The 134107-nt window shown below is 33.0% G+C and overlaps 3 protein-coding genes across 5 annotated transcripts in view; all 3 read left to right on the top strand.

Annotated features, from left to right (window-relative positions):
* Positions 1–37923: 37923 nt before the first annotated feature.
* On the top strand, positions 37924–103797 carry LOC130445743 (homeobox protein Hox-A4). Its single transcript, XM_056781585.1, has 4 exons — positions 37924–38089; positions 45967–46510; positions 91513–91676; positions 96242–103797. Exons 2-4 carry the CDS (start codon positions 45997–45999, stop codon positions 96500–96502), a joined length of 939 nt encoding a protein of 312 aa, XP_056637563.1. The 5' UTR covers positions 37924–38089; positions 45967–45996; the 3' UTR covers positions 96503–103797.
* An 11047-nt stretch (positions 103798–114844) lies between these two features.
* On the top strand, positions 114845–116281 carry LOC130445170 (dynein regulatory complex subunit 5). The gene has a single exon (XM_056780697.1). The coding sequence runs from the start codon at positions 114845–114847 to the stop codon at positions 116279–116281; it is 1437 nt and encodes a 478-aa protein (XP_056636675.1).
* A 12041-nt stretch (positions 116282–128322) lies between these two features.
* Positions 128323–134107, top strand: part of LOC130444854 (uncharacterized) — a 10887-nt gene continuing 5102 nt past the window's right edge. The window contains exons 1-5 of one of the 3 annotated variants that reach the window (XM_056780145.1): positions 128329–128409; positions 128466–128722; positions 129436–129563; positions 129682–129891; positions 132888–132965. In XM_056780145.1, the coding sequence (XP_056636123.1) occupies positions 128680–128722; positions 129436–129563; positions 129682–129891; positions 132888–132965 (459 nt within the window). In that variant the 5' untranslated portion in view covers positions 128329–128409; positions 128466–128679. Of the gene's footprint in view, positions 128723–128807; positions 128857–129435; positions 129564–129681; positions 129892–132887; positions 132966–134107 lie in introns of those variants that run through there. The other 2 variants (XM_056780144.1, XM_056780146.1) reach the window with 2 other exon arrangements.

Raw genomic sequence — 134107 nt, 5'->3', positions numbered from 1 at the left:
TAAGTTAGTATGCGGTCAGTGATATAAAATAGCTAATCAGGCACATTCCGTTGAACCTTTTAACGTCACTGGGCAAACTGTAAGTCTTGCTCGTGTGTTTGAGCTACCTTATACGTATGAGCGCTGAGCACTCACCGATGAAGATTGTTCTTTCTTCATAAACCAGCAACATTCCAGGTCATCCATGATGCCTAGTTAGAAAGCTAGTTACCAATGGAATTACGTGATTGTTTCAGCAGAGTAATTAGTTGGTTAAGCAGGCAGAAGGCATGGTGATTAATTACTTGCGTAACAAAAGTGGACCTCCACAAAAATCCACAAAAACAAAAAAAAAGTCCTGCAAGATTGATAAGAATAGATGATGTATAGATCCAAATGTAGAGTAAGGAGTAGAAACATCGAATTTCACTACCGCCGAACAAATTCGAGAGGTAACCTTTAATAGAGAAGGTCATGCTATGGGATAGGGGAGCGGGGGCTAGTTGTAACAATTTGTAGCTTCTTGGCTATGAAAGCTTACTTGTTTCGTATTTATGAAAACTAGCAGTACTATTCCAATTAATATCTATTCAACTATCGATCCCAAATAAACTTTTGATCAAACCTGTAACGATTTTTGGTAGAAACGGATTTGAAAAAAAAAACTGACGAGTGTTACAACTTACCCCGTGATTGGGGCTAGTTGTAATAGGCTTGGGGCAAAATGTAACATTAGGAATTGAAAACCAGTTTTATATTTTATAAAGATTTAGTTGGCATATTTAGCATAAGAAATTTTAGAAACGCTAAATCAGGATTAGACACTTTAAGTCAAATTTTTAATCTAAAAAAAATATTCAAAAATAAACAATGTAACATGTTCTTTATTAACTTACTTAACTTTTGATTTATTTAGCATTATAAACTATGAAGGTACGTTATAACAAATTTAGACTTTTAAGTTTTATTTTTAATCTAATAGGAAAATAATCAAACATTGTCAAAAACATGGTCTTTCTTAAAGTATAAAGAAACTTTAGTCTCACAGCCAGTAACAAAATATCAATTTCCTAAATAATCAGTCTTTTGATTGATGTAGATAAAATATGTAATCAGTCTTCATCAAAATCACAATTGAGACAAACAAATGAAATCTTATTTCCTGTTGCATATTTCACATGTGCCCACATCTTATATATAATAAATTCTACTCCTCGTTTGAAATTTCATAAGTTTCCCCACAAGCTAAACAAAACCATTCCTCGGGTTCAGATTCCGAATCAGAATTTAAAACTTTCTTTTTTACTTTTTCTATTCCTTGTCTTTTAGCTATTTTTATCTTATGTTTCGTCTCGATCTTTTGCCTTTTCCTTTACGCTTCTTAGTCTCTTGTGTTTTCTTTGTCTTATTTAACTTTTCTTCGTGCTCTTTTTGTAACTCGTTCTTCTCTGGCGTATCTGTGAGAACACAGCACTTTCTTTTACGTTGAGGGCGGTTAGTCAGTTTTCGTGGTGGAGCTTTCGGGTAAGAACTTATTTTAGAAATTATTTTGCTTTTGAATATCAGAAGGTCCAGGAGTCGACTCAAAGTTCGATTGACCCCCAGGTAAAGTTTAAGTTTCTGGATTACAATTTTTCATGGAACTTATGATTTCACTGACACTTATATCTAAGGAACAATTATCAAATGAATCTATATTAGGAAGATCTGTTGTCAAGCTGGAGGCAGTAATGTTCATATCTGTTTCAGATTCTTTGCTTGCAGGATTTGGCTGATCCGTAACAAAAGTTAGAGCAAAATCGTTTTCCCTGGGTTGTTATGCATCCACGCCGTCTGTGTTCGGCTTAAGTAATTCTTGACTGGACATAAGCTCCAACATCCAACAGTGGGGGGAAAACGATAGCATGATAACGTCACTTTTTTCACCACTGAGATGTTTACGTGTGAATGATGATTGTCGAGTAATAGGAGGACGGTTTAACAAACTTGATGAAATGATCCAGATATAAAATAAATTCTTATCATAGAACTTATGAGTAACAAGTTACAATTTGCCCCGTTAAAGTGTTACAATATACCCCACTGCGAGGTACTTTGAAATAAACTCTATTAAAAAAAAGTCGCCTACTTGGTGTGAAATAACATTAAATATTGTTAAACTAAAGAAATGCTTAGTGTATTTGTATAAACCAACAACTGCGAAACAACTTGCAATCTACGATAATCAATTTTGTATAAACATTGCCTGGCTTAATCAGAGCGCCTGCACAACACCACTTCCTGCGCCGTCCGGCGGGGTACTGATCACGCTTATACGATAGAAGGGGTATTACGTAGTAGGTTAAGTTGAAAATCAAGATTTAGTCCAAGGCATTACGCATTGTTTGCACAATTGATATTTGAGCTTATGTACAGCAAATTGACATCCAAGTTTTAGTAGATAGAGACTCTCAAATTTACTATAATTGCATCAAAGGAGAAAGTCAAGTACTAGGTTCGAAAAACAACACCAGTACTGGATGTTGAACATACTAATTATCAAAAAAAATGAAAAAAAATGTGGACTTTGGGTGGATCACATGAGAAATGAGAACGTCCTCCTAAGGTCCAGTCTAGCAGAAAAAGATCAAAATCATGAAGAGAAAAATATAGTTTGGAGAACATTCAGCACCTCGCTCTTTAAAGTAAAATCGGAAAGTGAAAGGTTTAAAAACATTCATCAACTGTCGGCAACAAAGGATTTACAAATATTTTGTTTGTTTTCAACATTGGAGGCGACATGTGATAAGGTAAAGATCAAGTTGTGAACAGTTTTGATCGAAACTGGAACTGATTATTTAAGTTTCAATTAATATGAACTTGTGAACATATTTAGTTGGTAATTCACGAAATAACTGTTCTCAACATTGAAGCAAACTTGTGAGATTATTTATATCAATTTGTGTTCGAGTTTTGATCAAAATTGGAACTGATTGAATGAATAATGCTGAATAAAATAAACTTATGAGCGGATTCAGCTGACAATATATAGATCATGTTTTGGATCGTTCGAAATTGGACTTGATTGAATGAACAGTGCTAATAAAAATAAAATTGTGAACATATTAAACTGGCAAATAATGAATCAAATAGATAGCGGTAGTTTTTAACATTGGAATTAACTGAAGAAAAGATTGAATTATCGTGTGAAAAATTATAACTAATTAAATGAACATTGTCAATTCAAATGAACTTGTGAACATAGTAAACTAGTAATTCATGAATCGAATAGACAGCGGCACTTTTCAACATTAAAATCAATTTGTCAAAAGTTTAGGTCAACGTGGGAAATATTTTAATGAGAAATTGGAACTGATTGAACGAACAGTGTTAATTAATATGAATTTGTGAACAGATTTAGCTAGTAATACATGAGCTAAATGAATAGTCGCTGTTTTTTAACATTGAAACCAACTTCTGAGAATATTTATGTATAATTGTAAACAGTTTTGGTCGAAACTGGAACTGGAGCTGATAGTGTCAATTAATATGAACTTGTGAATAGATTTAGCTCATAAATCACGAACTAAATGGATAGCATCAAAGTAAACTTGTGAAAAGATCTGGATTGATTTGTGAACAGTCTTGATCAAAACTGGAACTGATTAAATTAATAGTGTTAATTAATATGAAATTGTGAACAGATTTAGCTGATAATCATGGACAGAGGCTGTTTTCAACATTGAATTCAATTAGTAAAAATATCTAGAACAGGTTTTATCGCAATTCGAATAAGAATATGAATAGTGTCAATTAAAATGAACTTGTGAACAGATTTAGTTGATAATTCATAAATTGAATAGATAGCGGCTGATTTTAACATTGAAACCAACTTGTGAAAAGATATAGATGAACTTGTGAATAGTTCCCATCAATTGAAATGTGAACTATTCTAAAGCTTTTCATATTTATCAACTTTTTGGACAATCAGATGATCTTATAATTAAGACGTAAATTATCTTTGACGCGCAAAGTATTTCATTTAAAAATATGATGCTCATACAGGTTTAACAAAGAGGTAGGTTAGAAATTGAAGCAAAATTTCTTCAAAAGAAGCCGCATCTCGATAGAAATTGACATTTTCAAAAGTACCTAATTTTAAAATATAAGTTAATTAAATTGTAACGGATAAAAAATGTTTGATGGGTTTTAGGGGTTCAAAATATTTATGGGACTTTCAGATTTAGGAAATAGTAACTACAATAAGAAAACCTTTCACCTATTTCAGTGCAGAATGATAAACAGATGATGAGATATTCGAAAAGATCGATTTTTATTCTGTACTTTCTATCGAGTGTAACTTATTATGTGTACCTTTTTGTTACACCCAGTATATTGTAGTCTACTTAACAACTTTGAACAATATAGTTTTACATAACCAGGCTTTTCGGATGTTAGGCATGCACGTCTCACTAACTTGGTTGTTTATACCAATAACTAAATAATAATTGGGTGTGCAAATTTCATCAGAATCATATTCATCCTAATCATTTTGACATTTATTTGTATATTCATCATTTAGATTTTTAACAGAAGTTATGGAAATTACTCGACACACGAGTAGAATTAAATCCGAAGAAAGGCGTAAAGCGAAAGGCTCTATATGCGCGATTTAATTAGTAGTTTGAATTCAGATCGTGGCAGCAGCTTTATGGAAAGCAATTAACGTTGTGGCGGCTGGTAATCAGCTGCAACCGCCCTTGTTGTATTCGTAGAGCTCTCGAGAGACCACTGACTCGTCTATTGTTATTGCTGATAATGGAATACCCCAGACTGATTGATGGTGATTTGTTTTATACGTATAACTGCAATATACGCCGTTTTATAAGAGTAAATACCGGTACATGTAAAGTCAAGTGAGAACTTGTTATACAAAAGGTACATTCTAGTTAATATTACTTATTACATTATACAGAATTTTTCAATTTTTACTTACGCCGAAGCTAACAGTTATGCTTAACATCTTGAAAGGAAATTGGGAAGGACAACTAAATGAAAGGCAAGACACATTGGTATTGGAAACCATTATCCATCAAGAAACTGAAATTAAACTAACGATCGCAATAGAAATTGTATCTGAAATAGAAGAGAATATAATCTCAAAGAAAGCTCCAGGGTAGCATCTAAACACTATGGAGATTGTAAAAGAATAAAACTACTCACCTAACTGATTAATTGGCTACATATAATATCAAAAGTTTTTGAATAACTACTCCCTTAAGTATTGCAGTTTATTATATGAGAGAATAAACTAATTTTTATATCTGTTTGGTTTTAGAGAAAAACATGCATTGTTAGATAAAGTTCGCAGGTTAACAAACACGATTGAGATATTACTAGAAGAAATACAAGTTTTCTCTACCATCTTTATTGATGTGGAGCAAGTTTTTGATAGAATGTAGCCTATATAGAGCAAAGATATTTGGAAGATTAGAACCAAAAGAAATTAAGGTAGATAGTAAGTTTATTGGGATCTTTATTTTAACTCATATACATCAGTGACATTTCTGAACTAATGCATAATGCAGTAGACACATTTGCAGATGAGACGGCTAAATTGGTTATAGGAAAAATCGCGAAGACTAGACACAATACTAGCAAATTTCATTAAACTGATCGAAATTCATTTATATCAATTTTACATATAAACGTGATCAATATATCCCTATTAGTATAAATACTTAATACACAAGTATCATATGATAATACTGGATACTATCATCCTTGGGGTGCACGAGGCCCCATCAGGGCGACGCAACGCGAGCGCCATTAAGCAGTCATGATAACAAGGTGCCATGTTGTTGATGCGTTTCGAGGAGAGAGCTAACATAACCTAACCTTGTACCTATTTCCTTCTCATGTGAGAGTGCTGCCAGGGGAACGTGTGATAGTGCTTGGCAAGGTTTATATTCCTCTTGTTGTACATGCGCACCAAAGCCTTCTTATTTCCTCTTGTTCGTTTTGTCTTAGTGTCCGAATAACGTTTCTTCTCACTTTCATTGCCTTCAATTTTTCTAAATCATTTTATTTGTATCCCAAATTTTTCCATTCGATGAAACAATATACAACTGAACAGTGTTTCTTTGTTTCCACTTGATTTCAATTTTCCTGCTGAAATTTATGATTTGCGTCACTTGCGGAGTAATTGAGATTTTTTTTTCAGATATTTAAATACGAAACTAATAAATTGAGGTTCTAAGATCATCTTTGACATTTCGATATTTTTATTATTTTATGGAGTCTTTTTCAGTCTCATTCTTTCCTGTGCGAAAAACCCAAAATTTACTCTATTATATTCATGTTGAACGTTTTCATCGGGAATATGGATTGATGATCCGTGTAGAGTAGATGTTAAAAAAGCAATATGCAGGGCCGGATCAAGATTTATAAGGCCCGGGGTTAAAATAATGACGGAGCTCCCTTAAGGAATTCGGAAACCCGAAAAAATTCACAAAATAATATCAATACGTTAGATTTGTTGTATCAACACAGATTGATTTCCAAATGATGGGGCCCTCTTGGACCTGGGGCCCGGGGCTATAGCCCCCCAAGCCCCTAGCTTAATCCGGCCCTGGCAATATGGGTAATTAGTCATGGGTACTATCAGCGTAGTTCACCATCTTTCAGTAATTCGTTAAAATAATTGAAAGACTATAACATGGTGCTTTGACCACACTGATTCGTTTACGATAACCGCATCGACAATATGGCCAACGCCTAGTTGTCGTATCTGTCGCTAGATGGCGTCACCAAAGCAAAAAATGTAACTCGCATGATTCCTGAGCCCCAATAATATCAAGAAGAAAAAAGGAGGCTGGGTGCTAAGTACTTTGACAATAAAGTGATAATGAGCATTGTCAACTTTCCCTCATGGTCCAGAAATAGATTCTTGGAGCTTCTACTTTTGAACCTAGCATACAATGGGAAAGTATGAATGCAGGTTGGAGGTGAATGTCCAATCACTTCAATTGGCAGTGATCAAATGGCGCCTGCGACCGTTAATAATATGGGCTTGGAGACACACATAACTTTCAGAAAATAGTGGACGAGCGACTATGATCCCAGTAGTAAATAATGGAGCAACCTGTTACACACACAAGAATGAAAAGCTTGGCCGGAGCAGACTTTCGCGAAGAATTACTCATAATAAGCCAGTATTTCTAGCTTGGATAATATTCTACAGTTTTCCAGGCTGTGATGGAGATGGTGATATACCAGTTGATCTCTTTGTGTGGTTGAACTCCAACCTGGAAACTGTAGGGCTCTGGAAAAAAAAAATATAAAAAAGGAAGGGAATGGGAACATAGATGGAAGTTACTGAAGAATAAACGAGTAGGTAGAAAAGATTTGAATAAAAAGGAGCTTATGCTCTAGTATAAAAGAAAACTGAATTTATATTTTTTCAAAATATAACCAAACTGAAGTCTGTTCTATTTTTTCGTTCTGTTCTCCAAATAAATAGAAATTTACATGGAAATTACTGTACAAAATTTGCTCGTAACAAAATGGAATTATAATCTATTTTAGAAAGGCGTAGAGTAATAAAATGAGGAATTCCGTCCAGTTCGGTTCAATTTCAGTGTAGGTCTTGAAATATTGTGTAGGGATTACTTAGGTAGTAGAATATACAGTTACGTTTTGCGTTTAACAGGTACCGTTTAACTTTCTATTACTGCTTCTGCATAATTCAAACCCTATTTCAGATTCGATTTTCCTTTTTACGAGTATCCTACAGGCATACCTTTGGCACACTATTTTCTGTGTTTGTGAATAAATAACAATAGGCTAAACTCATATATTAACCCCAACCCGGGTGAGTACTATCTGCACTTGATAAAAAGAAAATATTTTGCAATGAAACCAATGCCATACTATGAAAGTGGCTTAAATATTCACTCTGTGTTCCCTTTGATGGAACTGAAATTTTATGGGCACTATATAAAAAACAACGTTAAAATATATAAGAAAAACTTACCAGCGAATATAAAGAGTATCAACACAAATTTTTATAGATTTACTTTGATTTTAAGACTCTTAGAGTGAAGATAGATAGAGGACGATTTAGTAAGGAAACTGGAGTTTTAGCGATTTCTTCGAATGGAGTGGGAGGTCGATAACAAATTAATTTCTTCTTTCGAATGCTAGGATAAATGAATTAGAAGTGACTACCGTGCCACAATACGTGAACAAAGGAATATTTAAAAAGTTTGAAAAAAAAAAAACGAAACAAACTGATTGGCATGTTATATGCGATTCTAATATTATATTTACTTGTGCCATGTCATTTATGTGTTTCCGCAAAGTAATTGTAATGCTAATGCGTTTCTTCATTTTTCTTTATTTAAAATGATAACCAATATTTCACTTGAAGCTTTTTTGATCGTTTATGGACCTTATTCGTAATCTGTAACGAATATAAAGTAAACATTTGGCGAAGGATCAATTTCATACACCAAAATTTTAAATATTTTCGAGTGTGGTCTTACAATACTACACATTTAAATTTTATTCCATGCACTCTGTAAAACTGTAATAATGAGAATTTGATGATTATCGAAAATTTTCCAGACATTTTGTTAGTCTATGAAAGATTATGATTAAGAAATCAAAATAGACAATCCACCAAAAGAATTCTCATATTCTCATTCATAGGGTTCTGTATATTTTAACATATTTTCTCTCATAAATTTCAGAAATCCTACCAGTAAGGTTTTTTTAGCGAGAGTATCCAAACAAATTACTGCGTTAATCCGGAATAAAAATTAGTTGAGCAATAAAAAACTGTACATCCGACTCATTAATCTGGAAGTAACTCGAGCAAGATGGCGTCGTTAAAACTGCTGATTGTTCATTTAAGCTTAATTAGTAGGCAGTGAAATCATCTTTATTGCCTTTTAGGAGGGGTTTATCCCTCGCTATTTTCATTATCTCGAAATTTATGAATGTGTGAGTGAGACAAAATTTCTAATATACGAGGGCAGTTGGATAATCTTTTGGAAATCACATTATAAAAACTAAATCTTCTAGTTTGGGTAATCGGAGGAGGTCACTTCAGTTGATTATGAAACACATCCGTTTGAATTCTTAATAGAAGCAATTGTGATACTTACCTTGTAGTAGCTTCTTTCTCTTCTTATAGTGCAGAGTCGTTATCGGACGTTGGCGATCCTGTTGGCTATGATAATTTTGTTCACTGCAGCTCGGAAGAGTGAACTAGTTGTCTGACCGAACCACTGATGTAAATTATTCAACCATGATGTTCTTCTTCTTCCAGGAATCCGTTTTCTCTCTATTTTTCCCTGAATGATAGGATGCAATACACTATACGTGTCAGGATTACGTATTACATGTGCGAGCTAAGATAATTAGCTTTACTGTACAATATTCGTTCGTTTGAAATATTTACTTCTTTAGCTATTTTACGTATGTTAGTTAAGTTCAAGGACATTGATTCTATCATCTACTTTCGGGATAGTTACTGTAAATGACAGTTTTAGAAAAAAGTGCGTATATAAGTGGTATACGAGGTGTGACTATTAAGTAACGAGATTAGCGCTGGTACAGAAACAGTATCTACACATTAGCCATAGGTTAACGACTGTGGGCTGTTTGGTCTAAAGTCCACTCTTTCGAATGCGGTGTCTACCATGTTTCTGAACAAACCGGTGTAGTTCTGGTTTTCCTTTTTTTTTGCCATAAAAATGATCGTCGTAGAAATAGGGCAATAAATTGTTGTGAAATATCACATGAAATTGGAAAAATTGCAACTGAAACTTTTAATTTATTGAAACATGTTTAATTCAATGAATGTTTGTTGCGTTCTGGTATTGTTAAGTGGTTTAAGTGCCTTCATGTTGGCCAAGAAGATGTTGAAGATGAATTGACGGTCAGGTTGCCCGTGCACATCAAAAACGGATGAAAATATACAAAAAGTCGGAAATCTTGTTCGATCTGGCTCTCGGTTAAGTATTCGTCGATTGCTGAATTTATAGGAATTGGCAAAGAATCTGCGCAGCAAATTTCGCATGGAAATTTCAACATGCAAACAGTGTGTGCGAAACTGGTGCCTAAAATCCTCACATCTGAACAACAATAGGCGCGCAAAAATATTTGTATGCGATTAAAAATAACTCAAACTCATTATAAAAGGTAATAACGTATGACAAATCAAATCTGCATTAAAATGAACAAGATTTGAGTCTGTTGAAGCTGTGAAAGAAAGAGCGTCGGTCTTGCTGAAGGAACTGGTAGAAAAAAAACTTCCTGAATTGTTTCGAATAATGCACGAGGCGCATGGAGGGTATATATCGAGGATTATAATCAATAAACATAATTAAAATCAAATGTTTTATTTCACCAGCCATGTTATTTAATGTGTTACAGCAGTCACAAGTGAGTTATACAAATGTACGGCATGAAAAGCTGTGTATAGCAAATAAGTGAGATAGATTTCTGCCTGAAGTTTCTGTTATTCACTGAATAGAAAAGTCTCAAAAGCTCATAACTTAAATTCAAAAATGTATTAAAAAAATATATTTTATTCCTCCATGACGACATGTTATATTTGAAAGCTGTGCGAAGAACATACAGTAAAGAAGTCTTGCTTATTTATTACATTTAAATATTCTTCCATAACTAGACGAAAATTTGTAGGGTCTCCGTAAATATTTAATATAATAAAATTCTAGTCCTCAAGCTACTTTTTTCACTACATATTATTTCCTTAAACACCTTTATATTCATAATCATTTATTTATTCTTGCCTGATTTATTTTACATTCAAAGTATGAAGCTTTCCTTCTCTTTACAATGGTTAATAGTTCTCGTTCTCAGTTCATTCGTGAAGAAACGAAAGATTGCATATCTTGGCCATATAATGCGAGGCCATAAATATCAATTCCTTCAGCTGATAGTCGAGGGCAAGATTAAAGGTAAGAGAGGATTGGGACGGAAGAGGATGTCATAGTTGCGGAACGTGAGGCAGTGGACGGGTATACAAGATATTCAGACATTGATCCATACCGCTAGATATAGAGAAGCCATGAAAAATGTGGTCGCGAACATCCATTAATGGATATGCATTAAAAGAAGAAAAAGAGAAGTTCATTCGTCTTAGCACCTCGTCGTTGGTCGCCCTATCCGTCCATGGTATTTTAAGGATCCGTCTAAAGAGCCACATGTCAAAAGCTTCCACCTTACGTATGCCGGAGACTTTCAAAGTCCAGCTCTCAACACCATAAAGTAGGGTATTCAAAACACAGCATTGTGTTATTCTCCAGCGTGTTCTCAGGTTAAGGTCATTACTTGTGAGGAGTGTCTTTAATTTAAAAAAAAAGTGCTCCTGGCTATCTCTATTCTTGTCTTCATTTCCTCATCTGGGTCCCACTCGTCATTCATCCAGCTTCCCATATACGGTGTACTCTCTCTATGGGTTGGTTATTAATTGACAGCGACAGATTATTAATACTAGTTTTCGATATTACCATGAATTTCGTTTTACTGTAGTTCATTTTAAGTCCACAATTTTCACTGGTAGTATTTACTCTGTTTAATAGCTGTTGAATATCTTGAATGGTGTGTCATTTGCATACCTAATATTGTTTAAGATTTCCGCATTAATTTTAATTCCAATTCCAATGTCTTCCAGAGCTTCCTGGAAAATTGTCTTTTTATTTTTTCCGAAGACGGTTATCGCCCTTTATCTGGCCACTTGATTCCAATACAGTTGTTTAATTATAGTGATGTCTCTATTATCGAGTCCGGACTCTGACGAACGAATTTGTAAAATATTAACATTCTTCGGATATGCCGAAATTGACCGAAGGTATAATGAGTGTCTTTTTATAAATATGTGTCCCGGTAACATTCAGTATCATTCTTATCAATATACTTTTGCAAGAAAGCCATTTAGAAATTATTCCATGGAACTGATCACTTCCAGAATAATACATACGTGATGTTTTTTTAAATTTAATAAAGATTCTATTAATGTTCGAAGAACAGAAGCAGACAAAGATAGAAAAAGGTTCAAAACGTCAATTTTACCTATTTAAAAACTAATTATCAAACATAAGAGGCATGAATTCAAGACAATTTGGCAACAAAAACAAAAACGAGGTCTAAGATATAAGAAACTAAAGAAATTTAAATTTTTCACTATTTCTCCTGCGGACATCAAACTTCTGTTGGTTTTAATTTTGATTCAAGGTTTACTATCAGTGGAAGAATTGTGATTTCGTCATTTCTCCAATGCACTTTCTTCGTTTTCATGTATCACTGTAAATAATGTATGGGTTGAGTCCAATAAACATACTCAATGACGGGGAACATTACTTGCTTTTATCTCTTTTGAACAATATTTTGCTGATATTGAACTCAATTTCTTCAAATTTAGCTTCAAGCAGTTATAGCAGGATAAAATTCGTATTATTTCTATGTAAAGTGTCCAATGTAAGCTTTTGCTCTAATAATAGGATCTATGCGTCCCTGTTCTCTTCACATATTTTTAGAGCTTCCGCCACTTAGATACAAAGACATCTAAGCAATCAGTTACAGCAGCGTTTACCAACCTTTTTCGACCACGGACCACTAGGAAAACAAGCACAGTTTTCACGGACCCCTTAATAAAATAAACAGCATAAAAAAAATTCAGATTAGGTATTTATTTTAGTTATTACAGATACAAAATGGGTACTTATAACTGTTTATTATGACAAATATATAGGAAATTAATGTGAAGGTTGGTATTGCTTTTTTGTAACTAAATCCAGTGATATTTGGGTTGATGTTGCTACTAAGTTGAAATCTTAAATCAGATTCTACTTGTAATCTGTTTCTGTATTTGATTTTTGCGTATACAAGAGTAAAGAGTGCTTTTTCAAATAGGTATGTGGTGAAAAAAAGCAGTAAATGTTTCAGTGGTTTGTCCGATACCTCCTTATAATCTGCATAATTGCATTTCAATACTGAATCACGGGATATTTCTATTAATTGGTTTTCCTGTGCCGCTGTGAAGCCAGTAATATCATTAACATCCTTGTTAAAAGGGTCCAATTTTTACTTTTGTCGGGTACTGAAAAATAATCCCGAAACGAAGAAGTCAAAGCGCGGAGATGTGGAACCATTTGATCTTGTACTTGTGCTGGCAAAATTGCTCCACCATAGGATTCCAAAAATGCTGACAGTGTTGGAAAGTGATTGCAGTTTTTTTTAATTGTACGATTTATCTAAAGGTCAAGCTTTTTTAGCATGGTTTCAATTTTATCATCGACGTGTTGTCGATCAGCTAAATATGCTGCCATTGTAAGCCATCCAAAGTCATTGTAGTGATTAACATGTTTGTTGACGCCGTGTACGCAATTCTTCCAAAAGAACATTCTGATTTCATCTCTCAGCTCGAAAACACGCGACATAACTTTGCCACGAGACAATCAACGCACTTAAGCGTGCAATAACAACTGCTTGTGAATGCTTTCCTTTTCTTCACACTGTCACTGTCATAGTCCGAGCACCGTCAGTGCTAACTTCCACACATTTGTCCCATGTGTGACATAAAATTGTTCAACACTTCACTAGTAATGTGCAAAAGCAGAGGTAAACAAATAAAAAATACTCATTTATGCTGTTGTCGTGTTCGTAACGAACATATGCAAGCAAGTTTCCATAATTTCTAATATCTGTGCTCTCATCTAATTGCAAAGCATAAAATCTGCTCGCTTTAACATTCAAAATCAGCTGCTCTTTAGTATTTCCCGATATTTCAACAATTCTCTTTTTCACTGTGTTGTTTGATAACGATACAACGTCCAATTCTTTTGAAGCTTTATCGTCTAACATAGCAGAAACCATAATTTTAGCGCACGGTAAAATTAATTCTTCAGCAATGGTGTGGGGCTTACCACTTTTTGCAACTAGCAAGGATACTTGGTAGGTCGCTAATACAGCACTTTCGTTATTGGTCCCAGTAGCGGTCTTTATCATTATTTTTTTGCTTTGTTCCAATAGCGAGGCTTCATCTTTGATTTCTCACGATATTCTTGGTGTTTTGTTTCTAAATAACGTCGGAGTTTGACCGGTTTTATCGACTCATTCTACAAAATTTCCCTGTGCTAAGTAAGCGTAACGATACGAGAAATTGTATGGTCCAGAATGACACCGCGGACCCCCAGGGGTCCACGAACCACAGGTTGGGAAGCACTGAGTAACAGTATTGAAAAAAAATATCTTGTGGTAGCCTTCCGCTTTGTGGAAGCTGGTAAATGTATGAATAAAAGCGTATTCAAAATCAGTCGCTGTCGTTGCTCGCAAGCATGGTCACCTACATAATAATTAACGCAATTTATCCCTGCAAACTAGTCGCAGCGTACGTTCACCGCGACCAGGACGCGAGCATGGTCGTAGACTTACGGTTATCTATGAATTTGCAGTTTCACTGTAGACAGTTTCTAACTCCTTCTGCATTTGCGTGGGTGTATTGCCTCTGAGAAATAAATATTCAATGTCAATTCGATACAAAATTTTTTCAAATTTCAGAAATATATTTAGAATGACAAACGTTATACGTTTTCTATCGCCAAAGCTCCTGGTGGACGCATGTTGTTCACGTTGTAGTCGTCGGTACGTCGATGTATTTTTATTTCGTTGGCAATGGTACGGTTACTCTGAAATTGTAAGAACGAAAACAATTTGTATACGAACTTCACAAAAAGATGTCTTAGTCCGAAAAGTACGTTCTTGCGACTCACAAGGTTAATTGGGACTAAACTATAATCAAAAACTCCAAAAATATTCACAGTTAACAAATGATAACTTGTCGCACTTGTTGGTTTTTGAAATTTAATGCATGAATCATGGGGTGGGCAAAAATTTTTAACTGGTAGAATAGATACTCAAATGAACAGTTCGAGGTGATTTTTTATTAGTTAACCGTTGGTTGGACTATAGAGTCAAAAATGTGATTCTTACTTGTAAATATAAAAAAGTGAGACTTGTTCATTAATTGATTCCTATCAATCATGAATTATCAGTTCTATGTTATGAGTTAGATATTAAGGAGAATTTTTGTAAAAATAATACTTACAAACTATTAGTTTTACCATTTTAACGTTATATAGCGACAGCCATTTCGAAATAAAAGAAAAAAATTGGATGGGTGGATAATTAATTACGTTTGTCGGGGTTAAAAGGAGGAGGGAACTCTTAATGGCTCTTAGGAAATATCACAGTTTTCATCTTGACGTAATTTACTTGGTATCGTGGATGTTCGGGTCAACGGATGTTATTTTAATGGTTCTAATTAACTTATAGAAAAAAAATTTAAGTGGATCACTATTGTCCTAAATATTTAATAGTATCATTTTGGTCGTGATTGTTCAATAAGATATGCTACAGGCAAGTCTATTGCTTTGTTATAAGCTACATTTATATATCAAAAAATTTATTTACTTTTGTGTACCAATGAAAGATTCTTGTCCACTATTAGCAAAACTTTGGTTAGGAGAAATCGTCTGATTAAAACATTTTTTTTTCAAACCTAACAGAGATCGAAATATTTGCAATACACTGTTTATGATTGATATAGTATGGATCTTTTCAGAATACAAAGACGAAATGATAAATATGGCTTGACACAAGCAATCGGCAAGCATTATCTTTGTACCTATCACCAGAACATTGACGCCAATACTTCAAGCTTCGGTTTGAGTGCGCTCTGCAAAGTGTTGGCGATTGTTGTAATGGTAAATCGTAGTCGACGAAGCAAACATATTCCTTCTGGAAGCAGTAAAATGTATAGAAGAATGCTATTAATCATATCTAAAGTGTGGGAAAGTCGCAAATGAGAATTAGGTTGAATTAAATTATAGTTGCATATCCTCAACAGTACCTACTAAGTAAATAGTACTCTATGGAAAAAGCACCGAAAGAAACTTTTGAAGCAAATGTGAAATCCTATGGACACCAATACAAAGAAAGTATAGTATATATCTTGAAACGTAAAAAAGTATGGAAGAGAAAAGCAACTTAAGTGATACGAAGACGAAAAAAAAACTCAATAAGACAAAAGATCTGAGGAAAATATTTTTGAACTTCAATAATTGATATTTTGATAAACAAAACAGATTTATAGGTAGAGTTATAGATGATAATACTGCTGATGACAAAATCTGTATATTCACAATAAATATAGCAACAACCGTGTCTGTAATATTTTTAAGTTAGGTTTACTCAGTATTCTGATATGATAAAGTAATTCTGGAACTACCATTGAATGAAAAATTATTCCATAAACGACGTCAGGCTTTTTAAGAATAGTTTCAATACCTTATTTTAGAGTTATATAAGGTACATTATATTACTGAATAAGTCGTGTGACTGATACACAGATGGCGCTGCCATTGTCAAATTCATATGATGTTTATAAAGTACCAACTTTCAAAAAAATAGCAATGGCTTCACAAGTGTTATCTGGACTCTGCTTTATCGAAAATAACCATTTTTTATTGGTTTGCTGAATTTAAACGTGGTCGTACAGTTACCGATGATGGTGAACGTTCTGGTCGTCCAATTGAGGTGGTTATTCCAGAAAACACAAAAAAAGTCCACAAATTGGTTATATCTAATCGTAAATTGGAAATTCGTGTGATAGCTGGACCATAAAGATATCAGATGGCAGTGTGTTTAAAATTATGCATGAACATTTGACCATGAGGTGGGTGCCGCGTTTACTCACAGTCGATCAAAAACAAACAACGTGTTGATGATTCAGACTATGTTTGCGCGTAATAAATCAGATTTTTTGCGTCGATATGTGACAATGATTGAAACATGGATCCATCACTTCATTCCGAAATCAAAACGATCATGATCTGAGTGGACTGCAGCTGGTGAATGTCCATCCAAGTTTGACAATGCACCGATTCAAAGTAGATGGCAACGATGGTTGAATTAAAAGAATTACACTTCAACTACTGCTGCCAAAATTCAGCTCAAAAGAAGAAGCAATTGCTGACACTGAAGTCTATTTTGAGGCAAAAGACACATCCTTTTACAAGCACGGCATCGAGAAGTTAGAGTCGCGTTGGAATGATTGTATTGCTTTTGAAGAAGATTATATTGATGGATAAAATCGATTTTTGGCAAAAAATGTGTTTTTCGTAGTAAGCTACTCTACTGAGTGATGGTTATTAAATATGATATAGCAAATTATAATAATAAACCCAATGAGTGATTGTATGTGTAAGTAGTTGAATATTTGACTTCAATTGCCAGTCAAAATTTTGGTAAACAAAAGAAATTGTCACAAATTTGTCTATTTCCAATTGAAATGTAATACTTTAGTAAATGCATTTACATTTATAAGTGAGATGTAAAACATTATTTTATTATCCTGCAAATAATCGTTAGATGAGAAAGAGGATACAGAAACCTTTTAATCTTCAGAAATGGTCCACGTCCAGATCCTCCAGAATGAAGTGATAAGAAGCTCAACTAGCAAAAGTCTCATTGATAAGCAAATTCTGAAAGCAATTGCATTTGTTGACAAAACGTGGAATCTGGAATCCGATGTGGTTAGATGAATCTATCCGGCTATATTTGTCCCACGTGTCTTTTACGCATCAATCATGTAGTGGACCACCTTGAAAACTTAAATCCGCCCCTGTTAGCAGCAACGACCATTCTAAATGTGAAGTCCTCGAATCTTTTTGTAGAAAAGTATGATTAGACTGCAATAGAAGACTTGTTGGAAGCAATGGTGTACGAGCAATCGGCTATGGAATCTCGAAGAGGTTCTATCCTTAGGTGTTGACCGTTGTCCTGAATTCTACAACTTTGGAACCAAATTTGAAGTCATCTTATCTGAAAAGTGGGAAAAAATAATTTTCCTAATTTCCTAAGCCAAAAAGGGTCAGTTTGGTATACAGGGTCAAAGTCATAACGGGTGGTTGGGGCATCTTCTCGTAGTGATATACCTAGAACGAAGGAGAGAAGGAGGAGCTTGGTCTCCCAGTCACAAATTTGGGTCTGTGCTGAACATACAGCCAGATCGACGGGAACAAATACATATATATCTGTTGGGACAACTGACAAGTCTTTGAGTTACTTAAGGCAGTAGTACCCAGACCTTCTGGTGTGCGGAGAAATGAGAGGGCAGATGGGATAGCAAAAATTTCAGTCTTCAGGTCTCCCTAATTATCGTATCTGATGGTTTCATCAAAAGTCTGATAAGCAGAAGAGCTGGAGACAGTTTTTTTAATAGGTTGTTGAAAATCCCTGGTAGGCAACAAACTAAAACCCTCTTCACACGGCTATCGTAGATACTGGGGTACAGTCTCTTCTTCGAAATAAGTGAAATAAAGTTGACCATCGGGTTGTTTACTGGCTACTCGTATTCGGCGAAGCACCTCAAGATGATGGGCATTCTGCAAGGTGATCAATGTACAAGTATTGTTCAGCTGAGCTCTCCTGTGGGGTTTTTGACAGTACAGATATTTTCACGTTTCTTATCCTAGCATATAGAGTTTGTCTACATAATCTGAACTCTAAATCATGAGAAAGCTCTTCAGGGGTAGGACATTGCTGAGTTGCTGAGGACCCGGCTTATATCAACCTAATTCTTCCAAAGTGATCGTTGTACATAATCAGAATATTTATATTTCAAACGTTTATCGTATCTAAATATGATTTGGACAATGTGATATTGTAGATAATTTTGATCGTTTAGAATTTAATCATAATTATCTTGTTATTCACAAATTCATATGATATTATAGAGAGAAAATTGATATTTATCGGTAAACGAAAAATATGTGAACTCATTTATTTTAGGTTTTAGGTTTAGGTTTTATGTACTATGTGAAAAAAACTTAAGCAGGTTCTTAAATTGATAATTTAGAGTATGAAAATATCATCCTCCTCCAGCACTCCCTCGAAAATTTTAAATAAGAAAGGGGATCCTATGCTACCTTGTTGGTAATATATTTCAGTCCTCTGTTTAGCAAAAGTTTTTTCAAATTTGGTGCAATCATAACTGAGAAAATTAATTTTTAAGATGTAAAATTTTGATGGCTCTATCACAAAACTTGGCCTATTGGCGCTTATTTATTTGAGGGCACAGTTAATATTGATGTTTATCTAGATTTTGTGATTAATTTTTTTCCGATTTTAATCATCCAAATGAGTTAGATCGATCTATTAACTACCAACAAGACGGAGCTCCACCACATATTGCAAGTACAGCTAGAAATAATTTAAACGAAGTTTTTCCCAATGGGTGGAACGGAGAACGATCGAATGGCCGGCTAGATCCCCCGATTTGACTCCTCTTGATCACTTCATGGGATTTAAAAGTTAGGATAACGGAATTTTGTACGAGAATTCCAAAATCGCCTTGGTTATTGTTAAGAAGTGATTGATGGTCATTTTGAAAATTTGATTTGATTGTAAAATTGAACAATATATTCTAAATATTATGCGACATTCTACGTAAAATTTTGTAATAAAGACATCAAAATGTTTCATCTTAAACATAAATTTACTCAGTCATGATTACACCAAATTTGAAAAAACTTGTTGGACAAAGGACTGAATTGTCATTCCAACAAGGTGCTTATAATTCAGAGGGGGTGTAAATTGTCAATTTAAGAATAAAAATCGACATAAATTGAATTTATTCTATACATATGAAACGCATTGTATACAAAACACCACATTCATTAAAATAGTTCTCAAAATGATAGCATATACAACAAATCGTGAATAGAAAAATTACGAGGGATCATCTCTTTGTTTCGCCACTTCATCACTGTCACGTAATATACGAGGGCAGTCCTATAAGTACTAATCCAAAATCTTGTGCTGACAGATCGCCGATTAAAGGTGTGTGAGACGATAAGCATTTAAGAGAATCGGGTGGCTCATATTTTGCTTGAAATTTTGAGGATTTGAGAGATTCCGAGACGAAAGTGAGAAATTAAAAATAACAGATACTCTGTAATGTTCAGAAACTGATCATAGCAAAGACTTTTCAAAGTCAAATTTCAAAATTGATGCTCTATACCAGGTGGCGTTATCATCATCGCCTAGCCAAGGAATGATGAAGGGGCTTCAACAATATATTTCTTTGCCACGATGAAGGCAACAAGTATAGCATAATCATGAAAGGTGCATGGCTCTCAGTTTCCGTTTTTGAGGGCGTTGGCGAGAGGTTTCATCAGCATCCAAGCTACATCTGCATCCTCAAAACGGCTGTTTTCCAGCGATTTGATAATCGAGTTAAAAATCAAATTATTGTTCAATAAGATGAATACGTTTCCCATGAATCTACCCAAGCACTGCAGTTATGTATATTAGGGAAAAATCGTTGTATCGTGTGCCATAATTTTCCCATTTCTCAGCATATAACAATTATTATTACCGAAATTTGAAAAAGAATTATCGTATGATTAAGAACTGCGATATTAGATAGATATAATCAGTTATATCAGAATAGATTTCATTTTCTGGTTTTTGCACGTTGAAATAAAAAATTTAACTGATTTATTATTTTCCACATTTCATTATCTAAAATTTTCGTTTTATTTTCTAGTTATTTATCATGTTCATTAAAAAAAATTTGAACTGGTTAAATTTGAGTTTTATAAAAGACAAAAAATACAGAGTGAAATTAATCATATTTGTGTATGTAAAAACTAATAGAACGATAGCAAAAAACAATTACATGTAGTTATTACATTAAGTTTATATTGTGCTAATTACAAATTTAAAAAAAGTATATTCTTTTTCACTGAAAATAAATACAAATTAATTTCACAAGAATAATGCTGTTCGTTTCAAATTATTTTGCTTTTTATTTCAATTGAAATGTGTTGATGGTTGAATTTCTATTTTATTTATACTGGGACTGCGCGCTTACGTAGTTCTCCCACTAGCTCTATCTTTCTTATTTTCGTGCAAAGGATACAAAAAGAAATTTATGAATCCTGGCGAATCCAATCAGGTTAATCAGATCAAAAAGTCAATTGAAAATATACAACGGATTGTAAGTGTGAAACGAATAGGAGCGTTTTAGAAACAGTTTCTCATTGAAATCTAATTTTTGACAAATCAGTATATTTTTTAACATTACTAATAAAGGTGTATATGCTCCTACGAATAAAGAGACATCTACTTTATGAAACAAGGAACAATTGGGAAAACAAGAACTAAGAGGTATTTGCAGGAGTCGTACAAGGGTCAGCTCCAGGACTGAATCAACAAACTTACAAAGTTTAGAAGTCTGGATATATTTTATACCGCCCAAGATCCATTCCAAATAGGTATTACGTCATCAGCGCCGATTGTGTAGGAGAACGGCTGACCTGTTTGACAAAATGCTACGGATTAGATTGATTGGTCATTATTTTGACGACAAAGAGTTGATTTATTAATAAAAATGGAGGGGGTCTCCATATAACTTGCCTCAAATAGATTCCCTAACAATGGCTAGTTATTTTGCCAAAACTAACGATTTTATGACTGTTAAATACGCGACATGAGCAAGATGAACTGACAGATCGATAGATTGACATATTCAAAGAGCAAAAAACAGTATGATTTTATGCGCACGTGACCTCTTAATTTTGAGATACTAAGTGTCAAAGTTTATCATGAAATGATCTTCACATTAAAACTCATTACTTGTACTTAATAAAACAGTATTCTTTGTACTGTACTGTCCTTTTCAATTGCACCACACCTTTTTCTCCCTTAAAGATACTTGAAAATACTTTATTTGGTGTCGTAAAAGAGGTGTTGATATATTTTGGAACAATACCTTTGTCAATCCAATTCGACACTCTAACAAAAATTACAACTATTACGAAGCGATAGGAGGCTAAAACAAAACAACGTGGTGTGGATGCTTCTGTAGCATGTCGGGCGAAGCTCAATCGGCGCTGGTGACATAAGAAAGCGATTGGCTGATTTCAAGAAGAAATAAGGGCGGATTATAGAAATCACTTTCAAAAATTTATATCAGCGCTATTATGAGAGCTAGAGACGTGCGGTAAATTGCAAAATTTACGTTACGGCGTGCCCCATCATTAAAAAGAGAGATTCGATTAATAATTCTTGGGTGAGATAACGGAAATTTATTATGGGAAGCTTTGTTGGAGTTGGTCCTGATATAGGAGTTACCCGTATTCAGGGCTGGGGTTGTGGTGATTGCGTTGTGATTGTTGTACTATCCTGGCTGAAAAGAAGGAAAAAAGGTCGACCAATGGCCAGAAGAAGATGAAACGAGAACTCTAGTCTAAGTAAACACGGTTTCCTTCAGTTTGGAAATAAATTTTTAAGTTCCTTTTTTTGTTTTTCTATTTGTTTTTTATTTTTTTAATTTAAATGAAGGGGCGGCTGCATTATTTCCTATCGTCGGCTTTAAAACTTAAACCTGACATCGTTGTCAGACTCACGAAATGTGAAGCTACAGATCATTTAATCATTGAAATTTATGAATAATAATCAATTTTCAAATTCCAGAACCACAGTTTTATTGTTTAAAATTCTTCTAGCAAGTTTGTAGGTATGGTTTAATTAATATTATGAACACGAAGTACAAATGCGTAGAAATGAAATTTATGGATCCTATGCCATAAGATTATTTATTAATAAAACAGATTAATGAAATATTACAATTCATTGGAATATTATCCGATGCTGTCATCATTTTTATTGCGATATAAAGTATAATGAACTAAATAATATACCTAACGATAGTAATCAAATCCAATTTTTATTGCTTCTATATCTTAAATATTATTTAATTTGTAGGATTGATGACAGCTCGAGAAATCAATCTATCAATTTGGGTAATCCTCGAAAAATTTGTTAATAACAAGTTAAATCCTGATAAGGCGCTATAAATATTATTTATCGCTATTTAAAATCTTGTAATTGTTCCTAATTACATGAAAAACACTTGGAGATACGAGGATAATTGAAGAATGAATCAATAACAAGTTTGTCAATATTTGATATTGAGAAGTAATAAAAAAATAAATTTTATATTAAAAATATAAACGATCCTTGTCCTAGTGATGTTGACCTAACTATGTTTTTGAAAGTAATTTATCTATTAACAAAAATATAATCTATTTCTGATAACATTTATTCAATTCTAAACTTGAACACTAAATTCTCGTAACAAGAAATCAAACATCTTATGAATCGAATGTTTGGTTATTCGGTAAATAATAGTGGATACTTTATTAGGAAGTGAAGAAACCCGGCCTAAGATACTAATTTAATTACAATACATAGACAAGTAGGGCGTTTAATGCCGTCTGTGTAAGATGATTAGATATATACAGGGTGCTCGGTTATTATAAAATGACTCATTAACATATTGTGTAAATAGTACACCGTGTATATTCATAATAAAGAGAAGTTAAAATTAGATAAGGTGTAAGATGATGAGAGGCTACAAAAGTGAGTTTTATAATATTTGTAACCAGGGCCGGATTAAGCTAGGGGCTTGGGGGGGCTATAGCCCCATCATTTGGAAATCATTCTGTATTTTTTGATGTGTTGATACCACAAATCTAACGTATTGATATTATTTTGTGAATTTTTCCGGGTTTTCGAATTCCTTAAGGGGCCCCGTCATTATTTTAGCCCTGGGCCTTATAAATCTTAATCCGGCCCTGTTTGTAACCCTCTAGTATATAATATATGATCAAAACTCATATGCCAATTGACATTTATAATATCCACAACTTTCCAAAAATTAATATGGATGAAATATAGTGTGATTCAAACTGTATTTAAAAATTTCATGAAGCCTCTCTCGTATGAGCATAACAATTATGTGAAAGAAATTTTCATTGTATGAATTATAAATATTTTTTGATTTAAAATTTTCAATTGAATTCGAAACTTTGAACGCAACAATATCGAGAGGACGGTAACAGAATCGCTGACTCGAGTCGATTGGGCATTGCGGGGATGAAAATGGTGTGTGAGGGTAGGAATAGATTCGTTGGAAGGGACGTTATAATTAGCACCAGATTAAAGTAATGTCTGGGGACACATTAAACCATTTAGCTCTGTTAATTAAAAGTGTGGAGGGAAGTGGGGTTTAGGTCCTATGATGAAATCAGTATAGTCAGTTTGTCTTTTCTACTAGGGGCAAATAGGAGGCAATTTATATTTTGTTTTTCTTGCATTAACTCCACGATCATCTTGTTATGATGATATTTGCAGCTATGGTAACTCATTTATTAAAGAACTTAAATAACTATAGGTAAATTAGACATTGTAATGTAAAGTCGCATTTTATGTTCTTATTAATGGTAGCGCTGAAAATAAAGTGGCTGCGGAAAATCATCAAATGTAGAAAGTGAAAACAGCTAGGATTAAGAAATTGCCAACAGAAATTCTAGTTGAAAATAAGATTGTTTTTACTAAAATCTAAAAGAGTTAACTGAAATTGGAAAAACTTCTTCTTCTGCTTTCCATTAATGGATGTTTGCGATCACATCTGACCATTTTATCCTGCGTCTGGTAGTAGGAATGAATTCTTCTGTGGTTATTATCCCTGTCCAATTTTTGATATTGTAGAGACGCAACATCTCTTTCTGCCCAATTCCCTTCTTCCTTCTATCATTTCCTCTATCAATAGCTAAAGCAAATGGTACCTCTCGCAACGTATCACATATCTATCCTGCTCGGAATGTGTTCGTTAGTTTTTCTTGCTGTCTATGGCAGGAGTCTCCAAACTACGGCCCGAGGGCCACATCCGGCCCGCGGATAGATTTTGTCCGGCCCGCGGGCCCCAACGTATTTTTTACAGCAAATTAAAATTAGTTTACTGAAGTATTTTAATTTTATGTTGAATAGTTATTAACGTGACATCCACATTGATATGGTCATGGGCTAACTACTCATAACATTGTTTTAGCCTTATTGTTATTGTTTTTGTGATAAGTTGGATAAAGAAACACAGAATTGTAATGAGTAAAGACATGTATAATATGCAGAAAATTTAACTACAGTATATAATAACTAACAAATTATTGAAATAAATCCAACTAACATTTTACACATTTTAATTAAAAACATAACTTATAACAAGCATAATGACGTATGAAATACTGATGAGATTTATGTAATTGAGATTTTCCACTGACAATAGTTCGTAGATGTGGACTAATTTTACTTGTACCAATTATTTCACTTTTTACCACCGGTAACAATGATAATATGGTTTTGGCCCTCGGAACTTACTGGAGTAATCAGTATGGCCCTAAGGCTGGAAAGTTTGGAGACCTCTGGTCTATGGAATTCCAAATTCTTCGGTTTAAATGTTCATGTTCTTCCATACCGTACAATAGCACGGACCATACGGCGCATTTTGTGAATCTTATTTTGAGATCAAAGTCAGAGTTCGTAAACACGTTTTTGAATGTCATGAAGGAGCTCCTTGCTCCTTGTTCTATCCAGAACTTGATCTATACGACTGATGGCCAGTCTTCACAAAACCAATGCCAATTGAAATCAAATTGATATCATATTTTCCCGCATTCTGCAATAATTTGTTGGCATATTTACTGGAAATCTGTAAGCGATTTTTATTCTAATAATAATTAATTTATTCCGGAGTGCTGCATACTGGTTTAATTTTTGCTATGGACTTATATACTAACTACCTATTACTATTACCTATAATTATGTTACTCGTTGTGGTTTTCTTCTGTACATTGAAATTTTATTTTATTTGTATCTTTATTTAGTTATTTTTATGTTTGTTTTTACAAACTTTTGTCTACAAATTGTAACAGTTTTTTGACAATAAAGCACTTCTCTCTCATTATCGGTTTGGTGCTATTTTTATTACGTGCAAGTTACAATTCTAGTAAAAATGAGTGTCTAACATTTTCACTAGGAGTTTTTCAAATGTTTCTTCATCCATTCTCGAATAATTTTTTCTCATCTAATCCCACTATCGTCTAGGTGCTATTTCTGTCCATGAGAGGCAGCACCAGATATAATTATTGCGAGTGATACACTTTTTATTATGCACTTTACTCATATTTGTTATTTTAATTTTAAAACCAATCACAAATTATTAAATGAAATTGATCTTTTGCATTATGTTAAGCGGCCTTAACTGGCATCGACATACCTGCTTATACCTGGCAGCATAGAATTTCGTCCAGGTAAATAATAAACAACCCTACGACTGTACTATCCATGTTTCATATTTTAGGTAAGTCCAGTATAAAATTTTTTATTATCTTGATGTTGCAACATTCAGCGAAAAATTATTTTTTAAGAAATAATTAAAAATATTCTGTCCAGGATTTTTTTAGACAACTTATTTTTGATATCTTTTCTAATATACTAAATTTATTATAAAATGAGTTCGGTGAAGGTCGATGTAGGTTCGGATCTTCTATTATAATGATGTTTGTCGTTTTTCTGCGACTTTTACATTTTTGAGTCATTGCATTTTGGATATCTATCAAGAGTGAGAAGCAGCAGTGTTTACATTGCTCAAACAACATCAAACAACAATGATTTCTTTATGAAAAAAAAGGCGTGCAGAAACTTGTCTCAAAATGGATCCATACTATGAGATTGGGGGTTATAAATTAATTAGAGGTTTTTACACTTTTTCTTGATAATTGAAAATTCATTATAAAGATATTTTTCGCAAAAAATATTCGAAGCGTAATGGTATATTTTACATTGACCCTTGTTGAAAATTCAAGGGAATTATTAGGAATTTGTTGAAACGTTATATTGAGGTGAGTTTAATTAAGTTTGCTATGTAAATAGTTATAATAGATATAATAATAGTTATAATAATCGATGAAGTACATTTAATTTGAAAAGTAAATCGAAAAATATATAATTTGGGAGTTATAGTGAACAAAATTCCATATTTTATATTTGCATTAGAGTCTGTTATATGTTTTCGGTTCATTCCCACGATTTCCTGCTATTCTCTTTATCAACGAAAACAGAAATGTGGCACTTGATAATCAGTAGGTATATTAAAACATAAGTATTATTTAACAGCATTTATCAACTACCTGTCCAAACAAATAAAGGGGAAAAAGCGAATATCGTCGTTCACAACCAACTTGATTCGTTTAGTAGCATATGATATATTGTTGACAGATACTTCCATCCATCTGTCACATTAAAATTATTTTAATTGAGTAATTTACGGGTACTTGAATCGGTGATTTCTAATAAAAATATTTGTTTGTTATTGCGGTTACAAAACTATGATTTTAACAACATTTACATTGATTAATAGGTGCACGGTAATTAATTTAATTAGTTGGTGAAGTTGTAGTTAAATACACTCTTTGCTACTCAATTTATATATAAGTATTACGAGGTTTGTTCAAAAAACAGGATGAAAATTTTTGATGAACAACTCAATCTCCTTCAAAGTACTGCCCTGAACTGGACTTACGAAATTCCAATTCTTCCAATATCAATTGCATATTATAAAAACTGGTTCGGAACCCTTACCGACATTTTTGTTTGATCTACCATAGGCGTAGATACCTCATTTTAGAAATTTATTATTTTTATAAATTACTTTTAAAAATATGTATATCTTTAGCGGGAAAGTATTCGTTGAAAGGCAATCGAATCATTTTAAATTGGACGGAATTATACGTCGTTATGTAGACAGAAGCACTTAATTGTAGTCCTACTTGGAACTTAGAAAACAATCATTATCATACCTCATTAACTTACTACAACTGAATATTAAATAAAAAAAAAACGTAAATAGACGAGTAAAATGTACGTGTCAGTAAGGGCGTTTGGTTTAAACAGGGCACCAGACGGGAACTGATCACTTTTTGTACCTCATTAGTTTTTTTTCTGGTAAACGAAATATCAAAGCAAAAACCATAAAGGAAAATAAATTCTTTGCTAATAAAACAAAAAAAAAGCATTTCAATTCCAAAGTATCTTTATAAATAAACATGGTAGTTAGAATAATCTGCACTAGAGTCATTATGTGATTGAATTATGATGGGTTGTAAAGAGGGTGATACCACATACTCATCTTCTTCTTTGATAATATGTTAACGAATTTGTCCCAAAGCTTGACGGTCAGCTGTAGAACTAGAGTTCTACAACCTCTTTCTATCTACTCAATTCTGGAAATGCTCATTAAACCTCTTCTCAAATAAGTCTGTTGTCATATATTCATGATATTCAGTTGCACAGCTTTGAATTTTCAAGCCAATATTAATTAGGCATTAGGCAGGAAATAATTTTCGGTTCTGTGAATGATCCACAGCAGCTCCTTCCCTAACTAGTCGATAAATGGAAAATTTATTTACTCCAGTTACTTCAACAATTCTTATTATGATTTCATTATCAGATTGCTAAATATTTCCCTTTTTTGAACATTCGAATATATTCAAAATAACTTGCTGTGTTTGTATATTTAAATCTTTATTATCAAATTCATACTTGTCTTCATTCTCACTACATTGTACATCGTCCATTTATTTAAGAAATTTATCATTTAAATTAATCTCACCAAACGACGCCACTGCTTATGGCAGTCTGTCTGGTAGGAATATTTCTGCCAATAGAAATGCATTTATGTTTACCATTCGATGTTTTCAATGGTAACAGTGGAGATGATGAATTTTGACATACATTCATCAAGTCTACGTGGACTGACGGTTTCTTAGATGTTTGCCGAATTTTATATGGGGAGTAAACATTATTTTTATTTTTTTTTTCAATTGATATTGGAAGAACTATAACTGAGCTACCAGCTTGATATCTATCATTTGAAAATAGCCTAATCAAAATCGATTTCTTCAGCGATACTGTTTTCAATGGATAAAATAGCTAAGCTGGATAGACAGCTTGGCTCATTGTTGATCTCAGACAGCTTTTTATCAGTTTGAGTTTCGAAAAACTCCTTCCACAAAAGGTACTGATAAACATAATGGTCAAAAAAATCTTATCGCTAAAGTGAGATTTGGGAGAGAGAGTATGAAAGTTTATGTATCACGGTAAGCTCCAACAATTTCAAAGAGCTCCAATCCAACGACTTTTCGTTAGGAACGTGGGCTGCCTGAAGAAACCTTCTCAAACGTAGGATTTCTTTTACCATGTCCTCTTGAGAAATCTCGTTGTACTTTTCAATTAGATGTTTTACGAGTATCGGGAGTTCAGATTCTGCCGTTTTGATTAGATTGTTTAGGTCTAATACCGAAAACCGGAGTGATATAGTTTCCAGTCGTTTGCAACGTGAGTCAATTTCTTGATGAAACCTGTCAATACACTCCAGCATTGACCTTTGAAGCTCTTGTTCCAAAGTCAGCATTAATTTCTTCATTCGGCAATGTTTACGTTTAAATGAAGGAATATCTATCTCTCTGCACAACTATTTTGAAAACGTCTCTCTCTTTTGTCCTTTAAATAGATCTTTAAGCCTCTCATCTTGATGATACAATTCTCAACGCTGATTCCGAAAATCTGCAAGTACTTTTGTGCGTGCATTCTAAGACACTAACACGAGAAATCACATATTTCAGATAACAGGTTTTGAGCTCCTCCTCTAGTTTTAACCGCTTCTGCAGGATCATTGATGAAGAAGAAAGTTGTTACTATTTTTCCGGTCTATTTCGTCTCATTGTGCTTCGCAAATGTTTCAGTGCCAATCAAAATTCACAATTGTTTGCGTTGAAAAAAACTTTGATCGGATTATGATCTACAATCGAAGAGAATAGATATAATCATGACCTAGATGAAGGACTTGATTGACGGACGCTTTTAAATAAGTCACTACTTCACGTTACTGAAAACTCTATATTTGTGCCAGTGTCATAGACCCAAGTTTCATTTTCCAGTAACAATTCAGTCGAAGAAATCTAATTTTAAGGATGATCTTTCAATTCAATGCTAATTGTAGCACAATTTCCTTTTTTTAGGTCAAAATTGCTTTACAAAGCTCTCGAAAAAACCATCGCTCTTTTGAACGAATAAGTTTATCCACTTTTTGATTAATTTAATGTATTTCTAAAGTGAAAATGCATCATTGTTTCGATATTATGTTTAATTACTCTGAACAAAAAAATGTTAGGTTAGGTTAGGTTAAGAGAGGCTAGGTTAGGTTAGGTTTATAGACAAAAACGTAAAAATGAAATGGGTTTCTAACTGCATACATTGGACATATTAAGATTCCATACTCGAATGGATTCATTTCAATATGTTTTCCTTTCAGATGGAATTTAAAACTATAGGTATTAAGGTATTAGGTAGATGATTATGCTCCTAGGGCGACTACTTTGGTCAGTAAAAATTAACCATTGTCCCAAAAATGACAATATACAAAGTCATATTGAAGCCCGTTTTAACGTATGGATGCAAGTGCTGGTAACTGACGGATATTCAGGAGAAAAAATTAGAAGCTATGTAAATTGACTATTTGAGAAGATCGTGCAGGATATCCAGAACATGAAATTGTCTATTCACCACTTCAGAGAGAATACAGACCAAACAATTGCTCTGGTACTGATATGTGATGAGGATGGAGCAGAACAGTTGGCCGAAGAAAGCACAGACAATGAAAAACAGAGCTATCCAGGAAAACGAGTGGCGATACAAATGCGAAATGCGACAAAGGAAGTTAGCTGTAGGATCCCTGCTATATATTAAGTGTATTGATTGGGAATCAATACACTCAATGTTTCTATCAAGCGTCAATTTGAATATTGATTTTTGAAGTTGATAAATCTAATGTTTTTTATAAGATGTAACAAAGTTTATCACATTTCAATTCTTAACTAATTGGTTCTCGGTTAGTACACTTGTGTGTTTAATTTTGCCACAATCCCACTATGAAAACGTATATGTATATAAATTTAGTCCTGCCATGGTTAAAATACAACTGTTAGATTGAAGAATTTTCTTTCAAAACTTTGGAGAAATGATTCATGTCGTAGATTGTGTTGAACGATTATAAAATTATAAAATACCACATAATAAAAAAAAGTTTGTAATAATATTATATTCGATCTTACGGTCATTGTTGTTACTTTACTTGTTTATTTTCGTTTTTATAACGAAGTGGCCACAAAAATAAGCAGGGATATCATGATTTCTTCCACTTAAGCACGATTTCCAACTAAAGAAAACACTGAATCAGCTATTAGCTTCTTCTTGTTCGTTAAAAGCAAATAAGTACACCGGGTTAATCGATGCGATTTTAAACGTATTTGAATAACAAAATTTACTTTCTTCCAGTCATCCAGCGGTATTGACTTATAATTAAATGAGTAAATTTTGTATTTTATTTCTGTTTTCATACAGTGGCGGTTCATTGGAAAAGTAGAGAACGGTGGAAAGATAGCAACTTATAAGAAATCTTGTGAGGACGTTTAAATTTTCTATAATAATACAAAATACAAAAACAGGGAATTTTACTTATTATTTAAGAGTGAGCCGATTATGAAAAAAGGGGAAAGAAAAAGAACATGGTATACTGATCGCACATCTACTATCGATAATTTAAAATCATTTCCTCGTTCTAATGTCATTAGAGTTTCGACCAAAGAGTTAACGGGAAAACAACTTCACCTCTCAAAACCTTATGCACAAAAATATATAAGTATGTCGAAAGATTAAACTACGTCGCTCGAGGCAAATCTCTGGAAACAGCGTAGATTCGCTGGGATCTCGGCGTTCGAGATCGGAACGCTTCGCTGTCCCGAGTTAGAATGAATTTCTCCTCGATTCCAAACTTCTCGCCTGGGTTAGTGTAAATATGGAACAATGAGAATGTAGAAGGATACAGAATTATTGGTTTTTCCTATAAAGGGTGTCATATATATCGGAGTTGTTCGAAGCAATGTGTTAATCAACTTTTCGTAGATTTTCATGTCAGAAATATCGGAGAGGGTTAATTTAATTGTATGCTATTAGGACATTAAGAGAGTTACTTGGAATTTCCTGATTCAGGTATCGGTCAGTCAGGATTATTGTTTTGTCGAGGAAGTTGTTCTTAAGAAATGTGTTATTCAGCTTTTCAAAGATTTTCATGAGGGTTTTTGTGAAAAAAAAAACGACTGCCGCGCGTCAAGTCAGCAGTTGGGATAATAAAAATTCGAGATTTGCTTTGTCTTTTGATATTTTTTCCATCATTTTTAGTTTCATTTCGATGACCCTGTATTTACTTATATGTTTTCTCGTGAGTAAACGTTTACTTTATTTCGCTTATTTCGCTTGTTTTTTCATTTAGCGTTCAAGAGAAATATACTTATTGTGACTGAGGTGAATACAGGAATTGAACAAACCTATACCGTACAATTTTCACATATCACTTATTTCTTTCTTAATGATTAAATGACAAATTCGTCTTCATTTTGAAGTATGTAAATATTGACTTGGCATATAATTGCAATTGAAATGGGCTATTAGTATTTGAATTGTTTGCTCATTAACTATAATATATAGATTTTGTAATGTATGAAATTCTAATGTTTACAATGTTAAAAGTACAAAGACAGTTCTAACAGTAACTCGCGTTTTTGTATTTCATATAATTTTTTTTTTAGTTAGATAACATATCATCAGGGACGGAGGAACAGCTAGTGTAGTGCTGCAGAGCTCTCACAAAAAATTTGAGCACTAAAAAAATGATAATTACGTAATTCAGATAAAGTATTCGCCTTGTAATACCTTGATTAACATCTGAGTAAAGTCGTCAAGTTGAGCAATCCACCTGCATCCATCTGCAAGGATATACGAAGATCTGCGCGCTCTTTCCATGAAATACGCTTTAGTTGCGGTGATCTAGAGCAATACTGTTAATTGAAGGTTTGTTGCATTCATCGCAGTATAACGCGCAATACGGTGGATGGCCTATTTTGACACTGACATCCATCAATGTATCCAAATATATTTTTTTTACTCAAGTCGGTCTTTTTGTTAACTACATTGTTAGTTTTTTACTTCTGACATCAAGACGCCCTTAATTTTACCAGTTCATTTATTCAAAGCTATTGACTAATAGTAATTAGGGGTCATCCATAAATCACCTTGGTCGATTAAGCGTGACATTGTTTGACAAGGGGACGGTAGTGGTTCTAAATTTCGTCACATTTCAAAATCTGTTATAATCTAAATGTTAAAACACGAACTTCAAACTATTACTTTACGAAATATGATATAAATAAATAAATATATACAACAATATTTAGGCGCCGACCGACGGCTTAGGCGCCCTTTGATAAATGCCGCCAAACGTATTACGCCTAGCAGTGATTTATTTCATCATACAAAGCCACTAATCAGCTAATAAACAATAAGCAATTACATAAAAGGCAAAAAGAATTTCTATCTATCGCGAAGTATCGTCCTCAAAGAATTGCTGCTAGACATGTCACAAAAATTCTTTGTGTGGATGATAACGATGACGTTGTATGATTGGAAGAAAAAGATGTTGACGCAAATAATGTTTCTGACACTAACGCTACCATTATACTAGGATGCTAGCATCCGGGATGCTGGCATCTGGGAGGTTAGCGGGGCATTAAAACTAATAGGAGCGATTAGACTAGGGATGCCAGCATCGGATGCTAAAACAGCCACCCGAAGGCTCGATTTTGTGCATCCCGGCCGGGATGCTGAAATGCGAGCAGCCGGTCGCTTTTTGCATCCCGGGATGCACAAAATCGGTTGTTGGGCATTGGTTCAAATGACTTGTTTCTCTTCAGGTGAAATTGGTCTGAGGAATCTTGCTTAGATATGTCACTTTGGATATAGCCTAGAAGCTCTTTGAAGGAAGGAAGTGACATTCTAAAGTAATTAAAAAATTTCAGTTTCACTATTGCACAGTTCATCAAACAATGTAAAATACAGGCTTTTAACTCGACGGACAGCTAAGAAGGGGTCCACACTAAACTTCCTTTTTGCACGATGCCTTCTTTCCTTAATTAGTAACATCAGCAACAACATCTCTTCAATCGTTGGGGCCATATTGACGACTGGTAAAAAATTAAAATAGAACAGCATTCCGGGATGCTAGCACAAAACAAGTTCGGCTCAAAGTGGGATGCTACCATCCCGGATACCAGCATCCCTAGTATAATGGTAGCTTAACAACACAAACAAGAACGAAGTTGCTGCCAATTAAAAATAATTTAAAGGAATTGACTTGATCTAATTAATATAGGTAATTCTATCAATATTTTTTGTTTTGTTAATTTCTTTAATTGATAAAATTAATCGTTTTTTGTTTTGTTAATTGCTTGGTTTAAATGGAATTAAAAGTGAATTCGAAAACTGTTTTCATCTAATAATTTCTAAATGTAATTTGCAAAATATGTGAGGGAGGGTGAGGGGGATTCTCCCAAAGGTAACAAGCTGTGGCAAGGACGGGGGAAGGGGGGGGAAAATAATGAAATTCGTGTGACGTAATTTATCGATGGCCTCTTATACACTTGTTGGTCATTGCATCGTTGGCAATGAACCACTTTAATCTTTTAATTCTTGTTGTATATTGCGCAATACCTGTGATAAAAAATATATTTACCTCAAAGCTAGAGGAACGTACCAAAGTCTAATTATAAAAATTAATATTAACAAACAACGTATTAATAGTAAATCTCGAAAATATCTAAGACTGAAAAATTTATCGAACAAAACAAACATCTCAAAACTTTGAAAGCAGATAAATCTAAGAAAACTGTTTTGAAATTAGAAGACGAAATTATTAAATATTTGGGATACTGCAGGTAATTTGGAATTTAAATTAGTTATATATTTGTTACTGTGAATGCCCGAAATGCGATATATGTTAACATCCACCAAGGTAGTTGGTGAATTTATTTATTTATCCTTTTCATAACGATTTCGGTCATTCACCGGTGACTGTTGTCATAGACCACGAAGACTTGGTCAATGTTCATAATGACCGAAATTATGATGTCTGCCTGATTGATATAGAGAAATAATGATGTGTGGAAACAGAAGTTCTGGGCCAGTATATGACTAATGAAGTTACAAGTTACAATAAATAAAATCAATAATAGATGCAAATTGTTTATTGATCGAAATCATTAAAACAACAACTTACCTCTACTAGGTATAGGTAGGTAAGTTGGGTTAGGTTAGGTTAGGATTAGGTTAAGTTAGGTTAGGTTAGTTTAGGTTAGGTTAGGTTAGGTTAAACAAACATAACCTCTTCGTTACATGTGTTAAAGCAAAATAGCGCAGCGACGCATTTTCGACTGTGGTCAGTGAGTGAAGCAGCGTATATTAAAGAGAGAACAGTATATATGAAGTTCTTGCTTTTCGAAAAACTCTGGCGTTTGTTAACATTCACACAAATTGTAAATCGCCGAATATAAGGTTCACAGTATCTCCTCCGGTGTATGTCCGATTCAAGTATAAATTAAGAACAGTTTTCGCGTTACACCATGGTGATTGTCGACATATACTGGTGTATCTTAACTTTCACTAATATTGGACATTCAAAGTAACATCAAGTTATCGTCTTCAGAGACTTAAGCTAAACTAGTTTATGAAGGTATATTGTTTATTTGGAACACCGAAAGTGAACTTAATTGGGAATACTCCAAATATGCCTTTCTATGAGTAGATATTAATTATTGTTTTATTTAGAAATGGCTACTACTCACAAATACAAGAAGAGAAAAAGGTAGGATGTCTACTGCTATTGCTCTGTTAGCGAAAAGCGAATAGGATACTTAAAGGCAAGTCCTTGTAAGAAAAGTTGTTCTACGTTTTAATTTTCAGTTGCTGTTCTGATTCTAATGAGTTTTAGTTTTCCGTTTATAGTTTAGTTTAATATGTTATTTATAATTTTTTAGGATAATACCTAATTTTCTTTCAATGCGTCTTTGGCTTTTTAAAGAGCTAAGCATCTAAATTTAAGAAGTTTATCAGCTAAATTTATTACCACTGATATTTTTTGTGAAATAAGATTATTAAAGATCAAATATCTTGTGGGGCAAATATAAAGTGACATCAAGAGAAGTAATTTCATTCTTTTCTTCTATTCCTTTTGTAAATTTTTTATAATAAGGATTGAATTCTCAATTTATGTTTTCGATTCCTTTTTTTCGTAGGCCCACCAGTAATGCATACAAAACGTAAAAGGGACGTAATGTTTTGCTTAAGACGAGATGTCTTCATAGCACAATCATCAATTTGTTTATAAACTTGCGTGCATAGAAATGGGCCCGAACTTACCTTTTGACTTTAACCATATTATTATTACTAAATTATTCATTAGATCAAAAAAAGAAATACGCTGTTTGGAAGACGATTTAATATGCTTAAAAATGAATATAAATTTATCAGCAAGGCTTATCGTTTATGTGCGTAGCTACCGGTAAACAAATGAAAAGTATTTATGTAACGAAAATAACAAATTAGTCAGATATTAAAATTATTGCGTTTGCAGCAGAAATTTTCAAATTATTTGCCTTTTATAATCTCAATAGGGTTCAAGTGTGTTAGTTTGATGCATATCTACTATACTTGGTCCGTAAGCTGATGCTAGACATTTGGAAATGCAGCGGTTACATTAAGAAACATTAAGAAATCGTCACCTTAATGCCTTTCAAGTGCAACGACAGCTTCGTGAGATGCGAGGAGTTACTGTTAGTCAGTGGACAGTATAACGAAGACTGCAAGAAAATAACCTGAATCATAAAACACCTGCTATTGGTCCAAAACTTACTACAGCTTATCGGCAAACAGGCCTGCGTTTTGCATGGGATCATATCAATTGGACGTTGGAACAATGGGGATTAGAGACCAGAATATGCCTCCATGGTAGCGACCGAAGGCCATGGAGGTGGCTCCCGCATGATTTGAGGTGCAGTTTTTATATTAGCATGATCCAACCCTGTGTTCATTCGCCGTGTTCATGAAAGAAGAAGAGGTTTAACGGCTAATAGATATATCGAGGATAATTTAGGAATTCATATGAATTAAATTACCCTTTATACATGACAATGCAAGGCCGCACACCGCCAGATTACATTGCAGAAGTCGGGTTATGGGGTTATGGAGTGGCCAGCATACAGTCCTGACCTAAATTCGATAGAACATTTATGGGATGAGAAAAAAAGAAGAATTCGAGTTCGAACTCGATCCCAAGGCTTATTTTTGCAGTAGAAGAAGACTTTAGCATCCCCTAAGAAACAAGACGTTATTAAGGCAAAAGGAGGTCAATTAAAAGTTTGAAATTGTCAATAACACCATCTATGTTAATAATAAAAAATATTTATTCGCTCAATGCATTAATTTCACGCTGTTAAACGTAAAGTCGGAATAAATCATAAATTTATACTTACATTAAAGCATATTGAATTGTCTTTCAAGCAGCATATTTTTTTTATTTGATAAATAATGAAAAGATATATAGTTGAAATCAAAAGTTTACTATTTCTATGCGCGGAAGTATATATATCATTCTCAAATTTGAACTAAGTTGTTCTAAGTTGTAGCTTCGAAAAATTGGAATAAATAAACGACAATAAATTTTCGTCAGAAGCTTATAAAGAAAAAAAAATAATGAGACCCTATCGATTTCAAAAATATTACTTTGAAAATTGAAGTTATTCGATTTTCTTTCTACCCCCCGTGTTCGCTTTAACTCCCCAAAAACACAATCCCAACAAATTACGTTGCACCTTAAAAAACCCTCTAGCAGCAATCAACGCCAGCACACAGCGATCAAAAAGTCGACAGTCCTATCAAACGGAGCACGCTGGTTACCTAGCAACGTTAGGGTTGTAGGAGGAGCGTCGACTAACGCACCAATCAAAAAGTGATACGGTCGCGCAACGCTTCCAATGTAATATGTACACTTCTAATGTTGCTGTAATGTTGGGTATTATTAGGATAATACTTTTCAAATCGGTTAGTTGGTTGACAGTTGAGCCGAATATCGCTAATAGACAGTTGACATTTTGTTGGTTGCTTAAAATCGGCATGACTCGTGAATAGTGAGTGACTTGTGCTTACTGTGACATTAAAATTGATTGGAAGTGATTGTTTTTTATTGGTAATTGAATAATTCCTATTAAATATTATTAATTACTACTAATTATATATCAATATTTATACAGAGTTACGATAAAGTAATACGCAAAACACGCACCACCACGATCATTTTTGAAAAAAAAAAAGCAAAAACAAGTCACGTGAGAAAACGAAAATAAATAATATAAAAAGTACCTAGACTTGGTTTTGAATTCGTGAAAAAAATACAAGATTTTCAAAAATAAAATTTGAAGTTACCTACTAAGAACATTTTTTGTTTTTTATCAATTTTTTCAATGTTTTAATAAAACAACTATTTATCAGTGTCACAATTAGTATGATATCAATTTCATTATGATGCCTACTTTGATCGAAAGAGAAAAGATAGGAATGCTAATGATGGTAGGTTAGACGTTAGCGTGGAGATGCTCCAAAATATGGAAAACCAGATGCAAGTTAGATATTTTGATGTCATTAGAAGACACAACCCTTACGATACCAGAACAAGATATTAGACAGTCGTTTGCAGTTTTCGATAAAATTTAAGAAAAAAAGAAGCATCTACACAAAGTTCAACTTGTTCCCGAACTCGTAAAAGATAATCCGAACAGACGTTTGGAATTTTATACAATCTTCATGGAGAATTATCATGTTATTCCAAATTTTCGTACCTAATGGTGCAGACGATGCAATGTTTTGTTTTAGTGGTACAGTAAACCGAAACAATTATCGCTACTTGGCTATGAAGAATCCTTAGTGGATTTAGATGACAAACGACTCGTTAAGTACCTATAGATTTATTGGTCCTCATTTCTATAGCTGGAATTTAACAGCTGAGCAATATTTGGACCATCTTCGTATGGCAGTGCTTTTGGACCTAGATTTGTGACATTTCCTGATTCAAATAATAAGAAAATTTGTATCCCAATATTTGACACCAATAAGATGGTGCACCACGACACTATGGTCTTAATATTCGTAAGCTTCTGGATAACCAGTTTGGAGGTAGATGGCTTAAAGACGTGGATCAATGGAGTGGCCAACTTGGTCCTCTGATCTCACCCTCTCGATTTTATTCTGTGATGACATTTAAAAAATCACCGACAAGACAATTTAGAAGACTTAATGGAACGAATTAGGTTTGAAATGAAAAGATAGTAAACAGGACACAGTTTGAACAATTCCAGCAAGAATTACTTTTGGTTTAATAGACTTCTTAGTTAAAGTTTCTTCTTACGTGACCCTTATGTTTGTCCAAAGTAAACAACGGTCACTTTCGGAATCTTTGTCACTATATCGTAGTATCAGTCGTAGAAACTGTTTTCAAATCATGACTGGGTCAAATAAAACCGACAGACAATTATTTACATTCCGGGCTTGCATTCTGTTAAATAGCAATTTTTGAGTTGCAAATAATTTGAATTGGATAGAATCTATATTATTATAATAACCAATCAAAAATCTGAAAGTATGTACCATAGTTTACTGTATGTTAAGAAACTTATATACAGTGCTTTTCAGATAAAAGTATCCACCTTTAATAACTTTTGTAATACTGGTATTTAGAAAAAATCCAAAAACACGTCAATTTATGTTGGAAGGGGCAAGCATTATGGCTTATTTAAACTTACTGGAAAAGCCACCCCCTCACCCCTAGCAGCATCCCCTTTATTTTTTTAAATTACTTGTCATATTTTTTATGTAAAATTTGGATACTCCTCTTTGAGCTGATTTCAAAAATGTATAATACTTGTAGGTTAAAGTGGTTAGTTTATGAGATTAACAATTTTTCTTTTAAGAGCACAAATTTTACTTATTATTTACTTTCACCTTATTTGCCTGTACTAAAATGGGTTGTACAACAGTTCAAACTCTTTAATCTTTTTAACTGTGCTATTTATTATGAAGTTACAATAAGTGTTCAAAATGAGTACCATTCACTTCCTTACAATGGTATAATCTATTTTGAAATGCCTCTCTGACATTGCTTAATAAGGCTGGATTTAATTGTCGACATTCATTTTCTATCCTCTCTCGTAAATCATCCAGAGATTCTGGTTGGGTAGCATAAACTTTTGTTTTTAAATACCCTCATAAAAAGAAGTCTAGGGGTGTTAAATCCGGTGACCTAGGTGGCCACTCCATGATCTGCCCCCTTCTACCTATCCAACGAGCGGGGAATGTTTCGTTTAAAAATTGTCGGACAGGCATAGCATAGTGTGGGGGAGCTCCGTCTTGTTGAAAAACCAGTAAATCTTCGGAAAGGTTTTCATCATTTTCTATTATTGTTGTAATACGTGGGTCAACCCCTTCCCTGAGTAACTCAAGATATGATACACCATTTAAATTTCCTTTGATGAAGAAAGGTCCGACAATGTGGTCACCTAGGATACCACACCAAACGTTTAACTTTTGGGGATGTTGTGTATGGAATTCACGCATAATATGTGGATCACTTTCAGCCCAATATCTACAATTATGCCTACTTACTAAGCCATTTAATGACCATGAGCATTCATCAGAAAAGCAAATATTGTTTAACAATTGTGGATTGTTATTGATAATTTGCGTCATTCATTCGCAAAACTCTAGACGACGATCAAAATCATCTTCATTCAACTCGTGCACCAACTTAACTTTGTATGGGTGGTATTTGAATTTATGTAGAACTCGGAAAACTGTAGAAGATGAAACACCGATCGCTCTACTTATTGTTGACAACGATTGGGGTTGTTGAGCCTCTAAGTTGACTTGCCCTAAAATTGCCACTTGGATTGCTTCGTTATTTACGAGTCCCTCTCGCTTATCCACTTTATTGCAAACAGACCCTGTTGTGGTAAATTTCTCCATCAGTTGAATTACATACTTATGAGTTGCATGTCTTCCGTCATGTAATTCGTTAAATATTCTAGCAGCAGCTCTTGCACAATTATTATATAGGTAGTATAAACCTACAATTTCAATTCTTTCTTGCAAAGAGTAAACCATTTCAGAGAAACAAAATAAATAATGTATCAAATTACACTATCAATAGTGACTACAAATTCTAGTTGACAATGTCAAACTTTAATAAAAAGTAGAGTTTTTTGTTGTTTGGATTTTTTAAGTAGAATAAATAGCACAGTTAAAAAGATTAAAGAGTTTGAACTGTTGTACAACCCATTTTAGTACAGGCAAATAAGGTGAAAGTAAATAATAAGTAAAATTTGTGCTCTTAAAAGAAAAATTGTTAATCTCATAAACTAACCACTTTAACCTACAAGTATTATACATTTTTGAAATCAGCTCAAAGAGGAGTATCCAAATTTTACATAAAAAATATGAAAAGTAATTTAAAAAAATAAAAGGGATGCTGCCAGGGGTGAGGGGGTGGCTTTTCCAGTAAGTTTAAATAAGCCATAATGCTTGCCCCTTCCAACATAAATTGACGTGTTTTTGGATTTTTTCTAAATACCAGTATTACAAAAGTTATTAAAGGTGGATACTTTTATCTGAAAAGCACTGTACATGTATTATTTACCGAGAACGTGAATGTTTTATATTCGAATCAGATGTAGTCATTGGTTAGTAAAAATTATTTCTTTTTGTTAATTGTACTTTCGATTTTTATAGTTTTTGATAAATAGATTTCCTACATCTTTGGTAGTTACATCTAAACAAGATTTTTGTTCATAATTTTCATCTGTCGTCTGTTGGCTTTCATTTCATTTCATTTTGAAATTTTTCTAAAACTACTTTCACTCAACGATTTCAGGAACAAGCTGGTCTACACAAATTGACGCTTTACAAGTTATTTTTTTTTTGCATCTACACGTGATGCCCTTTTTATTAACTATTTTCCACACACTCAACATAAATGTGCACATACCATCAATGTCTTCAACATAATGTGCAATGCGGAGGAAGTTTTTGATAAAGCGAATAAATACTCCCTAATTCGTGTTCTACGTTCATCTTCAAGAAGCGTCCAACTGTCCCGTACCATTTGTTAATTGCCTTGTTAAAAAATTGGCTGTAGCACCGAAATGAATTAAATCAAATATAAAGAAGATGGGTCTTAATATTGTCCCCAGAGAGTCGAAAAATCTAGTTTGATGTATAAGTATTGACCTACTATCAAAACGCATGTCTAGGGAATTGTCAGTACTTAAGTTTGTGATACAAATGATGTTCCATCTTGATTTTATTCTCAAGTAATTTTTTCGTCTTATTTTTAAAGAAAATTATGATCTCAGCTGGGTTTATTGGTCGTAATAATCTTTTATAAAATGATAATCTTGATAAGAATTTCTATCAGACTTTATTGAACGTTATTATTGCAAGATATATAAAATATTTATAAACATTATCTCTAGAAATTGAAAAGTACCCGATAGTACCTCCAGCATCAATTTTTTTCAACCGTTTATCCCGGAATTTTGTTATTGAAGAAATCTCTTTCTTCAACGTGACCTTTATCGTTCTCTTTTTACTCTCCTATTGAATATGGCTAAAATGTGGCTGGTTGAGTTTTTGGACCGCTCTGTTCTAGTAGTATATCTTCATAAATCTATAGAGTTGGTTTTATCCTTTTTTGTTCAGTGATATTCATACTAAATATATGGTTTACCACTTCTACCCCAATACAAGATAAAGTCTTTCTTAGCATTTGCAATTTATTCCAGCAAGCCCTAATCAATTGAAGTCAAACTTTTTTACATTCGTAACCAATATATCTTTCAAAACCTTTTTTACAAAAGGTCTTTCATTGATTCGTATTTCGACTGCACTAATGTATATCAAAAGCTGATTATTAAAGGTAGTTTTTTTTTTAAATAAAATGAATGCACTTTCCTTCGGATCAGTTGTTTTATTACCATTTATTCGAATGAGTTTTCCCCCAGTTCACGTTTACCTCAAAAGTCTATAAAACTCCTGATATATTCGAACACTTAGATCAGTACTATTGTAATATGTTCCCACATCTAATATTGAAGTTTCCTTTTCCACGAAAAAATCCATATACGACTCTACGGCGCGAAAACTACTCGCTTTGCCATTTAGAAATCGTTAAATGTATTTGACCAGCAACGAATGAAAGATGACCATGTAAAATTGAATTTACTGATACGGATATCAATATCAAGAGTTGCCTTAATCTTTTATTGAATGACTTAATCCCTGAATGTAGGTATCTGAGCAACAAAACCTATCAGCATGTGCCTCATCATCAAATGATATCCGTTCTCTTTTAAATTCGCTATAGCAAGAAAACGCGTGTCTCGGCCTTGTTGTTCACTTAAATCGACCTTGAATTCATGGATGATCCTAGCGTACTTATGTTCTCTTGTGAAGCTCATATTCCGCAAATTGCAAGTACCATTTATTCTGAAACCTTCTTAATTGAATATATAAAAACCGCATCTGCAGAAAAAATAGTGTGTACAACACGTGTGGAAATGACATATTTCATCCTCAATTGATTTCGTTCCACAGTAAGGAAAAAAAATAAGGAAATTTTGCACGCATAAAATAATGGTCTATAACAAAATTTCCTTAGGATACGTCCTTCGGTTACCTTACAAGGTGGCGATTTTATTAATTGTTTTAATTCCGTGCAATCGCAAATGCCTATCCACCGCTATTATGTAAGCATTCCTGTTATAATGAGTAGAATTAGCAGCTCAAAACCATGTTTAAAATATATCTCAATCCTTAAGTTTTTCCTTGAAACAAAAATAGAGTCGCTAAAAAATAAAATATCCTTATTTTAATCACAATCTAATAGAAATATGGTGATTATTCGAGGTTTATTCCGACCCCACAATTTTTCTTCAAACAAATAGGCGTTTGCGTATGCAATAACTTCCTTGTCCGAATGCGTGCATCGAGCGCATGTGAGTCGAGCGCATGGTGGTTCGAGCGCAGAGATTATATAGGAAGGTGTATCGAGCGCATATTTACAATTATAAGACGGTGTCTTCAATCCCCGAATTTATATTGAAATGTTTATTACAGTAAATAAAAGAAGAAGAATTATAGAAGAGTTAACAACAGAGGTTCAAACGAATTATAACGGAGATTTTATACCTAACCTAACCTAACATAACCTAATCTAACCTAACCAAAAATGCACTCATTCTTAGAAAAAATATTTTTTTCTATCTTTTTTTTATTTTGGAAAATCTTAAATGTTGCTGATGGTTTTTCGTTTCGTCTTAATGATAATAATTATCCAAAAATCCGTATGTTTACCCACCTCTATGACTAAACTTCAGCAGATCAAATTGCACGAAATGTTTTCTAAATGGACATGTACGCTCGATGCCCCTGCGCTCCTCGCACCCCACTCCTCGTCCGATGACAATCTCTCACCTGAAAGAGAAACTTTGAGGCTAGGAAACAGGAAAAAGTCGTTGGGGAGCATATCTGGTGGATAAGGTGGGTGATCAACCAATTAAAAGTAATTGGTTGATCACATCTACGTGTGAGAAGGTGTGTTATCCAGATGGAAAAGCACTCCATTTTTCCTCAAAAAGGGACGCTCTCTCGCCCTTTACCTCATCAAGCAATGAGGTGTAATATTATTCTGTTATTGTTCAACTTTTTTGGTGATAGCCGATGACTATCTCAAAAAGTGATGGCCTTCATTTTCCGTCCGTTGAAACCCCATCTTTTTCTCGTTCGTAGCAGATCAGTCCTTTGCAATCTATTGTTTTGGCTGTTTTTCATTTCAAGAGTGTAGTGCAGTTACGACTTAACGCAAAAAATTTGATTTATTTCGATAGAGCCACATCAATAAGGCATGGGAAATACGGTAAAAAGACATCGAATGCAGCATCCGTATCCGGGAGATATGGTGGTGGTCACAGCAGCCTCTATATTTCGTGCAATCTACCAGCTCGAATTCATTAGATATTCGCTGCAGTCATTGTGGTATGAGTTTTCTTCTTCGTCTCCTTTTTCCTTGGAATATTATCTCTTCGGAAGTACTGTACTAAGTAACCTACATGGTTTTTTTGGTTTCGTTTTGATTTGGCTCTATTTGTCGTGCTGATTTTATTAATGTTTGTTGCTAAGTTCTCATTTTTTCTTATTTTCTCACTATCTTTCAATATTTGTGTTCAATAGGTTGAAACGACTGCTAAATTTCAATTTTCTGACACAACAACAGCTGGCACAGATGAAATGTTGTTGAACCTTTTGTGAATTAAAATAACCATAATTTTGTTCATGACTGTCAATAGGAAATTATTAGTGTTAAATGTTAGTATTAATGTTTTTTTCTTCAAAGTTACTTCACAAACTTACAGAAGTAGATAACCAGGTTTATATTTCAGATTCCTTGTACTGTTCTAATCGCCCTCTTTATAGCATTTTCGGTCCAATTTTCCTATGTTAACCTCCTCTCTCACACATTATGGTCAGTTTTCTCTAAATCGAAAAAGACTCGGAAATCTTGTCGTGGTTAATGACTTTCGCACTTCATGAAGATATTTAGGAATAAGTTAGGAATAGTTCAATGTGTTGACTGTACCGAAAAATTACTATGGTATCAATTAACAATTCTCAATTTTCATACCTGTTCACCAAAAACTGGTAGTATTCAACTAGATCTAATTGAGCGACATCTGTTAATTTGGTCTCATTTTTGCCTTAGTCAACAAATTGAATTGTTTATTTACCACTCATTGTTAGACTTAACATGACAATACATTAGAGACTAATAACCTGAAATTATTGTTAAAGAAGGGAAGAAATACTAACCTTCTCGGTCTCCAGACTTACATACACGTAATTTTTTAAGTCATAAGTAGTTTGAAACACGTTGAAAATATGTAAGAGTGTTAAAAAATTTAAAAGAGGTTTACTGCTGGCGATTATTCATCATGAATAATAAGTATTATTGGAATTTTGCAGGTTTCGTTCTTCGCGTACTTTTTCCTGAAAATGGCACAATACATTGATCCAGATCATCGTTTATTATCAACCCAACAATACCAAACAAAGCCGCTAAATATGGATACCAAATTACAAGAAAACAAACCATCCTTCTGTATAGAGTCGCTGTTATCTAGATCTGATGCTTTGCTATCAAGATCTGATTCTCTGTTATCCAGAAACGGAGACAGAGAAAATGTTAATTCGCCGGAAACTTCTAGGAGTATATCCCCAACTTCTTCACGTAGCAGAAGTCCTCCGATCTCGCCGGGAAGTGAAGAAGTACCTCAAAGTACTTTCGTACCGAGACCGGGATTATTGAATCACATTTATCCGAACGGCGGAGGATTTTATGGGTACCAATCACAAAATCAAAGTTTTGCTTTTCATTCTATAGACGGAGGAATGGTACAGAAAGTGCATTTACCTGTCGGACATCATAATCAGAATCACATACATCAAATGCAACTGGAATGGTTTGCTAGAACGGGGATGTTTTATCCGAGGCTGCCGGATTTAACTGGTGAGTATTTGTTTACACGTTTATACATGTGCTTATAGGCGTATATATCATCATATTGCGTTTTCGCAATATGATGAAGATGATGCGCTAGATTACTTACATCATAACGTATTTAACTTTAAAACTGAAATATACATACGAGGATCAATTGAATAAAAACGCTGCCTTAGTGACAGAGTAAAAGTTAATTACGGGGATGGTCCCAGAAGTACCTGACCTGACCTAGAGATGGCCGTAGTTGATTAAAAAAATACAGTTTTATTAGGAAGTATAGCATATACAGCAGATGTTTTCCGTTGTTTAGTATTTGTTATGTGATACAATAATTTCATTTGAAAAGCATCAGCCCAACCAATATAAAAGCTGAACTAGATTCTACTCTGGGTAAGACTGGTCTTTCGTTATCAATAATATTGGGTAGCAGAGTTTAAACGAGGTCATACGACCTGCGAAGACCAGCATCGCAATGGTCGACTAAAGAGGTGATGAATCCAGAAAAGTTGAAGTAAATCCACAAAGCGGTACTGGATGATCGTCGACTAAAAGTGCACGAACTAGCAGACATAGTAGAAGAGTAGAAAATAGAGATTTTAACCGACATTTTAATTTTCTGAAAACGTAGTAGTTTTCCTAGAGTTAAAGCGGTTTTCATGTGCGCCTGGAACGTAAATTGGCTTGAATTCGCACTAGCGGTAATTCGCTTTCGGATGCTCCGGCTTTCGGCGTTGAGGGAGATTTACCCAGAAATAGTGGTTCCAAAGAAAAAATAACTACAGACCTTTTTTGTAGAAAATTTTGTGCTCTACATTTTTTGTTTGAGCAGCTTTTTTCGAAATCCTCTTAGTTCTCGAGTTATTCACGTTTCAAAATTTTTTTGATTCTCAACTTCCAAAATATCGAAAACTCGTACCCGTAATTTTGTCAAGAGCTGCTAAGCTTATTCAGTAACCGAAAACCTCCGAGAATGTAAAAAATCAGAAGCACCCAATTCAATTTCAGGTTGATTCCTATTTTACCTGTACTATTTCGTATATATTTAATATACACATTTTGCTACACATGAATTTCATTATAAAATGGATGGATGAAATAATTCAGCAATTTTTTGTCCTCTATAATGTTTATAAGTTATTGAATGATCTGAAGTTTAATGTTTATGTCAAAAATCAACCTCTTAATTAGAGAATTGAAAACCTTTTCAAACGCGGCATCGCTCGGTATCATTTTCCATTTATAACTTTTGAGGCTTTCTAATTTGCGTTTATAATTACGGATCAAATTAATTTCATAGGTAACTGTATTAAAAATATACTAATACCAATTGTGTAGAGCCCAAATAATTCAATCAATCCATATACTATTAATCAATTAGTTTACGAAACGTTATTTACATTCTTTTCTTTACTTTGTTTCGTTGTTTGTTTTTTGGTGAGTCCGCTATCTCCGACACAATTTTCAGGTACTTGAATACCACAAATATTTTTGAAACTTGAAACAATCACTTAAAGTGGATATATATTTTTTGTACGTGATATTCTATTATGATTAGAAAAGCTCTCTTAAGTCATAATAATTAATTAAATTGAACACTATAATTTCCACAAGAAAATGAATATATTTTGAACAAATACGAGGGTTTTACGTATAAATACGAGGGCTGCTGCTTATGTTTGAGATAGACAAATTAAAACAAATATTTATTATTGGATATGGCTTTTTTCACAATAATTTTAGTATTTTTGATTCATTATTGTTTTAAGCTCATTTTAAAAATTATTTTTAATTTTTTAGTAGTGCTATAGAAGCTTATTCTTTAGTTTTTATTATTTATAATTGAATTTCAAACTAAAATTGTAATACTCTGAGAAGTTATTAAAAATAATTAACAAACATTACGACGGAAACTGCTTAAAGTATTTTTAGTGAATAAAACTAAAAATCTAAGTAAATTATGACGAATTTCTGTAATCAGATAATTTTATTTCAGTATATCTTAACGGCTGCAATAAACTTGAAAAAGATAAAATTTGTGAATAGAGAATTGAGAAATCTTTCAAACGATATATTGCAAGTATATCCTTTCCACTTGATAAACTGGGGTTTGTACCTGTCTTTGGAAGGTAGAGAACATACTTCACATTGAAAATTGTCAATTTGTTATTTAAATTTAACGCGATTCAGGATTTTTCATACACAGTTTCTAGTTTAGGCCCGTAGCTTTAGCAGAGCTTCGCAGTACAATTAATGACATCAAAAATACATACTCATCTGATGAACTTACATCAAAAATTTTTTCGAGTTTGCCCGATTCCACTCTAAATTACCTTACCCCTTTAATTAAAGTTTCATTTCAAAATGCCTTAAGACGGCTATAATTATACCTCTACACAGAGGAGGAAATAAAAATAAAGCATGGAATTGGTCAAAAAGAGGCTGTTATTATTTCTGTTTGAATATAAAATATTTACTACCCATCAATTTGGGTTTTTAAATAACAAATGCCCAAATGATGCTATATTTTCCCTCCTAAATAATGTCCACTCCAGCCTAAACAGCCATCACTCCACTGCAACAACTTTTTGTGATTTTTCTAAAGCTTTCGATTGTGTTAATTATAATAATTGCATTAACTAATTGCAGTACTACGGCTTCAGGGGAACATTTCTCGCATTGTTTAAGTCATACCTTACCACCAGAAGTCAGCTTGTAAGGGTTGATACAACGATGTTATCTTGCAAGCCAATAGAATATGGAGTGCTCCAAGGCACAGTACTAGGCTTTATTTTGTTTCTTCTGTTTATAAACGACATCGCCTCTCTAGACATCAGTTTCTCTTGGAGCAACCCTGATCTCACGGCATTTCATAGGATCATATCTAGTGACCTAATCACCCTTAAATCATGGTGCGATTCTAATCTTCTCTAAAGTTCTAAAACCAGTTTTATCATATAAAAATACATTGCAGCCTTTTTCATTAAATAACGCCACCATTGACGTCGTTGAATCTGTAAAGTTCTTAGGCCTTGTTGTAGACAATTCCTTTATTATACCCTTATTGAGTCACATGTCCAATATGCCCTTCCCTTCAGTGTGGCGCGACTCAATTTGAGCGAATCTTCAAACGATAAAAGAGAGTTGCTAGATATTTACTTGGACTAAACAGCAGGGCTCATTGCAGGGACTTCTTTAAAAAATTAAAAATCCTGACTCTTCCTTCCTTATTTATCTTTGAATCCTAATTCGTAAGCACGTTTCTCCAATTTCAGAAAGGAACGAACCTTTACCTATCTACTCCACGTTCAGAATTAGTAAAGGGCTCAGTATTTTACAATAGCAAAGAAGTGCACAATCACTTGCCAATTGAAATCAAGTCGATATCATCTTTTTTCGCATTCCGCAATAATTTGAGGGCGTATTTATTGGAAAGTGTTTTCTACTTTGAAAACGACATCTATTCTAATAAAAATACGCTGCATACTGGTTTAATGTTTACTATGGATTTATATACTAATTATTACCTATTACTATTACCTATAATTTTGTTGTTTATTGTGGTTTTCTTCTATATATTGAAATTTTATTTTATTTGTATCTTCATTTTAGTTATTTTTATGTTTGTTTTTTAGTTTTAACAAGCTCTATCTGTCTCATATGTATAGTAACCGTAATAGTGTATTGATTCCGTTTGGCTTTTACACACACTGTATACGTTCAAAGATAAGTTGTATCAAGTACCAGCGACGTATCATCCAAAAGTAAAAAGGAATATGTATTTATTTAATTACGTCAATGGAAAAATATAATATAGTTGACGTTTAAATGTGATAAAATGAGTAAAATTGTTATAAATAAACTAATTTCAAATCAGTAGAGACCTAAAATAAGGACAATTTAACAACAAAAATATATAAAATGGTCTAAGGGCATAAGAAACAAGAAGGTAGAGAAATGTATAAAAAAATTTACACTCTATTGAATATGTAAATTTGACTAGTTATTTTTTACGTGAAAAACAATTTGGTACAAAAAAATGGTTGGAATTCTTGTTTTTCAATTATATTTATAAATAATATAGAAATTTTACTTAAGAACTTTGTACAAATATCTGAATGCCAAGTTTAAATTGTGATATTACATTAGGAGGAAAAAGTTTAAATTATATTTATGATTCAATTTAAAATTTTGCTCAAGCTGTACTTGTTATATAACATAAAATTCTAATAGTTTCAAAATACAAAATGAAATTGCTACAAGGAGTTAGACTGCTGTGCCAGAAAGTTCATTTCTTAGAATATACTTCAATAATTGTACAAAAATATCATTTTATCTGGAAATCGTAATGAAATGACAACAAAACTCCGAGAAAAAATTCCTCGATTGTTCGGACACAAATTTAATCTTGTGATTCGATAAAATGATGAAGAAGTAAAAAATGTTATCTAGTCAAGCCGAGTGTATGAGAAATATTAACATTCATAATCATATCGACACATAGGGTCCAATATCATGTTGGAACACATATTTTGAGGCGTTTACCGGTCATCAAATCTCCAATAAACCCTGAGAAAGTATGCATTTAGGTTGATAACACATATTTCTCTCAGATATTAGTAACTTTTGCTTCGATTATGTTTTAATTAAATGCGATAGTCCCACGCTATGTGAATACGCTTACAGGATACACTTAATTGAATGACTGATAAAAAACAATGTCTTAAGACATGTTTTCGAAAATATTTCAGATAAGACCAAAATTATACAAGTGAATCGCGTATTTTCTCATGGATTAACATAAGTTATCTCTGTTCCTCGGGATAGTTCAGTTGTTTTATCATCGAAAACGTTGAAAATTAATTAAGTAAAACCAAAAGGGATGCCACAAAAACCACTAAACTAAAATTGATATAATTCTAAAAATAGGTAGATTTTCATACAACGTAAGTACGCGAGTTTACACAGCCGTTTCGAACGTATCATTGGTAACAATAACAGGGCAAGATAATTCTACACGTGTAGATTGTTTGATTATTCCTATATATTTTTTTCGTAAATACATTAAGACTATATTGATATTTTTGTTTATTCAGCATACAAACAGTTACCAATAATTAGCTTCAACAATATCAATATGTTATATAAATTATCGAGTATAGCGACAGGTCTGATAAAGCGAATTTAGAGTATGATTTTATAAAAAAATTAAGGTATAAGAAAATAATTATTTATAATATGTCTCATTCTTAAAACCCCTACTGGGATCCGCCTATGCATTACATTCGAAGGTTTGAAAGAGGGTTTATATCTCTATCTCACTTTTAGATATGGTTTTTAAATATACATTTTATCACAGACACGCCATTAGAATCACTCTTACTTATCATCAGTTGAATTATTTAATAATTACTTAGTAAATTTTTGTAATTGTTATAATAAATAGAATACAAATTGTTGAACGCCATGAAGAAATTATAGGTGTGTCATGAATAATGTCGGCTTCCAATGTTCAATTTAAATAATACGAAAAGAAAGCCAACTCTTTGAGCCTTTGGTAAAAATTTCTTTGGCTTAAATGTCACAAATCATCGTATTGCATTATCAACATCTTTGTGTCATGGATATCTTTTTTAAACCCGCTTTATTTGCTATCTATAACAATTATTATAATAAGCAAATTATGTAACAATAAAATACAAATTGACATGCTGGAAAGAAATCCACTGATTACTTTCCTCTTACAGCTATAATTAATAACTAGATCAATTAGGTTTGGCTATTGGGAACACACTAACACTCGTTAAAACCAACTAATTAGATCGTAAGGAATATATTCTTTGAATCTACGCTGAACTGTTTGTTGCAACATCAGGTTAGATACCAGTCTGTTTGGGTGGAGGCTTAACCTATTTTCATAAATTATGGGCAAGTTTTTATTTCCGCTTCAGCTGTTGGCACATGGAGGTCACGATTTATGATAAAGTTCGTCTTAAACCATGGAGCATCAACGATAATTTGTAGGACCTTCAATTGGAATCGTCCACAATGGAACTCCGTAGGTCCATTGTTTGCGTTTGGTAAATATGTGTTTCCTCCAGGTTAATCGCTTATCCAGGTCCATGCCAAGATATTTGACATCAACATGTTGTGGTGGGACTTAATTATTTAGAGTGACTTCTGGGCATTTGCGTTTGCGATTGGTGAAGGTTACCTGATTATGATTCGTTTTGCTTGCGTGCGTCAATTCTTCAGCCATTTTTCTGTCTTGTTGATGCAATTTGATGCAATGATATGATATCTGTGTGATGCTAGTAAGGCGGTGTTATCTGCAAATGTAGCTGCATTGTTAGTCGGTAGATCTGCCGTGAAGATGAGGTAAAGCAGCGATCCCAGGACACTACCTTGAGGAACTCCGGCGTTCATTTTTAAATTGGTGTTCGTTCATCATGGTAGTTGATAAAGAAATAGCGATCATGGAGGTTGGAATGAAGGATTTGGTAGTAATTAATAGGCAAGGATTTACTGATTTTAATTAAAAGGTCACTATGCCAAACCTTGTCAAAGATATAAATGATGTCTAAAAACGCTGCACAAAAATATTTTCTGTTTTCAAAATCTTTAGTTACGTCTTCCAGAGGCTTACTCCGTTTGGGTAGTAGTATAATTAGTGCAACTTTCCACTGTGATAGGAAGTGAACCGTCCCCAAAGTAACATTAAAGATATAAGTTATTTATTTTATGGCTTTGGAACTCAATTCTTGCAGTATTCTACCTGTTATAAGATCGTATCCAGGGGCTTTACGTAGACTTTGTCCTGATTTGCTACTTCCCTATGGTAAATTTTTTCAATCGGAAGTTCTAGCTAAAAAAAGGAATGTAAAACTTCGATATTTCATCACCTTTGTTTTTATAGGGATCCGTTCGAAACGTCTGGAAGACTGTCTCCAAATGCTTGCTAAACAGTGCTGCTCGCTATTAATCTTAGCCCAATTACCTTCTTCTGTCCTAAGTGGGGGGTGATGTAGCTGTGGTTGCTTCACTTTTTTTGTTGCCTTCGTGAGTGAGTGGTCTGAGGTTTGCGTTGCCGTTAAGGGCCATGGATACGTATGAATAGTAATTTGACGATACATGGTCTGGAATGAATACTGGATATGGTAGGAATTGGTGTCATTTATTTAGGATATTCTGGGGTCGTCATTAAATTTAAATTTAGTTTCTCGTGGATTTGTATGAAAAAGTTTAAATACGTTTAAACATAAAAGTAAATCAGCTAATTTAGCCATTGGGTACATAAACATTTGGTTGAAAATTGAATCAACGAGGAAAAGTAGACATCACTCTAGATTAGTTTCATATCGTTTTTGACAACCTGTGTATATTTTAGTCAAGACTTAGATTTCAACCTTCCACCAGTAAAAATGTTGCTTTTGATTTTTAACAAACTTCTTTTATTGTTTTACCCGTGAAAAAAGTATATATCCGCATAATATATATAAAATTACAATTTGATCCATAGGTCGATGGTCGCTGGTTCAAATCCGCCTCGTACTATCAAATTTATGTTATGTGTTATATGTATATGGGCTGAAGATGCATCCTTGTTAGAAATCTACAGCAACATTTTCACTCGTCAAGGGTTGAAATCAAATATTGAACTAAAATATACAGAATTGCCTGGTCGCCAAAAATTTTAATTTGTGCAATTTTAATAATAAATGTATTGAAATATCATATTCCAAAATTCATTTTCATATTGTGTTATTTACAGAGTACAGCTAGATACTTTTTAAACGTTTCCTTCCATTCAGTCAGTATCAATTTCTGCAATATAAAACTGCAATTTTTCAAAAAAAAAAAAATAATGTTGAATAGTGATTGATAAATTTGATTCATTTGTTTGAAACGAAATGGAAACAAATATTTATGACGAGTTTATCTGTATAGGAAATATTGACAATGTTACTTTGGGCTATGAATGGACGATATATCAACATGTGAAAGTGTAATTTTTCCCAAAATTGATTCATGATTATTTCACGAACAGCTTACTTATAATGGAGTATTAAACTAACCACAGAATAATGGAAATGAAAAAGATTGCAGGATTTGCGGCACAAAGATTTGTTCAAGATATTGACAAAAGAATTAATTTCGAAAGTACAAAGTCCTATAACAGTTTTAGAAATGAAAAAGTACACAAGTATACATACTTAAAAAATAATAAAGGAAAGCTTTAGTCCTTTCGTATTCATCACCTACATTACTAATATTCTCAAAAAATGTACTAGAAGAAGCAGAAATTTACAAAATGGACTAAAGTTAACATTGGAGGCTCTTAATATCGTGTAGCTGATCTTCGATTGTACGAACTATGAATAACAAGCATTTGGACATGATTGAGTCGTTGGAGTTGTCAGTATTTTCCTTGATTCAAAGAAATTTTAGAAACGTTTGATAGAAAAGTCGATAATTTTATTAAAGGCTACGCCATTTGTTGCAAGCAGCTATTTTTTAAGCAAAAGATCATTCAAATTTTCTTAATTTGTGTATACAATGTAGTTGGTGAAGTGTTGATTTAACAACTTATATAAAAAGTATGCTGTTCTATGGAACTCCAAACATGAAAACCATTAAAATCGTATCGCTTACTTATTGAATTTAAACTTGAGCGACTTTTGAGGAATTGCAAAATGCTATTGGTAGCATATCGATTATTGTCAAAAAAATTGAGTATGGAATAACTAGATCTGCAGTCAAAGATGATTATGATGATATAAATCGAACGTCGTTATTCTCCATTTTGTTAATTTTTCTAAACACACTATACATCTGCAAGCGAGATTTTGAATCAAACTAAACAAACTTGAGTTTGCCACGCCATATATTAGATCAATTTCTTGCATCTAGAATCAAACGTTCGAACCAGCGGACGCAACCATTGTGCAACTGTTGTAAAATCCTAGCGAAATCATTCGGTGGCAAATACGTTTCAAATTCTACAAGATCTGGAGCGGGTGCTATGTTCCAGAGTGCCTTTTGTAGGTAGCGGCACAAGATATAACCAATAAGAAGGTTAGTTTCCATGTAAATTCCAGCAACACAAATTTAGTTCTGCCACTTACCCAATGTAGCGCTAGTGTAAAGAAAATGTGTCATTACTGTCAGTGTCAATAGTCAAGATAAATAAACATTTCTCTTAATTTCCCAAACGCTTTCCTGATGTGTGTACTAGATGAGAAAAATTTGTAAAATTTCATTAATGAAGATAATAGTTATGCCAAAGTTCATGACTGTATAGTAAACCAAGAACATTCATATGCTGTAGAAACAGGTATAGTAGACACTGATATAATCATCGAAGAACACCAAGTTCATGCCATAACATCTGGTATTTACCTACAGTAGAGCAATTGGAGTTTTCAAGTGAATTTCCAGATTCCATTGTTACAACGTAACAGAAATCGGGTTTTTTACTGTAGCTAGAGCTAGTGAAAACAATTTAACACTTAGGGAAATGGTAATGTATCAAGTTCATCGGAATACAACAGCCAAAATATCAAAATTGGTAAACAGTGTGAGGAGTAACAAAGATTAGCTGAAGACATTAAAGAAGATGTGTGAAGCTAGACCATTTGTATGTGTGGAAGAAAGTTTGATAAAATATCGAAAGAATTCATTAATTCAGAGTTAAGAAATATTCTTAGACAAGGAACAGTAAAACGATGGACTATACAAGATAAAACTTTTGCTCTTTCTATGTACATAAGAAGTTTCTACATCCTTTGATTTCAACTGTGATAAATTGAAGAGTGATGTGATATTTTTGTGTCTCCGGTATTCATATTGTTCACTTTCGACATATGTTGGATGTTGGTGGACAGACAAAATGAAAAATGTAGATACCATCTTAATACCGGCCGTATCAAAAGAACAAAAATTTATAAAAATCGTACAAGCCGTTCCATACATAAAACTCACTCTGTATATTCATTAATAAACTTTTATAATCTTTGGCTTACTTCACAGCAATATTTTTTTCATTAAATCCCAGAATGGTAATACTATATCATTATAATTATGTGTTCATCTGAATTAATGTTTTATTTTTTGTTTGTATTTATTCATATATTACATTTTTCCTCTGTTCGATAGAAAAATCTGTATTCTGTCAGTTTGTCAGAATATCATTTTGTAAATAAACGTGTTTGTTTTTCATCGCTAATTCCGTAAATTGAGAAGGGAGAACTGGGTGGAAATGAATACAGTAGATATTCTGTGTTGTACATTTAAATCAACCGCGAAAATAGATTAGTTCTGCCACGTACCATCGAGGGCACTAGCATCGAAAATCCGCCATGTTGTTTCTAATGAATAACAACTCAGTTTGCATTTCTTCTTAGGGTGTGGTCTCTGGGTAGCAGTATCCGTAAAAATTTTTGTTTTTAAGTGCTCATATTAAAATTATATTCATGTGCTCTAAATTTTATGAAAATTCCATGTATTATATTTGGAAAACTTATAGTATTAAAATTCATTTTTCGTTTACTACATGATTATTTTAATATACTTGCCATGTATTTATTTCTATAAGTTTATCATAAAAAAGAGTAAATGTAATAATTTATTTTGTTATTATATTTTTTGTATTTATATAATATAAACCGAGAAAGAAATTTCACATAAAGTTTATAAGTTTTGTGTTGAGTTGAGGAAAAAAGGTTCTAGAATAGAGTTTTACAATTTCTATGATCTGGATGCAGTTCAAGAATCATTGTGGTAATTGTGCAGATGCAGATTACAGGTCTACGAAGCTTGACCCAGTGAAAATCTCCCTCGGTCTATTGACTTTGCAAAAGTCATTTGAAAGTTAATACAAACAAAAACAAAGTGGGTTGCAAAAATAATACACGAAAGGGAAGACCAAAGAAGTTTATTCGGCTCATCGCTTTTTAGGATATTATTTGATTCATGTCTCAGGTAGAAAAAAATCTCCTCTTATTTCTGTTTCTATCTTGGAAATGGAAAATAAGTGTTTTTTGGAAAATTATCTTTAGCATCAAAATCGATATCTAGTATTTTCACTTTCACTGTAAACTAGTGTAGTATGAGTGACGAACAAGGTGAACTTTTTCGTTAATATTTGAAAGACTACGAATAACAACATTGGGAAGATATTTTTGGTTCATTATAATAGAAAATATTTCGAAATAATTCGATATTAAGGACACAAAAACTGGTAGTTTGACACTGTCCTTCATAAGTTCCGATAAAACATTTCTTTTCAAATGTCCGTTAGACGTCAGATAAATAAGAATGAGAAGTGGTGAATAATGAAGTTACCTCGGTTCAAAAGTTTCCAATAAGGTTTTGACATATTCTTGATTAATGTTAGTTCGCCAACAATATGGATAGCTGATTCGGACTTCAAGAGAATATTTATTTGCTTATTTTATCCTATACTTCCAGCTCACAATCTTGTTGCTCTCCCTTGCTTTGCCTCAATCGTTTTGTTTTTTAAATCTTATGTATCAAACGGGATCTTCTGTACAAAGTTCTTTAAAGTTAATTTATTCAATAAGTAATTCCTTTAAATACTTCAGGAAGTTCATATGAATTGTAAAAAAATAAAAATCCTCCAACTTATACGCTCGCGTAATTGTGTTTATTAGATTTTTTTAAGGTTATGTCATATCTTGTGTCAACAACCCCACCAGCTTCCTGTGCGATTCTATTACTCATAAGTTTTTCCTTATTTCTCTGCATTGTTTCTATTTGAACTTTCTAGTACTTGCAATATTTTTTCGATTTATTACTATAATGTGAACATACATTTGAGATATTTTATATATATATGCGTTTTCTTATTGGGAACGTGGAAATAAAACACCAAATTAGACTAACTTTAATATATTTTCTGAGCTTTCGAATACTTACGTATTCATTGTTTGGGAAATAATTAATTGATATTTGTGGTGGCTTTAATTTGTATAAATTTAATATTTCAATCAACTTCACTTTGAATATTGAATTTTTAATCCTAAAAATTCAAAAATTTTTACATAAATCATCCAGAGTAGAATCTAGTTCAGTTTTTACATAGGCTGGGCTATCGCCTTTCAAATAAAAGAATTGTATCACATAACTAACCTAACCTAACCTAACCAATTTTTTCCATGTTTACAAACTCATTGAAAACGTTTAGTATTGATGGCTGCCATACCAAAAATTTTACAACGTGGCGTCTTCAAATTTGAAACATATGCTATATAGATTGTGTACTTTCTAATACAGTGGTATTTTTCAAGCAGCTATCGCTGCTCTAGGCCAGGCCAGGTACTCCTGGGACCTGTTCTGAATATTCACTACGGCGAATTAGTGAAGCGTCAAGTTCTAATTTAATTAAAATATTGTTAAAGCGTTTTGAAGATAATATTTCAACATTTAAACCATAAAAATAGGATGTTAAAGAGCTGTAAAGACTGAAGACAATAATGAGGGTGTATTAGCAGAGGCACCATAACTTGGAAGTTGATGAATAGTGAGCTCCAGGACTTGGCTTCAAGAAGGCGAACTGATATTGAAAAAAGGTGATATTCCCTGGCAAATTATTCGCTTCTTGACTTTATTTGTGAGGATGCCTAAAACAGAAAGTCTACAACAATAATATCGATCAGGTCAAGAAAAATATCAACATTACTGGAGAAAGTTTTCAATATTTCCGTTAGCGGTTAGAGGATTGAGGTCGTAGAGATGGTCATCATTTAGATGCTGTTTTTCAAAAAAATAAACTACAGTTATCACTTAACAATTCATTAGTTTTATTCTAACTATACGTTTTCTATTTATTTTTTTATCAATTTTTTAATATGCACGTTTTAGTGCGTCAACCGTATATCAAATTCGATATTATAACAAACTGTTTTAAAACCTTCATCAAACGTTTCTAAATTCTGTTGTTTTTTTATTGGTTTCGTACATAAAAATTAATATCGATTTCGTTAACGACCGTGGAGTTCTAGTAATTCAAATGGCGTGAGTAGCGTTTAAAACAAAAGTACAAAATTCCGTGGCGCACAATTGAATTATAGCCGGCAGCCGGAGGCAACTGAACAAAACATTCGACAACACGTTGCGAGATCTGATCCGCTCTTGGATAGGGATCTCCCAAATCAAGTTAGCTAATTGCAGGGAGAGAAAAGCAGAACCGGGGTAAAAAGGATAGAAGCGGGGGAGGTATGAAACACGAGGGGGGACCAAATGGCCCTATGGATATGCCTTTAATTCGGGTACAAGGGAGAATAATGTTTTCAGAATTGTGATGGTGGTTTTTTTTTATTACGGTAGGGTTCGTTTGATGCTTGGACATATAACAGTAAAACATCAAGTTATTAAAAAGAACTATTACTTTTTTGTGATAACTCACTCTCAGTCCTATTGATGAATGAAAAATATTACTTAATATATTAATATTAGTATTAATTTATATATTAACTAGCAGCGAAGCTCGGCCTTGCTCGGGTTGAAATACATCACATCTTTAATGGTACAGAAAATATATAAGGATACATTTTCATTTTTTAACATAGATACTGTAGATTTCTTTTTCTGATATTGAGAGAGTTCACTAATCGGCCATTGAATGTGCAGTGTATATAGACTATATTTAATAGAATAAACAAATTAGCGTATTAAAACGATTTGAAGAAAAAGTTTAGTAAATGAAAAATTCATAATTCATTTACGTATTACATTATTCATATAGGGGGCCACTTAATGACCCCTAGCTTCTGTTATAGTTCATTAACCAAATTTTCAATTATGGGTCATGAAAGCCCCCTCATAGTGAAATCTTTTCCACCTGATAAACTATCAAAAAATAAAACCGATTCTGTATAATCAACATTTTAATCATCATAGATTTTTGGCTAAACTCTCCTGCCTCGGCTGGTAGGGAGATTTGGACCGGCCTTAGACCGTAGAATATTAGTTGAACAAAGCCAAGGCTAACACAGAATATGATCAGTCTTCAAAATAAACATTTTTTCTATGAAAAACGATCAGAAAAGAACTTAAAACTAATAACAACGAGACATCTGAATCTTTGAAGTAAACAACTAAACCTTAAAACTATGAGATCCGCTCTTTTAAATAAACATCTCTTAAAACGAACATAAAAATATTCAAAGCTTTAAAGTTTGAGACGAAAGGACCTGTGAATAAAAATCTTTGGGCACAGCATTCATCTATTACTGGATCTTCTTCCAGTTGGTCATCTGAGTTGTCCTTACAAATAATTTCTTCAGAAGGAGTATCACTGTCACCGCTTGATTTTTCTTTGTCTTTCAGTCTTCTAGTCAACCGTTTCTTTTCGACACATTTTAGTATCTTCTTACTTGTCTCAGTTAGCTTAGCTGGACTTTTTACTCTCTGGACTACATATTACAATATATATTGACATATATTGTACATTCCCCTTTTTGTATTTTATTAAATTATTTTTTGTTTTGAATTTGAACACTTTTTTACAAGTACATTTATAGTTTTGTTGTTTGGACTGAGAATAAAAAAATTTCGAGGTTAACCTGCTGATTTCCATAACTTACAACAAAACTATCGATATATATTATTTGTATTTATAGACCACATAAATTTAATAATCATTTTTTTTTTCGAGAACCTTTTAAATTTACTCTACGCTCTGCATATTAAGAGCAGAAGAGTTCTATGCGGTGACATTGACTTTACTAATGATTGTGCCATTCGGAAGTCTCTGGTAAATATTTTGAATCATTCCAGCTAAATATGCATGTGGATTTACCAACTCGAATTACTAAAACAATTTTCTCAATTCTAGATTACACAGATCCCTAACGTCATGATGTGAATTAATTGAGGTCTCTCTGACCTTGGAACTGCTGTCTCCGAAATTGTAATACCTTGTAAGTCTCTTAAGAAACACACACTCATTTGAGGATTTTATTTAAACAAAACTTCACCACATTTTATAATATATGTTGTTATAATCTAAGGATTGGAGTGATTTTTCTGACGATATTGACTCTAAATTTTCAGACTTTCTTGATAAAATTATCAGGTGCTACAATACGACATTTCCTATTCGCCCTCGAAAAACTAATCATGGACTACGAAAGGAACACGCACTTCATCCAAGAATTATTGTATGGGAAAACTATGAAAACTATTACAACAGTCGCATCTCGAGAGCTAAAATTCCTCGAAAGATACTTGGTCTCTTATCAATGATTTGAGAAAAAAAACTCGTTCATCAAACACTATTGACCTAGATCCAGACGAACTTAACAATTAATTCGTGAACGTTAGTAAGAATATTAGTTTTAAAATATTTCCAAGTCGTGACGCTCTTTCTTTTCTCGTTTCTTCTAAAAGAATCGGTGACAGTCTCTTCCTCAGAGCAAACCATACTCAGCATTCAAAACAAGACTCCTTGCGGCAACGATGGGTTATCAGATAAGTTATTTTAGAATTTTCCAGAAGTGATGATTAAAGTTTTATGTTCTCTAATCAACGAATCCTTTGAAATAAGGCTTGTCCCTAGCTGTCTAAAAATAGCTATAATTTTTTACCTGCACAAGAGGTAGTGAGAAAAATAATACTAGTAACTATCGTCCTATTGCAGTATAACCAATCCTATCGGAGATAATTAAACGACTAATTAAAAACCTTCTATTACCCTTTCTTTCCAAACACAAAATTTTGATAGCTCAACAATTTTGGTTTTCTACGTAATAAATGCATTAATGACGCCATGTTTTCTATTCTCAATGAAATATATACCTGACTTGACAAATTTTATACGACTTCAGTTTTTTGTGATTTCGTTAACGCCTTCGATTGTGTTGATCATAAAATTTTAATTAACAAACGAATATCGAAAACAATTGGTAAGAGCTAAAGGCAAAGTATCAAGTAAGCAAGCAGTGGTGTACATCAAGGTTCAGTTTTGGGTCCAGTTATTTTTTTGCTATTCATTAATAATGTTACAAGACTTACGAATTAATGGTAAATTCACTTTATTCGCAGAAGACACCAGTGTAACCTGGAATGGACAAATTTTACATTCTACCAAATCATTTTAATTAAATCCTGGTCTGACGTGAATGGTCTCTGTTTAAACACTGAGGAAATTTCAGTTTTATTCTATAAAGGAGCTTTACCAGCTCTAAAACTAAACAGTGACTTAATATGATTCAATGGTCTGTACGTCTGCTTGTTTTGTGATTACATCTGTGTCTGAACAGCTCGATTTTCGAACTGCTTTAATAACTTACTACTCGTTCGAATCACTTCATCGGTATGGTTTGCCTTTTTGGGGGTCTTATAGTTTGCACCTCTTCGAATCTATCTTCAAAATACAAAAAAGAGCTATTCTCTTTTCATTTTAGAATCTGTTTATTTGGTTTGCAAACACTTTCACATCTCAACTGAAAGACCCATTCATACCTTTACTTAACTTTACCTTTACTACTTTACTTACCTTATCTTTACCTTTACTTAACTTTATTCACTTCCCTTTGGCATCAGCGCCAAAAAATCAGCTACCTTCGGAATTGAAAATGGCGAATACATTTAATAAGTTCCGTACATTTTGTCAGTACCCTTCTGGAAAAATTTTGATGAAAACCAATTTTAATAACAACGTTGCCACTTCTTTGGTGGGTTTCTAAGAACTTCTAGGACTCACAGTAGTAATACTAACCTGCAAGATATTTGCAGCTCTCTGAAATATATGAAACTAACAAAAGCAACAAACTTTATGAACTTGATTCAACATTACATTAAACATTTTCGAATATTATGAATTTTTATTGATAATATTATAAAATTAGGTGATCAAAATGATGAATTCAGATAGTGCAGATGATTTATTATGTTTTTTGATTGCTTGATCACCGGAAACGTAAATCGCTTGGTTCTTTAAATAATCCAAGTGCTCGAGGTGCCTCCTCGTTTTATTCTATATTCACATCCTCGAGTCTTTTGACTCGCGCCTGAAAACTCCACACGTAGTCGAGAGACGGGGAAGCGAGTCGAGTAAAGGCAAGGGCTTAGTTCACATTTCCCCACTCGCATTTTCTAGTGTAACCTTGTGGGCAGTATGAGCTAAAAAGCAAAAATAAGTGGCTTTCTCCATATGAACCAACGCTGAGTACTATTGAACCGATTTTACATTCCTAAAAGACGTTTTTCTGTGATTAGTGGAATTATTCATTTTGGTGTATTGAAATCTAGATCTAGATCTTGTCATTGCCAGGAAATCCGCTATTTTGCAGCTGGATAACGTAAAACTAGTTTGCGAAGCGGAAAAGTCACTTACCTATGCTCCCTTTCCAGCTTCTTCGTGGTCTTCCTCTTCTCCTTTTCCCTTATGATGTCGGCTTTAGGATCTGTTTAAGTATTCTATTCTCCGACATTATTTGTACACAACCAGATTAGTTGTTTAGTTTTGATCTCATCTGACTCCCATCGTTTCCCATATTCTGTCATTTCTCATCTTGTCCCTCCTGGATTTACCCACTTCTCTTCTTCTGAAGAGAACCATGAATTATACTTACCGTTAGTTAAAATCAAATCCAACAATATGTCCAATCTATCAGATAAATAGAACTAGAATGAGAAGACGTAAAATGAAACATTTACTGACTTGAATCATCGTACCAATAGCATCGGCAAAAAATTTTTACTAACAGTTGACCGAATAAAGAAAATATCAACATTATCAGCTTAAAAGCTCAAAAATTTATCGGAAAACTTTTCTCAATATAATACTTCAAGTACTACGAAAAATATATTGAATTTTCCATAGATAAAACGAAATAAATTCTACTACCCGCGAGAGCGAGCTCCTTATGAAAAAATTGATCTAGGCTACGAGTATAACACAATCAGGTGACATCAGAAAGTAAGTTTGTTTTCAACAGTTATGATCTGAAATGTAGTTGAAATTGAGCTAGATATCTTCGCATTATTATTTCACGAAATTCATCATTAAGTCAGTATAATAATTTCAGATAATTCGGTTATCGCGAAAATCAAAATTAATATTCTACACTAATTTGTCGCTTATCTATAATTTCAAATAAGCTATATTTATTAATCGAGTCCTATTATCCAATTTGGTTATATTTAATCCGTTGGTAAAGATAATGACAGACTATTTCGAAATTATTATCTGAATCCGCGACATATGCTGTCACATAATCCAAAAATTTTAATAGGAAATTACACATCGTATCTTATTTACAATTCGTTAGATATTCGATTTTGTTATATTTTTTGTATTGATTGAAACGACGCTTCTAGATATTTTTATTATACTGGAAGAAATATGTCAAGCTGAAAGTATCAAGTTCATAGTTTACTAAGCTGTGCCTACAACCAGTGTAGGCTTTAGTACTACCTCGGCCCTGGCAAAGAATTCAATGAAATAACCATTTCTAAAAATATATCTATTAATTGTATTTGATGTTTCTAGACTTTCTATCAGCGAACTCTTCTATAAAATCAATGTTTTCAGTAATTTCTTTTCCTATTGATAAAGTTGCCTGGTTTGTCAATCTCAATTAAGATATTGCCAATTACAGGATTCTTTTATCTTTTGCTTAGAAAAATTACTTTCCCACTTATAAACCGTTACGGGTATAAACATTAATATTGATAAAACTATTATTTCAAGATTTTTAGCATTGATTCTGCAATTTGTACCTAATATTAACGTTTTCGTTTAAAGATTGCCTAGGAAGCACAAAACTAGGTTATAAGCAAGGCGGTATAAAAACTATTATGAGTAGACGTTGTCTCTCAGCGATTCGAAGAAAGCAAATTTCATATAGAGATGCAGAAAACTATAAAATTCCAAAACAATGTATTTTGATGAAACTGAAAGTATCATCAACACCAACTTAGGCAACAGCAATTATTCCATCCAGATGAAGAAAATCATTTGCTTGAAAAATACCACTGTATTAGAAAGTAAACAATCTATACAGCATATGTTTCAAGTTTGAAGATCCCACGTTGTTTAGTATTTGTTTGGCAGTCATCAATAGTAACCGTTTTCAGTGAATTTGTAAGCATGGATTAAATAGGTCATCATAGATTCTACTCTATGTGAGCCAGCTCCTTCGTTATCAACAGTAAAATATTGGGTAGCAGAGTTTCAACGAGGCCGTGAGACCTACGAACACTAGCAGCGCAGTGGTCGACCAAATGTGGTGACGACTCAAGAAATGTTGAAGACAATACACAAAGCGGTATTGGATTATCGTAGACTGGAAGTGTGAGAGCTAGCAGCAGTAGGCATTTCAAAAAGTGCGGTACATATTAACTGAAAATCTGGACATGAGAAAGCTGTGCGCAAATGGATGCCACGTTTGCTCGTATTAGAACAAAAACAACGTCGTGAAGATGTTTCCATCGAGTTTTTGGCAATGTTTCATAGAAATAAAGCCGAATATTTGCGCCGTTTTATAACCATGAATAAAACATGGGTCCATTACTTCACACCGGAAACAAAAGAGCAATCAAAACAATGGATTGATAAGGGAGAACCGGCTCCAAATAAGGCAAAGATAGTTCTATCTACTGGCAAGGTCGTGTCGTCGGTTTTTTGGAATGCGTGTGGGATAAGTTCAATTGACTAACTTGATAAAGGAAAAACTATCAACTATCAAGTATTATGCGAACTTATTGCAGCGTTTGAGCGAAAAGTCAAGCAAAAATGGGCGCATTTGGCTAAGAAGAAAGTGTTGTTTCTTCAATACAATGCACCAGCTTACATATTAGAATATTATTAGAATGACCAAAATTAATGAAGTTTCAATTGCTACCTCATGTACCCTATTCGCCAGATTCAGTCCCGTCGGACTATTTTCTATTCCCAGACTTGACAAAATGACTCGGTTGTCAAAGATTTTCAAACAATGAAGAGGTGGTGTCGGCAGTTAATGATTATTTTGAGGAGCTTGACGATTTTTATTATAAAAAGGGTATCGAACTTATTGAACATCCCTGGGAAAAGTGTATGGAGCTAAAAGGAGATTACGTTTAAAAATGAATATATTTTTCTTATCAAAATATTTGTGTTTTCTTTATTGGGTCAGGTACTTCTGGGACCATACTCGTAGAACTATATAATGAAAATCATTTGAGTCATTTTGGAAAAGACATAAGAGCGAAAATTTTTCAGAAACAGAATGGGTAAATTGTTTTATACTGAATGACTCTGAATTCTCACAGCGATTAGACTGAAATGTAACCGACAGCATTTGATAAATCTAGGCTTAAAAAAACTTCTTTAAGGGCTATCCTCAGAGCTAACATTTTCAATTTTGATAAAACCAACTCGATTTTATGTCAAAATGCCTCAGGGGAACACTTACCCTCTTATATAGTGCTCCGTTTTTGAAAATTGTGAACTATTGAACCAAAAATTACCCCTGAAGTTGTCGATATGAGCGCATCAGGTTTTTGACGCTAATATTTTGTCAGATCCTCTAGAAACCCAAATGAACCCAATGTCAAGAAACTGGAAGAGAAAAAATACTAATTTGTGGCAATTTATCATCGTACATGCAATTCAACACTGTCCCAAAAATCTGATACCTCACACAACCACTTCATAAGATTTATTTCCACCCATTGAAAATTGTGTGATTTGCGAAGAAGTAGAGGAAGGCAGGATAGATATCTCTGACCAAAGTCACATTTTTACATTCTTTTATATGCAAAAGCTTTGAAACCTATGGCAGAAAAATTTGAAACTTTAATAGAGATGGAGCAGACGACATCGACTTCGAGGAACTTACCAAAAAGGGCGGAAAAGAATTTGTTGAAGGAAATGTGTCCATCAACACAAATCAACTCCGATTGTCAATTTAGTGATGGAAATAGGGCGAATTGTTGTGGTTCGGTACGAAGGGCAGTTATACCGTGCAGAAGGATGAGGTGCCAATTGACACCATGCAGAAAATCGTGTAGATGGCTATCTAAACGCGACTTGCTCATATATTTGTTGAGCGATATACACGTATTTTTGAGTAATTCCAAAGTGTCTAAAAGGGTTATGTTATCCTATCCCAGAATGTCAGAATTTTTGTATTAAACTTAAATTTCAGTTTGATGTTTATGTATTAACAGAAAATGTAGTTCCTGTCCCTTTTTTCTCTTGTTATTAATCTTTTACTATCATCAACTAAACAGAAATTTTTAAGTACGTCACTTATTTCTGTGGCAAAACTCTATGGTCTAAAGTAGTCTCCACGCATTTATTATCTATGATCTTCAATTGTACGAATATTTAAAAGCATCAAAAAACAGCATCGATTGAAAAATGTGTTTCCAGTAAAACTAGGGCTACCATTGAGTAAACTAGTTTAATTTGAATATTCTTTAATAATTTATGTGCTAATACAAATCTGGTAACAAGGTCTAGTGTAGAAAAATTACGATTTTTAGAAAGCATACAGTAAAGGTGATTACAGCAGATGCTCAAAATGTCACTTCAATAATTCAATACACACGCATAGTGAGGTGGGGCATTTGAAATAACAAAATTCATTAAAAAATGAATATAAATTAAATCATGCTATAAGAGAAATTAGTAATAAAACATATTTGAATCTATTTCTAGATATACTAGTGGTTCAAATTTAACTTGGTTACAAGAAGTACCACATGATCAACATTCACACTACAAGATGCCAGGCTATCGTCTTCAGAAATCAAAGGTAAATAGATTACCTCTCAGACGATAACCTGGTTATCGAATCTTGACTCAGGTAGTGTAATTATGAGTGAAGTGGTGATAAACAATTTAATCAAGTTTATATCCAGATTACCATGCGTTATTTGTGAATAAAACATTTACCGTGTTATTCAAATAAATGTTTCATATCTTCCTTTTTTGGTTTTCTTCGAATCTCACATCAAATTTTAATATGTCAACATGAAAAAAAAAACATTGTTCTATAAAAAAATGTCGTTTATCATCCGAAAAGAAATAATTTATCTATTTTCATTAAGGTGAAACGTCAATATAACAATTGTAAAACCTTAATCGATGAAAATAGAAAGAATAAATAAATTTTTGCTTTCCATTAAAGTTAATCATAAATCCTCCCCTCTTCCACTCCCACCCCGGAATTTTCTGGTTAGTTTAGCAGCGTAACAGAGCTGCCCGGACGTAATGTAGTGCTGATCATGTTAGAATGTGTTTACAAGCCTAATTTACAATCGTCTTCCTCGCCTTTCCTACCGACGACAGCAACGGTAGTCGTCAAGACGCTAGATACAAGTCAGTTCGTGTGCGTCTGTCTGTTTGTCTTTTAGATATAGATGCCGATAAGATGACGCACACTCTCTCTCAATTTATACTTTGGATAAATCTCCTGAAAACGCGGACGAAGCATCAATAAAATTGACAATGTTTGGATATTTCGACATAATCTTTTTTATCAAACATTTCGATTGGATTGCTGAATTTTGCTATTTTATTTGAATTCTACTCAGTTCTTTTGAAAATCAATAATAATATCGTTAATATTATTTGTTTCAAAATAAAATATTTAGCTTTCTTTGACAAAATATTCTTTTTGAAACAATTGTCGGTAAATGTGGACTATAATATTTTTTTCTTGAATCTTATTAAGAATTGTTTCTATTGCAACGAAGCATGTATATCCATATAAAGCACGCCAACCTCAGTCTGGTCCTGAGTTGTAAAAGGTTACTCTCATGTCTTATGGTCAATAGTTGCGAATAGGAAGCACAAAATTAAAATTCGATAACTACTCAAACTTACTTTATATACATAAATACCAATAAAACAATATATACAAATCGAAAAACTAAACTAAGTCACGCTTGCCGAATCCCTAGGAGTAGTGTGGCTTCGCTAACATATAGGCATTCGAGATTTACTCGCTGCTGCTAAGAATGAGCTTCTCTTCGATTCAAATGTTGGTTTTTCATAAAACGTATACCAGGTATTGCCTAAAGGATTCAGTTAATTGCTTGCTATAAGGACATTAAGAAGGTTACAAAAGGAAGATGTTAACTTGAGGATCAAGTATCGGTCAGTCAGGTGTCGTAGGACTATTATTTTGAGAGGAAATGTGTACATGTATTATATATTTTTAAAAGCGAGGGCACATGTTGTTGTCGCCACACTTTGTTCTTCAGTAATACATAACATGCTCAAAAGGAAAAACCAAAAATGATCTCAATAAAAAAGGAGATCGTACACCTTAACTGAGTTTTAGTTCATTGTACGATTATTTGGTAATAAATATAAGAGCTGTTACTCTTCTATTAATGAGGACCATAGGTTTGTTGTGTCACTACCCTGGACCCAGCGAGAGAAGATCGGGACTCGGCCATCACAATTTGTAATCAAGCAATGCAATGTACTGAAATCTCGAGAGGCACAATCGATCGAGTTCATTTTATAAGAAACGTATTTTCAAGAAGACATAGTACGAGGATGTATCGATATCTAGTTAGCCTAGACCAGTTCCATGCATAAACAAAATATTGCGATACCATAGCAACGAACAATAACTTATTAGAAGTGTCAGTGTAAAGTTTTACGTCAAAAAAGTAAACCAGAGTTACACAATAAATTGAAAGAAGAGAGATGTCCACCGAAATTGTGAAAATCGAAAAATTGGAGTATCGAGCCATCATCAAGTACCTGTATTTAAAAGGGTTAAGAGGTAAGCAGATTTACGAAGATATGTTTAATACCCTTGGTGATCAATGTCCTTAGTATGTGACCGTGAAAAATTTGACTGCAAGCTTCAAAAGAGCTAAATTTTCCATTGAAGGTTATGATCGATCGGGAAGGCCAGTTTCTGTGTCAGTCCCCGAAAATATCGATGGAGTTCTTGACATGATTTCATCAGACCGTTGAATTGGGTTAAAACGGATATCTGAAGCACTGAATATTTCATACGAACGCGTTCACCATATAGTTCACGTCAGTTTGGACATGAGATTGCCGCAAAATGGATCCCTAAATGTTTGAATGTTGACCAAAAGCATGCAAGGGTAGAAGCATCGCCTTCGATCTGTACTCGATTTGAAGACGGTGTAGACTTCTTAAACCGAATTGTTACTATGGATGAGACTTGGGTACATTTTTACGATCCAGAAACAAAGCAACAATCTATGGAATGGCGACACTCTGGTTCTCCAAGACCTAAGAAGTTTCGTGTCCAAAAATCTGCTGGAAAAGTTCTTGCTTCAGTTTTTTGGGATTGCCATGGAGAAATCGTGATTGATTTTTTGGATAACGTTAGAACAATAACTGGAGATTACTATTCGACATTAATGACCACTCTACGGGAAAAAAATTAAAGACGCGGAAAGCTATCCAAAGGTATTTTGTTTTTGCAGGACAACGCCCCTGCACACAAATCGTATGTTGGATTCGAATTACTAGAACACCCCCCTTATTCACCAGATTTAGCTCCGTCCGACTATTATCTCTTCCCTCGACTGAAAAAATTCTAAAAGGTCTTAAATTTTCTTTCAACGAGGAGGAAATAAAAGCTGTGGAGGTCTGGTTTGCACAGCAAGAAGAAAAATTTTTTTGAAAGGTCTAGAGACGTTGCAGGTTCGATGTAATGAATAAATCCAATTAAGAGGAGAATATGTTGAGTAATAAAATATTTTAACATTGAAATTTTGTTTGGTTCTATAGTAGGCTATAAATTTTTCAATATATCCTCCTATATTTCTTTTTAGATTAAGACAATTCTGATAGCTACAAATGTTTTTCATTGATTTGGTAAACTAGGAAGCCAGGTGATAGTAACTGGTGAATCTGTCCAAGGGTACTCAGAATTTTTACGCATTTTAAATAAGTAAGTAGATATGCCACAGAAATTTCTGAGCAGGGTAGTGAAATTTTTCTAAGAGAGTTAGAAATTTGGGATGTTGCTGACTACTTTGATATGCAATTTTCAAAAATATAATGTTTTTACTGGGAAAAACTTCACCTATTAAAAAATTTTATTTTTTTAGTTCTAAAAAGCTTCGTATCATCGGCTTTAATATTTTCCATATTGAGATAAGGAAATTTTGCTCGTATTTAATATATTGTCAAATTATTGAATAATCTGTGGTCAAAAGTAAAAAATAATCAATTCTTAAACAATTAAATTAAGTTAAAATTTTGAATCAAACTTATTTTGAAACTTACTTCCTCGCCCAATAAATTGTCGGTCGTCCCTGGTATTTTCGTTCCTTGTGCTATTTTCGCATTCCTCCATTTGTCGTACACAATCGTCTTGTGAACGAGCCTTATCACGAAACGATGCGCACCAGAGATGAAACTAAAACGAGAGAAATCTCTCTAATTCAAGTAATGAATCGCTAGAGTTCATTGTTAGTGTAATTCAATTACAGTTCATCAAGAGTGCGCTGTTTTCAGTCGCTCAGATGAGATGCAATTTTCATTTAATCATCACCTATATAATGCACTTTAAATGAAACTGTCACATTCCATTCAGAGATACTATACTTACTTCTTTAATGTTAGATTATAAATAAGCGCAGTCAATAATGCCGTTTCTCTCGTCGTTAGTATTTCAGTTTCCCCGTCAAGCTGTTAATTGGCCATATTCAATGCGTATTTCTAGCCCGTAAACAAACAACGTTCGAGGGATAATACCGTCATCTCATCTCCCCCATCACATTTAACAAGCCTGTCCTATTTATAATTCGATGGTTTGTTGATGTTAAGCCTGTTTAGAATCACCCTGTATTTATATAAGTTATATTTTAGCAGGTGGCCATCTGTCGCGGCGACAAACGATACAATTGTAGCGCTCAGTGGGTGTCTGCAATTTCAATTAATTTATATATTTATTATTTTGATTCTGTATCTATTGGGGTTAAATGGCTCTTTGCTTTTGATGGGTAGTTAATTGAAGGGTGAAAACGGGTACTAAGGTGACATACTGTAGTGGACTACTAATATTAAACACAAAGATTTTGAATAATGTTTCAAAGTCTAATGACTGTTTGAAATACAGCCCCCAATAAATTTTCAAGTAGCTTCTGGCTCGTCAAATTATTTTATTGAGTTGAACAACTAATTACACTGGTCTGCATGAAAATCTGCCCTGACACCACTTTTGACAATTACCGTATAATATGATCTCCTGAATCCAAATGTGGCCTCAGATTAACCTCCTAACTCTCCGTTTGTGGAGGACATTCCATATATACACAACATGTATGGAATAAATTCAATTTCAGCATTATTATGTACTATGTGAAAAAAACCTGAAACAAGTCAATTTTTATTCTTAAATTGACAATTTACAGTATGAAAATATTATCCCCCTGCAGCATCCCCTCTAAATTATAAGCACTGCATCGATAATTTCAAATAAGAAAGGGGATGGCACCTTGTTGAATAGGGATTTTAGTTCTCTGTTCAGCAATATGAAGTTTTTAAATTTGATGCAATCATAACTAAGAAAATTAATTCTTAAGATATAAAATTTTTATAATGTCTCTATAATAATGTCGCATGATATTTAGGATGAATTTTTCAATGTACTTTACAACATTTTGTATGACCTCAGGGGTTATTTTGTTTATTTCGTCCGTTATCTTAACTTTTAAATCTGTAATATTGTCTGGTCTAGTAAAATATACTTTAGATTTTAAATAACCCCATAAGAAATAATCGAGAGGAGTAAAATCGGGGAATGTGGTCGGCCATATGATCGTTCCAATCCACCCATTGGGAAAAACTTCGTTTAAATAATTTCTAGCTGTACGTGCAAAATGCTTAGGAGCTCCATCTTGTTGATACTGAATAGATCGATGTCTCATTTGAATGATTAACATCAGAAAAAAGTCTTTGTAATGTAGGTACTAAAAAGTGAATCAAAAAATCTAGATAAACCTCATGATTAACTGTGCCCTCAAAAAATAATTTGATTGTTAATGATACCGGCTCAAACGTTCACTTTTTTAGGATATTGAGTGACGATTTTCTCTGTCCCAATATCCACAGTTCTGTTTGTTAACAGTTCCATTGAAATGAAACGTTCCTTCATGAGAAAAAACTATTTTGTTTATGAACTGCAAATCTGCGTTCTTTCTGTCCATGATCAATTCATAGAATTCTTGCCTTCTATCAGGATCATCTTCATTTAACACCTGGACCAACTGAACTTTGTAAGGGTGGTATTTTTCTTTATGCAAAACTCTCAAAATAGATGATTTTTCAATATTTTCTACATGTCCAGTTTCAAGAAAGTTTTTTTTTTAAATTTTGTTAATTTTAGACTGCGAAACGTGTTGACCAGGGTATTTATTATTAAAAATTTCACAAACCTCCTTTTGAGCTCTTGTTTTATTAACACAATCAATATTATACTGACGTCTTCCCAGAATTCCAGAATCGCATCGGTTATTAACAAGAAGTTAATAGTAGTTATTTTGAACATTTAATTTAATTGTAAAGTACTTTGAAAAATGCATTCTAAATATAATGCGACATTATTATAGAGACATTATAAAAATTTTATATCTTAAAAATTAATTTTCTTAGTTATTATTGCACCAAATTTAAAAAACTTTATATTGCTCAACAGAAGACTAAAATTCCTTTCCAACAAGGTGCCACACGACTCCCTTTCTTATTTAACATTTTCGAAAGGGTGCTTATAGTTCAGAGGGGGTGCTGGAGGAAAATAATAGTTTCATACTGTAAATTTTCAATTTACGAATAAAAATCAACCTGTTTCAGTTTTATCTCCGTATAAACCGCATTGTATAAGAACATTAATATAAGTATAAAGAAACAGTTCTCTGTAGGTACGACGCTCAGTGCCGAGGGTATCTGCCGCCCGGGTGCAAGAACAAAATATGCCGCCCTATTAGCATATCTAGTCGAAATTTGATTAGTAAAGCGAGATATGAGGTAAATTTCTAGTCTAGTCGGATAGAAAAGTACCTACCTACGCCGGGAAAATATTCATTAGTAAAATTCGTCTCTATCTAGCAAATGTGTCTAGATCTTTTTGGAGATGGGAGTAATTGAATAATTCATTGCCGATTTTGAGATGTATAGATGACGCACCTACTGTTTACATTTTAGAATGGGAAAATGAATAAAAACATTTTTTTGCATGAAGGGGCTCTGTTATTTTTTTTAGAGAAATTTTGCCTTTTGCCGCCCCGTGTTAGTGCCGCCCGGGTACTATGCACCCCTTCCACTCCCGGCACGGCTCGGCCCTGACAACGCTGGAGCTATCAATACTACACGCCCACAGGTTCACAGAGGAATATACGACAAGTTTAAACTTGCATTGCTCTTCTCGTTATAGTAGGTACTGCGTTGTTTTGATCAGTACATCTCTAGCAGTTGTAGAGTTAACTTGTCGACATTTTAAGCGTTTATTTGTGTGAAACGGTAAAAATACTTTCACTCTGGGTTTGTTCTAGTGCATAAGTGTGTTTTGTGGTTAATATCCAGTATTAATTTACCGTTTAATTACGCCACGCGATTCTACAAATCATCTCGTTAGCTTCTACCATATCTGGTAGGAATGTTCTTAAAAAGCACAAAGAAAATTCTTTTTCCCGCTTTTTTAAAACTGCTTATAAATTTTACTTTGATTATCAAGTTTTGATTGTCTTGTAACAGTAGTTTGACCAAATGACTCAAAGGTACACGTAAATCAATGCCGTTTACTGTTCCCATTGTTTGACTTGAAAACCTCGATTTCATTTGTATAACTTCCATCGTCATGATCTCGAGCAAAAGTAAGCATACAACTCAATATCCTTCCTTAAGCTCTAAGACCTGTTCCTCATAAGGAGTCTTTTCTAATCCCAGTGCCCCCACAAACTTATACTATAGAGACAGAAATGGATTCGAAAGACTCTGCGTTATAACCTGGGACATCGAATGATACGATGATGAAGAGTATTCGGCTGATTCAGTTTCTCGACAACCTTACCTGCTAACTCAATCGGAGAATTAGATGATCTCGTCAGGGAACTAGAGTTACCTAAGACTTAATCTCGACTGCTTGGATCGCGATTTCAACAGTGGAATCTCTTAGAAAATGGCACTAAAATATTTTCTCAGAGAATCAGACAGTTGAACCTAAAATTCCAAAACGTGTGTTTTTTGGGTAACAACAAAAGTGATGATTATGTCGCTCTCGTAGACGAATTACTGTTAGTTTACAAGACCATGGGATGGAACATGTCTCTTCCTTCACACGCGCCAAGACTTCTTGCCTGAAAATTTAGGAGCAGCCTCCGATGAAATAGGGGAACGGTTCCATCAAGATGGTGAAGACATTTTCAGGCAAGCCTATGGGCGGAATACTGCTGATACACTTAATTATTTATGATTGTTTCTGGCTAAATTACCTTCTTTTCGCCCTTTCAAATTAAATCAATGTCCATCAGTTTATTATTATTATCGATATGTGGTAAAAAGGATATTAAAATCCTGTTATTCAGACCTTTCAGACTTTTCGTTATTTCTAATTTTGTTTGTTTAATCATGTTTTCCAGGCAGGTAGCCAGTGATGATAGTTTAAGTATCGTAAAACTTTGCTTCGGCCCTATTCCTAAAAATTTTCCGCTTACCAACAGACATTATTTTGCACAAAATTATTTCCAATGCTTAGAACTGTCATCCATTATATTTCCAACATTTTGTATGCCACAGATATTCCAAGGAATTTTCGGAATCTGTGATCGAATTAATCGGGTAGTAGTCATATGAACATTAAAAAAAATTATTCACCTCAATTGACTGTCTACTTTCAATTCTTATGAGCAGCGTAATTAATAGGTTACTGAGGATTGAGGTTTTCATATTTTTCGGCATTTCAACATAAAAATAGTTTATTAGTATTGTAATTCAGTGCAAAATCCGTCTGATTATAAATGTCATAGAGGAATAGGATCCACAATCAGCTGATCTACCTGACCTAGACTTAGCCTTTTTGCATTCCTGTACAACAAAAGTTGCTATTGTTTTCTGCATCTTAGGATTTGTTTTTTCAAGAGAAGACATACTAGCATGTGACAATTTGTCATTGAGCATAACTTTGACTCGGAATTTGGATAAGTATAAGCTATTCAACTCCAAACAGAACACATCTACATGATGCGGCTTTTTCCGCCCATTAAAAATTGTATACTTTCTGACTCAATAAGCCAAATGTTTTCTCTGTTGTTGGTGAACCTCTGGAAAATAATAAGGGTTCAAATGATCCCAAAAACTCAAACATAGACTTTTCGAAAGTGCGTCACAATTTTCCATACCTCAAACCTAAAACACTAAATCAGCTTTTTTCGAAACTTCTAAGGAAGAACGAGTTACGAGTTATCAAAAACCCACTGAGAATAAGGAACATTAAGAGCTTTGTAAAAAATGGAAGATTATGTCAAAAAGTTAAAAAAGAAAAAGATTATACTGATTCATTTGAAAGCAATTTGTCCAAGAAAAGAAAAGAATCCTAATTTGATAGTGAAGTTAGAGAATCAGGGAATTTATACTCTGCACAAATAGGGGATGTTAATCAACGCGACGCAGGAATCGCTAAAAGCATGAAAATGACCCGGAATAATGTTGACCATACATATGGGGTAATAATAAGGTCAACAGTAGCTTCAGATATATTTATATTTACTAGAATCGAAAAAAACATTGATCAAGTGTTGAACTGATTCACAAATACGTTAAACTGGAGTAAATTAACCAAATTTGTGGTATGAACGCAAAGGAGGAATACTCCAAAAACAAAGACAGGTTAAGTCCTTTCTCTCCTAGCCGACGATTCGAACCAAAAATGCTCTATCACGTTGTAAACTAGAACTTAATGACATTGAATTGTTGATTACCATTTGTGAAGCATTGACAATAGTCGCTTCTGCTAAAAAGCCAGTGAAAGAACTGTTTTGTAATTTCAAGGCTTTCCATACGAAACACATTAGCTGGTGTTTATTATGATCGATATAAGTAATGGAAGACATTATACAGCTTCACTTCAAGTTGTTTTCGAGAATAATCCCATGTCCATTTTCATTTCATTAGATTTTTTAAACACGTTGTTAATTTGAAAAATAGTTGTAGTTACCTTATTGCTAATGAAAATAAATTTTCACAAAAAGCGGGAATGAAAAATATTTGGTATGGTCTCAGGATTTAAGTAGCTGAACAATATGTGTTTTAAAAATCGATTTAGCATGCGAGACATTTTCCAAATCGAATTTAACACTGACGTATCCTTAATATCAATAGCTGATTCATCTGCTGTCTAAACACATGTAAAACCCCGCGAACACAAAGAACGTTTAACAAGTCGTAACCCAATTGAAAAGAGTTATCAGAAGACCAAATAAAACGACGTAGTCTCACAAGGGGATGCAGAAAATTTGTAATACAAACATCGACGTTTATGGTCTATACACACAAGCCATCATCACAGTGACACACTCGTTATTGTGTCGTCGGGGTTGGAATATTTATGCAAGAATTATTTCAAAAAATTCATAGAAAATCTTTTACATACCCATTATACATTACTTCATTCATTAACAGCTGAAAAAAAAATTAATAAAGAAAATCCTTAAATAAACCACACTTTTCTAAAATATGCGGAAAATAAAGTTTTCTACTCCGTGCAGTAGATTTAATTTAAATAATAACATTTGCAAAATTGTATTATGAACATATTGGTAAAGAAAACTTGCCCATGATAATGCGAAAATGTCCAATTCACTTAAACTACGCTTTAGATCGATAATTGTTATGAATAGTGGGAATATTCAATGCAAAATCCTTTTTTCATTTAAGATTTTATACTTTTATAGTATTAATTTCAATATACGAGTAATTCTAGAAGTGAAGTTTTCTATTTTAAAACATCTCTCAAACAAATTTCTAGCCCTATCAACCCTTAAACTGGTGTGATATTAACCAATGCCTTTTTTTAACAATAAGTTTCAATAAAGTAACATAAATCATACATTCCCGGTTTAGGGGGCTTTTGGTTTTATATTATCATACAAAGATGCCGAATGCTCCTTGGTGGAGGCTAAATTCAGATCATAATTAGTGTTGATTGCTTTATATCTATAGAAGTTTTTGTTTAAATTGACACATCTTAGCTCAAAATAATTTTACTGAAGATTCTAAGATACTAAATAATATTAAGGATGGGCATCAAAGAAACAATTTCTTTCACAATTTCAGAAGATTATAGAAAATTAGTTATCACGATTTTTCTTCTCCATAATTCCATCATATTATAACAAAAAACAAATTACCTTTCCAGAATGAGACGCCATTTCACTGATTAAATGTAAACCATTGAAAGTTTTTGTCGATAAAGTTCGTTATAATTTTCTTTGGACGTAAAACAGTGTGACCAACACATTCACAATAAAATTTTGTTGTCCTGAAAAAAGGAACCAAGTCTAAATGTTGGTATAATATATAATACCACGCCTGTTTAATTGTTAGAGAATATATTTTGCTTTTTGATATTTCCTAAAAGGAAGAAAAAAAGTTTTAAAATGACAGGTCATAAAACCAGGTATAAGTTTAAATAATAAAATCCATAATACAAACCCAAAATATAGTTTAGGTAGTAGGTAGTTAGTTCTCTCCGATCCTTAACATTGGGAGGACATATCTCCGAAACTTTAATAGAATATCTTCCAATTTGATAACATATTTATTTTTTTTTTAAATACACCATTAAACATAAATAAATTTAGTTTTTTAGAAATTGGGAATCATAAGCAGTTAATGAAGATAAAAGTTCAAGTTAACTACTTAACAATACTCCAAAAGCTGTCGATCCAAGAAGCCCCTCAATATCAGACATACAATTTTTCTAATGTAATAAATTGATAAATCAAATGTATATTAATGGAAAATAAATAAAAAAGTCATCGCACTAGCAAGAAACTATAGCACATTTTTTACCTTTAGCAATCAGTAAATATTAACAAAAATCTTAATTTAAAAAAGAAAATGAAACAAGAAAAGTATCAAAAATTTCATTTATTTAATAATTTTGTGCTCATAATTTTCTGGCAATTTTCATAATAATTGGTTTAAGAAATATGACCTCAAATGACATAAATTGACGTCCATTGAAGCCAATCGCAATAGAAAGCTTTTGACAATTATTAACCTACTGCTACAGAACATTATGCAGGGCAGAAGAAATCTTGTAACATAAGAGAATGGACAAATCTCAGCGTCGCGTAGGAGAATTGTTTCATGTTGCGAGGGACAGAGACGCATTTAAAAACGTGGTCGCTAATCTTTAATAAAAAGACGGAATGAGAAGAAGAAGAAGCCAATTGACGTCTATTGTCATTTGAAGTTGATCGCTATTTCATGATGTATATTGACGTCGATCGATGTCAATCCACGTCATCTCATGTCATTTGGCCAATGGGATCATATTTTGGTTGATTTAATTAATTTTTTCCTAATAATGCCCAAAATCTCTTTCCTTTCGGCACATCTACACATTTTTTTTGTAAAAATGCCCTAAAAACGATAGATGCACGTTGATTTAAGAAGACGAAACATTGTTTGAAAAAATTAATAATTAAAATTGCGAAAATAATTTTTTAATATTTGTTTCCCACACTATAATTGATGCCGTTACGATTTGCTTAAACCAACTTTTTTAGCTATAGAGATTGTACTTCTTAGACTTGCGCTGATTCTTGATGAAGCCCTATCTTTAAAAATTTCGTTTAATGAAGATGTGGAATAGGTTAATTGAAATTGCTATGAGTTTTTTATAAAAACCGTATTACTAAATCAAACTTCAATTAATAATTTAAAAATTAATTATTAAGAATAGTCGTGATAATGATAAAAGAATAAATGCAGGGTTTTAAGGTTTAGCAACGGAGACGTATGTATTCTTCGAAGGTTGAATTGAGAAAATTATGTGACGAAAGTTATGATAGCTTCGAAGGGTTCGAGCATGCACAAATGAATCGTATGAAAATAATTTCATCCCATAGGGCGCAATGTGTGAGCGAAAGCTGTATAAAGAGTTACCTACTCAATACTGTCAATCAATTAATTTTAAACTGTTTTAATAATAAAATAAACTTTTTTCAATATTCCATCTATTGTTTTCTTTTGATTCACCAATTTCTTCATATTTTTCGTTCGATTTTTAATTTCCCCAGTCGGAATGTGAATTATCTTTTGGATGTGCCGCTGGGCCTTTATACCACAACGGTTTCAATTTATTTCCATCCATCCACATGCGATTGATTACAGATTAGTTCAGCAGCGTCCAAATACATTATATTTATGAGTATAGTTCGAAAAATTTTATTCGTAACTCTCCTTTGAACTAAGAGCAAGTAGCTTATTTAATAAAAACTTCGTTCGTCAGAGGATTCAAACCTCCGATCTCCGTGTTAATCACTTCGGCAACCTTACCAACTTTACTGTTACGGCTCAATACAAGTTTCGACAAGATGTAGGTATGTGAGAAGCGAAGCCATTATAAGAGAGTGGTATCAATTATTTAAGTCAAGAAAACACACTTTCATAGCATATGGGACTAAGAAGTAAATAATTATAGTTTAAAAAAACTAAACAACACGCTTTTAAAGCACATCAAACATATTTTTTTAAAACACCTTAGCTTAAAACAATAATAAATGAAAAATACTAGTATTATTGTGAAAAAAGCGTGGGCGCCGAATATAAGAGAAGTATGTAACAAAAATTATTGTTTTAAGCTTATTTTGAAAATTATTATCAACTTTTTAGTTTAATGAACTTCAAAGCATGTGTTTTAGTTTTTTTAAACTATATATTACTACATACATTTAAATTGTGAACCGCTGTGTAAGTTTTATTTTTTCATTATTGTCAATGTCTTCTGGATCAGTCAGTATCTGTATTTTACTAAGGTGAATATTTTTTTATTTGAAAAAAAATCCATATTTACACCTGGTCGTTGTTTATTATTCAAGTGCCATCTAGCGACCCTAGATAAACATAAAAATCCTAATCTGATCGTAGGGTATTATTAAATGAAGTTAAACTAATTAAAAAATATAAAAATGAGTATTAATATTACCATAATAACAATAAGCTATTATCATTTAGTTTTTGTGCATAATTATGCGAGGAAATCCAATATACACAATGCGAGAAAAGTATTCATCAATTTCTAATGTCTTTCAAATGCGTTTTTTAGTGTAGACTAAAAAAAATCTAATGGGACGATATCGGGTGATATAAAGGTCTATTCCACTATTCTCATTCTTCTGCTCAATATATTTGGGATTGATCTACCTAGAAATTAGCAAATGATGTAGCGCATTATCGCATTGTGTATATACGAGGTCTGGCTATTAAATAACGAGACTGGTTACGAAAAAAGGTTTTATTATAAAAATTATTCTACATTAAAATGCTATCCTTCAAAAATATTCCCTTCCCCTCGCTACACACCTTTCCATACGTTTTTTTCTATTGATCGAAGCAGTGCTGGAAGTCTTCTTGGGTGAGCGCTTTTAGGAACTCTGCCGTTTTTTGCTTTACTGCTTTCATCGCCTAAAATCGGGTCCTTTTCAAAGCAGGTCTTTTTCTAACCTTTCTAACCGTTTAAGGAAATCTGAGCAGACCCGTTGATGCAAGAGCTTTTGGTCATGAGTCAGATATTTTGTCACAAATTTCGCACAGACTTTTGTCATGTGTAATTTCTTGTGTAATTTTTTCTAACCGTTTCTGTATCAGCATTTACAGCCTCGGCAATTATCCGGATGCTCATTCGACGATCTGTACGAACAATTTGGTTGATTTTGGTCATTGTTTCTGAAGTTGAAACAGTCACAGACCTCGTATTCTGCTACCCAAATTGTTGGCATATAGGATATCAGGAATAATTGAGGTCAAATCATAATTTATTTAGTAAAAACATACCAAACTTATTTGGTAGGATCACAGATGATGAATATGTATCACTACTAAAAATCTGTTTAAGAATAACTATAATTTGATGATAGGACAATGCGGTATACGTGGTATAAGAAAACCAAAGATAACTTTGGAGGTTTAGGAAGGTGAACCACTACCAAAACGAATATGAAGCTTAAATCAATGTTTTTATAACGAAATTTGGAGAATATTGTTAATGTAAAAAATATATGAATTCAATTATTTCATATAATAATATCCTTCACAAATATTTTTTGGGTAACACCTCTGAATATAAGCTATCGTCGCCAAAGTGTGACATATCTCGACACATATGGCATTTAGGGCATAAATTAAGCGCAGAAAATCCGAGTAAACCGCATGAAGGTGGTGTACAACCCCAGCAATTTGCTATCATCTCTCTCTGTACTCTTTATCTTCGTCGATAGATTGATGATACCACTACTCTATCCGGATCACGATAAATTACTTTAATTGAAACCATTTACTAGCTAATGTGTTTCCCTCATACATATACCCTTCCATCATTCGATGTTTGCTGCTGGTTTTGCGAATATTTGAATTTTAATGTAAACGTTAATCGAGCAAATCATAATTTCCGGTTTGTATTGCATCCAAAAACAAATTAGAAAAACATTCCGAACGCGTATTTTTATTATATGTTCATGTATAATTTGTGTGAAAATGTATACAAATTTATGATATTCATTAAACATTTCACTATCCTTAACATATATTTAGTTATTGTGAAAAATGTGGAATTTACTCTTCTTTTCTCGCTTTTCCATAATGAAAATGAGTACTAATTGCATCACAAAGTAATTTATATTAAAGATTTGGAGGATTCATAAAATTTTGAATCATACGTATCTCGTTGTTGTTTTGAAATCATTTACTTGAAGGACTATTACCAGATTTCTTTTCGGAATTTGTTCCTGTAGGAAAAAACTTTCATTATCAAAATAGACAAGAGTTTGTAGATGAAAAACTGTATCAAAGATTAAGTTCAGAATTGATTTGAGTTCAAAAACAACAGTCGGAAGCCCAGTATAACTTTTGTCGGACGAGCTTGCACAGATATTCACTCGAAGAATAAACACACTCAACTCGCAAGAATACTTTTATGTATATCTTACAAGAATGGAATCCAAAGTAAGGAACAATTTTCTTATCAAGTAGTTCTGAATAATTTGATGAAAATTGAGAAATTTGAGCTTAGAGCTGGCATTGAATGTTTGCTTTGTACTTATCTAAAGAAAGACACATATCGGCCAAGATTACCTCAAGTATTGTTCAGACAAAATTAGGATCACAAGAAAATTCAACAGCTCTTCTTTTGTATGTTATTGTCCCATGAGTGTTTTTCTGGTAACAGCGTAATCAGGATAATATAGATTTCTCACAAAAACTTCAATATGTCTAACGGCGACAAATTTTAAATTCGCCTCTTTCTTTTGGATTATGTTCTTCTTGCTAGAATATTTTGGTTGGTGATCTAGAATTTGGTTTTTGTTTAGAAATTCCCGACGTTTTGTTACCATAACTTCATCTTTAGAATCATCAGAGATATCGTGTTTGATAACTTGGATGTGGTATCTGAAAAATTCGGTCACCATAAAATTTTTTCTCGGTGAGTTGGTCTACTTCTGAAGATAGATTGTATAAATGAGTGTTTAGTTCAAGAAATTCTTACCTATGTAAAAAGCTTGTCTACAATCTCCTTTGAGGCCAATTATAAGTCCTTTTGGGATTAGATAAAGATCAAGTATTTAAACTCCAAATTGTACATTTATTCGATATTTTATTTTGGGCAAACGTCATTAATCTTGGATTCTGATTCAAATTTAATTGTTTGATTGTAGTTGGTATTGAAGATATATGAAAAGAAAGAATCGGGCTATGCTATAAACTACTTCATATAATTTTGGAATTACCTAAATATTAGTTTTTTTAAAAAAAGGACCTTCGTTTCTTTGTCGCATGCGATTTAATATTATGGTACTGAGTTTTGGCAACTAATTTTGTGCTGTAATTTTGTGTTTCTGAGGCTATAGTCCAAAATCAAATTGAAAACAGTGAACCCGTAGCAGATGTTGTTGTCTAATCATCTTCTTTTGGTTATGAATGTGGCGAATACCTAGAAGGAAACTGAAGATCTAGTTCTAATTTAAGTGATCAATATAAATCCTTAGAGCTACATTACGTATGTAGAAGCTGCGTTAAGCAATTACCGATTGTGTAAAGAAACTATCTTAAAATTTTGTATATCGATGGTTTGGAAGGACCCCCAAGTCATCAAGAAGATTTATATTTTTGTTATGTAATACTGAAGAATAGATGAAAACGATATACCAGAAAAAATATTGACTGAATTAGACGAAATTAGTGGAAAATAAGTTCTCGTATATTAAGATTCTGGATTGTAACATAAGAATAAAAATCATTACTTCTGTAATCACCTAGGAATAAAAGTTTGTGACCTAACAGAAGGAAAAAAATTACACCTAGTCCAGCTAAGTTGTGTCTTTTTCCAGCCATTACAAATAATAATTATCGATTTTCTCCTCAAAATAGGCGTATACGTATTCGGCAAGGTCCTCGTCTGATGACAAACTCTTTCCTAAAAGTGAAATTCCAAGGTTAGAAGGCAGGATGATTACCGAAGTTTGAGAGGATGCGTTGTCCCAATGGAAGAATACCACTTTCTTCTTCTTCAAATGCTGTCTATTTTTTATAATTTTTTCCTTTACCTTATTGAGCATTGACTCGTTTTAATCTCAATTTTTGGTTTCATCTTTTTGAAATTAGTCGATGAACACAATTCCATCACTTTTTCGGCTGATGAAACCGTCTTTGCCTTTTCCGGGACAGGTTTTCCCGCTGCAATCCATTGTCTTAACTATTTCAGGAGTAAAGTGGCGGATCCCGATATTTTTATGCTGAGGTCATAAGTGACCCTCATAGATTACTATTTAAGCAATTGTAGTGAAGAATGAGGAAAACATTAAACTATTAAAATGAATCTGAAAGATGGATTTTTGTGATTAGTAAATCATGCATCGTAATAATTATTTGAATTTTTCTCTGTTTCTCTGATAATAAATTGTTACCAAGTCGTCCACTGTTATACACCGTGAAGCCGGTCCTGTTCTATTATATTGTCGAAGTTCAAAGTGGCGGCTATTTTTTATATGGCGGCTAATTTTTTTGTGATCTGTTTACATTATGTTGTGACTGTCTTTATAGAGACAATTTCTAAGAAAAACTAGAGATTTTCAGTAATCGAATATTCTGTAATGTGATAATACGAATTAAATTAGGATTAGAAGTTAGTAAATAATTTGATATAATCGGGATACTGAAAAGTGAACCAAACAACGTATTTAATTAAATAAGTTTGTGGAGGCTTAGATAATGAGTATTAGTGAAAAGTTTAGTGTATTTAATGTTAATTTATAAATGAGTTATATAAGTAAGATACAGCGAGAAAATAAATCCAAAACTCAAAATATAGATATAATAAATAAAATAACAGGCTATTTCGAAATATACCCCCCAAAAACTTTAACTCAAGCCTACAAAAAATTCTCTTTATTCTATTAGTTTGTTTACATCCGTTAACATCAGTTTACCAAGATTAGTAATTTCGATTCCTTTATAGGAATTAATACTTGCATCTCCAATAAAAGTATCTGGAAAATCGTAAAAAAACTCTTTAAATCATTGTTGGCAAACAGGACATTAAGCATCAGCGACTATAATACCTCAGATAATGGTTCAGAAACGCTGAACACCGGCTGTAAATCAGGTCTGAACGATCATCGAAATGTTTTAAAGCTCTCTTGCGACTTCGCCGATTGCTTTCTGATATATGGCGATATGGGGGGCGCCTTTTTGACTATAAATTGCCCGCATTACGGACTTAGAGGAAAACCGTAGAATTTTATCTACTAGAATCTTGATCGCCAATTATAAAATTCGTTTTAGTAAGCTCCTGGTAAAAATGAAACGATAGAAATTTTTAACAGGTTTCAGAATTTATTATCAGTTCGGACTCATATGCAAAGAAAATATGCAAATAATTTTGACAAAATCGTAACTAAAATCTCGAAATATGCAACAAAATATGCAACGTGAAGAAACCAAAAATAATTAATAATACATAAGATTCATTATTAGGTATTATTGAATATAATTTTGTTGCAACATGTTTATCTAAATTCTGGGCTTTGAAAGATTGTCTTATGTCCCTCATTAAGTGTAAATTTCTACATAGAAAAAATATGTTTTATGTCGATGATCTAAGTAATCAGCATCACATGAATTCTTCACTTAATACTAGTAAATTTTTTTGACATTGAATGGGCTTACTAGGCTTAATAAATCGTTGATTTAAATTTTCTATAAGTTGCACTAATTTTTCACAAGTGTTGAAATTGTTTCAATGATTATTCTGTATTCTTATAATAAAACTACAATTTTGGCAAAATTTTGGATTGAAGAAAACGAGGAATGTAAATTCTGGATTTATTACTTAAAGGACGGTTTCACGGAGGTCCTTTTAAATTCACTGGTAAATTCCGCCAAAAAGTGTCACAGGTTAGGTTAAGTTAAATCTCAGTTATTAAAATCTGTTACGTGGTTTTATGCTGGGTAAATAATTTATTATGTATTTTACAATGCTTAGTTTATAGTTAGGGCGTGCGTCAACTAGTTATTTCAATACCCGCCATAAAACTTTATGTGCCAACTCGTGATCGTGGTTGACATGAAGATTAAACAACTCGTGATGGAAAATTATGCAGCTCGGGATTTCAATTATGAAATGAAAAACAAAAATAATGTACATTTACAGGGTATTTCAGTAAAAAATATTTTACATTCATAACAAAAAGTACAGTATTTAAAAGTGCCATTTATGTTAAATGTTGCAGAGGTTTTTAATCAGTTTAAATTTATTCCAGATCCAAATTTCATTATGTTAAATCATTGTCTAATAAAAAGATTCTCCTCGATCAGTTTATAAAATATATAAATTTAGGTTAAGTAACATAACCTAACCTAATCAAACCTAAATTCAGAAATTCTAGGTTTTTTAACTTTTAATATGATTAGAGGATTATTTGAAGGGGTCGCATGAAAATGATTGATCATAAACGTGCTTGAGAATATCTAAAGATTCATGAATAACTTCATTTCACTCGAAAGATCCATAAAATCTTCTGTGATTTCAATTTTTTTGCAATAAGGGGTAGTTTACCCCTTCCAAAATATAAAAAGCCCAGTTCGGCACACGGAAGATTTCGTAGAAGAGGGTAAGTTTAGTATGAATTTTCATGAAAATCGAGATTATAAATGTCTTTAAAAAAAACTTTCAATATTATTACCCTCAGGAAATAATGGTCTTCGGAGGGATGTTAAAATCTAAGATTTTTAAATTTCTTACGATTAAAGGTAGTTTTCACCTCTAAAAAGTAAAAAGCGCCCTTCTACATAGGGTAGATTTTGAATAAGGGGGTAAGTGAAGCTTAAATCGAAATTTTCGCACATCGATTAATAAAATTACATAATTTTAACGTTTTTTATCGCTGGTTCCTGATCTATGTTTACAAATTAAGAAGACGCTGTCAATTAATTTGCACCAATGTTTGTCTTTGGTTTGTTACTGCTTAATATGTTTGTCGATGGAATAATTAATGAAAGTGTTGATTTGGTTATTGAAGACTGTGCAGTTATAGCAACTTTGGAACTCCTACCTAAAAAATCATCTCAGCAGTACGATATTACATATACCAATTTCCTGATGTAAATTGGAAAATATCGGAGGAAATTTGACATGAATCTTTCAAGTAAGACGACTTTAGTTATGAAAAAAAGTTATTATAATAATTAATATTTATTCTATTCCTTACAAATGATTTGGAAAGTAATAAACATCTAATTTTTATAAGAGTAACGAACCGACCGTGAAATCTTTTCTATCTACATTCTTTCTGGTGCCCCCTTCTAAGCTTTTAGTGCGAGGGTGAAATTAGGGTGTCGTTAAATGTATTAGGATATTAAATTATCATGACAATGGCACAATCAGGGGTCCCAGTGATAAATACACTGCAAACATACGGCCCTTTTTGGCCACAGGTTTTATAAGCGCAATATGCTAACAAATTTTAGAAACTATGAATAATTAAATAAACATCGAGAGAGAAAAATAAGATGTACAATTTATTGGATAAATTATGTTCTTCGAATATATAGATAAATACGGATATACTTACAATTTATCATCTCCATGCAATATTGACAAGAACAAAATTAAAATTTTTGTCGTTCGCCATGAAATTGATCCCTATAAAGTACTTACAAACAGATGATAACAGACTATTTCTACAAGGCGCAAACCAATTTGTTAAATGGCAGAAACTAGTCGTTAAATATGTGGAATAAAGAATTTAGGAACAGTTCCAAATTGCAAATCCTTTTTGCCTGCTCAACCAAATGTAGGATGTTGAGCTGTATAGTCGAAGTTTGCGGAATATTTTACTGTAATGAAACTGGCTAAAAAAATTGGTCTCTTACTGCTCATGGGTAGTTGGTGCACAGTAGCACTAGGAAGTGAGGTATCAATACATTTTTGCTCGTTACACTCTGTAAAGACTAACGTCAAAATGGTAGTAAGTAGGAGCTCAAACCAGCTTGTTCTTGTCTTGTTATAGTCTGCCAGAATTACAGATTAAAGCCCAATAAAAGGAATACTAAATATGCGGCTATAACTGAGCAAAAAAATATTACATACAACGTACAAATAGATGAAATAGAAACATTAACGTACATTGGAATGGTAATAAACAATAAATCCTAGCGTTGAAATATGAGCAAGATTGATTAAAGCGAGAGCAAAATTCAAAAACAAACCTTTACAACTATTATCTTAACCTTGATTTGCGTATGAGGACGGCACGATGTTATGTCTTTTCTGTGCTCTTGTATGGCGCAAGGACACGGACTTCTCTACAAGCAACTTCCTCACTAATACATAATGCAGCTAGTGAGAAATTTCTTCAAATAATTACTTAGGTCGGAAACTATTCGGAAGAAGAATTATGAAAATTGTGTGAGAGCTAAAGCGACATCGGTAATAACCTTAGGTTACGTTAATTAAGGTTTTTGAGCAACAACAATAGAAGGATAGGTAGGCGCAGAACGTTGTGGTTAAAAAATCTTCGTCATCGATTCGAGAGGTCTAGAACTTAGCTAATCCGCGGCAGAAAATAAAGCGATGATAGTTGATAGCCAGCATGGGAGCTATTGGTCACGGCACGGCGTTGAAGAAAGAGTTCAAATTTTAATAGAAATATGTCCCTTTCCTTCCACCAATATCTAATTGCAAAAAGAGATATTTAGGGAATATACTTGGGATCTGTATGCTCTTTCGTCAGTGATTGAGTGCAGTAATTTTAGCGAACAGTGACAACGTAATTTGAGAACTTTGAATTTTTAAAATTAGTTGTTCAAAATAAAGTGAAGAACAAAGCTTTAAGTAGCCAAAGTCGCGAAATTGCGAGCTCAATGCTACAATTTTTGACAGGTTGAGCTCGAAGGTCCAATAATTACATTAATCGATGACAAGATTCTTACTTTATATTGAATCCCTAGTTGATAAAGGAGAACTAGGGTGATTTGGTACACCAAATAAAAAAAGAAGTGAAGTAAATAAAATACATTGTTATATACAAAGTTGACGAACGCATACCGAAAAGGACAATTTACAATATGGACAAAAATCCAAAATAATAGAACAATTCCAGAAACAAATGCTTTATTGTCAAAAAATTGTTACAATTAGTAGACAAAACCTTGTAAAAACTCAAAAACAAACATTAAAATAACTAGATTAAGATACAAAACAAATAAAATTTCAATATACAGAAGAAAATCATAATGAGTAATAAAATTATAGGTAATGGTCATAGATAAGTCGTATATAAGTCCATAGCAAGAATTGAACAGAAAGCAGCATGCCCGAAATAAATTAATTATTAGGATAGAAGTCGTTTACAGAGTAGAAGGCACTTTATAGTAAATATGCCTTCAAATTATTGCGGAACGTGGGAAAAGATGATAATGACTTGATTTCAATTGGCAAATGAAAATACCGTTTCCTATGTGTCAACAGATGACGAAGATAGTGCAGATGAAGAGTGCTACTTATACGGAATTTAAATGAATGCTGATAAGGTAGTGAAAAATGGAGCTGGTGCATCAAATGATTCGTTGGCGGAAGACGTATGTGTGTGAATTTTGTTTAGAAAAATAAGATTTTTATTACTTAAATAATAAATAAATAAAAGGGTTGTTCCAAGGTACATAATAACATGTACCTCCGAAAGCGATGTAATCAATAGAAAGCTTGTGTTTTCATTTCAAAAAAATGTTTCAAGGTTCAACAGTCTGTCCTACATTTTATGACTTTTATCAAATTATTAGGATATAAAAAATGTACAGAAAAATATTTCATTTCTAAATAAAGAAAAATTTTCAATTGAAATATCGTTTTGAAACGTCTCATTGATATTTATCCGACCATATTTATAATAATAAATTCCTCCCAATCATTTTAATTATTAAGTGCCTCGATTCTTTCCACACAATTGATACCGTGCATTTTTTGAAAACAGGGGACGATTTAATGCAATTATCGAAATTAGGTAGATGTTTATGGGTGTACAGGGGTCGTGACTTAGCATGCACTAACTAGATTATAAGGGGTGGTTTCCGTTTTGTTAGACTAAGTATGGCAATTACACGCTTTTGTTACTAAATGTAATATTGGACAAATGTTGATAATTTATTGTTGGGGTATTATAACGATAATTATTGTCGTCTATACGAGATAACTTGTTCAAATTCAAAATCACTATTGGTAAAAATAATTTATTTACAACTAACTTATAGTCATATACGTTTTATTTTGTTACAGGTTGTGGTCCAGGTCACGCTTTATTAGGTAAAACTAGAAGACCTAGGACAGCCTTCACATCTCAACAACTTCTAGAACTTGAAAAACAATTTAGGCAGAACAAATATCTTTCGAGACCTAAGAGATTTGAAGTGGCAACTAATTTAATGTTGACGGAAACACAGGTATTTGTCTATTACGTATTGAGGTACTTTTGAACAATCAATTGAATTCTTTTTCTTAATACACTATCGGTTAAAAGTTTAGTCTACCTTATAGTTTACGTGACCCAACAAATATTTAATATTTATATTAAAAGAACATATTTACGAGGTGTTTCAAAAAAAGATGAACCCGTCTCTAGGATAGATGAAAAACTGAAAAACATTTGAGTTTTGCTCAGTAAAAAATTTTTACATATTTTGTACGATTTTTCCTCAACTACTGGCAACATTGTGATTAAATTTTATACGAATATGTTCTAGAATCTGATACATCTAATGAATTTGTTTTTATGTCTGACTCTCATAGAGGGCGCTAGTTACACGGTAAGTACCAAGTAGTATTAAACATAACATTTATTGAGCAAAATTTTGTGTGAACTTAAATGTCATTCAATTTTACAGCAAACTACTAATGTCTCCAATAGCTAAGTGCTCACACTTATTTAATTTATTATTCGTTACAAGAAACGAAGCCCCCAGTACCATTTTTTTAAATGTATCCGATTTACCGATGGAGTCTAATTTAAGCGACAAAAAATTTCCAATTTACATAATGCTTACTAATTAATAATAATTAATAACTTTATTAATACTTTATATACAAGTACCGGTTACTACTAATTTTGAAATCAAAATATTCCGAAAACGGAAAACACCGTATCAATTTTTATCAAGAGTACTTTTTTGGTGGAAAATTGTATGATGTTCAAGTTTACTTAAAATTTTGCGTAATAAATCTAATATTGAAAAAGTTATGTTCAATACTACTTGGTTCGAATCGTGTAACTAGCGTCCTCTACTAGAGTCAGAAAGAGACATAAAAACAAATTCATTAGATGTATCAGCTTCTAGATCATATTCGTACAAAATTTAATTACAATGTTGCCAGTAGTTGCGGCAAAATCGTAAAAAATATGAATAAGTTTTGTTTTTCCTCAACTTCCTTTATCTTGAATACGGATGGCGTTACGAAAATTTTTTACTGAGCAAAACTCAAATGTTTTTCAGTTTTCTATCACCTTTTTTTGAAACACCCTGTGGATAAGAATATAGTAATAATAAAACCAGTGTGTTTTTTTACATACTTGAAATTCTGATTAATCGATGTAATCCCCTTTATTATTTGGTGCACAATTTTGACATTTTATTTAAAAATTTCGACAAATAATCGTCGTTTATATGAATAGTCCAGAAATGTGAGTGGAAGTGGCACTTTCCCGTTCAATTTGTTCCACAGCAACTCAATCGGATTGAGGTCCGGCGAGAGTGACGGCCAAATCATTACTTTCCGTACACTTTTCCTTACCAATTTTTTCAAATACTCTTTATACGGTTTCGAGGAATTCTTGACATGGTTGTCATGCTGGAAGATAAATTTTCCGCCGATCAGGCGCTTGCCAGAACGTATTACATATTCCTTCAATATTATTCTTAGTCTTCCTTCTTCCAAATCCCTATAATTTTCACCAGTTCTCCAGTCGCCCTTTTTCCAAAACATTTCCAAATTATCACTAAGCTTTCGCCGTGTTTTACAATCGGGATTACACTTGTATCTAGCATACATTTTCTCTTTTGACCTGAGCGCAAGCACTCTTTTAGATCCATACTGCCACCTCTTGATTTTATTTTGACGTTTTAAAAGGGTTTTTTTACTGCCACAATTCCAAAAAGACCAGTCATCACACCTATGATTTTATCACAGCTTCTAATATCTCTAAGAATCCTATCTCTACATGAGCTCTATGGATTATGTTAAATTTGTCCCGGATTATTAAAGTGACGTCTTGCAAAACTTTTCCCAAAGGACTATTTTTACATAGAGCACACGCTATATTTCTGTAAATAAACATTTTGAAGCGGTTTAAAAGTGGAATAAGCTGTGCGTCCACCAGTGATTCCTGCTGACGCTACTGCCAAAGCTAGTTTTCCCTGAGTCCTTACTTTTGCTAACATCAGACTAGGCATGAAAGTCTTGCCGATTCCACCTGGAGCATCCAAAAAATATTTTTTTTTCATTAAAACGAACACTGTACATACCACGATTGTAATATGTCAGCCGATCAACTTATTCCGGTTTCATTTCAGTAATTTACTATTTAATTCATTTACATCATACGGCTTTCACAACGCTACTTCTAACGGATCCAATTTATTATGTGAATTATTCCTTTTTGATGCAGGAAAAGCAAAATCAGTTAATTATTTATCGCAAATTTCGTGGATCTTATCATCAATTATGTTAAGTTCATCGTTGTATATATCATCACTATATGCTAATCCTAATTCTCATTACGCTTTCTGTTTATTATATCTTAACATAAATCATTACGAAATTTATTCTATAACTCTAAGGGATCAGATAGAAAATATAAGGATAATAGTAAATAATTCTCTTGATTTTGCCCGGATATAACAGCATCTGACATGGTATTTGTCCAATGTTCATCTCTCTCCAGTAAATCTAAAACCTTGTAAGTGCCTTGATAAGTTTGTAAAATAACACCATTAACGCTCTTAGACCACGCAAACCTATTGCAGTAACATTCAATATCCTGCCGACGTCTTCTTCTATAAAATGAATATCTTTCCTTTTCATAATTCTGGGGTACATCTTGATATAAAAGGTTTGTTGCCAAGATCAAAGAACGCTGTAAGTGTCGTTGATGGTCGCAGGATGATGTTACATACCCTAAATCCTTCCTTGATAAATGGACTATCCAACACAAAAAGAATTTTTCAATTCGAACAGTAGTTTCTGAGATTAGTGCGTTCAAACAAATAAAAAAACCAACACTTCAGCTTTATAATATTAGCATAAGTTTTGTTTTCACTTTGCCCAGAGCTTTGTCAGATGAAGCTGCTCATTGGTCATTGTTGACCAGATTATAATAGACTAAATTCCTTGGTGGGTATTTGAATTCAATTAATTTAAAAAAAAAATCTGCTCAGAACATGTTTTTTTTTCATTACAATTTACATTTTTTTATTTCGCAATTTATTTGATTTGTTGTAGTCTATGAATTTTTTAATAATCTATGTCAACCGTTAAAAGGTCATTTCTACGGTCTCAATAAATTAAATTCTTTGTTTTATTATGTAGAAGCTTCGGTTCGTTGAACAGACTATAACTATTATCGGATATTCGAATAAAAAAACTTGCTTTCCAATTACGCAAAGTAAGAAAAGTTCAAACATTAAAATGTTATCAAGTATGCAATAACCGAGGGAAAATGCGGCAGAAATTTGATAAACGACCGTCATATTTGGAGCTGTTAGTCAAGCTAATCGTGAATTATAACTTCTGTCTGTTTGTTTGATGTTGTTCTTAACTCCAGCCATAACTCTTAGGAGAAAGAAAACAGTTTTGATACAAAACGGAATCTCTAAGTATATAAAATATTTTATATACTTGTATCAAGGGACGCCACAACGAATTATATTTAATAGATAATATTATTAATAACATTTGACAAATATCTTATGCATTATTGAAAGTATAACAGTACGAAGGTTGTCTGAAAAGTTTCCGACTTAACAAAGAAGCAAAAAAATTTGTCTAATTTTGAGTTTATACATTCAATTTAGTGTTTCCCAACTTCCCAAATTTCAGTTCAATCGGAAACCGGGAAGTTGATCAAATTTAACTTGCAAGATTTGATTACAAACAAAGGGATAGGTGAAACTATATAAAAGCTTGTGAAAATCTTTTAGTACAGAGGTGGTGCACAAAAACATTAATATCCCTGTAAACAGAGTAATATTCCCATTTTTGAAACAAGATTAAATAAACCTTTTGAAAAACTACAACAAACAAAAAAAAAGGATTAACATTGAAATTATCACATTCGCATTTTCTATTACCAAATTCGGTTTCCATTTGGACACGATTGAAAAGACGGTGGGGTGTGAGGAGTGCACGTGCACGAGCACACAAGAAAATTCGATCTGCCGTTTGAGTCCTAGAGATGAACAAACATACGAATTATTATCATTAAGACAAAACGAAAAACCATCAGCAACATCTAAGATCGAACAAAATTAGCAAATGTTCAATATTATATAAAATAGTGAACAAAAATTGATGATGGAACAGATTATTTTTTCTAAAAATGAGTGAATTTTTATTAATAATTCAAGATAATTTAAAAAATGCGTATTTTGAATTTTCCACAAAAAAGCCTTTTAATTTAAGAATGGTTAGGTTAGGTTAGGTTAGATTAGGTTAGATTGGATAAGGTTATGTTAGGTTAGGTTAGGAGACTATGGGATTGAAGATACCGTCTTTATACTTGCAAATGTGCGCTCGATATGATCGAATCACCGTGCGCTCGATGCACGCATTCGAAAAGACTATGGTAGTAACTCAAAACAACACTATTAAATGTTTTTATACACATTGGGTTTGACTTGATAGAGCATTTAACTGTCATAACATTAATCGGGAGACAACTTCTATAGTAGATTGCTAAAAATGTAATTATTTTATGTTAGAACTAATCATTAGTCGTACAACTATTTTGTTCTAGGTGAAAATATGGTTTCAAAATCGACGTATGAAATGGAAACGCAGTAAGAAGGCACACCAAGAAGCGAAGTCATCCAAAGATTCGGCCGACAGTAAATCCCAAACGAATCTAACTTCCGTAAATCCTCATAATAGTTACAAATCATGTTCCTCCATATCCAGTCCCGAAACCTCAGCAGAATGTCCCATTTCTCTAGAAACCATACCGGAATCGAGAAAAAATCCAGACAGCGAATCTCTTTATCGACCATACGTCGTTTAAGGGTGTTGTGAGAACAACTATTTTTGTAAATATATCATAATTTCGCTCAATGTCGATAGATGAGATACCATAAAGCGACTCGTATATAATTGATTTATAACACTAAAAAGGTAACTACACACCTTAACGAAGAACTTATAATGTGAATAATCATTGAAGTAACTCTTAGTAAAATCAAAAGTTTATTCAAAAAATTTTGTACGCTGATAGAAATCTAACTATTTTTTCAAACAGAAAAGCAGTTGATAAGCACTAATACAATCTTATTTAAGATGACTTCTCGTCCACAGATGGAACTGTTGCAGTCATTTTTGAATGGATATTTGATAATAATATTAATTATTGCTCATCTAAAAAGCCATTATGCAAGGGATGCAAATTTGCTCAACCGACGGAATAGAAATTTTTATACAATTTAGTTGATCCAAAAAACCAATGGATATATACATTCATTGAGGATTCACAAACCACATATCACTCATTCTTTCTTCACTAGGATCACTTTAATATCCAGGAAAAAAGAGTTGAAGTGACGCAGTTAACGTTTAAATAACCAGAAGTTGATAAAGAAATCGTATCTTTTTCACATCATGCACCAAACTCTCCGATTGTGTTTGAGTTTCAACAGTTTGATATCATAGTAACAACAACAAATTCTACAGAGGGTTTTAATACTAATTCTTTAATAGTGTCAACCAAAAAGAGCTAGCAAAACGTCCAGCAAAAAAGATCACAAGAAGATCGCTAGAGGAGAAAGAAGCAAGAGAAAAAAGCCATTTGCGAGTGGATCAGAAGATCAGAAAAATAACCCAGAAGATTAAGAATGAAAATTATTTTGCGCATAAACAATTTGAGTTAATAGATCCGCTTCATAGCAGATCCCTAGAAGATTAACAATAAAGAAAGAGAAGAATCTGCTGATTTTCATTAAGATAAACAGTGTCTTGAATAAATACAACTTTAGCTAGTAGATCTCTTTCTTAAATCTATCAGATAAATCTCCCAGAAGATTGAGAAAATAATACGAAGAAGAGTACTGGATCTAATTAAAAGAGGATCTGCTGATCCTCAGAAGAATAAGAATTGTTTTGCGTATGAACAGCTTAAGCTAATGGATCTGATTCATAGCAGACTAAATTCCTAGAAGATTAACAATAAAGAAAGAGAAGAATCTGCTGATTTTTATTAAGATGAACAGTGTTTTGAATAAATACAACTTTAGCTAGTAGATCTAGCTAGTAGATTGAGAAAATAATACGAAGAAGAGTACTGGATCTAATTAAAGAGGATCTGCTGATCCTCAGAAGAATAAGAATTGTTTTGCGTAAGCTAATGGATCCGCTTCATACCAGAGTATATTCCTAGAAGATTAACAATAAAGAAAGAGAAAAATCTACTAATTTTTATGAAAGTGAACAGTGTTTTGAATAAATACAAGTGGATCTCTTTTTTGAATATATCAGATAAAAATTTCCAGAAGATTAAGAAAATAATACGAAGAAGAGTAGAGGAGCCAATTAAGAAATGATCTGCTGAGGTAGATGATGAAGAAAATAGAAAGAAGTTGGTCTACTTACGAGAAAGCCTACTGAATCCCAGAGGGGGAGTATTCATCCGTAAATATGAATTATTATAATAAATTTGAAGGGTGTGGTTTGCTTAGATTCATTGATGTTGATGATAGGTTGTAGTAGACATTGTCCATGTAGAGAGGGATCTTCAGAAATCATACTCAAAATTTGAATATATTGATACGGAAATTTTTTCAAAAATATCAGTGGTTTCTTATGAAGTTTTTAATAGAAACATGACATAAAAAAGAAAAATTGCATGGAGTAATTATATTAGAAGTCTAAAGAGAAAAGCCGGGAGAAACTACAAACGTGACAAAGAAAGTAATTAAGAGATTAAATAGAAAAAAATTGGACTGTTGCAAGGTTGAAAAGTTGATATTAAAGAGTAATAAAGTGAAACGAGCAATAAATTATTTCTACGTTCCAAAATTTTTATTGTCATGCCAAAGAAGTTTGAGTAAATTTTGAAGTAATAGCGAAACAATCTATTTTGTTTTCATTATCACGTTAAGGTATGTAGTAACAATAATTTTCAGATATCAAAATTTCGAGAAATACATATCCTCTAACATCATTATTTCAAACAATCATTATTTCACAAGAAGTTATTAACAACAAAGTAGATAAGAAATTTGTTGAAAACTAACATCCTCTTGTTGTTTTGAAAGTAAAGGATAATTCCCATTCAAGCAGTAGCGATCATAAAGTCATACGTCTACCAAAGCAGCAACATTTTGACTTTGTGTGCAGTAGACATCTATTACATTGGATCCACCGGTACTCGTTTGTAGTCTAGCTATTGCTAAAAGGTGCAATTGGCATTAAAATGGACGGTGAAAAAATTGAAATATTTTGTGAATACGCCAATCACATGATACGAATAATACAATTTGTTTGAATTGCATTGAAGCTTCATTACTGCACTAACATTTGAATTTGTTCACTAACAACTAGAAAATATGAACAAAGAACGGCGTTTCTATAGAGATTAAAAAACTTTTGTAAATAACGTTAACTGACCTTAGAAAGAACTAATGTAAATTCGTTGTCGAGTATCTACCGGCATCTGTAGAAACAATAGGTTAATGATTACTGGAAATATGTATGTATGGATTTTGGGGTATTGTATACACAAAGGATCTATTGTGTCCCCCTTTCTTGCTGCGATACTGAAGAACCCATTGTTTAGAGCTGATCCGTAAGCCCCACTCCTTTTAAAAAGTCTAGAATGTGGGATGGCTGTAATTGCCACAGATCTTCGTCGTCTATTTCAAGCGTTCCTAAGTGTAGTGCTCTGGAGTTCCTTAGTGTTTCACACTTCAAAAGAATGTGGATAGAGGTTTCGTTCTATGAGCAATAAAATCTACACGTTTTAGAGTCTTCAGGAGTTTGTTGAGGCAACAGGACTCCTGTTAGTATTCGAAGATTGCTCTTACTTAGGTTGATACATTCAGCAGATTTTCCCTAGTTATAGTTTCCCAGAAGAGTCTCTGCCTGTTTCAGCCACTATTGTCCCAATAATTGTTTTTTTCCTATCGGCCACCTTCTTTTCAAGTGTTTTTCCATTGTTCTGTAACTGAAACCACAGAAGGACTCGAGTCTGCCTCCGCTTTTTCGAGCTTATCAGCTATTTAGTTTCCCTTTGCTCCCGGAATCTATTGTAGGATAACTTTCTTTTTTTATCTAGCTCGTTTAGTTTTTTTAGGCAATCCCAAATAAGTTTGGATTTTATGATGATCATCTCCTGTTTGCGATAGTTCCTCTGTAGGTTAAACTAAACACATTTTTCAATTGCATAAATTTCTACTTGAAAAATGCTTGGTGTGCTACCCAAGCTTTCGGAGTGTTTGGTTCTAGGCCCCTATTCCAGTTCCGTCTGCTGTTTTAGATAAGTCCATTTACCATTTAATGGCATTTCTGTTCATTTTTTGTATGGTGTTTTCATCCCACTTGCTTTCACATTTTATTATTGAGGTAAAGTTTTTCTCAAAGCTAAACTTTTTCAATGCAACGTCCTTAGGCATGTTCCAGGGTATTAGACATATACATATACCTCAAATCTGAAATAAACAATTTTCTCTCAATCATTACTATTTTCATCTTAGAGTGAATCACAGTGAAAAATGTTAGTGTCAGTTATTGAAGGAGAGCGTTCTTGTGAAAATTTTACTTTTTCCAGAGACAAGGTTTTGAAAATAGAGAAACATAATTGTTGTCTCATTAAAGAAATTTACCTTGTGAATCAGGGCTTTACACCTTTGGAATCGAGAACCTGAGGTAAAGAAAAGATATCAGTGAAAGGTATTCAATAAAATTATTTGTAAAGCTTTGACAATAATATTTGCCACCAGTACTAATGCTGGCTGCATTAGAAGAAATATCTAATAACAGTCGCTGCAAAATCCGATTTCTAAGAACATAGAAGAAGTGCGTAGGGCAAACCCAATAAACCAAAACGTGTTTTCCTTTTTGGTGTCGATTTAAAAAAACGGTCTATAAGGATTAAATTAACTTTAACCTCACATGTTGGATTAGCAGAACCGTAGTCAAAAAATTATAAAATGCAGGCTAAAACTTGACATTCCTAATTATTTGGTTATTGTAGGTAATAAGTTAACCAAGTTTTATAATAATTTATTTTTAAAATCATAAATGGCAGGGCATAAAAAACCGTATAAAAGAGTGTGATATTTTTTATTAAAAACAAGTTTTTGAAAATTAAATATAACTATATTGTAGATTACGATAACCAGGAACTATTTTTTCTCTATTTACAAAAACGCTTCATTTATCTTTACCAACTTTGATGTATCTTAGTTATCTTTTGTATAGATATGTATTTCTGGATATTCATATAAATGAAAAAATGAATGAAATTTGTAGCATACTGTACAATATATGTAAATAATATTTATTTAAAATCCATCAATTGAGGTTGTTATTGGATCTCTTAAGTTGTAAGTACTACCTCATTATTTTTTACGTGTTTCAATGTAAATATTTGAGGTTCCTAGACAGAGATGGACTCAGAAAATAATAATGCCGCTCCGTCGATAAACAGACAAACCAAAAATAGACAACGAAATTTTTTCATTACTCCAATAGATGGAAAAACTTTGGGGTAAAGTAAAAGTTTTTATGTCGACATTTAATTTTAAAAAATCCGATTGAAACATCAAGCAATCGCAAACAATAAGAATTGAGGTGATCACGTTTTCGTATGCTTGTTAGCTCAATATTATGAGGTTGTAATAAGGTATCAATAAGAACGTGAAAAAATAAGCTTTTGAGCTATTTTCTCTAGATAAATAATTTATAACTTTCAATACAATTTTAAGAAATAACTTTATTCTGATTCTAACTCACGTGTACATCAAGTGACAGCAATAGCTGACTAACAACAAGTCGATTGTCTTAATAAATGAAGGCTCGTCTCTTTTTTGTGACTTATGGCACCACAACGACAAAAATATTGGTCATTTTATATTAATAAGTTGTGAAAACTTACAACAAAGATCTTAATAAACTAGTAGTTATTTAGAAATCAAACCATTTGACTGAAATACTGATCTGCCAGGGATAGTATCCATATAACATGTTGCACGGAACGGAATAGACAAGGGTGAATTTGTATCGAATTTCAATGAAAAACTCTACCACTAACATCAACTAAATAAAACAGATAGGGTAGGGCTGTGGTGATTACGGAAGCAACATCATAAATGTACGCTCATCACTTTCGTGAGAGTGAACACTAGCTGACCTATCATAAAGCTTAGGACCTGCAACAATATGTTCTAAGCAGGACGAGCTCACTATTATTTTTGACTGGAGGAAACGATTCTGGAACAACTCGGTAGGAGAATCTGGAAAATTGGTAAACGGGTTTTCCTATAGTTGAATAGGACTCCCACCGAATTGATTACGTCGTTATCTAATGAAAACCTTTTGATAGTAGGGAAATACTATCAGTGGATAATTTTGCAAAAGGCTTATTTGGAAGCTCATGGACTGCAATGGATTCTTAATCTTAATACTTTGAAAAAATTACAAACAGAACAAGTTTGGAAAGACTTTTGAAAATCAGATAATAATCATGGGCAAAAGTTATTGAATGTAACTTGAGATTAAGGCTAATGTAATCTCATGTGGGTTCTGTGCAGCAATTATAACGCAAACTTATTTAATGTAACAGTAACAACAGCCCTATGATAACAAAACTATAGATAAACGTAAGTCATAACAGTCTTTCGAGACTGTAGATGGTGTGAAAGTAATTTAATCTTTCTTCTCCTATTGTAATACCGTATAAACTAATAATTTGAAGCAGATTCCATGCACAACAACACAAAACGTTTAGTTTCGTTTCGGCAAAGCTCATCCGTACGGTCAATAGGAATAACTGTGTCCACTGGAACGTCCAGAATCCTTACGTCTTCACTGAAGAAGAATTAAACTTGCTTGGGGTATGTGTATGTGTATGCGGGCAGGTATTCATGCGAGTGGTCTCGTATGTCCGTATTTTTTTGAGAGTTACGTGACAGGCCAAAGCTATTTGGAAATTTTCGAAGATTCACGTAGGCAAATTGACAAGGTCCAGCATTCGCGAGCATTCGTCATTTCATGCACTACACTACGCGTTATGTAATGCGAGAGTACCTTAATGTTTCTTTTGGAGAATGGATTCGTTGAGTAACTCGTACGGTCATGTGACCAGACACCCTGTGATTTATTCCTGTAGGACCTTCTTAAGGACAGCGCTTTTGCAAGGGGACCAGGCACTCTTCCCGACATTCGAACTGCAATTGAATAAGAATTTGACACTCTTCGTGGATAGCTTTATATGCTTCTCTGTTGAGAAACGTTACCATAAATGCATAAATTTGAATACTTACAATAACCCTTTTTCGAATCCCTTGTGTAGTTTCTTGTAATAAATTCAATTTGACGCTGTTTTTTTGGTCTCTTATTAAACAAATACGAAGGAATCGTAATCTAGAGCAAAATTCCACATTGAGTTTGTCCGACTCTGTTATACAACACTGGAACGGGTTTCCGATTGTTCAGGATAAGTGTAAACTATCATCTTTCATCGATGTGTAATATTAACAATCACTCTAGTACATTTCAAAGCCTTCTCTTGTCTTTACCGACAGTGTCGTCGGACGGGAATCTGTATTTGAAAAAATAATAAAAGGTAGTTGTTGTTTAAACAAAAAAATTCACTATGAAAAATTATTATCCATCTAGATCTTCATTTTGACATTTTAAAAGATATCAATCATTTCATCACAAATATCTCGCTTCCTATTTAGTACATTTAGATCCCTAGCTAATTTTTTAAAGATAGACAATAGTGAGTAATTTAAGCAAGAAGATATCTAATACTTTTACTTGGTTATATCTTCTAGATTAGACTTTTACTAAGAAAACAAATTCGTCATACAAATGTTTTGCAGAGAGCTATGAGACCGTATTATTGGCGACAAAAGCTCGGTTTATTGGGATGTTAATTTTTTTAACAGAATAAATAAGACTCAAAATTGATGTTCAACAAATCCCTAGTTATGCCATTCTCAAATATAGAAAAAAGTAAACAAATTAACAGCGTGATTTGCATAAATAATCAAAAAATATAAGTTGAGATTTAATTTAAGAATAGTGGCAGTTTATTGAACAAGTCCGTCTCTGTTTTTCTTTTTAAGATTAAAGGTAATTAATAAAAAATTTAGGAAAACGTACGTTTTTTATTAATTTTCAACCAATGAACGTTCCAGATTGATGTTTCCAAAATTGCCTCGGTTAGTAACAAGAAATGAATGGTGGTCATTTAGAACATTCAATTCAATTGTAAAATACATTGCAAAATACATTATAAATATTATGCAACATTATTATCTTTGTTCTACATAAAGTTTTGTGGTAGAGACATTATCAAAATTTTACATCTTAAAAATCAATTTTCTCTGTTACGATTGCACCAAATTTGTAAAACTATATATTAATAAACAGAGTATTAAAATCTCTTTCCAACAAGGTGCCACACGACCCTTTTTCTTATTGAAAATTTTCGAGGGGATGCTTATAATTCAGAGGTGGTGCTGGAGGGGGATAATATTTTCTCACTGTAAATTGTCAATTTATGAATAAAAATCGACGTGTTTCAGGTTTTTCCCCAACGCTAAAATTGAATTCATTACATACATATGGACCGCATTGTATATTTCCACCAGATTTATGAAATTGATAACGTATTTGATTTGATCGGATTTGGAAGATTAAACATAATCCCAATTCCAACTATGTTGATATAATATGACGCGATATATTATAGATTATAATTATATTTACAGATAACAAACGATTTAGTCAAAATTAAATTATCACTTGATTAAAAGGGGATTTACTTATTTATTAAATTATCCCCATATTTTTGTTTACTACCATCATTATCTATAACCTTTGTTTTGCATTAAACCGATATTGTCAACTGCTGAACTTTTCTAAAAATAATTTAACACTACTCACATTAAAGTCAGTTTAAAATACCCTGTATATAGTTGCTTAATGCTACTACTACGAATAATACCTCTAATACTACTACCAATACTACTGCTAATGTTACAGAGTGAGTCACTTGAATTTTTGATCGTAAAAAATGAAAGTTTTGATATAATTGATCATTTACAATGGTTTAAACAATAAATACTGATGATGACAATGTTGAAAAAGTAGGTAATGCCGTCATTAGCTATTGGCCTCATATAGTAAATTGAGTTGGTTAGCAAAAATCCTCATGTACGCGTCAATGATAAGTATTAACAAGCTTTACACAAAGTTTCAGCATCATGCTTTGATCCAATTTATTATAATAGCGCTCGGACAACCGCTTGGTCAAATTGTTTTGAAAAATTTCTCAAATTAAGTTTCGCGCTGTGACTAGAAAAAGATTAACAACAACACAAATTGAGAATAGAATGGACGCTGTTTACGGTAAATTGTGTTCATCATTGGTGATAATTAAAAAATGATATTAGTTGATCCGTTAGAGGAGAGGATTATTATAAGAAGACCCATTTGCTGGAGGTCTTGTGTCGGCGACTACTACAGAAAAAGTTAATTTAGTGGAAGTGACCGGAACCTGAAAATAAAAGAAATTACCACACAGACCTGCACTTCCAAAAAAAGTATTCTAAAGATCCTACATGAGCATTAAAATATGACAAAAATTGTAACGAGTGATGAAACTATGGTCTTTTACTATGATCCGACATCCAAAAGAGATCCCATGGGGTGATATCGTAAAGGAGATACCTTGTCCAAAAAAAACAAAGTATGCGAAAAACAAAAAATTGATGGCTTTTATATTTTGGGATATAATTTTGATTAACCGTAAATATAGCATATTACGCCGACTCATTAAGGCAGTTGCGACAAAAAATATTGGAAAAAGGCACGGTAAAATCAGCCCAACTGCTCGATTGCTATATGATAGTGCACTCCACATTGCTTTACTTTCTAAGACTATTATACGCGAATGTGGCTTCACAAATTCGAACTACCCACTATGTAGCCCTGCTCTGACCCTGTTTGACTATTTTTTCTTCGAAAAGCGGAAGTTCGAGTCAAGGGAAAAAAGATAGCGACGATGAAATCAAGCAAGCAGTGTACGAACAATTTGAGATGCATCGTATTTTTATAGTGGCATAGAAATTTTAATCAGACATTCTGAGAAATGTGTGAGAGTAAAAAGAAAATATATTGAAAAATAATCATTTTTTTTTATTTATGTTAAGTATGGACCGCATTACGTATTGTATTACTTTCTAATAAGTAGATTAATAGAATAACCCACTATTGAGTAAAGTTAAAATTGTAATGGATACTACCGTACAATGTGAGAAACAATCATTAAAAAATGGTTGTAAAGTTGAATAATATGAGGCATATTTTTTAAGTAAGTAACGTTTTGGAATTAAAAAAAGATGTGCAAATATATCGCAATAATTTTATTTTTATATGAAAACCTGTACTTTAATCTACTTTTCTACATAATTTTCGTGAATATTGAGGCACTTGTCATAACGTGACACCAGTTTTTAACTCGTAAAATCATAGATATGAAATATATACAGAGTTAGGTAATTATACACTTTCGCGGTCACCTGGTTTTTTGGCTCTAGAAAATCGAAAAATGGATGGATTTTAATGATCTTGGTCTCAAAATGTTCCATTTTAAGGCAGATTTATAAAAAAAAATACGAAAATTAAAAAAATTAAATATTTTTTACAGTTTCATGACTTTAAATGCAAAAAAAATGACTTTCTACATATAATCCTTCGTAACTGTTTCTGACGTCGTGGAATCAAGTTCGTATATTTTTTTTCGCAATTTACATAAAAAAATGAATATTTAAAAAGAAAATTCAAAAAAGTTAATTTTTTTGAATAATTGTGAGTTTGTTGTGGGATTTTGTTAATAATAAATTGAAATATATTGACAATGAGTTGCAACAATTGTGAATTGAATACATTTGAAGCACTTACAATATTAAGTGATACAAAACAACCTAACCTAACCTAACCTAACCTAACCTAACATAACCTAACCTAACCTAACCTAACATAACCTAACCTAACCTAACCTAACATAACCTAACCTAACCTAACCTAACCAAAATTATAAAATTTATCTATTTTTCGATTTTTAATGGTCCAAAAACTATTAACATTGAAGAATATAGTACGAAACTATTCACGAAAATTGATTGTATTTCATCGATTTCATTCTAAGCTATAAAAACTGAAAGACTCATTCTTTTTGGATTTTTTTTTAAATTGTTTATTAATTTATGTAGAATACAAAAAAAAATATATAAAATAACTTTATCTGAAAATGAGATAATTTTTTGTAAAGGATTATTTTGCAAAACCGTTTTTTTTACGATTTAAAACAGTAAAACTATGAGAAATTTTCATTCCAGCTATTTCTACTAATTTTTTTTATAAATCCGCCGTAAAATGGAACATTTTGAGACCAAAATCCATCCATTTTTCAATTTTCTAGAGCCAAAAAACCAGGTGACCGTGAAAGTGTATAATTACCCAGAGTTATTATTAATGAACGAATTTCATGAAACGTTTAACGTTCATTTTTGGAAAAAATTCAAAAACACGTCACGTAACAAAAAACTGAGAGAATTGTTAAACAACGAAATAGGTCTTATTGTTAATTTGCTACATAATTGAATTAATTATAAGTAAGTTAAAGTTAAAGTCACCTAGTATCAATTTTTTAAATTGTTTTGATTAGACAACCGTTTGCCAGTGTTGGTCTTACAATTAGCGTGATATGAATTTTATTTTCATGGCTCCATTAATCAATAGAGAGATTTTGTGACACGTAAGTATAGACTGAAAGCATAGATTCATGTACTGCAAAGGTTAAACGCGTTTTTCTCGAAAACAGTTTTTTTCAATTTTCCTATTTTGCGCCATGAATCATTTTAAAGGAAATTTAATTATCTAATACATGAACTAAAAGGATTTTGCGAAAAAAATTGCTTAACTATTTTTTTGCAATAATAATAAAAAAACTTTTATCAAAATTTTTTCAAAAGTCTGCCATTTTTTGCAAAACATTTATATAATGTTAAATTTAGTTTATGGACAAGATTTTGATGTGACAATAACAAAACAATTTGATTTTTATGTTGCACAGCAGCCGTGCACATGGCGCAAATCAAGACGAAAAAAAAATGATTGTCTTAAGGTAGCTTTAACTTTTTAATTACTTATATTATTTGTAAGAAATTTTTTTTTCATTTGTTTGAACAATAAATGAGCATGTGTCCAAATTTCAAATAAAAATATTCCCAAAGCTTCCGTCAATTTTTCGCCATCTATACCAGGATACCCCCTCAAGTTCTGTCTCTTAATTTATCATCGTATCCTATTTCCCCCTTTCTCTCACCAATTGACCATCACCTTCTGAAAAATGTGGCAAAATTTTTAATGAAAAATTTGATATAATTTTTGATAGATATATTTTAGAAATTTCTAGTCCTTATATCTGGATTTTAGTCTGATTAAAAAATAGCTCCTAGTTAAACCTTATACTATCTCAAGTCGTTCTATGTCGTGGGATAAAGTTGAAATTATATGATTGTCATATTATGTGAAAAAAATAGATAAAAAGGGAATAAACCTGCAGTCGCAGTTCCAAGCTTGTGACTCGGACTCAAGCAGAAGAAATGTACGCCATTTTCGGATCGCTGTTGACAGTTCAATGAAGGACGTGATCGAGTCCTTGGTTACTGATGAACTGATATAAAAACTTGTGACACTATGACAAGTGCCTATAAAATTTCGGAAGCTATATAGAAAATTTTTTTTGTATACGGTTTTCTTTTATAACCAAACGGAATTTAATTTGTGGATGTACTTCGTACATTAAACGACCACTTTCTATGGCATAAATACGTTCAATTACCCTCTAAATACGAGGCACATTTCTTAAGTAAGTACAGTTTTGCGATTCCTCCGCCTCAACCCCAAGGTTAGCGTTCCGCACATGCGCGCTGGTTACCTAGATCTCTTGTCTACGCACTGACGCCATTACTGTCTGATTCTTCATTGTGTACGTTGTTTACTGAGTGTTTAAGATACCTCCGACAATCGTGAGTCCCGCCGATTTTGAAGTACGGGCTGTTATACGATTTCTTAGTGCTAAAGGCGTAAAACCGATCGATATTCATCGTGAGATCTGTAAGGAAGAAAAAACAACAATCCATGGAATGGCGACATTCATCATCACACAAAAAAGTGAAGTTTAAGCAAACAATTTCTGCCCGGAAAATCATGTGCACAGTTTTATGGGACAGAAAAGGAGTATTGCTAGTGGAATTTAGGCCTCGTAATGAGACAATCAATGCAGCGTCTTATTCTGAGACATTGAACAATCTGCGTCGTGCAATCCAGAACTAAAGACGTGGCAAGTTGAGTAAGGGAATCGTTTTGCTGCATGAAAATGCCCGTCTACATGTGGCTAATCGGACCAAAGATCTCATCAAATATTTTCAATGGAAAACTCTAGATCATCCTCCCTTCAGCCCTGATCTGGCGCCCAGCGACTACCATTTGTTCCTGCACTTGAAGAAACACCTGGACGGTCAGCGTCTTCAAGACGATAACGAAGTCAAAACAGTTGTGATACAGTGGTTAACAAGTCAGGCGGTAGAATTTTATGAGGAGGGTATTCAAAAACTGGTGCCACGTTATGACAAGTGCCTCAATATTCACGGAAATTATGTAGAAAAGCAGATTAAGGTACAGGATTTCATGTAAATGGTACTTACTTAAAAAATATGCCTCGTAGAAATATTCCATGTTTCAATATCGTTCAGATATTTCATTTTACAATAAGTTATTCTAAATGGAAATGACAGAATTTCCCATTTTATCCATTTTATCCAAAAACTTGTTTCATTTCAACGAAAACTCATCGTTAATTCTCGTATCGTCCAACATTAATATCATCATCTGAATCCAAGCAAAAGGATCGTCGAGCACATTTCCCTAATTTGATGAAACAAATTGCGAAAAAGGATCCCAAGGAAACTTTCCCAAACTTGGAAACATTACTTTTACGTACAATTCGTACAAGCGAATCTGATCCTAGTCTTCCTTTCTCATACAACCTCATATCGGTTACGTATCAACGTAGAGTCGGTGCTCTTTAATGATACGAATCGACTATCCCGCGGCATAGGTTGATTGGTAATTGTTTCCCCGCGACTCTATACGGCCAATCAACGAGCGAGAGTAGTGGTGCAGAAAACGGCACTCTAGATCCACTCCTTTGGAATAACAATGACAAGATAGCTATGATCGTGGTGTCGATGGCAACATTCGACTTAGAGAGGATATCGCCATTTACAGAGTTGGCATTAAAGGCTGATATATATTTTCGTAAATAATGGAATTGTATAGTAATGATTAATTAAATTGAATATTTATGTAATATTTTCTTTGAAAAAGTAAAATTATGAAAATTTTAATGTTTAGGTGTTTTCATTTTAAACAAAAGTTTAGGCGATAAAACAAATATTATATGGGGTGTTTCTAAAAAAGCTGATCCCGTCTCTAGGATAAATGGAAAACTGAAAAATATTTGGGGTTTGCTCAGTAAAAAGGTCCTCTTGATAAAACTCGATACTGTGTATCGTTTTCGGGATATTTTGATTTGAAAATTATGAACCGTATTGATAAATGTATTAATTAAACAAAAAATCACAAGATGAAACTTTAAAAAAAGGCTAATAACATCAAATAGAATTCAACAAGTCTATCCATTTTTCTAAGGAATCCATTGATCTTCTAAGCGGTCGAGAGTCAGCTATGAGGTCATTAAAGTGACGTTGAATTCTGTCTTTCAATTCTTGAGGTGAATTCATCATAAACTTTTTCTTCCAGACAAGACCAAACTGTTTGATCCAAGGGATTAAAATGCATGCCCGAGTAGGCCAATGAATCGGAGCTTCTGTACCTCTACCAATCCATGGATTCGGTAAATAATTACTCAACACCAATTACGACACCTATTTGTAATCTAAAGTTGCTGCCCAAACTTTAACTTTAAATGAGTGTTGGTAATGTGATCTGTAAAAAGAATACATTTTAAAAAATTTGGATTCAGGGCTGTCCTTTCTTGTAATGTTTGACAAAAATCCACTCTAGCCGGTAGATCATATGGCAAGAGCTCTTGGACTTGAGTTCTTGTTGTTCTTGGCCTACCAGAATTTATTTTCCAAATGTATTTTTACTTGGTAAGCTCCTTCGACGAAACTTTTCTGCATAACGCCTAACAGCTACGCTAGAATTTTCTAAACACTCACCTAAAGTTGTCAGTGTATTCAAAATTTGAGTATTTTTTTATTAACAATATCTAATTTAACAAATAACAAGGTTTCATTAATGTAATTATTATTGACTCAACGTCATAACTATCAATGAAAGACAGACGTGGCAAACTCAGAGAAAATGCTATCGCCGTATAAAATACAAAGTTAATTAATTATGAGTATTCAGCTTTTGGGGATCTTGGTATGAAACAGTTTGAGTCCCAATGCAATGCATGATCATCAAATTGTTGTTTGTTTGATACTAAGGCTTCCAATAGCTTAGTGCCCATACATAAATGAGTTTCGGCTTTTTATAACCTTAAGCTTTATAGAAAAATAGATAAAGGTTTGGATAGACCAGAAGCCTTGTGTATTAAAGATTGCATAACCGTATCAGGAGATTTTTTCATCGAGTACTTATTTGCCAACAATTTGGTCAACGAATTTTACCAAAAATACAATTGTAGGTTTTTCCATTTAGTAAGGAGGTCTAAGATCTGTATTCTTAACAGTTAAGTTTAGATCCAAATTTTTAAAAGGCCGCATATACGCGAAAAATCGTTCTATTAACTGTTAATGGAAAAACAGTGTTATTTAATTATTTTATATCATTCGCAGACACTAATAAGTTAAATTATTTTGATGGCACAATGGGAATACAAGTTGTCCAAAAAGAGTATCGGATATTTGTTTTCACGCCACATTCTAAACGGAGCGACGAAAGGGAGCGGGGAGGGGTTCGTGACATCCGCCATTTTGTGGAGTTTTAGTCACGATGGAACAGTACTCGGGGACGCATCGCGCATTTTGCGTACGAGCGTATTACCGTATACAGACTATGCTAATCGACTGAATTTTGCGAACGAAATGATACAGCGATTTAACAACTTTGAAAACATACTGTTCAGCGACGAAGCAAATTTTCACCTGAATGGTCATGTTTATAAGCAGAATTGTCGGTACTGGGCAGTTGAAAATCCGAGACAAAAGCATGAACGAACCCTGCTCAGCCCAAAGGTTGTTGTTTTGGCCGGTATGTCTGCTAAAGTAATTATTGGTCCTTATTTTCATGAAGATCAACGAGGCCGAGCAATCAATGTGAATAGTGACCGTTACTGTGATATGTTGCGAAATTTTTTGGTCCCAGAATTGCAGGACTTTGCAGGTTTCAACTCAAGAGCGTGGTTCCAGCAAGATGGGGCCACTTACCGTACCTCGAATGACTCGATGGAAGTTGTGAATGAATTATTCCCTAATAAAGTCATTTCGCGAAGGGGTAAACTGGCCTTCCAGAAGCCCCGACCTTAGCCCGCTATACTATTTTGTATGGTGATACCTTAAAAGTAAGGTTTAGGAAAATAATCCAACGAACCTAACCCAATTGAAGGAAAACATCAGGTCAGAAATGGCATTAATACCAAGAGCTTTGTATCGACGTGTTATCGCCAATCTTCGTTCCCGTTTAGAAGAGTGCCAGCAAACGTAATGGTCATCATTTGGATAACATCAACTTTTCCAAATAATTTTCCAATTCATATCAAAAAATAATAAAAGTTTTTATTGCCTGTAGTAGTACCCTTGACGATAAGAAATCTATGATTTATAGAGTTATCAATAAATATATTTGTGGCGAATGTCAAACATAAAGCTGCAGGAAAACCAAAGTTTCAAAGAAAAAAACAAACATTTGAAAGAAAGACTTCGAAGGAAATATATGCGTTCTTCTTTAGAAAATAATTTCCTACTGTAGAAAAAGCTCTTTTCGGGGTTCGAAATGATAAAGATTGCCATGAAATGGGTCGAAGCATAGTATAGAAACTTTTAAAAGTTTTCAGCATTTCAGAAAGTCTATTTCAATAGAAAAAGCAAAATTTTAGTGTAATATACGCTTGTCACGTTTTTCTTGAAAACCCTTTGAATATTCCTTTGTTTACGTATTGTGGAGCAGTAAATATAATTCATTCATTCTAGCTTTCGAGTTTTTGAAGAAATTAATTTATTATCGACCTCCCACTCCTGTCGAAGAATTCGATAAAACTCCAGCTTCGTTTCTAAATCGTCCCCTATCTACCTACACTAAAAGTATTTAACCCAAAGTAAGTATATTAAAATTTGTGATGTTATAATTCTTTATATTCGCTGGTAAGTTTTTCGTATATTTTTTTAACGTTGCTTTTTATATATATCTTCTTCTTCCTATAGTGCCGTTATCGTACGTTGGCGATCATGTTGGCTATGAGAATTTTGTTCACTGCAGCTCGAAAGAGTGAACTAGTCTGGCCGAACCACTGACGTAAATTTTTCAACCATGATGTTCCTCTTCTTACAGAACTCCGTCTATTTTCCCTTACATGTACGAAGTAAGATAATTTTCAGGTCTTAACAGATCTTACAATCTCTCTTTCTCCTTTCTCATTTGCACCATAACGTCGTCATTATGCACTGCCAGCTAATTCGGAGCATACGCCTATATGTCCACATTTCAAAATTTCGAGCTTTTAATACCCCGACGCGAAATTGTAAGCTTAGATCTTGACTACACAAGATGTTTTTTAGTCTAATGAATGCTGCTCTAGCTTTCTCAATGCGACATTCTATTTCTGTTGAGTGATCCAATTTGTCATTAATATATATAATGCCCAAAAAATATCTTTATTAATTTACTTTTGTGTTCCGTGTAAATTTGTATTTTCTATTCATTTGAGGAACAGAACAAATAGAATAGAACATATTCCTGTTTCATTATATTTCAGAAAAAATAAGAATTCGTTTTTTATATGTTAGAGTATAAGCTCTTTTTTATTTAAAGCTGTTCTACCTACTCGTTGCTTCTTCATCAATTTCCATCTATGTTCCCGTTTCGTTCCCCATTTTTTTTTCGCAATTCTACAGCTCCAGGTTGCGAGTTCAACCATACTGTAATTCCGACTAGTTAGCATCGATTAATACCGAGTCATCCCCATTCCATCATAATTACTCCCATCTCCAAGTACCCCAGAGCCTCCTAAAAAATTGCCTGCGAATATAAATTAAATAATAATCAATTCTATAGTTTTGTTAGATCTGGTTGGAGATTCACTATAGAACAAATTGTCAAAATACACGCCGTGAGGTAAACAAATGCTTTTGAGTGGATGGTGTATTTATTTGTTCGATTTTAGACTTTATTATTTCCACCTTTATTGCGAAATTGCTGCTTAAAGAGTGGCTGCCAAATAAATGTAATATTTCCTCCCTGGCTTTCTCGTTTTTTCTTTCACTGCGCATTTTTTTGCTCATTGTAGGCAAGAGGTGAATGAATTATATTTGAAATTTGAGGGAAATGGGCAGAATTTTGACTAAAGCTTTCTTTTCATCTAATTAATTTCACCCAAAGCTTCAAGTTTGTCCTTGTACTTATCAACTGCCGCTTTGCAACTTTAAAAAGTATTCACTCATGTTTGATAAACTTGACAGAACAGTTAAAACTAATGTTCATAAAACTCCAGTAATTTAAGCACAAAACAAACACAAATATCCTAAAATTTGTGAATTGCTTGAAAGCTTACTCACAAACTGAGTAAAAAACAGCAAAAATACTCAGCTGTAGCTGTATTAGTCTTACAGAAACTGATCTAAAAAGTATTTAGAAAGTCTTTTTGAAAGCATGAAACATAAAAAAACAATTGAAAAAAACTGAGAAACGGAATTGTCTACCCGAAGGCCGGCAGTTTGACGTATATCAGCTGTTTTCTTAGATTCCCCATTTGACGGGGCCATTTTTGCTCTATAAAAAATGACAGCTTGTCCTTCTTGACACTGTGAAATAGAAACGACAATGTGAGGATTTGCTTCAAATATTAAGTTTATTATTCAAAATATTAAATATGAGGGTTCCCCATACGGTGAGCAAATTATTAGTTGAATTACACACACCATCGCCAGAATGTCTAGACTTAATCGGCGAGGATCAAAGACAAATCTTAGCGGAAGATCTAAATTGGAACAATGGAGAAGTACCAACTTTGGTAGATTTATGTGTAAAAAAAATTGCAGAAAAATTCGAAGAACGGCCCTACTTCGATGAACTACCATGTGAAGATAGAGATCATCTTCTAGAGTTGATTTCCACTAACTTGCCGCTTGAAATGGCAATTCCTCTTATTAACGATGAATATTATTGGAAACGACGCTACGACGACCATTTCGGTGTTATAACATATAGAAAACCTTTCCCCTGGCAATGGAAATCTCTTTATATCGAAAGAGAGGTTCGTAGAATTATAGAACATGCAGAACCACAATATGCAGACGAAGAAAGTATGGATATATTGGATTTATGTGCTCCATACGTTAAAAGATTATTCGTGACCCAGTTACAACTTTGGAAACCACCATTGACTATAGAAAAAGAAGATATTCCAGACGAATGGCCGATTGATCACATTAATTTCACTTTTATCACTCCAAAATTACCTTTGATTGAAGAATTTGATATTATCTTTGGTATGAATGATGTCAAAGAAGATTTCAATTGGAATATGTTCAAAATAACTGTTTCAGATTGTCAGAGATTAGGTAAGGCGATATTGGATCTGAAGCTATTGAAAGTACTCCGGATTCACAAAAGCAATATTGAAGATAAACATTGTCAAGCACTGATGCAAAATTTGATAAAGAATAAGACCATAGTTGTGTTAGACTTATCTAATTGTAAAATAGGTGATCAAGGTACTTTATGTATCGCTAAAGTTTTGATGAATCATCCTACTTTAAGGAAACTGATACTGACAAATAATTTAATAGGGCAAATTGGAGCAGAAGGATTAGGATATGGTTTGATACAAGATACGTGCCCCCCTTTGGAGTCTTTAATTTTAAGACTCAATCCATTAGGACATGCTGGAGTCATGGGTATTTTAAGAGCTTTAGTTCGATGTTCCTTTCCCACAGAACTTTCCTTAAGTTCTTGTTTATTTGAAGATGAAACCCCGGAAAAAATTTCTAAGGTGTTGAATTGGAACGACACTTTACAAGTTTTAGATGTTAGCAACAATTGGTTTGGAGAATATGGAGGGGACTTAATGGTAGAATCTTTGAAAGATAACACTAGTCTATTATGGTTAGATATGAGAGAAACAGATATAACACCACAACAAAACATGTTGATTCGAAAATATTTATTAAGAAATCGTAATGACTCTGTGGAAGAAGACGAAGCATCTATAGTAGAATCAGAGGAACAAACGGGAGAAGATCAAGACGAAGAAGTAATGGAAGAAAGTATTGAAGACGTGCATGAGAATGTTGAGGAAATGGAATAAATATATAACTGATGAATATTTTTTTAAATTTTCTCTCCATTGATTTTAACATTTCATCATCATCATGGAGTTTACTCTCTTGGATTATGGCAAGCGTTTGGGGCGCTTACATATCCCTTTATTGGAATGAATTAATCCCTTTGCTCTTTTGTTATAGTTTTTTCTGTGCCCTAGCTTCGTTTGTTAGCTTTCTCCATTCTTTTTTGTTTTTGTATTTGGCTTTCCAGTCTACTATCTCTAAGATTCTGGTATCTTCTTCAATTTGGTTTTTCCAGGTATTTTTTGATCTGCCTCTGCCATAGAGGTATCCAATGTATTATCCTCCTCACCATTTCTGTCGGTTTCCTTCTCATGATGTGTCCTACCCAATTTAGTGTTTGTGCTTTTACATATTTTATTTTCTCCTCTCAGTTTTTCTTCTATTTTTTGTATTTCTAGATATAGTGAGCGATTGAGGAATGTATATTCCTCTAATTTTTATTTCGAGTCCGTTAAATGCTCTAATAGGAAGTCTGATACGGACCAAACAGTCTAATGAAGGATATTGACGTTTCGTGACAAAGTGATGACAGATCTGATTCATTTCTTCTAATTTTTGTGTTTTTTCTGGAACTTTCGGCAATCCTATCTCGGGTCGGAAGAGATCAAAAAATCTTTGATTCTAACTGCTTACTAGTTGACCCAACAAACGTTGTTTTGCCATATACATTATATATAGGAAAATTTTTTTAGGAAATATTTCCAAAAATACTAACTAATACTGTAAAATTATGGGGCAGGATATAAATTCTTAGACTACTATAGAATCAAACAAAATTTCAATGTCAAAATATTACATTACTCAACGAATTCTCCTCTTAATTGGATACATTGATTACAGCGAACCTTCAACGTCTCTAGACCTCAAAAAAAATGTTTCTTCTTGCGCTGCAAACCAGACCTCCACAGCTTTTATTATGTCCTCGTTGAAAGAAAATTTACGACCTTTTGAACTTTTTTTCAGTTGAGGAAATAAATGATAGTCGGACGGAGCCAAATCTGGTAAATAAGAGTTGTGTTCTAGTAATTCAAATCCTAAATCACGAATTTTTCGCATGGCAGCATGAGATTTATGTAATGGGCGTTGTCCTGCAAAAACAAAACACCTTTGGATATCTTTCCTCGTCTTTAATTTTTTCCTATAGAGTGGTCAGCAATGTCGAATAGTAATCTCCAGTTATTGTTTTACCCTTATCCAAAAAATCAATCATGATTACTCTATGGGAATCCCATAAAATTGTAGCAATTTGATTGATTGTTGCTTTGTTTCTGGATCGTAGAAATGTACCCAAGTGTCATCCATAGTAACAATTCGGTTTAAGAAGTCTACATCGTTTTCAAATCGAGCACAGATCGAACGCGATGCTTCTACCCTTGCACGCTTTTGGTCAACATTCAAACATTTGGGAATCCATTTTGCAGCAAGTTTTCTCATGTCCAAATTGACGTGAACTATATTATGAACGCAATTTTTCACGATAGCATACGAAGGACATTGATTACCAAGGGTATTAAGCAAATCTCCTTAAATCTGCTTACCTCTTAACCCTTTTAAATACTTGATGATGGCTCGATACTCCAATTTTTCGATTTTCACAATTTCGGTGGACATATTTTTTCTTTTAATTTATTGCCTTCACTTTTTTAACGTCAAACTTTACACTGACACTTCTAATAAGTTATTGTTCGTTGCTATGGTAACGCAATATTTTATTTATGCATGGAACTGATCTAGGCTAACTAGATATCAATACATCCTCGTAATTGTAATTGAAACAGAAATTAACCTATAAGTAAGCCTTGCAATGGGCATTTCTTGCCCAAAGTACGGATGACTACTTTGAAATGAGCATTATATCCAACATTACTCATCTGGAATGCTACTTTAAAAAATTAATCTGATGCAAATGCTCCAAGTAATTGTTGGCGTTGTTGTCTACGACTCTTCGTTCTAATTGTCTTCGTTGATTTCGTTCATCTAATGCCTCTTGCGATTGTGATTCACGTAACTGTGCCATACTCACACGCACATCTGTATTATTTTATTGTGTTTGCTCGACTGATCTTCGTGCTCTTATAACTTGATTCTAGAATTGCTTGTTCGACGACTCAAATTGGCCCCTTTGCGTCTTACTGGCATTGCTGACTGTACATAAAACATATAAATAAATCAAATTAAAATACTTATTGGTGGAAAACAGTGACTTAATATTGTATTCGTTTGCTTATTTTTTGATTTACCTTCCACAATAATGAAATACAAACTTTCTGATCATATTTTTATAGAGGCATAGAAGCTTTAATCAGATGTTCGGAAAAGTGTGTAAAACTAAAGTTTTTATTATTTATGACTGTTCTTTCTATGTTAGGCTATGACTCACTACATATAAGGACCCTTAATGGTAGAACATGTAGTAGAATTTTGTTTTTGTAATGATCATTTTAATTTTTAAAAAGGTATTTTTGGATGGTGTCTGCAGACAGATGATGCTGCAGCGCATTTTCCTCTAAACCTAAAATATTTTTTCAATAAAAACATTTCCTGTAAGGCTGGTAGATAGAAATGGTCCTGTCACTTAACTTCATAAGTCACCTGACTTGAAAACCGAGGTATTTTCCAATGGAAATTTGGTGTATCAATATATGAAAATACGGATTTCTTATGCATTTGCAACTATAACACGTGATATGTTGAGGAACGTAAAAATAATTTTAAACACTGATAATGTGTATTGAACAAAATTGTCATTATTTCGAATTTTTTTGACTAAATAAACATCTTTTATTCAAATTTATATAATATTGTATATAAACTAATGTAAGTCTGAAATTAGATATAGACACAAGGAATTTAAAAGTAAATTATTTTTCCTTTTTATTGAAGCGATGAAATACGGGGTATTCCATTTAAATTAACGTGCTAATTAAATAAAAACTTGCATCTAAGAGAATATAGATATCAACAAATCTTTAGTAAATGTTGAGGAATTTAACAACCTTACTATTCTGGCCGTTTTTCCTCGTTGCAAGCCCTAAATTTATCCAGAGTGGCAAACACGTATTTGTGCATTTTCCACAGAATGAATTGTATATATTACAAATCCATATCGTTCTTGATGTAATTTGCTAAAAGGTTTTGTCTAAAGTGGAGTTCGCGCTCAACTTAACAACTGATTCGATATCATGTTTAAATGCATGAGGTACAGTCAGGGATATCAAGAAATCAAGAGGCACCAGTTGAAAAGTGTGTCAAGTAGTTACGTTCATAGTTTTCTCAGTCGAATGTTTATTCTCGATAAAGAAATTACTTTATGCATTCAGATACATTTTGTTGTAACTGAAGTTATTTTAGAATCTCAAAACTGACAAGAATTAAAAGTATTTTAATCTATAAATAAAAAAAGCATTTAATGCGAATCTAGTGGAAGAAACGAAAAGAATGAAGGAGAACTAAGAATATTTAGAAATTGGAGATAACAGTACAGGTTGGATCGATTTTTTTTAAATTCTTTGTGCGAGGAATTTGTGATGTAATGCTGTTTTCCTTGATTTTTATTGGAACTAAGGGAATTATATTAATTTCACTTAATTATGTTTTTAGTTGAAACTTAAAAATAAGTATTCATTAGGGAGTATTCACTCTCCTGGCATTGATATTAATTTGCAAATAACGATCAGATTTTAAACGACATCCTGTGGAAGATTACCTTTTAGGCGGAACTCTTTCAAATAGACCAGCACATGTCTCCGTAAACGTAACTAGACCTCGTCAATATAAACATTAGAGCAGTGCGAGGACTTGTATTATCAGGCATAAGGTTACGTCAAATAATAATCATGAACAGAACAACATAATCTTCTATGTGAGATTCTCACGCTCGTTCAATGTCTCATTTTGACCAAAACTGGGTTTATGTAGCCATAATTAAAAATTAACAATGGTACTTTTAGTTCATGTTGTTCATGTTGGAAAACTAAGAGTTTTCCAACTTCTAATTACTTAGTTAAATTCATTCATTTTATGGGGTTACAAGTACAGAAAACGCCAAGTCAGTCTGTATTGGTGGTATTGCTGAAAGTCAACAATGTCCTTTGGACGATAGAACACTGATAGACAGTGCCAGGAGCTTTTCACAATTATATGACAAAAAATACACGTACATTAATTTGTAATTATCCTTAATTTACTGCATAAACCAAAAAATTCCACCAAGAAAGTTTAATGTTAATTTTAATTCAGTTTTAATTTTGGCTGCATAAACTAAGCTTAAGTTGAGTGTGCGGATCTAGAACCATAACTAATTCTGCAATAAATGAAAATTGTTCAGCAATACGTTCTTGAACACCCCTCCTTGTCACGACTTCTCTATTATCCGACCTCGCATACCTGAGTTCACGGGAAGGCGGCGGTCCAGTAGCTTTAGTACCAGAAGATAATGCAGCTGTATGAAGTCGCTTCCTCACTATTCACTTATTTACGTTAACATTTCTGACTTCTTGTAGATGATGTCCAAGAAAAACTCTTCTTTGTACGTGATCAAATTTACAAAGTATGTTAGTATCTCATAAGTTATGTTGGTTACCATATGTGAAAGCTTCTACGCTCCAATTTAAACATGTGGTAGCTTGTTGAGACTAGTTTCTAATTATATGAAGAATATAATTTCTTCACCTTCTCTGTTTATTGACGACGCAGTACATTTTCCTTATAAATAGTATGGAGTGTCATAAATATGAAATTCGTGTAATGTTGAGACAAAAGTTTTAAAGCAGCTGTGGCAGCAAGGAAAATACACGAAAATGAAGGAGAAGATACTTTTGATTTGATTTAGTTTAATCCTTTTAGTAGTGGAGATTTGACGACTGAAGGTTAAAGGATAAAAAACCAACCTAGTACCAGCACTCGCCGATTATCGCACCTCCTTTCACTTTCTAAAGATATCATATATCGCAATTTGTAATCAATAGGTGTGATCTATAAAAGAAGAATAATTCCACACAAGTTAACCGAGATTCAAACGAAACGTAGAGTGTAAGCAACTTCTTGCTTTGCCTAAAAATGATCATTCTATTAGACCCATTGTTGATGAATGAACCACAGAATACCATGGGCTATAATTCGATTATTAAGGCTTTCTTTTTCTAGATTATGTAATAAACTTAGTATTGGAAACCGACATTAATTATGAGCGCTAGTCTTAGGGTCGATGACGGTAAAGAGGTCACACAAAAATCGAAGTTCGGAAATTAGTTAAGCTTAGAATTAAACTAAGTCGCGTGTAACAAATCTCTAGGATGCCGAGTAGCTTCTCTGCCCCGAACACGATGAAATAATTCAAACTTTAATTCATTGTTTTGATGAAACAACACTTTCTTCCTGGCCAAATGCGGCAAGTTTTTCTTGATTTCCTTTCTTATGATAGTCAATGAAAATTATGCCACGCACATCCCAAAAAACAAACGCCATGACCGTGCCTAGAGCGGCTCAAAAATTCGGCTTGATTTCTGTTAAACATTATATTATCAAACACTCGATGGAAATAACTTCACGAGGCTGTTTTTTTTACATTGTGAGCAAACGCGACACCTATCTTGCGTTATTATGGAGCCGAGTAGCTTTGCTGAGATCTAAGCTTCTCTGCCCCGAAAACGATTGAATAATTCAAACTTTAATTCATTGTTTTGATAAAACAACACTTTCTTCTTAGCCAAATGCAGCAAGTTTTGCATCCCAAAAAACAGACGCCACGACCTTACCTAGAGCGGCGCAAAAATTCGGTTTGATTTCTGTTAAACATTATCAAACACTGGATGGAAATATCTTCACGACAATGTTTTTGTTCCATTGTGAGCAAACGCGACACCAATCTTGCGCACAGCTTTCTGTCTCAACGCTTATCATGTCTGCTAGCTCGCGCACTTTCAGACAACGTTCATCCATTTCCACTGTGAGGATTTTCTTCCACATTTCTAATTTACCTAAGTATAAATGTTTCCAACCTTTAAGTGCTAAAACCTTTCCTGCTTTAAGCCACATAGTGAAACATGTCTCATTAACATTAAATAACCTTTCAGGAAATCAAGAATATTCTGATGTTTTAAATATCCTTTTTTAAGTTCACGGAAACATTTTCGTATTCTTCTGTTATTATAATTCTTGATGTTCTTACACCCCTCGCTCCTCTAAAAGACACCTCTAGATGTCTCATCAAAAACGACGAAGTCGTCACCTCATTTGGTCGCCCACTGCGTTGCTGGTCTTCACAGGTTTTAAACTCTACTACCCACCATTTTATAGTTGATAACGAAGAAGCAGCTTCATCCAGAATAGAATCTAGCTCAGGTTTTATATTGGTTGGGCTAACACCTTCCGAATAAAAGTATTCTATCACATAACCATGCAAAATTTTTTCCATGTTTACAAATTCACTGAAAACGTTCACTATTTATGGCTGCCAAACAAATACTAAGCAACGTGGAGTCTTCAATGCTGAATAGATTTTGTACTTTCTAATATAGTGGTATTTTTATTTTGTTTTCTATTGTTATAGTTAAGATTTTTTTTACATTCTTTAGTCAGAGTATTATTCCATAGCAGTCAATGGAGTGCTTTTGTGGCTTGTTTTCCTTGTTTTAAATACTTAAAAGCGAGGGAATTATTAATAGCTTCCCTCTCTAAACTAAATTTTCAAATATACTAAGAAAAATTGTATATAAAAAACCGTAAAATTTATAACCCTACATATTGGATAGAATAATTAAATATCAATTGCAAAAAGGTTAAGTGATGATTCAATATCTGACAATAAATACATTTTAAAACAATCGATCCGTAAACCAATTTTCTAAAAGTCAATTTCCAATCTCTTGAACATCTTAAATAAAATCTTCCTCCTCGGACTGTACACGCTGTTAGAAACTCACCCTAGCAATAAATTATGAGTTTCTCGACCAAAATTACAAAGATTGGAAGCAATCTAAAAGTTTTCAACCAATAGGGAAGTTACATTACCCCTACCAAATACGACTCGATCAGATATCACCCTCTCTTGCTTCGATGGCTATTGTTTTACGTATGTTTTATTTGACCGACTGATATGGCGCCTATTTTATCTACTCTACAGACCGGAGATTCGGGTAGGTAGATGGTAGAACTATAGAAGGTAAATATTTATTCGGAAAATTCCCTTATTGAAATTTATGTACATCGACATTATATTTATTGCTAATATCGTATAAGAAGGTTGCCACTTAAGTTTCGAGATACGGCAACACTAATATGAATATGTCAATGTCATACGAGGGCTATCTGAGTTGTTTACAGATACTTGAAAAATCCATCTTAGTCAAAAAATGGAATTAAATCGCTAGCATTTCCGTGCGATGACTTTCTATGACATTGGCGGATTAAACCACCAGCAGTGTGCCGATGAAATCGCTTCGACTTTTGGTAATGAAACACCATCTCTAGCCACCGTCTTTCGCTGATTTTCCGAATTCAAACGTGGTCGCACTCCGCTAAAGGATGATTTCGTGAGGATCGTAAACTGATATTGCAAGATTGTGACATGACACATACGGTGAGATTGAGGTATATTTGGGGATTAGTTCTATTTGCATACACGCAATATTGCATGAACATTTGGCTGTCAAAAAAAATTTGTTACCGCATAATTTGATAATCGCTCAAGAAAAGCTCGTGTCGATTGGTGCAAATAAATACTGAAAGAATTCGATCGCGGTACTTCAAAAGATCGTAATCGGCGACGAATAATGTATCTATGCATATAAACACGAAACTAAGCAACCACCGACTGTATGGGTCTTCTAAGACGAACCAAATCCAAAAAGTGCCCGAAGCACTTCAAAGCAAATGGCCGCCTGTTTTTTTTAATAACTGATGATGTCGCCACCGTTCCGTTAGAACAACGTAGAATGGTCAATTCCGAATGGTACACCAATATTTTTTGCCAGATATGTACGAAAAAATCAGTGAAACAAATCGCAGAAGACGAATCATCTTCCTCTACTACAATGCGAGCTCTCACACATCAGTTCACACACAAACGTTTTTGAACAGTCAAAACATCAAAATGATGGGTTATTCGCCGTACAATCCTTGTTTGTTGTACTCAATGATTTCTTCTTATTCTCGCAGATCAAAAATGAATTGTCCTGTAAACGTTAAGCAAAATGGGTCAGTTTTTTGACATCAATTCATAAATATAGAAGGAACCTAAATAAACCACTATAATTCTGAAACGTAAAAACAGTCAAGACGGTGGATTGGAAAAAGCAAACTCGCTCCGAAAAAGGAAAGGACAATTTGATTGGAAGCAAAGTGATGGCGATGATTTTTTGGTATTGATCACCAATCGTATGTCATGTGTAATGAAACAGTGTAGAAGGTAGGAACATGTTGATATGATGGTTTTTCCTAATAGTAATACCAAGCTTTTCGGAGATGATTGAGTTAGTTGCATGCTGTTAGGACATTGCAATTGATCACCAATCGAATTCATAAGATCTAGCCCTCAACAACTTATCACTATTTTCCAGCCTTCTGTTTCACTTGTAGGAGAGAGATTTTCATCAGACAGGGACGTTATCGCATAGGTAAAGGCTATTTTGAGTAGAAAGACGGCAACTATTATTTGGGAATTAGCACATCACTGGACCAAGTGTAGGGACTCAAATTGAAAGTTATAATGGAAAAATTGTCTTGTTCCTTTGTTATGTCAAACACTTTTCAAATAACAGTCGTATATAGTATCTTCTAAGCAAATTATCACTTTTAATCAACCTATTGCCTTCAAATTTCGACTAATTTTTCGCTCTTCATTTACAACCAACTTAATATCCTTACAGCATGCAATTAACTTAATTCTCTCCGATATACATGGTACACGTTTCAGGAAAAACCACCTTACAACATTCCACATCCCTCTACCTTCTACATGGTTTAACAGCACCCAACCTAGGCGAGACGATTTGAATCTAAGATGCACAGCGAAGCAAGCAGATCTCGAACGTCTCAAAGATCTCAGCGGATCAACGCTGCTCCTAGAGAATCGTTACACGCGAATTTAATTTTTCGTATATTTGTGTATAAGATTGGTCGTATTTATGTAAGTACCTATCGAACCATTAATTGTATACAATGAATGTCAATATCCACTTATAACCAGTAGTCCGATTATTTACTTCCCAGAATACTAGAGGCAACTATTTGTATATGTCTGACTAAGTCAAAATACTCAGCGAATATAGTCTTGATCAATAATCTAAATAAATACAAGATGCGAAAATACGCGATGAGAGCGTATGAAGAACATATTTTTTGAACGAACATACACGTCCAGAGCAGTCAAAATATTAAAGAACTAGAAGTGGTAGGCGGTTTACCATGTACATACTAATGTTCTGCGTCAACAAGTGATTCGATTCACAGCGAATTCTGAGGCTGATGTTATTCAAAGCCTCCCACATCGCTTTCAGCTTATGGTGAGAGTAGCAGACTACTACTTGAAGAGGTCTTAGGCCCAGATTTGTTAAATCAACTTAGGGTATACTATGTCGATATGCAGGTGCTCTTCACAATTTACACCATATATATATTTTCCGAAGAAATTACAGTGTCTATAACCTCCAAACTACTTTAATCTTCTCCTTTAATTTCAAAATATGCCTTATATTTCTTAAAGATAGAGATACTAGCTCCTATTTTAATTTTTGTCTGTTTCTTTTGAAAATTGAAATTACTCAAAATCCGCCTCTGGTTTCAGATTTGTTTGGAGTTGGAAAGCTAGTTGATTAATTGGAATTTATTACCGATCGAAGATATTCAGTGGATATAAACGAAGCTAGAATTCTGCCATTAGGAAATTGAACAAGAGATATTTTTTTAATGAATAGAGACCGTATCACGTTCAACATTCGATGCTCATTGAAAAATCTACACGAATACATGATTTTGTAAAACTATAATTACAAAACCCTTTGTAATCTATAGTTGCTGTCTAAAAAACTAGTAAACAGCGTATGATTTTTGTCTTTATAAAGACATAACAACAATCAGATACAAAAATTTACCTGAATCTATATAGATAATAATAAGAATAATAGAAACCGGAAACTATCAACGCTAACAACTACAAGAATACCTAAGATCAAGGATCCGTACACTAAATGCAACAAATGCAGATAATGTCGACGAACATCAGAGACCGTTCAACATATAGCATCTGCTTGTAGTGTGTTAGCTAATACTAACCATCTGCACCGACATAATCAAGTGTGCAACATCATCCGTCTGAAACAGTGTCTTCTCAATACTTATACACCATACTACAAGTACCAGCTGCAGAAGGTGCTGAAAAGTGACAATTTTATATTCTACTATGATAGATCTATTATCACCGATAGACAAGTGACGTATAACAGATGTGCCATCGTGGTGGTTAATAAAAGAGTAAATTCCTTCCTTCTCGTCGACGTAGCTATATCAAACACCCATCACATTTTCAACAAACACCAGGAAAAAAGTGTTCAACTACGCAAACCTCGCATTTGAGATTAGATAGATTTGGTACAGCGAAAATATGGGTGGGAACGCCAAACTGGGCCGACATTCAAAAAGCTGTAATATTGAATACAGTGCCAGACAGTGCGCGAGCTCAGTACGTGAACTGATCCTAATCCTTTTGATACTTTGTATCCGGGATAGGTAAATGATACCGGCTCTAAGTTAAGTAGTGTACGAGTATTTCGCATAATAATACTTGATACTCAATTGATTTAGTCAACACACATTCATTATCTGATTTGTTTCAGTTAAGAACGCTATGAAAATGTTAACGGTGGAGAACAGAGTCGAAGTCTGCCGATTTCAGATGCGATTGTCCAGAAGATTAACAGTGATTTGTTCGAAGATCAGAGGGTCACTGTCCATGAACTTTTGAACGCATTCCTAAAATTTCCTATGGTACAAATCGAAGAACTTTTATAGAAACGTTGAGAAATTCAAACAAACGCAATCACAGGAAAGTTTATGGCGATTGCACTTAAGGATCTGAAGGGAGTACCCTCATCGATTGCATGCAACCAGGAACAACAATAAATTAGGATATAGTGAAATGTTGACCAAACTCCGATCCAAAATTTCCGGATAGGAGAACTGATGGAAGAAATCGTGCTCATCAAACACATGAACCTTTTGAAGAAATTTGGATAGACTCTTATGCCCCATCTCCCGTACAGCCCGGACCTCAGTGATTATCAATTCTCCAATTTAAAAAAACACTTAGGTAGCAAATGCTTTCAGAGCGGAGATTACACACTTCCTCAACGAATCGGCGAGAGGGTTCTTCGACTTCGTGGATTACTTACTAATGCTGGAGCACCGTTTTCCAAAGTGTCTCAAAAAAATGGAAACGATATTGTTAGATAGTAAAATAGCGTGTGAGCTATCTAACGATGTATAAATTACTAGCAAGAAACAAGGTTTTTTTTATGTGAAAAAATTGTAAATATTACTTTTGCGACGACCCTCATAATTCCTACTTTTAAGTATTCTAATTTGAAATGTCAAATTCAAACAGGCTAGTGTCATCTATTACATAGTAGTAAAACATCCATGTATAACATGGTGTAATTTACAGAAGTTTCAAGATTGTTTCATTATAAATACAGATGGCGCTACTATAAAAAAAAATAAGGAATTCATTAAATGAAAGGGAGAACAAAAATATCATTCACACATAAAAGTTGACGTTCACAAAATATAATGTATCTTACAGAAATACTTTTCTTATAATCTATGATAGAGTAGGAATAAAAATATTGTATTAATATCAGATAAGATAGATACTGCCACCTATTAACGAGTAGTATAACTTTTATACAGTCAATTGCAGACATTTTATGTACCATGAAATGCTCGATTTCAACAGCGAAGGATGTCACTTCTATCTCAAATAACAAAAATTGCAATGAATATCTTCATGATTAATGTGGAAGGAGCAAAGGTAACGTAATCAAAACCATCGAACCATAAATGTTATCGACCGAAAATCGCAATCTAAGTATCAGTAATTATTCTGTGTGAAAATGAATAAGATTTTATAATACACTTGACTTATTTTAGTATTGTTTAAAACCATCAAATAATTCGCGTTACCTCAAGTATTTCCCACATGCATGACTAATGTGTGGTCCACACTGTCACTGTTGTCAGTAGACTGGAATCATCTGATTCACGTAAACAGAGGAAATAAAACGAGAAAAGTGTGGTTTTTCTTAAGAATCTTGAATGAAAATTTTTAAATTTGTGTGTTTTCGTAAACAGATGTTTATTAAGTATGAAACATATTGTTGGAAAAGTTGTTTTGCTGGGACATCAAGGTAATAAATACTTTTTTCATTCACCAGTAGTTTTTTGTTGTGACTAGATTAAAATGTTATTATTATCTTGAATGTTGGAGGTCGATGTATAATGTGTCGGTGTTTAAAAATGTTATGGGGAATTACCTGCTTAAGTACTTTTTGTGATTATTTTGTTTTATTCTCTAAGAAATAATTCAAGAACGTAAAAGCAACAAAAAAAATTATGAACAGTGGCGTTTCTAATAAAATTATTTGGAGCTTTTCATCTTAGGATTAGTAAAACATGCATTCTTTGAACAGTGTAAATGATGACGATAATGATATAAGATAAGATTATTGATTGAAACTAATCAAGGTATTATTTAAAAATAATTATTTTAGTAAGATAATGTACATGTAAAATAACAGATAATATCAAATTTGATAAATATTGCTCTGTTCGTTTTGTGGCATATTCTAAATCAACAAGTAATACATTAGTTCATACATTTGGTTAAAGGAGAAATTAAGGGAAGCCATGAATAGATAAAACTCTGCTAATATTCCATGATGAACATAAATGTATTAGAATAAAACATTAAGGATAGACGTTTATAAAACCAACTAAAAATAAAATAAAAATATTGCAACACTAATTTTTTGTCAAATTTTAAGTCCCCTTTACCTCTTATTCTAAATTTTTTAACAAAAATAAATATACTTTTGTATGAAATAAATTCAAAACTTTTCAGGTGTTGGTAAAACCGCAACTGTGACGAGATATGTCGAAAAATCTTTTAGTCAACAAACAGCTCCCACAGTGGGAGCATCATTTTTTACTTGTAAAGTGAATACTGAAGACCATTTAGTAACGCTGCAGGTAAAACTTGAATTGAGTTTATTAAAACATATTTTATATAAATTAACTCTAGAAAGCTGAAACAATAGAATTAAGAAAAAGGTGTTTACTATTTATATTTACTATTTCATTTTATCAGATATGGGACACTGCAGGTCAAGAGCGTTTCAAAGCAATGGCGCCCATGTTCTATCGGAATGCAAATGCTGCTTTATTAGTATTTGATATAACATCACAACCATCTTTTGAAAGCATAAAAATGTGGGTACAAGAGCTGAAAGGAAACGTTTATGAACAAATGGTGCTGTGTGTAGTAGGCAATAAAATTGATTTAAACGACCAAAGACAAGTAAATATTTTTTTATTTTCTTCAATTTTTTATTTCTTGGAAATCAGTTCAACATAACATGTGAAAATTGACGTTTTGATCTATTCTTGTCAATTTTTACATGTTATTCTAAACTGTTTAAAATATATAGAAATATATAAATAGAAGTTAAACCAAAAATGAAGACAAATTATCACAACAAAAATATTTTTTTATTAAGAATATTATTATCATAAGTATTTTAAGGGTGTAGTAACGAAAAGATGAAGCCCTCCATAAATTTTCACCAAAACCAGGATTTTTACTGACAAAGCTCCATTTACATTTACCTTCCAGCTCCCTTTAAAGTAGTATAAATTTTTCTAAATATCTCCGAAACTATCAATTTACAAAAAAATTTTAAACAGCAAATGACTTTTTCCAAATTTTACAGGAGGCATAAAAACAATTTTTTCAATTTAATTACGGCACCCACTACCTACTTATATCACACTCCATCTAAGTGTGCCCGTTTGCCAAGAATTTTTGTTCAATAAGAACATCATGTTTAATGGCAAGATGGAGTAATGTATTTGATAATGTTGCACACCTATTTTAGTAAATACTACCATCACTGTTGAATATGAACTTCTTTGCTTCAGTACAAATGATTTCAAATTCAGAAATCATACAGAATACTTGAAAATTCATTGGCTGTAAGCCTCTCCTCAGTCTCATTCCATATATAACAAAATCCATCCTTAATTTTTAGATTGAAGATACAAAAGTTATGAACTTGTAATATAGTGCAGATGAGTTAGATTTTGAACATTATAGCAAAATTTGAAGGTTTAATATGTAAACACTTTCTAATTGGGAGATTTCTGAATTGCAACAGTTCCTTCCTAATTCATAAGAATCTAACAATCGGGAAATTTCTTATTGAGCACTTCTTGGTTAGTTAGGCTATATTGAGCTTTATTCTATTGGGAACTTCTATTTGTGGATATTAATCTGGGAAATATTTGAATAGTTCTTTAGTTGCTTCTCCATCCAAAACAGTTATGGCGGGTTTGGAACCATTCATATGGACTAACCGATTTTACATAGCATCTTCAAGACAATGTAGATAATCCAAGGCTTGTCCTTTCATTTTTTCAATGTTTTAGTCTCTTATCAAGTAATTTAAGATTATTCTAAATAGTTGTTCCAACCTTGTGCAGACAAATGGGCTTCTTAGGATTTTGGACACAAAGCAGTCTCTAATACTCAATATTCTCTTCTAACTGGGAGATTTCTGACTGCCAACAGTTCCTTCGAAGATTGCAAATTGCCTAGAGATTTCTGTTATAGGATATTCATGATGTTGTGGATTGATTGATCACATCCAGTTGCATTTGCCTCCAATGTTCAACTTTCATTATTTTTTGTACCTCACATAGTTTTCAAATTAATAAAAACAATGACCTGTTGTTCAGGACGTAAGGCAGATATCTAGCTTATAGTCTAGCTTCCTCTAGTCGTTCTAAAGCATTTCAGTTGTAATTGCCATTTTGATTTTTTGTCTTAGATCTGCATATTGCGAATTATTTTTTTTTTAATGAACAGAGTTCTTAGCTTAAATGGAGATACTAGGTGGCAACAAAACAGATGAAAGCTACACATTGAAAATGCAGTAACAGTTTTTTCTTGTACCATATTGCTAAATAATGCATATGAATTTCTATTTTAGAAGTATATATTCTAAATAAAGATTCTCTAAAGACTGCCTATAGTAATGGGAATCATCTGTTGGCAAAAACATTAAAAATTCTTTCAAATGGTTGAGATTTTTGTTTAACTGCTATTGTCTTGTATATATGCCTCTTTTCTGTTTCACTATTACGTTACACAATGTTAGATTTCCATTATCATCACTATCCATTATTTTATTTCATTCATTGTCTGTTTTATCCTTGAACTATTGGTTAGTAGTTAAACCCTTTAAATAATTGGTATCAAGAAATGTTTTCCTACAAATACTCAACTTTCTATTATCAAATTGTGAATAAAATAAAACAAAATCACCTCCTTTTATCACAAACAAATTTCATGGGCTAATGAAACCTCTAGAGGTAGAACGTTTACAAATAGAAATATTTCCTTCTAAGAGTTAATTAATTTGAAATTTCCTTTTTATTCTAAAACTATATTTTTTTTAATTATGAGCCTTTAAACATAAATCTGGCTTCAATAAATCGTTTCAACAGCAAAAAACGAAAATTTTATATTTTTGGAGTGGTTTTACAATCAGGCTGACGATATACAATTTTTAAGTACACTTATACTTTTGACTATTGTCCCAAAATATCTCAACATCTTACATCTTTCCTTTTTCCAGAATGTTGATAATGAACTTTGTTATTTCAAATAGATCACCCTATATATTTTGTGTTTAGAAATTCTTAAGAACTACTGATTAGAAAAATTACGAGTTTTAGAAAACATACAGTGAAGGTGATTACAGCAGATGCTCAAAATGTTGTCCATTTACTTCATTAATCAATAAAATTCAATACGCCGGACCATTTAAGTTACCCTCAATGAAAAAGGGACCAATTATTTTGTCGCCTATTATTTCAGTCCATACATTCAGTTCTTCAGGATATTGGGTGTGGGATTCACGCATCCAACGTTTGAACTTTTTTTCTCAAATTGATATTTTCGGGTATATTTAGTAAAATTGTTATAATGTCTAAGGGGGCTGAGGTGCGAACGAAGATTTGTCAGTAAAAATCCTTTTACCTTTTAAGGATTATCCTGATTAATAAAGGAAACACAACAAAAATTTTAGCGAAATCTGAGGGTTCATATCTCTTCCCTCAAAAGTGTTAGATACAATTGTTTCTTTAAAGAAAACCATTTCATTTGTACATTGTTCATTGTGAATTAATTAAAAGGCGAATAAACTATTACTTCCACAAGTTATTCAAATTTGAAAATTTTATTTTTTGAATCTATTATAATTTTGTACTTCAAATTTGTTACATATTTTTTAGGTAACACGCGAAGAGGCATTAGCTTATGCAAACAGTATAAATGCAATATATTTAGAATCGTCAGCGAAGACTGATTATGTACGTATATTAATTAATCTTTATGCTAAGAATTCAGTTATTTTCAAATAGGACAAACAACATTTTATCTATGTTTACATTGACATTATTAAATTTTTATTAAAAAATTTACATTATCTTCTTAATACATCAATATCTCTATATGTAAATATTCTTATTATACAGAGCATACTTTTTGTATCTGCAACATAAAATATCATTATACTTCCTTATTATACCCCACATAGTTTTCAAATTAATAAAAACAATGACTTGTTGTAAGGGCGTAAGGCAGACATCTAGCTTATAGTCTAGCTTTCTCCAGATGTTCTGAAGCATTTTGATTGTTTCTCTCAATTCCTGTATATTACTAATTATTTTTTTAATAAACAGAGCTCTTAGCATTGCATCAAAAAACAAAAGAGGATTCTAAGTGGCAACAAAACAGAACCATTTCTCTAAATGTAAGCTTCAGGATCTAATATGTAAACATTTTCTTCATTTTTTTGTCTTTTCCTCTCTATATCTGGGCATCTTATTTTTTTTTTCTTAGTTGGTTTTTATACTTAACTTCATTGATATGGTGTAAGGTATAAGCTCGGCATGTGTCACATTGGTCCATTCTTAACACATACTTAACAATCAGGAAATTTTTTATTGAGCACTACTTGGTTAGTTAGGCTGTATAGATGAAGAGTTCAATTCTATGGTTGCAAAATTCCTAGAGTTTTCTGCTGTTGGATATTTATGATGGCTGTGGACTGATTGATCAGGTTTAATTGCGGCTAATGACTTTAAGTTCAACGTTGGTTAATCTAGAAGTGTTACTGCTCATTATTTAACCAATTTTGTATTTATTTCTGTTTTTGTTGCGTCTTGATTTGAGATATCTCCTGATTGAATATTAGTTCTTCAAACAGTTAAAAAAATTGTAGTTTTGATCTATTTCCCTCTTTATCAAAATATATGGAAATATTTCAAAAAACCAATTGTTCAACTCTGTTATAAACTACTTTTCAATCTAAATCGACCTAAAATCAAGACTATTTAGCAATAAAAACATATACGAGGGTTGCTACTAAAGTTTTGAGAAATGGCAACACTGATGTGAATATATCAAATTTGACATTACTGTCATAAAGTTTGACATTTTTAATGGTGAA

Source organism: Diorhabda sublineata, chromosome 6 (genome assembly GCF_026230105.1).
Source record: "Diorhabda sublineata isolate icDioSubl1.1 chromosome 6, icDioSubl1.1, whole genome shotgun sequence".
Classification (NCBI taxonomy): Eukaryota; Metazoa; Arthropoda; class Insecta; order Coleoptera; family Chrysomelidae; genus Diorhabda; species Diorhabda sublineata.
This window is presented reverse-complemented; position numbering and strand designations above follow the sequence as displayed.

What these genes read in the sequence shown, in the direction of transcription:
- LOC130445170 (XM_056780697.1), top strand. Translation starts at nt 114,845, where the DNA reads ATGAGGGTTCCCCATACGGTGAGCAAATTATTAGTTGAATTACACACA.
- LOC130445743 (XM_056781585.1), top strand. Translation starts at nt 45,997, where the DNA reads ATGGCACAATACATTGATCCAGATCATCGTTTATTATCAACCCAACAA. An exon ending in GAGGCTGCCGGATTTAACTG is followed by an intron (nt 46,511 to 91,512) that starts GTGAGTATTTGT and finishes ATTTTGTTACAG; the next exon opens with GTTGTGGTCCAGGTCACGCT. An exon ending in TAATGTTGACGGAAACACAG is followed by an intron (nt 91,677 to 96,241) that starts GTATTTGTCTAT and finishes ATTTTGTTCTAG; the next exon opens with GTGAAAATATGGTTTCAAAA.